General features: G+C 49.3%; 4 protein-coding genes across 5 annotated transcripts in view; 2 read left to right on the forward strand and 2 right to left on the reverse strand.

Annotated features, from left to right (window-relative positions):
- Positions 1–14,607: 14,607 nt before the first annotated feature.
- STX1B (syntaxin 1B) lies at positions 14,608–94,821 on the reverse strand. Its single transcript, XM_077273881.1, has 10 exons — positions 94,503–94,821; positions 22,849–22,923; positions 22,337–22,436; positions 21,630–21,704; positions 21,483–21,556; positions 18,471–18,579; positions 18,315–18,388; positions 17,959–18,096; positions 17,762–17,872; positions 14,608–15,236 (listed from the first exon to the last, which is right to left on the reverse strand). Exons 1-10 carry the CDS (start codon positions 94,530–94,532, stop codon positions 15,156–15,158), a joined length of 867 nt encoding a protein of 288 aa, XP_077129996.1. The 5' UTR covers positions 94,533–94,821; the 3' UTR covers positions 14,608–15,155.
- A 22,771-nt stretch (positions 94,822–117,592) lies between these two features.
- STX4 (syntaxin 4) lies at positions 117,593–124,761 on the forward strand. The gene is made up of 10 exons (XM_077273882.1): positions 117,593–117,881; positions 120,083–120,181; positions 120,255–120,354; positions 120,724–120,798; positions 121,762–121,829; positions 121,917–122,025; positions 122,149–122,222; positions 123,375–123,512; positions 123,618–123,728; positions 123,804–124,761. The coding sequence occupies exons 1-10, from the start codon at positions 117,852–117,854 to the stop codon at positions 123,882–123,884; spliced, it is 885 nt and encodes a 294-aa protein (XP_077129997.1). The 5' UTR covers positions 117,593–117,851; the 3' UTR covers positions 123,885–124,761.
- An 8,280-nt stretch (positions 124,762–133,041) lies between these two features.
- Positions 133,042–142,418, reverse strand: ZNF668 (zinc finger protein 668). The gene is made up of 3 exons (XM_077273887.1): positions 142,317–142,418; positions 142,037–142,214; positions 133,042–135,079 (listed from the first exon to the last, which is right to left on the reverse strand). The coding sequence occupies exon 3, from the start codon at positions 135,065–135,067 to the stop codon at positions 133,397–133,399; it is 1,671 nt and encodes a 556-aa protein (XP_077130002.1). The 5' UTR covers positions 135,068–135,079; positions 142,037–142,214; positions 142,317–142,418; the 3' UTR covers positions 133,042–133,396.
- Positions 142,419–142,485: 67 nt separating this feature from the next.
- ZNF646 (zinc finger protein 646) overlaps positions 142,486–143,284 on the forward strand; it is an 18,742-nt gene continuing 17,943 nt past the window's right edge. Inside the window, exon 1 of one of the 2 annotated variants that reach the window (XM_077273886.1) lies at positions 142,486–142,554. The gene's annotated coding sequence lies outside the window, so the exon portion shown is untranslated. Of the gene's footprint in view, positions 142,555–142,579; positions 142,770–143,284 lie in introns of those variants that run through there. The other variant, XM_077273883.1, reaches the window with a different exon arrangement.

Here is a 143,284-nt window from a genome sequence, read left to right on the forward strand (position 1 = left end):
CTCCCCCCATGACTCTATGGACCTTTGGCACTGGGCACAGTCATGGAGGACAGAAAAGGTCCATCAGATGCAGATAGAGAAGTGCGATCCGTCACTGCACAGAACACGTCTCCTCCTGAGTCCAGTGGTGGAAGTTTTACATCACTACATCCGATGCTCGGTATTGTGCTGGGTGATGTACGGCTGCACGCAGCTGCTCGGCCATGAAGCTCCCGGCGCATGTGCAGTGTTTGTACCAGAGGAGGCCTGGAACCTGCAGCTATGGGGTCAGCAGAGCGGTGGTGACTTTACTGCCCTCAGCACTTGTCCCCCCCACCCCTCTGCAGTGTTACGGGGTCTCCACTTTGTGGCTGAGTTGTTGCAGCTCTTTCCAATTTTACAGGTGATGAGGAAGGTTGAGGAAGAAATGTCATGGACGGACTCGTTACCCAAGGCTCCTATTGCAGGACCGTGCTGGTATGAGGGAACTCTGCACCACCAGCCGCTGTTATATCCTGGGGGCGAGGGGCTGGAGGTTATCCACTGGGGGCGAGGGGCCGGAGGTTAGACACAGGGGTGAGGGGCTGGAGGTTATACCCTGAGGGAAAGGGGCTGGAGGTTATACCCTGGGGGCGAGGGGCTCGAGGTTATACACTAGGGGCGAGGGGCTGGAGGTTATACACAGGGGTGAGGGGCTGGAGGTTATACACTGGGGGCGAGGGGCTGGAGGTTATACACTGGGGGTGAGGGGCTGGAGGTTATACACAGGGGTGAGGGGCTGGAGGTTATACACTGGGGGTGAGGGGCTGGAGGTTATACACGGGTGAGGGGCTGGAGGTTATACCCTGGGGGCGAGGGGCTGGAGGTTATATACAGGGGTGAGGGGCTGGAGGTTATACCCTGGGGGCGAGGGGCTGGAGGTTATACACTGGGGGCAAGGGGCTGGAGGTTATACACAGGGGTGAGGGGCTGGAGGTTATACCCTGGGGGCGAGGGGCTGGAGGTTATACACAGGGGTGAGGGGCTGGAGGTTATACCCTGGGGGCGAGGGGCTGGAGGTTATACACTGGGGGCGAGGGGCTGGAGGTTATACCTTGGGGGCGAGGGGCTGGAGGTTATACATGGGGGTGAGGGGCTGGAGGTTATACACGGGGGTGAGGGGCTGGAGGTTATACCCTGGGGGCGAGGGGCTGGAGGCTATACCCTGGGGGCGAGGGGCCGGAGGTTATACCCTGGGGCGAGGGGCTGGAGGTTATACCCTGAGGGCGAGGGGCTGGAGGTTATACACGGGGGTGAGGGGCCAGAGTTTAAAACCCGGGGCGAGGGGCTGGAGGTTATAACCCGGGGGCGAGGGGCTGGAGGTTATATACCGGGGGGCGAGGGCCAGAGGTTGTACACACGTGGTCAAAATTGTTGGTCCCCCTCGTTTAATGACAGAAAAACCCACAATGGTCAGATAAATAACTTCAATCTGACAAAAGTAATAATAAATAAAAGATCTATGAAAATGAACAGATGAAAGTCAGACATTGCTTTTCCACAGAATTACAAGAAATAAAACCTATGAAATCGGCCTGGACAGAAATGATGGAACCCCTGAAAATAATGTGGTAAGAGGGACATGTTAGATCGCGGTGTGTCCAGTAACTATCATCACAGGGGTCTACAGTCCTGGAGTCAGTGTGAGTGACCTGTATATAAGGCTACAGATATCACTGTGCTGTGTGCTGACATGGTGGTATCAGTATCACACTCAGCATGGACCAGAGGAAGCGAAGGAAAGAGTGGTCTCAGGAGATTAGGAAGAACATTATAGACAAACATGTTACAGGTAAAGGTTATAAGACGTCTCCAAGCAGCTGGATGTTCCTGTGACCACAGCTGCACGTATTATAAATGTAAGATCCATGGACTGTAGCCGACCTCCCTGGACGTGGCCGCAGGAGGAACATTGGTGACAAATCAAAGAGACGGATAATACGAATGGTAACAAAAGAGCCAGAAAAGCTTCTAAACAGATTAAAGGTGAACTTCAAGCTCAAGGAACATCAGTGTCAGATCGCACCATCCATCGTTGTATGAGCCAAAGAGGACTTCATGGGAGACGACCAAGGAGGACATCATTGTTGAGAAAAAATTATTATAAAGCCAGACTGGAATTTGCCAAACTACATGTTGACAAGCCACAAAGCTTCTGGGAGACTGTCCTATGGACAGATGAGACAAAAATGGAACTTTATGGCAAGGCACACCAGCTCTATGTTCACAGATGGAAAATGAAGCATATCAAGAAAAGAACACTGTCCCCACTGTGAAACATGGAGGAGGCTCTGTTATGTTCTGCAGCTGCTTTGCTGCATCTGGCACAGGGTGTCTAGAATTTGTGCAGGGTACAATGAAATCTCAAGACTATCAAGGGATTCCAGAGAGAAATGTGCTGCCGAGTGTCAGAAAGCGTGGTCTCAGTCACAGGTCATGGGTCTCGCAACAGGATAATGACCCAAAACAAAAAAGAGGAAACATTGGACTATTCTGAAGTGGCCTTCTATGACCCTAAATCCTATTGGAAAGAGCTGACACATGGCGTCTGGAGAAGGCAACCTTCACACACGAGACAACTGGAGCAGTTTGCTCTTGAGGAGCAGCCAGAATACCTGTCGGGAGGCGCAGAAGTCTCACTGACAGTTACAGGAATCGTGTGATTGCAGTGATTGCCTCATAGGTCGTGCAACAAAATATTACGTTAAGGAACCATCACTTCTGTCCAGGCCGATTTCATGAGGTTTATTTTAGAAAAAATTCTGTGGACGCATGGCTGAAAAGTAATGTCTGACTCTCATCTGTTCATTTTCATAGATCTTTCATTATTACCTTTGTCAGATTCAGGTTATTTCTGTGACCATTGTGGGTTTTCTGTCATTAATCGAGGGGGACCAACAATTTTGACCACATGTGTAGACCATTGGGCTCATGATGAATAATGGAGACAATGTAAGAGCAGGAAGCACACAATGAATCCGGCGCCTCTTACACGGACAGATAAACTGGTTCTAGGGGCAGTTCACACTGGCAATGACTGGGAGCGATGCTCTGCGGACAGCCTGTGCTCGGTGACCGGCAGTCAGATATTTGCCTCGTGTGAATGTTGTAAATCGGCCCAGCATTCTATGCTACAATACACAGTAGGATTCTGGGCTCCTTCTTGGCCAAACAATGTTCTCTCCGTGGAGTAAAGGAGAGAAGCTGAGGTTATGAGGCCACGTGTTCAGATCCAACCAGTCCGATCCGTTGTCCCTGGAAATGTTGGGGAACAGTCAGGCTGAAAACTTCGAAGTTTACTGCTCTGATCATCTCTTATGCTCCAGTCACATCCGGAGCTGCATTCTCAATTCTTCTAGCACCCAGGCTGCAAGACCTCGGGGCAGATGGCTGATCTGAAGTCTCGTATCCCACAATACAACCAAGCGGCTAACTGGCAAGGTCCGCACTAATGTAAAGGATTCTGCTATGTAGGGACTGCAGTGAGCGTCTCACAGAACGGACCCCCGAGCACACGGTCCATGGAGGGGGCTGCTACTTACCAGACAGTGGACATCCTCATCTCAGTCCTGCTCTTATTGGTTCCATTTTTAATACGGTTGGAGGATCCTTATATCTCATCATTTTATTTCTGATGCAAAACTGCAACTTGTTATGGTATGAAGTGTAAAATTATGTGCTGAGAAACCTCATAAAACATCTCCATTTACTGATACAGAGCTCCAAATCCCCTACATTGACTGAGTAACCTGATACAACCCTCTCTGCCTGCAGCCACCACTAGGGGGAGCTCCCTGTATACACAGATACATGATAAGATCCTGCCTGCAGCCACCACTAGGGGGAGCTCCCTGTATACAGAGATAGATGATAAGATTCTGTCTACAGCCACCACTAGGGGGAGCTCCCTGTATACAGAGATACATGATAAGATCCTGTCTGCAGTCACCACTAGGGGGAGCTCCCTGTATATAGAGATACATGATAAGATCCTGTCTGCAGCCACCACTAGGGGGAGCTCCCTGTATATAGAGATACATAAGATCCTGTCTGCAGCCACCACTAGGGGGAGCTCCCTGTATACAGAGGTACATGATAAGATCCTGTCTGCAGTCACCACTAGGGGGAGCTCCCTGTATATAGAGATACATAAGATCCTGTCTGCAGCCACCACTAGGGGGAGCTCCCTGTATACAGAGATACATGATAAGATCCTGTCTGCAGCCACTACTAAGGGGAGCTCCCTGTATACAGAGATACATGATAAGATTCTGTCTGCAGTCACCACTAGGGGGAGCTCCCTGTATACAGAGATACATGATAAGATCCTGTCTGCAGTCACCACTAGGGGGAGCTCCCTGTATACAGAGATACATGATAAGATCCTGTCTGCAGCCACCACTAGGGGGAGCTCCCTGTATACAGAGATACATGATAAGATCCTGTCTGCGGCCACCACTAGGGGGAGCTCCCTGTATACAGAGATACATGATAAGATCCTGTCTGCGGCCACCAGTAGGGGGAGCTCCCTGTATACAGAGATACATGATAAGATCCTGTCTGCAGCCACCACTAGGGGGAGCTCCCTGTATACAGAGATACATGATAAGATCCTGTCTGCAGTCACCACTAGGGGGAGCTCCCTGTATACAGAGATACATGATAAGATTCTGTCTGCAGTCACCACTAGGGGGAGCTCCCTGTATACAGAGATACATGATAAGATCCTGTCTACAGTCACCACTAGGGGGAGCTCCCTGTATACAGAGATACATGATAAGATCCTGTCTGCAGTCACCACTAGGGGGAGCTCCCTGTATACAGAGATACATGATAAGATCCTGTCTGCGGCCACCAGTAGGGGGAGCTCCCTGTATACAGAGATACATGATAAGATCCTGTCTGCAGCCACCACTAGGGGGAGCTCCCTGTATACAGAGATACATGATAAGATCCTGTCTGCAGTCACCACTAGGGGGAGCTCCCTGTATACAGAGATACATGATAAGATCCTGTCTGCAGTCACCACTAGGGGGAGCTCCCTGTATACAGAGATACATGACAAGATTCTGTCTGCAGTCACCACTAGGGGGAGCTCCCTGTATACAGAGATACATGATAAGATCCTGTCTACAGTCACCACTAGGGGGAGCACCCTGTATACAGAGATACATGATAAGATCCTGACTGCAGTCACCACTAGGGGGAGCTCCCTGTATACAGAGATACATGATAAGATCCTGTCTGCAGCCACCACTAGGGGGAGCTCCCTGTATATAGAGATACATAAGATCCTGTCTGCAGCCACCACTAGGGGGAGCTCCCTGTATACAGAGATACATGATAAGATCCTGTCTGCAGCCACTACTAAGGGGAGCTCCCTGTATACAGAGATACATGATAAGATTCTGTCTGCAGTCACCACTAGGGGGAGCTCCCTGTATACAGAGATACATGATAAGATCCTGTCTGCAGCCACCACTAGGGGGAGCTCCCTGTATACAGAGATACATGATAAGATTCTGTCTGCAGTCACCACTAGGGGGAGCTCCCTGTATACAGAGATACATGATAAGATCCTGTCTGCAGACACCACTAGGGGAGCTCCCTGTATACAGAGATACATGATAAGATCCTGTCTGCAGCCACCACTAGGGGGAGCTCCCTGTATACATACATGATAAGATCCTGACTGCAGCCACCACTAGGGGGAGCTCCCTGTATACAGAGATACATGATAAGATTCTGTCTGCAGTCACCACTAGGGGGAGCTCCCTGTATACAGAGATACATGATAAGATCCTGTCTGCAGCCACCACTAGGGGGAGCTCCCTGTATACAGAGATACATGATAAGATCCTGTCTGCAGCCAGCACTAGGGGGAGCTCCCTGTACACAGAGATACATGATAAGATCCTGTCTGCAGCCACCACTAGGGGGAGCTCCCTGTATACAGAGATACATGATAAGATCCTGCCTGCAGTCACCACTAGGGGGAGCTCCCTGTATACAGAGATACATGATAAGATCCTGTCTGCAGTCACCACTAGGGGGAGCTCCCTGTATACAGAGATACATGATAAGATCCTGTCTGCAGCCACCACTAGGGGGAGCTCCCTGTATACAGAGATGCATGATAAGATCCTGTCTGCAGTCACCACTAGGGGGAGCTCCCTGTATACAGAGATGCATGATAAGATCCTGTCTGCAGTCACCACTAGGGGGAGCTCCCTGTATACAGAGATGCATGATAAGATCCTGTCTGCAGCCACCACTAGGGGGAGCTCCCTGTATACAGAGATACATGATAAGATCCTGTCTGCAGACACCACTAGGGGAGCTCCCTGTATACAGAGATACATGATAAGATCCTGTCTGCAGCCACCACTAGGGGGAGCTCCCTGTACACAGAGATACATAAGATCCTGTCTGCAGCCACCACTAGGGGGAGCTCCCTGTACACAGAGATACATAAGATCCTGTCTGCAGTCACCACTAGGGGGAGCTCCCTGTATACAGAGATACATGATAAGATCCTGTCTGCAGCCACCACTAGGGGGAGCTCCCTGTATACAGAGATACATGATAAGATCCTGTCTGCAGTCACCACTAGGGGGAGCTCCCTGTATACAGAGATACATGATAAGATCCTGTCTGCAGCCACCACTAGGGGGAGCTCCCTGTATACAGAGATACATGATAAGATCCTATCTGCAGCCACCACTAGGGGGAGCTCCCTGTATACAGAGATACATGATAAGATCCTGTCTGCAGTCACCACTAGGGGGAGCTCCCTGTATACAGAGATACATGATAAGATCCTGTCTGCAGTCACCACTAGGGGGAGCTCCCTGTATACAGAGATACATGATAAGATCCTGTCTGCAGCCACCACTAGGGGGAGCTCCCTGTATACAGATACATGATAAGATCCTGTCTGCAGCCACCACTAGGGGGAGCTCCCTGTATACAGAGATACATGATAAGATCCTGTCTGCAGTCACCACTAGGGGGAGCTCCCTGTATACAGAGATACATGATAAGATCCTGTCTGCAGTCACCACTAGGGGGAGCTCCCTGTATACAGATACATGATAAGATCCTGTCTGCAGTCACCACTAGGGGGAGCTCCCTGTATACAGAGATACATGATAAGATCCTGTCTGCAGCCACCACTAGGGGGAGCTCCCTGTATACAGAGATACATGATAAGATCCTGTCTGCAGCCACCACTAGGGGGAGCTCCCTGTATACAGAGATACATGATAAGATCCTATCTGCAGCCACCACTAGGGGGAGCTCCCTGTATACAGAGATACATGATAAGATCCTGTCTGCAGTCACCACTAGGGGGAGCTCCCTGTATACAGAGATACATGATAAGATCCTGTCTGCAGTCACCACTAGGGGGAGCTCCCTGTATATAGATACACTGAACTCAATAATCCTGCAGTATTAAGTGATCTCCCTCTAGTGGTCGCTGCAGGACGCACAGAATATGTGTTGATGTCTGTGAAGGGGAATTGAAGCTCTTACATGACCTGTTCCCCTGTGGCCATGACTGTACGCTCACACGTGGGGAATGTGCTCTATAGTAGCACAGGCATTTCTTGAACAGATCACTTTTTATATCTATATTCGGAATATATCCGTGAACCCATTTAGGATATGTAGACTTTCAAACCATTTTCATGGCTTCCATGCTTCTAAAATACAGAAGTTTCCATCCACTCTATATGAAGACACATCTGCAGGTTTCTCTCACTATCTGACATGAAATCTGAATAAACCTTTCCCGTTTTAGGACAATCAGGATTACCATAATTATTAATATTTGCCAAATGCCAGAATAATGAGAGGGAAGGTTTTAAGGCATTGTTATTACTTACTGCAAAGTCAAAAGTTTCCATACAATAAGATTATTAGGCCTGTATACAATTCTGGACTGCCTCATATGATGATGTCATGTGTTTGGAAGCTTCTGAGGTTTTTTGGCAACATCTGAGTTAATTAGAGACACCTGTGGATGTATTTTCATGCACACCTGAAACACACTGCTTTTTTTGTGTAGCATCATGGGAAAGTCTCAAGACATCAGCCAAGATATCAGGAAGAGAATTGTGGACTTGCACAAGTCTGGCTCATCCTTGGGTACAATTTCACGATACCTGAAGGTGCCTCAGTCATCTGTACAAACAATTATACACAAGTACAAACAATACGGGAATGTCCAGCCATCATACCGCTCAGGTAGGAGACGGGTTCTGTGTCCCAGTGATGAAAGTGCTTTTGGGACGACGTGCATATCAACCCAAGGACAAAAGCAAAAAGACCTTGTGAAGATGATGGCAGAAGCTGGTAAGACTGTGTCAGTATCCACAGTGAAACGAGTACTGTATCAATATGGGCTGAAAGGCCTCTCTGCCAGGAAGAAGCCATTACTCCAAAAGAAACATAAAAAAAGCCAGATTAATGTCTGTAAATGCACACAGGAACAAAGACTTTAATTTTTGGAGACCTGTCCTGTGGTCTGATGGAACTAAAATTGAACTTTTTGGGCATAATGACCATCGCTACGTTTGGAGGAAAAAGGGAGAAGCTTGGAAGCCCAAGAACACCATCCCCACTGTGAAACACGGTGGTGGCAGTGTCATGTTGTGGGGTTGTTTTACTGCAGGAAGGACTGGTGCCCTTCACAAAATAGGTGACATCAAGATAAAAGAAGATTATGTGGCAATACTGAAGCGACATCTCAAGACATCAGCCAGGAAGCTAAAGATTGGGCGGAAATGGGTCTTCCAAATGGACAATGACCCGAAGCATACTGCTAAAATGGTAACAAAGGGGCTTCAGGATAACAAAGTCAGTGTTTTGGAGCGGTCATCACAAAGCCGTGATCTCAATCCTAGTGAAAATTTATGGTTAAAGCTGAAAACGCCGGTGCAAGCAAAGCTAGGAAATGCAAGCACGGTCACAGGAGCGCTGAAATGAAGCCAGGACAAGACTATTGGTGTAAACCACAATGCGTTTCGATGGTACCCCGCCTTCATCAGGTGGAAGTTTTATTCGCTCCTTCAAGAAGGTGCACGACTGGAGCTGCGTTGAATCCTGCTTCCCTTTTTAACTCCCTCATTGCCCTCACAGCGCTCCTAGTAGACCGCAAGCAAAGCGACCTACAAACCTGGATCAGTTACACCAGTGTTGCCAGGAGGAATGGGCCCAAATTCTGATCAACTATTGTGAGAAGTTTGTGGAAGGAGATCCCAAACGTTAAACCCAAGTCACCAAATACTAATGAAATGGATGGAAACATTTGACTTTGCAGTAAGTAATAAAATGCCTTAACACATTCTCTCTCTCATTATTTTAGCATTTGACAAATATTAATAATTATGGTAATCCTAATTGGCCTAAAACGGGAAAGGTTTATTCTGATTTTATGTCAGATATTGAGAAAAACCTGCAGATGTGTCTTTCTATATAGTGGATGGAAACTTCTGGTTTCAACTGTATATATATAGAGAGATACAGACAGATAGATTAATAGATACAAAAAGATAAAATATAAATATGTGAGATATATAATCAGTACTTTGTGTGTAGTTTACTGTGCATGGTTTTTTTAGTAAATAAATTCATTTCGGGGAAAAAATGGCATGGGATCTTATTAAGGCATGGGATTTTATTAACCAGCAGAGGGAAAGCGGACAGCTGGAGGCATATGTCTATAGCCTGGGAAGGGGGTAATACCCATGGAGCTTCCCATGCTATTAATATCAGCTCACAGCTTTATACTTAGCATTTTCTGGTTATTAAAATAGAGGACCATGCCCCAAAAAATGACATACGGTCCCCTATAATTAATAACCAGCAAAGCCTAGACAGACAGATACGGGCTTATATTAATAGCCTAGGAAGGGGCCATGAATACAGACATCAGAAATGGCGCATCCATAAGATGCACCAAATATGGCACTTAGCCTCGCTCTTCTTACTTGCCCTGGTGTGGTGGTAAGTGTGGTGATAGTTGGGGGGTGTTGATGTCACTTTTGTGTTGTCAGATGACATCACGCCCAGGGGTTAGTAATGAAGAGGCCTCTATAAGACTCCCCCATTACTAACCCCATAGTCATATTGCATAAAAACACACACCCAGAATAAAGTCCTTTAACTCAAATAATGACACAGACTCCTTTAATCCATCTTAAGTAAACCATACTTACGACATTGCCCATTCCAGTGAAGCCAACGTCCCCTGAAAGAGAATTATAATGTTGCCGAGAAAATAATAATTCATTTGTCCCCCGACGGGTCTAGCTCCGCTACATCTAGGTGGCAGGCTGCATGGTTGCATGATGGTATTATACAGTCTGCCATCCAGCAGAGACTCTGAGCTGTGCGTGCTTGCTCAGCTTAGTGCCTCGTGGTGAACTCCTTTCACCTTACTGACATCACCGCGACCATGCTAAAGTTCTCACGCTCGCGTTGCCTTCGGAAAGGTCCTGTGAGTTCACAGCCAATTAACTTAGTTCAGCTTACTAAGCACGAATGCCGTTAACACTTTTCTCGCGCTGACGTCAGTGAGTTGAAATTAGTTAATTGGCTGTGACCTCCTAGAACCTTTCTGACGGCACAGCGAGTGTGAGAACTTTCTCACTCTCGTGTAGACATCAGTGAGTTGAAAGGAGTTCACTGCGAGACACTGAGCTGAGCAAGCATGCACAGCTCAGTGTCTCTCCTGGATGGCAGGCTGAATAGTTACATCTAGCGTCGCTGGACAAATGGATTATGTTACAGGAGACATTGGCTTCACTGCAATGGTCGATGACGTGAGTATGGTTTAACGTACATTCATTAAAGGAGTCAGTGTCATTCTTTCCATGAAAGGACTTTATTCTTGTTGTGTTTTTTTTTTACACAATTTCACTATGATGGTTAATAATGGAGGAGTTTTATAGACGCCTCTCCATTACTAACCTCTGACAATACAAAGGTGACATCAACCCCCGCAAGTATTACTCCACTTGCCACCGAGCCAAAGCAAGTGGGACGAGCAAGGCTAAGTGCCAGAATGGGCACATATTATGGATAAGCCATTTCTGCTGAGAGCTGATGTTTTTAGTCTGGGAGGGGGCCAATATCCATGTCCCCCTTCTAGGCTATTAATATCAGCCCGCCGCTGTTTGCCCTAGCCTATGCTGGTTATTAAATATAGAGGGACCCTATGTCATTTTTTTGAGGGGGTTCCCCATTTAAATACCCAGGAAAGGCAAAGTATACAGTTGTGAGCTGATATTAATAGCCTGGGAAGCTCCATGGGTATTACCCACTTCCTAGGCTATAAACACCTTGCTCCTGCTTTCCACTTTCCCTCTGCTGTTTAAGAAAATTTTGCGGGAGCCCACGCCATTTAAGAAAAAAATTAATATTTTAAAAAATAAATGTACAGTAAACTACACATGCACTGTACTAATGTCAAGACAACCGTGATAGAAATGCCACCGTGTGGTCTCGGGTGCGGACCCCCATCCCTCCCAGACAAAAGACATCAGGTAAGTACACACACAAAGAGACATGACTGTTTACTTCACAAAAACACATTAGGGGGTGAGGGGGATTTTCTGATCTTATTTTTTTTTTCTTCTTTTTCTTTTTTTTTTCAGCAGCACAATAATAATAATAAAAAACAAAACACAAAGAAACCAACAAACGAAAACAAATAAAGACGACACGCTGTTTTTTCAAACCGAGAAATTCAGATTTTTTTTCTTCTCTTTTTCACGGTTTCTGCTGTAATTTTTTTTTCACATTTTTGTAACATGCAAGCAGTTTTTGTTTTTTTCAGAATTTTTTTTTTTTCATTTTTCGACCTTAAAACAACTTTTTTTTTTTTTTTTGCAATTCACATTTTTTTTTTTTCAACCGAGACGTTTTTTTTTTTCTAAAACATCGAAAAAAAAATGTTTCATACGGCAGGAAAGAAGGAAGGAAGGGAGGTAGGGAGGAAGCGGAAGAATTCACACCCTTTAGTCTTCTAAGTTTAGGATGTACCGGACGGAGCGGGAAGGTGTCACGTGCCGCACGCCATCGTGGTATATCCCCACCACCACAAGACAGGTTTGGACGTCTCTGCTCTCGTAGAAGGTCAGCCGTCTTTCCAAGGACTTTTCGGAGGTGAATTTTGGGGTCAAATCCTCTCTCGGAGTGATCTTACAAGTCACGACTTTTTTTACTCCAGTTTTCAAAAAAAAAATTTGCTTTGGTATCTTGTCTCTCTGGATGACCATTTTGTACCGAGATTATCGGTTTCCGCCATTTTCTTGGACAATACTGCATAAAGTCAACGTGATGCGGGAGATGCGTTGGGATCTTCTCGCTTTTTGAGACCGACTCCTCGGACATTTCTCGGAGACACAAGACACACTGACCCCCTTCCCTCCCGCTCCCTGTCAACGGGATCCCTCCCCAATTGCAATTTCAATGATCCCTCGCGATCGGAGACGCTTGTGAAAAAAATGAAACAAACATGCAAATTTTCAAGGCCGCTAACGGAGAAAAACATTTACAGCAAATCCAAAGACGAAAAAAAAAAAAGCCAATTAAGACACCCAGAGATCCGAGGGGGCACGACACACACAATGGGACCAGAGACGTTCATACGATATGGCTGCTGAGGGCGGCCATTTTGAAACTGGCTTCTTACTGGACACTCTTATTGTTAACATGCTGCGGACGCATCGTCGTAAAGACAGTCATCGCTCTCCAATGAATCTATCACTAAAGGAGGAAGGGACGCGGCCGGTGCCGAGCACCGGAGGGAAAAAAATAAATAAAATTATATATATATAAGGCTTCGTGAGGAGAGGAGCAAGTTCGGTTGTGATCTGCATATTAAAAAAATAAAACAAAATCCATATACCACGCACGAGAGGACGCTAACTACCCCCCTGCTAGATCTAGAGGTCCTCATTTAAAAAAAAAAAAAATTCAGCCGCGACGGTAGACGTCAGACATCCCCGATTACGGACTGAATATTGTTCAATTTAATATATATATATTTTTTTAAATTTAAATCTCTATATATTTATTTATATGAAATAATTCAATATTAAAGCTGAAGGCAGGACGGACCACGTGTCAAAAAAAACAAAACAAAAAAACAAAACAATGAAATCTGCATAGATACAGTAAAGGAAGCCTCCTCGTTGGCTGAGGGGCAGCCATTTTAATCTGTCACCTAAGCTACTGATGATATGTGACGGATGCTGACAGGTTGATGGCTGGCTACCTTCTAGTGGAAACAGGGAAAAAAAATTGTCTAATTGTCTACATTTGAGACGTCATGCTCTGAACACGACTGGAGTTCAAAATGGCCGCCCCGGTTGAGTTCTTGGCCGGAGCTGTTGGTTCTTGCATGCACACGAGAGGCTGCCTGTCTTTTTTTTTTTCTCCTCTCCTCCACCCCACCACTGGTGAAAAGGTTTTATTTTTGCTTACTTTTTTTTTTTATATATTTTTTTGTTTTTCGGGACCAAAGAGACTTGTACTATCCACAGAGACGGGCTCGATTCATGCAAAGGCGACGGAGGGACGGAAGGGAGGAAGAGCGCGGAGGGGCCGTGTGTGCTGCTGACAGTGTTTTGGGGACTCGGATTGGGCAGATTTCACTCTCTCCTGCCTCAGATGTGTTAGTCCTGGCGGCGGCTGACACGCACCTACGCTATTGTTTGTGTGCGGCAAAAAAAAGAAAGAAGAATTATAAAAAACAAGGAAAAGTGCGCGACACTCGAGTCCTGACCGACGAGCCTCCGTCCTGCTTTTCGACAGCTGTGAGGTCAGAGTACTTTATTGCTGTGTGACGAGATGAGTGCCGCATACGCACTCTCGCTGCCTGTTCTGTCGCACGCCAGGGTCAGCGGGAACATCGCTGAACACAGCGGGAAAAGGGAAGAACTTTGGTTTTCGGAATCATCGAGCGGAACCCAGGAGACAACATCGGAGATTGGACGCGATCATTTCTTGCATATTTCTAGAGCGAAACGAGACGGACGTCTGGGTGTCAGATGCCGCCCGTACTCCTGGCGGTAGTTTCCCAGGAAGTGAGGAGTGCAACTGAAAAAAATGGCTCCCCCACCCAGTATCCGAACACTGATTTATACAGGAGCAAACTGGGAAATCCTAAAAGGAGCTTATAATACAGAGGACAGAGAGGAGATGACGCCGTCGTAACATATGGCGCGGGCGGCTGCTGGGAAGGGTAACGACTTGTGGCTGCGCAGGTAATAAGGCAATGGCGGAGGATCGGAGAATTACAAGGGCCGGGATAAAGGATGAGGTGAAGGGCGAGCAGCGGATGAGAAGATGCGGCAATGCTTCCCCTGCCTATTGCTACCGCTGCAGAACACACAAGCTCACTCAGCCACGCGGCGTTCAGCATGCTATCCACGTAGTATCCAGCGCCGACTCGAGGACGGCCATTTTCCGAGACGCACAATTCGCAGCTCACGTGCCCCCCACCCAACCCCAGCACTCACATCACCGGAAGAGATCTGATCGCACACGACACAGACGAACACACTCAGCCACCAGTCAAGAGAAAAGGACAATTTAAAGCGCCGGGTCGGACCCACTGTCCACCCCACACGTCCAGGGGTCCCCGCGGAACACGTCCAGCAACGTCAAATACGAGTACAGTTTTGTTTTGACAAACGGGATAACAAAGAATAAAAGTGAGAACAAAAAAAAAAAAAAAAACGGGAAACAGACACCGAGGAAGAAAGAAAAAGATTTGGGAATTTTTGGCCCTTTTTTCGCCCCCAGCTCCTGTGGGTGACAGGTGAAGATTTGGCTTTAGGTTGACATCAGTTAACACTGCTAAAGGGTTGGGGGGTGGAGTGACCCCATAATATGCGCCCCACGCCGCGTAACACGGAATTAGCTGATGGTAACCTAACTCCCGAGTGAAACCCACAGAGGCGAAAATGGGCGTCCGCACTCACAGCTGCCTGATCTGTGCGTAAATTCCAATACTTGTCATGTACGTTATATTGTATCTCTTTTTTTTTGTTTTGTTTCTTTTTTTGTGTTTCGCTATTTTTCGTTATCTTTCCGTTTGCTTTGTGCATTTGTTTTTATTTTCAGAATCCCAATGTCCCCCCGATGGAGGAGGCGAGAACGACACCCAGCACCACACAACAGATTATGATCATGATCTTCTTCTACATACCCAACGGCATCAGAAGCAGAGGAAAGGGCGGAGAGACAGGAATGTGGGCGGACAGGAAGTGGAGGAGAAAGGGTGGAGAACAAGGGATGTGGGCGGACAGGAAGTGGAAGAGAAAGGGTGGAGAACAGGCAATGTGGGCGGACAGGAAGTGGAGGAAAAAGAGTGGAGAACAAGGAATGTGGGCGGACAGGAAGTGGAGGAGAAAGGGTGGAGAACAAGGGATGTGGGCGGACGGGAAGTGGAAGAGAAAGGGTGGAGAACAGGCAATGTGGGCGGACAGGAAGTGGAGGAAAAAGAGTGGAGAACAGGGAATGTGGGCGGACAGGAAGTGGAGGAGAAAGGGTGGAGAACAAGGGATGTGGGTGGACGGGAAGTGGAAGAGAAAGGGTGGAGAACAGGCAATGTGGGCGGACAGGAAGTGGAGGAAAAAGAGTGGAGATCAAGGAATGTGGGCGGACAGGAAGTGGAGGAGAAAGGGTGGAGAACAGGGAATGTGGGAGGACAGAAAGTGGAGGAAAAAGAGTGGAGAACAAGGAATGTGAGCGGACAGGAAGTGGAGGAGAAAGGGTGGAGAACAAGGAATGTGGGCGGACAGGAAGTGGAGAAAGGGTGGAGAACATGGAATGTGGGTGGACAGGAAGTGGAGGAGAAAGGGTGGAGAACAGGGAATGTGGGCAGACAGGAAGTGCAAGAGAGATGTGGGCGGACAAAAAGTGGAGGAGACAGTGAAGAACAAGGAATGTGGGAGTACAGGAAGCGGAGGGGAGAGGGTGGAGACCAAGGAATGTGGGTGCACAGTTAGTGGAGGAGAAAAGGTGGAGAACAAGGAATGTGGGCAGACAGGAATTGGAGGAGAAAGGGCGAAGAACAAGGAATGTGTACGGACGGGAAGCGGAGAAAAGGTGGAGAACAAGGAATGTGGGTGGACAGGAAGTGGAGGAGAAAAGGTGGAGAACAAGGAATGTGGGTGGACAGGAAGTGGAAAACATAGGTTGGAGAACAAGGAATGTGGGTGGACACGAAGTGGAGGAGAAAAGGTGGAGAACAAGGAATGTGGGTGGACAGGAAGTGGAGGAGAAAAGGTGGAGAACAAGGAATGTGGGTGGACAGGAAGTGGAAAACATAGGTTGGAGAACAAGGAATGTGGGTGGACACGAAGTGGAGGAGAAAAGGTGGAGAACAAGGAATGTGGGTGGACAGGAAGTGGAAGAGAAAGGGTGGAGAACAAGTAATGTGGGTGGACAGGAAATGGAAAACAGAGGTTGGAGAACAAGGAATGTGGGAGGACAGGAAGTGGAGGAGAGAGAGTGGAGAACAAGGAATGTGGGAGCACAGGAAGTGGAAAAGAAAAGAGAGGATGGAGAACAAGGAATGTGGGGAGCAGGAAGTGGAAGAGACGAAAAGACGAAAGAAAAGGCGGAGAACATGGAATATGGTAAGCCAGAAAGTGGTGGAGAGCAGGATGGAGAAAAAGGTGGAAAACGAGGAATGTGAAAGGACAGAATATCGTGGAGGGAGGGCAAAAAACAACAAGTGTGGACAGCGAAAAGTGGGCAGACGAGAAGTTTAGGAGAGAGGTTGAAGAACAAAGAATGTTGGTGGACACGAAGTGGGGAGAGAGATCCGAAAGGAAAGGCGGAGAAAGAGTAATATGGGTGGACAAGAAATGGAGGAGAGCAGGGTGGAGACAAATGTGGAAAACGAGAGAGGACAGGAAGTGGAAGAAAGAGGGTTGTAAGAAAAGGCAAAAAAGGAGGAATATGGGCAGACAGGAGGTGAAGGATGAAGAGCATGGTGGAAGAAAAGGCAGAGAAAAAAGGAATATAGGTGGACAAGAAGTGGAAGAGAGCAGACAGAACGAAAGATGAAAGGAGAACAACGTGGGCGGACAGGAAGTGGAGGGAGAGGGGCATTAGAAAAGGAGGAGAATGAGGAATATGGGTGGACAGGAAGTGGAGGAGAGCCGGGAAACAAGGAAATGGCGGAGAACGAAATACATTGATGAAGGAAGAGATCAAAGGAAAAGGAAGCAAAAGAGAGCGATGAGCAAGTCCAAGGAGATGAGACAGTCAAGTTACACGTAGGGTTAGAATTAGGGTGAAGGCAGGGACGATGGTGAAAAGAATACCCGAAGAGAAGAGACAGAACAGAGGGATGCGAGACAGGAGATATGAGATAGAGAGACGTAAGACAGCAAGATGAGACGTAAGATGATTTTAGACAGTGCAAAGACACAGGAGACAGATGAAATGAGACATCGAGGGTATGAGGCAGAGCAAGAAAAGACGGGAGATAGAGATGATATGGAGAGACAGCGGAGATGATGGAGGGAGAGAAGAGAGAGAGAAGAAATTGTCAGCAGTGTTATAAAGGACAGAGACAGACATTGCAGAGCAGTAATAATACGACGTCCGTCCGCCCTGCAGCTACAGTCGCTCTGTACACTCCACACGTCAGTCCGTCCAGCTGTTTACACGGGGTCCGCGCTCCTCTACCAGCGCTCCGGTCACTACTCACCCTTCGTGCTTTGCTCTGGTATTTCACAGCTTTCTTGGTGTCAGACACTGCTCGCTCCACATAGTCCACCGAGTGCTCCACGTTATACTCAATGCGATCTATCATCTCCCCCTGGGAAGAGACACCGCCAGTCATTATCCCCCACCGGTACGATCGGCCTCGGCCTGGGGGGCGACTATGGGCCCGGCCCGGCTCACCTGACTCTCCACCAGCATAGCCATGTCTACGAACATGTCGTGGAGCTCCCGGATGCTGGTCTCCAGCTTGATGATCTCGTTGTGTCGCGTCTCGATCTCGTTTAGAGCTTGTTTGGTCATCTGAGAGTCCATCTTGATCTGCGGGAGAAGAACGAGGCCGCCTGTCAGGACTTTGCGTTACCTTATGCTCCTATTTTGGACGAGGCTACGTCTAGGTGGTTTCTGAGGGTCGCGCCTGCCCCACTCATTCCTGAGGTTACGGACTGTCAGGCTGCGTGCTCCACCCATACATTTCCATGGCGGGTGATGATGATATGGCATGGACACCCCTCCCCGATACGATCCCCAGTACACACATCATCTGTGAATATGGCCAGCTTCCCACTCTCCAGCATGTCTTCCAGCTCCTCGTTGGTCGTGGTTCTCCCAGCTGCCAGGAAGAATTACAAGAGGGTCAGGACATTTCCAGCACATCGAGTCCCCCCCATGGCCGCCCCTTCATGTGTACGCACTGATCTCCAGCTGTCTCTGGATACGGTCCTTGCAGCGGTCTCGGTATTTAGACTGCGTTGCGTTGTATTCTGTCATCACCTCCACAAATTTACGGGACAGAGTGGAATGCTGAGAAACGGGAAAGAGCGAAAGGGAGATGTGAAAGGCACGGGTGGTCCGACGACTACAGCACAATAACAAGGGTCCGTCCTATCCCGATCCTATACGTGCGCTCCATGGACCTTGTGCAGATGCAAGAAGCACTTTTGTGGAAATATATCACTTTTTTATCACTTTTTATTTCCTTCTTTGTTACACAAAACAAAAAAAAACAGCAATTCTGACCCTTTTTTCTATACTGTAAGGTGCTGATTTTACCGTGTGGCAATTCCCATCTCACATCTTTTACATATTCTATTTTATACAGAACATTATATCTTTCATTTTGATCTATTTTTTCTAAAAACGTAACTCTACTTTATCTAGCCACTTAGATGTCGCCGACAACACTGACTGCAACATCTGAGGGGATTAAACGGCCGCGATCAGAGTTGTCTCCTTTCTACCATGATGTAATACTACAGTGGCTTACAAAATTATTCACCCCCCCATCCCTTGGCATTTTTTGTATTTTGCTTCCTCACAACCTGGAATTTCACTGTTTCTTCAGGGTTTCCATTAGTTCACGTAAAGAACGTGCCGACAGCTGTGAACATTTGGTTTTATTTTCCTTGTGAAGCAAACAACAAATAGGACAAAATATCTGAAAACCTCAGTGTGCAGAACTATTCACCCCCTAAAGTCAGTACTGTGTAGAGCCTCCTTTTGCAGCAATTACAGCTGCAGACACTTTGGATAAGTCTCTATGAGCTTTCCACATCTGAACACTGGGATTTTTGCTTTTTCCTGAAGGAAAAACGTCTCCAGGTCCTTCAGGTTAGATGTTTCTTCTGGTGAACAGCGATCTTCACGTCTGACCACAGATTCTCCAGTGGATGAAGGTTTGGGCTGGGACTCGGCCGCTCCAGAACATTTACACGTCTCCCCTTACAACACTCAGTGTGGCTTTAGCAGTATGCTTTGGGTCATTGTATTGTTGGAAGGTGAATCTCCGTCCTGGTCTCACATCACTGAAACAGGATTTCCTCAAGAACATTTCCGTATTTCATACCATCTTCCCCCTCTACTTGGACTATTTTCCTGTCCCTGCTGCCGAAAAACCTCCCCACAGCATGATGCTGCCACCACCATGATTCACTGTGGGGATGGGCTTGTTGGCCAAAAAAGTTCCATTTTGGACTCCTCTGACCACAGCACCTTCCTCTGTACATTTGTGGAGTCTCCCACATGTCTTTTCTCATACTCAAAACGAACCTTACAATTTTTGTATGTAAGTAAAGACTTTTTCTGCCCACTCTTCCATAAAGGCCACCTCTATGGAGTGTACGGCTTATTGTTGTTGTATGGACAGATACCGAACTCTCTGCTTGGGAACTCTGCTGCTCCTTCAGGATTACCTCTGATCTCTGTGCTGCCTCTCTGATTAATGCCCCCTTGCCCGGGGTGAGAGTTTTGGCCCTCTCTTGGCAGGTTTGTTGTGTACCATGTTCTTTCCATTTGATGATAAGGACTGTGATGGTGCTCCGGAGATCATCAGAGATTGGGATATTTTTTTTTTTTTATAACCCAGTCCTGATTTGTACCTCTCAACAACGTCATCCCTGACTTGTTTGGAGATCTCCTTGGTCTTCATGGTATTGTATGGAGATCTCCATGGTCTTCATGGTGTTCATGGTGTTGTGTTTGGAGATCTCCTTGGTCTTGTTTGGAGATCTTCTTGGTATTCATGGTATTGCATGGAGATCTCCTTGGTCTTCATGGTGTTGTTTGGAGATCTCCTTGGTCTTCATGGTGGCATTTGGCGATCTCCTTGGTCTTCATGGTGTTTGGAGATCTCCTTGGTCTTCATGGTGGTGTTTGACGATCTCCTTGGTCTTCATGGTGTTGTTTGGAGATCTCCTTGGTCTTCATGGTATTGTTTGGAGATCTCCTTGGTCTTCACGGTAGTGTTTGGAGATCTCCTTGGTCTTCACGGTGGTGTTTGGAGATCTCCTTGGTCTTCATGGTGGTGTTTGGAGATCTCCTTGATCTTCATGGTGTTGTTTGGAGATCTCCTTGGTCTCCATGGTGTTGTTTGGAGATCTCCTGGGTCTTCACGGTAGTGTTTGGAGATCTCCTTGGTCTTCACGGTGGTGTTTGGAGATCTCCTTGGTCTTCATGGTGGTGTTTGGAGATCTCCTAGATCTTCGTGGTTTTGTTTGGGGATCTCCTTGATTTTCATGGTGTTGTTTGGAGATCTCCTTGGTCTTCACGGTAGTGTTTGGAGATCTCCTTGGTCTTCATGGTGTTGCTTAGAGATCTCCTCGGTCTTCATGGTGGTGTTTGGAGATCTCCTTGGTCTTTATGGTGGAGCTTAGAGATCTCCTTGGTCTTCATGGTGGTGTTTGGAGATCTCCTTGGTCTTCGTGGTGTTGTTTGGTTAGTGGGTCCGCTGGTTAATTGTCCTGCAGGCTCTGTGGCCTTTCAGAGAAGGTAAAGTATATACTGACGGACATGTGACCCTTACATTGCACACAGGGGACTTCCTGTCACTAAGCATGGGACTTATGAAGGTCATTGCTTGCACCAGAAATTTTAAGGGGCTTCATAGCAAAAGGGATGAATACATATGCACATGCCAACTTTTAGTTATTTGATTCCATAAATTTAATTGATGCTTATATTTTTCTCACTTCACTAACGTACACTATATAGTGCTCATACATCACACACAAATCCGATTACAGAAATATTTACACACAGGTTGTAATGTAACTAAATAGGTAAAAAGCAAAGGGGGTGAATACTTTTGCAAGACACTGTAAGAGTGCAGAAAGGGGTTGAGTATATATATATATATATATCTATATCATTACGCAATCTTATTGCGGGACTGATACTGAAGAAGAGTCCTGCTCCGCGGCGCCCCCTACCTGTGTTTTCCGGATGCGCAGGTCGGCTGAGGAGCGGTTCAGTCCTTCCTCCTGCTCGATGCTCTGCTCAATGGCTGTAAGGAAGGAGTGAGAGAAGGTGAGAGACGCTCCAGTAAAGCCCCCGCACCGTAGGACCGGAACACTGACCTTTCAACTTAGAGCGCACTTTGTTGGCCGTTTTTTTTATGTCGGCTGTAAGATCCTCCAGTTCTTGCTTGGTTTCTGGATAGAAAGAGAAGAAAAGTAACCTCTCCGCCATAATATATCCAAGGTGTATCGAACAGAGGTCAACCACTTCACAGACTATGCCCACTATACAGGGGCACATGACTCTGCTAAACAGAATCAGAATGTGGGGGGCACATGCTGAATGTCGCCTTAAAGGGGTTTTTACCCCCTTTACAGATGGATATTGTCAGAAAGTCCATCTAGCAACAAGCTCCTTTGCAACTTACTGCTTATTAAAATTTGCAGACGTTTTTAAGATATTAACACTTTGCTTTTGTTTACTGTTTGTTGCCATGGAGACCGACCACCACTGCTGTCTAGCTTATAAGCAGCGCGCTGAAGCTGGCCCAGTTAGGAAGTAACAGAGTGCTCCTGTGTTCTTAGCTTCAATCCAGTGTGCACAAGCTCAATAGAAAGAGCTTGTAAGCACGAGGCATGTTCTGCTGGCTAGTAGTGGTGGTCGGTCTCCAAGGCAACGATCTGTAAGCAAAAGAGTTAATATCTCAAAAATGACTGAAAATTTTAATAAGAAGTAAACCACAAAAATGTTTGCATTTACAGTGACTATCCGACAGTAAGTATTTCTGAAGTTGGGGAAGAACCCTTTAATCCTCCTGGCGACTTACTCTCATCGGGGTTGGGGGCTGCCAAGATGGCGCTATGCTGTTTCTTCACTTGTTCCACGTCTTCTGAGAGCTTCTCGATGCATCCTCGGATCTCCTCCACCTGAGGACCAAAGGTGCCACATATCAGCGAGCGGGTGTCGGAGGCCACGACCGTGCCGTAACGGCGGGGAAGGATTCAGGGGATTAAATGTCTTTATTTTCTCGTCTTGAACAGTAATTACTTTAATTTGTTATGTGGCCGGTGGCGACAGGCGACTTCCCCAGGACGCGGAGCGCGAACGTCTGATTACTCCGCGCACTGATTATCTGATAATTATAGGGAAACCACCGGGGGTCGCGTGTAGCTGTCACTGCCGGATACAACATCATGTGCGGAGTGTCCGGGATAATAATGGTACGAAACGGTGATAAAGAACCGCACAACACCGACACATGAACCTCGTGGCGGGAAATCCGCAGCCACTGTATCACGTAGAGAAAAAGCATCATGGCTACTAAATGTAGCGACCCACCTGCTCGAAGAATTCATCCATAAAGTGGTCCCGATCCACATGTACGATCTCCTCATCGTCATCGCTATCTTTAGCCTGTGAGGGAGACAGAGAGAATCAGACGGGAGTATTCACGGTCACAGCACTGCAGGGAGGGGACTGACAGCACCGCAGGGAGGGGACTGACAGCACCGCAGGGAGGGGACTGACAGCCCTGCAGGGAGGGGACTGACAGCACCGCAGGGAGGGGACTGACAGCACCGCAGGGAGGGGACTGACAGCACCGCAGGGAGGGGACTGACAGCGCCGCAGGAAGGGTACTGACAGCCCTGCAGGGAGGGGACTGACAACGCTGCAGGGAGGGGACTGACAGCACCGCAGGGAGGGGACTGACAGCACCACAGGGAGGGGACTGACAGCACCGCAGGGAGGGTACTGACAGCCCTGCAGGGAGGGGACTGACAACGCTGCAGGGAGGGGACTGACAGCACCGCAGGAAGGGGACTGACAGCACCGCAGGAAGGGGACTGACAGCACTGCATGTAGGGGACTGACAGCACTGCAGGGAGGGGACTGACAGCCCTGCAGGGAGGGGACTGACAACGCTGCAGGGAGGGGACTGACAGCACTGCAGGGAGGGGACTGACAGCACTGCATGTAGGGGACTGACAGCACTGCAGGGAGGGGACTGACAGCGCTGCAGGGAGGGGACTGACAGCACCGCAGGAAGGGGACTGACAGCACTGCAGGGAGGGGACTGACAGCACTGCAGGGAGGGGACTGACAGCACCGCAGGAAGGGGACTGACAGCGCTGCAGGGAGGGGACTGACAGCACCACAGGGAGGGGACTGACAACACCGCAGGGAGGGGACTGACAGCCCTGCAGGGAGGGGACTGACAACGCTGCAGGGAGGGGACTGACAGCACCGCAGGGAGGGGACTGACAGCCCTGCAGGGAGGGGACTGACAGCACCACAGGGAGGGGACTGACAGCACTGCAGGGAGGGGACTGACAGCCCTGCAGGGAGGGGACTGACAACGCTGCAGGGAGGGGACTGACAGCACCGCAGGGAGGGGACTGACAGCCCTGCAGGGAGGGGACTGACAGCACTGCATGTAGGGGACTGACAGCACCGCAGGGAGGGGACTGACAGCACCGCAGGAAGGGGACTGACAGCACCGCAGGGAGGGGACTGACAGCCCTGCAGGGAGGGGACTGACAGCACCGCAGGAAGGGGACTGACAGCGCTGCAGGGAGGGGACTGACAGCACTGCAGGGAGAGGACTGACAGCCCTGCAGGGAGGGGACTGACAGCACTGCATGTAGGGGACTGACAGCACTGCAAGGAGGGGACTGACAGCACCACAGGAAGGGGACTGACAGCGCTGCAGGGAGGCGACTGACAGCACCGCCGGGAGGGGACTGACAGCACCGCCGGGAGGGGACTGACAGCTGTGATCTGATTGGCTAACTCCTCCTCTTTGTGGCGGTAGAAGGTTTTACAATCGGGTGCAGATAATAATGTGCGTCGTCTGCCCAGAGATCGTAATAACAGACATGGCCGCTGTACATGGAGTACAGCGGTGATTATAGGGGGAGCACACAGAGGGGGGCACGCTGAGCTGCTAGTTACCACCCAGCTTGCTAACATCCACATGAACAATACTTTATCTTTAGCCATTTCTCTAGGTTAAAGGGTTAATCAGTGGGGGCCGAGAGGTATATTTAGTAACAGGACGGAGACCACAGTCAGACTGACAAGGTCACACAGGCGGCATCTGAGGACAGACAGCGAAACGTGATTACGGGAGGAACACCAGAAATAACTGGAGGTGTCACTGTTATTATAGTGTAATACCTCCCACCACCTGGAGGTGTCACTGTTATTATAGTGTAATACCTCCCACCACCTGGAGGTGTCACTGTTATTATATTGTAATACCTCCCACCACCTGGAGGTGTCACTGTTATTATAGTGTAATACCTCCCACCACCTGGAGGTGTCACTGTTATTATAGTGTAATACCTCCCACCACCTGGAGGTGTCACTGTTATTATAGTGTAATACCTCCCACCACCTGGAGGTGTCACTGTTATTATAGTGTAATACCGCCCACCACCTGGAGGTGTCACTGTTATTATAGTGTAATACCTCCCACCACCTGGAGGTGTCACTGTTATTATAGTGTAATACCGCCCACCACCTGGAGGTGTCACTGCTATTATAGTGTAATACCGCCCACCACCTGGAGGTGTCACTGTTATTATAGTGTAATACCTCCCACCACCTGGAGGTGTCACTGTTATTATAGTGTAATACCGCCCACCACCTGGAGGTGTCACTGTTATTATAGTGTAATACCGCCCACCACCTGGAGGTGTCACTGTTATTATAGTGTAATACCTCCCACCACCTGGAGGTGTCACTGTTATTATAGTGTAATACCTCCCACCACCTGGAGGTGTCCCTTTATTATAGTGTAATACCTCCCACCACCTGGAGGTGTCACTGTTATTATAGTGTAATACCGCCCATCACCTGGAGGTGTCACTGTTGTTATAGTGTAATACCGCCCACCACCTGGAGGTGTCACTGTTATTATAGTGTAATACCTCCCACCACCTGGAGGTGTCACTGTTATTATAGTGTAATACCTCCCACCACCTGGAGGTGTCACTGTTGTTATAGTGTAATACCGCCCACCACCTGGAGGTGTCACTGTTATTATAGTGTAATACCTCCCACCACCTGGAGGTGTCACTGTTGTTATAGTGTAATACCTCCCATCACCTGGAGGTGTCACTGTTATTATAGTGTAATACCTCCCACCACCTGGAGGTGTCACTGTTATTATAGTGTAATACCGCCCACCACCTGGAGGTGTCACTGTTATTATAGTGTAATACCGCCCACCACCTGGAGGTGTCACTGTTATTATAGTGTAATACCGCCCACCACCTGGAGGTGTCACTGTTATTATAGTGTAATACCGCCCACCACCTGAAGGCGTCACTGTTATTATAGTGTAATACCGCCCACCACCTGGAGGTGTCACTGTTATTATAGTGTAATACCGCCCACCACCTGGAGGTGTCACTGTTATAGTGTAATACCGCCCACCACCTGGAGGTGTCACTGTTATAGTGTAATACCGCCCGCCACCTGGAGGTGTCACTGTTATTATAGTGTAATACCGCCCGCCACCTGGAGGTGTCACTGTTATTATAGTGTAATACCTCCCACCACCTGGAGGTGTCACTGTTATTATAGTGTAATACCGCCCGCCACCTGGAGGTGTCACTGTTATTATAGTGTAATACCGCCCACCACCTGGAGGTGTCACTGTTATTATAGTGTAATACCTCCCACCACCTGGAGGTGTCACTGTTATTATAGTGCAATACCTCCCACCACCTGGAGGTGTCACTGTTATTATAGTGTAATACCTCCCACCACCTGGAGGTGTCACTGTTATTATAGTGTAATACCGCCCACCACCTGGAGGTGTCACTGTTATTATAGTGTAATACCGCCCACCACCTGGAGGTGTCACTGTTATTATAGTGTAATACCGCCCACCACCTGGAGGTGTCACTGTTATTATAGTGTAATACCTCCCACCACCTGGAGGTGTCACTGTTATTATAGTGTAATACCTCCCACCACCTGGAGGTGTCACTGTTATTATAGTGTAATACCGCCCACCACCTGGAGGTGTCACTGTTATTATAGTGTAATACCGCCCACCACCTGGAGGTGTCACTGTTATTATAGTGTAATACCGCCCACCACCTGGAGGTGTCACTGTTATTATAGTGTAATACCGCCCACCACCTGGAGGTGTCACTGTTATTATAGTGTAATACCTCCCATCACCTGGAGGTGTCACTGTTATTATAGTGTAATACCTCCCACCACCTGGAGGTGTCACTGTTATTATAGTGTAATACCGCCCACCACCTGGAGGTGTCACTGTTATTATAGTGTAATACCGCCCACCACCTGGAGGTGTCACTGTTATTATAGTGTAATACCTCCCACCACCTGGAGGTGTCACTGTTATAGTGTAATACCGCCCACCACCTGGAGGTGTCACTGTTATTATAGTGTAATACCTCCCACCACCTGGAGGTGTCACTGTTATTATAGTGTAATACCGCCCACCACCTGGAGGTGTCACTGTTATTATAGTGTAATACCTCCCACCACCTGGAGGTGTCACTGTTATTATAGTGTAATACCTCCCACCACCTGGAGGTGTCACTGTTATTATAGTGTAATACCGCCCACCACCTGGAGGTGTCACTGTTATTATAGTGTAATACCGCCCACCACCTGGAGGTGTCACTGTTATTATAGTGTAATACCGCCCACCACCTGGAGGTGTCATTGTTATTATAGTGTAATACCTCCCACCACCTGGAGGTGTCACTGTTATTATAGTGTAATACCGCCCACCACCTGCAGGTGTCACTGTTATTATAGTGTAATACCGCCCACCACCTGCAGGTGTCACTGTTATTATAGTGTAATACCTCCCACCACCTGGAGGTGTCACTGTTATTATAGTGTAATACCTCCCACCACCTGGAGGTGTCACTGTTATTATAGTGTAATACCGCCCACCACCTGGAGGTGTCACTGTTATTATAGTGTAATACCGCCCACCACCTGGAGGTGTCACTGTTATTATAGTGTAATACCGCCCACCACCTGGAGGTGTCACTGTTATTATAGTGTAATACCGCCCACCACCTGGAGGTGTCACTGTTATTATAGTGTAATACCTCCCATCACCTGGAGGTGTCACTGTTATTATAGTGTAATACCTCCCACCACCTGGAGGTGTCACTGTTATTATAGTGTAATACCGCCCACCACCTGGAGGTGTCACTGTTATTATAGTGTAATACCGCCCACCACCTGGAGGTGTCACTGTTATTATAGTGTAATACCTCCCACCACCTGGAGGTGTCACTGTTATAGTGTAATACCGCCCACCACCTGGAGGTGTCACTGTTATTATAGTGTAACTAGATTGTGGCCCGATTCTAACGCATCGGGTATTCTAGAATATGCATGTCCCCGTAGTATATGGACAATGATGATTCCAGAATTCGCGTCAGACTGTGCCCGTCGCTGATTGGTCGAGGCAACCTTTATGACATCATCATCGCCATGGCAACCATTATGACATCTACGTCGATACTGTGCCCGTCGCTGATTGGTCGAGGCCTGGCGGCCTCAACCAATCAGAGACGCGGGATTTCCATTATGACATCATCGTCGCCATGCTGTGCCCGTCGCTGATTGGTCGAGGCCTGGCGGCCTCGACCAATCAGAGACGCGGGATTTCCAGGACAGACAGACAGACAGACAGACAGACAGAAAGACAGACAGACAGACGGAAAAACCCTTAGACAATTATATATATAGATACCTCCCACCACCTGGAGGTGTCACTGTTATTATAGTGTAATACCGCCCACCACCTGCAGGTGTCACTGTTATTATAGTGTAATACCTCCCACCACCTGGAGGTGTCACTGTTATTATAGTGTAATACCTCCCACCACCTGGAGGTGTCACTGTTATTATAGTGTAATACCGCCCACCACCTGCAGGTGTCACTGTTATTATAGTGTAATACCGCCCACCACCTGGAGGTGTCACTGTTATTATAGTGTAATACCTCCCACCACCTGGAGGTGTCACTGTTATTATAGTGTAATACCTCCCACCACCTGGAGGTGTCACTGTTATTATAGTGTAATACCTCCCACCACCTGGAGGTGTCACTGTTATTATAGTGTAATACCTCCCATCACCTGCAGGTGTCACTGTTATTATAGTGTAATACCTCCCACCACGTGGAGGTGTCACTGTTGTTATAGTGTAATACCGCCCACCACCTGGAGGTGTCACTGTTATTATAGTGTAATACCTCCCATCACCTGCAGGTGTCACTGTTATTATAGTGTAATACCTCCCACCACCTGGAGGTGTCACTGTTATTATAGTGTAATACCGCCCACCACCTGGAGGTGTCACTGTTATTATAGTGTAATACCGCCCACCACCTGCAGGTGTCACTGTTATTATAGTGTAATACCGCCCACCACCTGGAGGTGTCACTGTTATTATAGTGTAATACCGCCCACCACCTGGAGGTGTCACTGTTATTATAGCGTAATACCGCCCACCACCTGGAGGTGTCACTGTTATTATAGTGTAATACCGCCCATCACCTGGAGGTGTCACTGTTATTATAGTGTAATACCTCCCACCACCTGGAGGTGTCACTGTTATTATAGTGTAATACCTCCCACCACCTGGAGGTGTCACTGTTATTATAGTGTAATACCGCCCACCACCTGGAGGTGTCACTGTTATTATAGTGTAATAACTCCCACCACCTGGAGGTGTCACTGTTATTATAGTGTAATACCGCCCACCACCTGGAGGTGTCACTGTTATTATAGTGTAATACCGCCCACCACCTGGAGGTGTCACTGTTATTATAGTGTAATACCTCCCACCACCTGGAGGTGTCACTGTTATTATAGTGTAATACCGCCCACCACCTGGAGGTGTCACTGTTATTATAGTGTAATACCGCCCACCACCTGGAGGTGTCACTGTTATTATAGTGTAATACCGCCCACCACCTGGAGGTGTCACTGTTATTATAGTGTAATACCGCCCACCACCTGGAGGTGTCACTGTTATTATAGTGTAATAACTCCCACCACCTGGAGGTGTCACTGTTATTATAGTGTAATACCGCCCACCACCTGGAGGTGTCACTGTTATTATAGTGTAATACCGCCCACCACCTGGAGGTGTCACTGTTATTATAGTGTAATACCTCCCACCACCTGGAGGTGTCACTGTTATTATAGTGTAATACCTCCCACCACCTGGAGGTGTCACTGTTATTATAGTGTAATACCTCCCACCACCTGGAGGTGTCACTGTTATTATAGTGTAATACCGCCCACCACCTGGAGGTGTCACTGTTATTATAGTGTAATACCTCCCACCACCTGGAGGTGTCACTGTTATTATAGTGTAATACCGCCCACCACCTGGAGGTGTCACTGTTATTATAGTGTAATACCGCCCACCACCTGCAGGTGTCACTGTTATTATAGTGTAATACCGCCCACCACCTGGAGGTGTCACTGTTATTATAGTGTAATACCGCCCACCACCTGGAGGTGTCACTGTTATTATAGTGTAATACCTCCCACCACCTGGAGGTGTCACTGTTATTATAGTGTAATACCGCCCACCACCTGGAGGTGTCACTGTTATTATAGTGTAATACCTCCCACCACCTGGAGGTGTCACTGTTATTATAGTGTAATACCTCCCACCACCTGGAGGTGTCACTGTTATTATAGTGTAATACCTCCCACCACCTGGAGGTGTCACTGTTATTATAGTGTAATACCGCCCACCACCTGGAGGTGTCACTGTTATTATAGTGTAATACCGCCCACCACCTGGAGGTGTCACTGTTATTATAGTGTAATACCGCCCACCACCTGGAGGTGTCACTGTTATTATAGTGTAATACCGCCCACCACCTGGAGGTGTCACTGTTATTATAGTGTAATACCTCCCACCACCTGGAGGTGTCACTGTTATTATAGTGTAATACCTCCCACCACCTGGAGGTGTCACTGTTATTATAGTGTAATACCTCCCACCACCTGGAGGTGTCACTGTTATTATAGTGTAATACCGCCCACCACCTGGAGGTGTCACTGTTATTATAGTGTAATACCGCCCACCACCTGGAGGTGTCACTGTTATTATAGTGTAATACCTCCCACCACCTGCAGGTGTCACTGTTATTATAGTGTAATACCTCCCACCACCTGGAGGTGTCACTGTTATTATAGTATAATACCGCCCACCACCTGGAGGTGTCACTGTTATTATAGTGTAATACCTCCCATAACCTGGAGGTGTCACTGTTATTATAGTATAATACCGCCCACCACCTGCAGGTGTCACTGTTATTATAGTGTAATACCGCCCACCACCTGCAGGTGTCACTGTTATTATAGTGTAATACCTCCCACCACCTGGAGGTGTCACTGTTATTATAGTGTAATACCGCCCACCACCTGGAGGTGTCACTGTTATAGTGTAATACCTCCCACCACCTGGAGGTGTCACTGTTATTATAGTGTAATACCGCCCACCACCTGCAGGTGTCACTGTTATTATAGTGTAATACCTCCCACCACCTGGAGGTGTCACTGTTATTATAGTGTAATACCTCCCACCACCTGGAGGTGTCACTGTTATTATAGTGTAATACCGCCCACCACCTGGAGGTGTCACTGTTATTATAGTGTAATACCGCCCACCACCTGGAGGTGTCACTGTTATTATAGTGTAATACCTCCCACCACCTGGAGGTGTCACTGTTATTATAGTGTAATACCTCCCACCACCTGGAGGTGTCACTGTTATTATAGTGTAATACCTCCCACCACCTGGAGGTGTCACTGTTATTATAGTGTAATACCGCCCACCACCTGGAGGTGTCACTGTTATTATAGTGTAATACCTCCCACCACCTGGAGGTGTCACTGTTATTATAGTGTAATACCGCCCACCACCTGGAGGTGTCACTGTTATTATAGTGTAATACCGCCCACCACCTGCAGGTGTCACTGTTATTATAGTGTAATACCGCCCACCACCTGGAGGTGTCACTGTTATTATAGTGTAATACCGCCCACCACCTGGAGGTGTCACTGTTATTATAGTGTAATACCGCCCACCACCTGGAGGTGTCACTGTTATTATAGTGTAATACCGCCCACCACCTGGAGGTGTCACTGTTATTATAGTGTAATACCGCCCACCACCTGGAGGTGTCACTGTTATTATAGTGTAATACCGCCCACCACCTAGAGGTGTCACTGTTATTATAGTGTAATACCGCCCACCACCTGGAGGTGTCACTGTTATTATAGTGTAATACCGCCCACCACCTGGAGGTGTCACTGTTATTATAGTGTAATACCGCCCACCACCTGGAGGTGTCACTGTTATTATAGTGTAATACCTCCCACCACCTGGAGGTGTCACTGTTATTATAGTGTAATACCTCCCACCACCTAGAGGTGTCACTGTTATTATAGTGTAATACCGCCCACCACCTGGAGGTGTCACTGTTATTATAGTGTAATACCGCCCACCACCTGGAGGTGTCACTGTTATTATAGTGTAATACCGCCCACCACCTGCAGGTGTCACTGTTATTATAGTGTAATACCTCCCACCACCTGGAGGTGTCACTGTTATTATAGTGTAATACCTCCCACCACCTGGAGGTGTCACTGTTATTATAGTGTAATACCTCCCACCACCTGGAGGTGTCACTGTTATTATAGTGTAATACCGCCCACCACCTGGAGGTGTCACTGTTATTATAGTGTAATACCGCCCACCACCTGCAGGTGTCACTGTTATTATAGTATAATACCGCCCACCACCTGGAGGTGTCACTGTTATTATAGTGTAATACCTCCCATCACCTGCAGGTGTCACTGTTATTATAGTGTAATACCTCCCACCACCTGGAGGTGTCACTGTTATTATAGTGTAATACCGCCCACCACCTGCAGGTGTCACTGTTATTATAGTGTAATACCGCCCACCACCTGGAGGTGTCACTGTTATTATAGTGTAATACCTCCCACCACCTGGAGGTGTCACTGTTATTATAGTGTAATACCGCCCACCACCTGCAGGTGTCACTGTTATTATAGTGTAATACCTCCCACCACCTGGAGGTGTCACTGTTATTATAGTGTAATACCGCCCACCACCTGGAGGTGTCACTGTTATTATAGTGTAATACCTCCCACCACCTGGAGGTGTCACTGTTATTATAGTGTAATACCGCCCACCACCTGCAGGTGTCACTGTTATTATAGTGTAATACCGCCCACCACCTGGAGGTGTCACTGTTATTATAGTGTAATACCTCCCACCACCTGGAGGTGTCACTGTTATTATAGTGTAATACCGCCCACCACCTGCAGGTGTCACTGTTATTATAGTGTAATACCTCCCACCACCTGGAGGTGTCACTGTTATTATAGTGTAATACCGCCCACCACCTGGAGGTGTCACTGTTATTATAGTGTAATACCTCCCACCACCTGGAGGTGTCACTGTTATTATAGTGTAATACCGCCCACCACCTGGAGGTGTCACTGTTATTATAGTGTAATACCTCCCACCACCTGGAGGTGTCACTGTTATTATAGTGTAATACCGCCCACCACCTGGAGGTGTCACTGTTATTATAGTGTAATACCTCCCACCACCTGGAGGTGTCACTGTTATTATAGTGTAATACCTCCCACCACCTGGAGGTGTCACTGTTATTATAGTGTAATACCGCCCACCACCTGGAGGTGTCACTGTTATTATAGTGTAATACCTCCCACCACCTGGAGGTGTCACTGTTATTATAGTGTAATACCGCCCACCACCTGGAGGTGTCACTGTTATTATAGTGTAATACCTCCCACCACCTGGAGGTGTCACTGTTATTATAGTGTAATACCGCCCACCACCTGGAGGTGTCACTGTTATTATAGTGTAATACCGCCCACCACCTGGAGGTGTCACTGTTGTTATAGTGTAATACCTCCCACCACCTGGAGGTGTCACTGTTGTTATAGTGTAATACCGCCCACCACCTGGAGGTGTCACTGTTATTATAGTGTAATACCGCCCACCACCTGGAGGTGTCACTGTTATTATAGTGTAATACCGCCCACCACCTGGAGGTGTCACTGTTATTATAGTGTAATACCGCCCACCACCTTGAGGTGTCACTGTTATTATAGTGTAATACCTCCCACCACCTGGAGGTGTCACTGTTATTATAGTGTAATACCGCCCACCACCTGCAGGTGTCACTGTTATTATAGTGTAATACCGCCCACCACCTGGAGGTGTCACTGTTATTATAGTGTAATACCGCCCACCACCTGGAGGTGTCACTGTTATAGTGTAATACCGCCCACCACCTGGAGATGTCACTGTTATTATAGTGTAATACCTCCCACCACCAGGAGGTGTCACTGCTATTATAGTGTAATACCGCCCACCACCTGCAGGTGTCACTGTTATTATAGTGTAATACCTCCCACCACGTGGAGGTGTCACTGTTGTTATAGTGTAATACCGCCCACCACCTGGAGGTGTCACTGTTATTATAGTGTAATACCGCCCACCACCTGGAGGTGTCACTGTTATTATAGTGTAATACCTCCCACCACCTGGAGGTGTCACTGCTATTATAGTGTAATACCTCCCACCACCTGGAGGTGTCACTGCTATTATAGTGTAATACCGCCCACCACCTGGAGGTGTCACTGCTATTATAGTGTAATACCGCCCACCACCTGGAGGTGTCACTGTTATTATAGTGTAATACCTCCCATCACCTGGAGGTGTCACTGTTATTATAGTGTAATACCGCCCACCACCTGGAGGTGTCACTGTTTTTATAGTGTAATACCTCCCACCACCTGGAGGTGTCACTGTTATTATAGTGTAATACCGCCCACCACCTGGAGGTGTCACTCTTATTATAGTGTAATACCGCCCACCACCTGGAGGTGTCACTGTTATTATAGTGTAATACCGCCCACCACCTGGAGGTGTCACTGTTATTATAGTGTAATACCTCCCACCACCTGGAGGTGTCACTGTTATTATAGTGTAATACCTCCCATCACCTGCAGGTGTCACTGTTATTATAGTGTAATACCTCCCACCACCTGGAGGTGTCACTGTTATTATAGTGTAATACCGCCCACCACCTGGAGGTGTCACTGTTATTAAAGTGTAATACCGCCCACCACCTGGAGGTGTCACTGTTATTATAGTGTAATACCGCCCACCACCTGGAGGTGTCACTGCTATTATAGTGTAATACCGCCCACCACCTGGAGGTGTCACTGTTATTATAGTGTAATACCTCCCACCACCTGGAGGTGTCAGTTACTATAGTGTAATACCTCCCATCACCTGGAGGTGTCACTGTTATTATAGTGTAATACCGCCCACCACCTGGAGGTGTCACTGTTATTATAGTGTAATACCGCTCACCACCTGCAGGTGTCACTGTTATTATAGTGTAATACCTCCCACCACCTGGAGGTGTCACTGTTATTATAGTGTAATACCGCCCACCACCTGGAGGTGTCACTGTTATTATAGTGTAATACCTCCCATCACCTGGAGGTGTCACTGTTATTATAGTGTAATACCGCCCACCACCTGCAGGTGTCACTGTTATTATAGTGTAATACCTCCCACCACCTGGAGGTGTCACTGTTATTATAGTGTAATACCTCCCACCACCTGCAGGTGTCACTGTTATTATAGTGTAATACCGCCCACCACCTGGAGGTGTCACTGTTATTATAGTGTAATACCTCCCACCACCTGGAGGTGTCACTGTTATTATAGTGTAATACCGCCCACCACCTGGAGGTGTCACTGTTATTATAGTGTAATACCGCCCACCACCTGGAGGTGTCACTGTTATTATAGTGTAATACCGCCCACCACCTGGAGGTGTCACTGTTATTATAGTGTAATACCGCCCACCACCTGGAGGTGTCACTGTTATTATAGTGTAATACCGCCCACCACCTGGAGGTGTCACTGTTATTATAGTGTAATACCGCCCACCACCTAGAGGTGTCACTGTTATTATAGTGTAATACCGCCCACCACCTGGAGGTGTCACTGTTATTATAGTGTAATACCGCCCACCACCTGGAGGTGTCACTGTTATTATAGTGTAATACCGCCCACCACCTGGAGGTGTCACTGTTATTATAGTGTAATACCTCCCACCACCTGGAGGTGTCACTGTTATTATAGTGTAATACCTCCCACCACCTAGAGGTGTCACTGTTATTATAGTGTAATACCGCCCACCACCTGGAGGTGTCACTGTTATTATAGTGTAATACCGCCCACCACCTGGAGGTGTCACTGTTATTATAGTGTAATACCGCCCACCACCTGCAGGTGTCACTGTTATTATAGTGTAATACCTCCCACCACCTGGAGGTGTCACTGTTATTATAGTGTAATACCTCCCACCACCTGGAGGTGTCACTGTTATTATAGTGTAATACCTCCCACCACCTGGAGGTGTCACTGTTATTATAGTGTAATACCGCCCACCACCTGGAGGTGTCACTGTTATTATAGTGTAATACCGCCCACCACCTGCAGGTGTCACTGTTATTATAGTATAATACCGCCCACCACCTGGAGGTGTCACTGTTATTATAGTGTAATACCTCCCATCACCTGCAGGTGTCACTGTTATTATAGTGTAATACCTCCCACCACCTGGAGGTGTCACTGTTATTATAGTGTAATACCGCCCACCACCTGCAGGTGTCACTGTTATTATAGTGTAATACCGCCCACCACCTGGAGGTGTCACTGTTATTATAGTGTAATACCTCCCACCACCTGGAGGTGTCACTGTTATTATAGTGTAATACCGCCCACCACCTGCAGGTGTCACTGTTATTATAGTGTAATACCTCCCACCACCTGGAGGTGTCACTGTTATTATAGTGTAATACCGCCCACCACCTGGAGGTGTCACTGTTATTATAGTGTAATACCTCCCACCACCTGGAGGTGTCACTGTTATTATAGTGTAATACCGCCCACCACCTGCAGGTGTCACTGTTATTATAGTGTAATACCGCCCACCACCTGGAGGTGTCACTGTTATTATAGTGTAATACCTCCCACCACCTGGAGGTGTCACTGTTATTATAGTGTAATACCGCCCACCACCTGCAGGTGTCACTGTTATTATAGTGTAATACCTCCCACCACCTGGAGGTGTCACTGTTATTATAGTGTAATACCGCCCACCACCTGGAGGTGTCACTGTTATTATAGTGTAATACCTCCCACCACCTGGAGGTGTCACTGTTATTATAGTGTAATACCGCCCACCACCTGGAGGTGTCACTGTTATTATAGTGTAATACCTCCCACCACCTGGAGGTGTCACTGTTATTATAGTGTAATACCGCCCACCACCTGGAGGTGTCACTGTTATTATAGTGTAATACCTCCCACCACCTGGAGGTGTCACTGTTATTATAGTGTAATACCTCCCACCACCTGGAGGTGTCACTGTTATTATAGTGTAATACCGCCCACCACCTGGAGGTGTCACTGTTATTATAGTGTAATACCTCCCACCACCTGGAGGTGTCACTGTTATTATAGTGTAATACCGCCCACCACCTGGAGGTGTCACTGTTATTATAGTGTAATACCTCCCACCACCTGGAGGTGTCACTGTTATTATAGTGTAATACCGCCCACCACCTGGAGGTGTCACTGTTATTATAGTGTAATACCGCCCACCACCTGGAGGTGTCACTGTTGTTATAGTGTAATACCTCCCACCACCTGGAGGTGTCACTGTTGTTATAGTGTAATACCGCCCACCACCTGGAGGTGTCACTGTTATTATAGTGTAATACCGCCCACCACCTGGAGGTGTCACTGTTATTATAGTGTAATACCGCCCACCACCTGGAGGTGTCACTGTTATTATAGTGTAATACCGCCCACCACCTAGAGGTGTCACTGTTATTATAGTGTAATACCTCCCACCACCTGGAGGTGTCACTGTTATTATAGTGTAATACCGCCCACCACCTGCAGGTGTCACTGTTATTATAGTGTAATACCGCCCACCACCTGGAGGTGTCACTGTTATTATAGTGTAATACCGCCCACCACCTGGAGGTGTCACTGTTATAGTGTAATACCGCCCACCACCTGGAGATGTCACTGTTATTATAGTGTAATACCTCCCACCACCAGGAGGTGTCACTGCTATTATAGTGTAATACCGCCCACCACCTGCAGGTGTCACTGTTATTATAGTGTAATACCTCCCACCACGTGGAGGTGTCACTGTTGTTATAGTGTAATACCGCCCACCACCTGGAGGTGTCACTGTTATTATAGTGTAATACCGCCCACCACCTGGAGGTGTCACTGTTATTATAGTGTAATACCTCCCACCACCTGGAGGTGTCACTGCTATTATAGTGTAATACCTCCCACCACCTGGAGGTGTCACTGCTATTATAGTGTAATACCGCCCACCACCTGGAGGTGTCACTGCTATTATAGTGTAATACCGCCCACCACCTGGAGGTGTCACTGTTATTATAGTGTAATACCTCCCATCACCTGGAGGTGTCACTGTTATTATAGTGTAATACCGCCCACCACCTGGAGGTGTCACTGTTTTTATAGTGTAATACCTCCCACCACCTGGAGGTGTCACTGTTATTATAGTGTAATACCGCCCACCACCTGGAGGTGTCACTCTTATTATAGTGTAATACCGCCCACCACCTGGAGGTGTCACTGTTATTATAGTGTAATACCGCCCACCACCTGGAGGTGTCACTGTTATTATAGTGTAATACCTCCCACCACCTGGAGGTGTCACTGTTATTATAGTGTAATACCTCCCATCACCTGCAGGTGTCACTGTTATTATAGTGTAATACCTCCCACCACCTGGAGGTGTCACTGTTATTATAGTGTAATACCGCCCACCACCTGGAGGTGTCACTGTTATTAAAGTGTAATACCGCCCACCACCTGGAGGTGTCACTGTTATTATAGTGTAATACCGCCCACCACCTGGAGGTGTCACTGCTATTATAGTGTAATACCGCCCACCACCTGGAGGTGTCACTGTTATTATAGTGTAATACCTCCCACCACCTGGAGGTGTCAGTTACTATAGTGTAATACCTCCCATCACCTGGAGGTGTCACTGTTATTATAGTGTAATACCGCCCACCACCTGGAGGTGTCACTGTTATTATAGTGTAATACCGCTCACCACCTGCAGGTGTCACTGTTATTATAGTGTAATACCTCCCACCACCTGGAGGTGTCACTGTTATTATAGTGTAATACCGCCCACCACCTGGAGGTGTCACTGTTATTATAGTGTAATACCTCCCATCACCTGGAGGTGTCACTGTTATTATAGTGTAATACCGCCCACCACCTGCAGGTGTCACTGTTATTATAGTGTAATACCTCCCACCACCTGGAGGTGTCACTGTTATTATAGTGTAATACCTCCCACCACCTGCAGGTGTCACTGTTATTATAGTGTAATACCTCCCACCACCTGGAGGTGTCACTGTTATTATAGTGTAATACCTCCCACCACCTGGAGGTGTCACTGTTATTATAGTGTAATACCTCCCACCACCTGGAGGTGTCACTGTTATTATAGTGTAATACCTCCCACCACCTGGAGGTGTCACTGTTATTATAGTGTAATACCTCCCACCACCTGGAGGTGTCACTGTTATTATAGTGTAATACCGCCCGCCACCTGGAGGTGTCACTGTTATTATAGTGTAATACCGCCCACCACCAGGAGGTGTCACTGTTATTATAGTGTAATACCGCCCACCACCTGGAGGTGTCACTGTTATTAAAGTGTAATACCGCCCACCACCTGGAGGTGTCACTGTTATTATAGTGTAATACCTCCCACCACCTGGAGGTGTCACTGTTATTATAGTGTAATACCGCCCACCACCTGCAGGTGTCACTGTTATTATAGTGTAATACCGCCCACCACCTGGAGGTGTCACTGTTATTATAGTGTAATACCGCCCACCACCTGCAGGTGTCACTGTTATTATAGTGTAATACCGCCCACCACCTGGAGGTGTCACTGTTATTATAGTGTAATACCGCCCACCACCTGGAGGTGTCACTGTTATTATAGTGTAATACCTCCCACCACCTGCAGGTGTCACTGTTATTATAGTGTAATACCGCCCACCACCTGGAGGTGTCACTGTTATTATAGTGTAATACCGCCCACCACCTGGAGGTGTCACTGTTATTATAGTGTAATACCGCCCACCACCTGGAGGTGTCACTGTTATTATAGTGTAATACCGCCCACCACCTGGAGGTGTCACTGTTATTATAGTGTAATACCGCCCACCACCTGGAGGTGTCACTGTTATTATAGTGTAATACCTCCCACCACCTGGAGGTGTCACTGTTATTATAGTGTAATACCGCCCACCACCTGGAGGTGTCACTGTTATTATAGTGTAATACCTCCCACCACCTGGAGGTGTCACTGTTATTATAGTGTAATACCTCCCACCACCTGGAGGTGTCACTGTTATTATAGTGTAATACCGCCCACCACCTGGAGGTGTCACTGTTATTATAGTGTAATACCGCCCACCACCTGGAGGTGTCACTGTTATTATAGTGTAATACCGCCCACCACCTGGAGGTGTCACTGTTATTATAGTGTAATACCTCCCACCACCTGGAGGTGTCACTGTTATTATAGTGTAATACCTCCCACCACCTGGAGGTGTCACTGTTATTATAGTGTAATACCTCCCACCACCTGGAGGTGTCACTGTTATTATAGTGTAATACCGCCCACCACCTGGAGGTGTCACTGTTATTATAGTGTAATACCGCCCACCACCTGGAGGTGTCACTGTTATTATAGTGTAATACCTCCCACCACCTGCAGGTGTCACTGTTATTATAGTGTAATACCTCCCACCACCTGGAGGTGTCACTGTTATTATATTGTAATACCTCCCACCACCTGGAGGTGTCACTGTTATTATAGTGTAATACCGCCCACCACCTGGAGGTGTCACTGTTATTATAGTGTAATACCTCCCACCACCTGCAGGTGTCACTGTTATTATAGTGTAATACCTCCCACCACCTGGAGGTGTCACTGTTATTATAGTATAATACCGCCCACCACCTGCAGGTGTCACTGTTATTATAGTGTAATACCGCCCACCACCTGCAGGTGTCACTGTTATTATAGTGTAATACCTCCCACCACCTGGAGGTGTCACTGTTATTATAGTGTAATACCGCCCACCACCTGGAGGTGTCACTGTTATAGTGTAATACCTCCCACCACCTGGAGGTGTCACTGTTATTATAGTGTAATACCGCCCACCACCTGCAGGTGTCACTGTTATTATAGTGTAATACCTCCCACCACCTGGAGGTGTCACTGTTATTATAGTGTAATACCTCCCACCACCTGGAGGTGTCACTGTTATTATAGTGTAATACCGCCCACCACCTGGAGGTGTCACTGTTATTATAGTGTAATACCGCCCACCACCTGGAGGTGTCACTGTTATTATAGTGTAATACCTCCCACCACCTGGAGGTGTCACTGTTATTATAGTGTAATACCTCCCACCACCTGGAGGTGTCACTGTTATTATAGTGTAATACCTCCCACCACCTGGAGGTGTCACTGTTATTATAGTGTAATACCGCCCACCACCTGGAGGTGTCACTGTTATTATAGTGTAATACCTCCCACCACCTGGAGGTGTCACTGTTATTATAGTGTAATACCGCCCACCACCTGGAGGTGTCACTGTTATTATAGTGTAATACCGCCCACCACCTGCAGGTGTCACTGTTATTATAGTGTAATACCGCCCACCACCTGGAGGTGTCACTGTTATTATAGTGTAATACCGCCCACCACCTGGAGGTGTCACTGTTATTATAGTGTAATACCGCCCACCACCTGGAGGTGTCACTGTTATTATAGTGTAATACCGCCCACCACCTGGAGGTGTCACTGTTATTATAGTGTAATACCGCCCACCACCTGGAGGTGTCACTGTTATTATAGTGTAATACCGCCCACCACCTAGAGGTGTCACTGTTATTATAGTGTAATACCGCCCACCACCTGGAGGTGTCACTGTTATTATAGTGTAATACCGCCCACCACCTGGAGGTGTCACTGTTATTATAGTGTAATACCGCCCACCACCTGGAGGTGTCACTGTTATTATAGTGTAATACCTCCCACCACCTGGAGGTGTCACTGTTATTATAGTGTAATACCTCCCACCACCTAGAGGTGTCACTGTTATTATAGTGTAATACCGCCCACCACCTGGAGGTGTCACTGTTATTATAGTGTAATACCGCCCACCACCTGGAGGTGTCACTGTTATTATAGTGTAATACCGCCCACCACCTGCAGGTGTCACTGTTATTATAGTGTAATACCTCCCACCACCTGGAGGTGTCACTGTTATTATAGTGTAATACCTCCCACCACCTGGAGGTGTCACTGTTATTATAGTGTAATACCTCCCACCACCTGGAGGTGTCACTGTTATTATAGTGTAATACCGCCCACCACCTGGAGGTGTCACTGTTATTATAGTGTAATACCGCCCACCACCTGCAGGTGTCACTGTTATTATAGTATAATACCGCCCACCACCTGGAGGTGTCACTGTTATTATAGTGTAATACCTCCCATCACCTGCAGGTGTCACTGTTATTATAGTGTAATACCTCCCACCACCTGGAGGTGTCACTGTTATTATAGTGTAATACCGCCCACCACCTGCAGGTGTCACTGTTATTATAGTGTAATACCGCCCACCACCTGGAGGTGTCACTGTTATTATAGTGTAATACCTCCCACCACCTGGAGGTGTCACTGTTATTATAGTGTAATACCGCCCACCACCTGCAGGTGTCACTGTTATTATAGTGTAATACCTCCCACCACCTGGAGGTGTCACTGTTATTATAGTGTAATACCGCCCACCACCTGGAGGTGTCACTGTTATTATAGTGTAATACCTCCCACCACCTGGAGGTGTCACTGTTATTATAGTGTAATACCGCCCACCACCTGCAGGTGTCACTGTTATTATAGTGTAATACCGCCCACCACCTGGAGGTGTCACTGTTATTATAGTGTAATACCTCCCACCACCTGGAGGTGTCACTGTTATTATAGTGTAATACCGCCCACCACCTGCAGGTGTCACTGTTATTATAGTGTAATACCTCCCACCACCTGGAGGTGTCACTGTTATTATAGTGTAATACCGCCCACCACCTGGAGGTGTCACTGTTATTATAGTGTAATACCTCCCACCACCTGGAGGTGTCACTGTTATTATAGTGTAATACCGCCCACCACCTGGAGGTGTCACTGTTATTATAGTGTAATACCTCCCACCACCTGGAGGTGTCACTGTTATTATAGTGTAATACCGCCCACCACCTGGAGGTGTCACTGTTATTATAGTGTAATACCTCCCACCACCTGGAGGTGTCACTGTTATTATAGTGTAATACCTCCCACCACCTGGAGGTGTCACTGTTATTATAGTGTAATACCGCCCACCACCTGGAGGTGTCACTGTTATTATAGTGTAATACCTCCCACCACCTGGAGGTGTCACTGTTATTATAGTGTAATACCGCCCACCACCTGGAGGTGTCACTGTTATTATAGTGTAATACCTCCCACCACCTGGAGGTGTCACTGTTATTATAGTGTAATACCGCCCACCACCTGGAGGTGTCACTGTTATTATAGTGTAATACCGCCCACCACCTGGAGGTGTCACTGTTGTTATAGTGTAATACCTCCCACCACCTGGAGGTGTCACTGTTGTTATAGTGTAATACCGCCCACCACCTGGAGGTGTCACTGTTATTATAGTGTAATACCGCCCACCACCTGGAGGTGTCACTGTTATTATAGTGTAATACCGCCCACCACCTGGAGGTGTCACTGTTATTATAGTGTAATACCGCCCACCACCTAGAGGTGTCACTGTTATTATAGTGTAATACCTCCCACCACCTGGAGGTGTCACTGTTATTATAGTGTAATACCGCCCACCACCTGCAGGTGTCACTGTTATTATAGTGTAATACCGCCCACCACCTGGAGGTGTCACTGTTATTATAGTGTAATACCGCCCACCACCTGGAGGTGTCACTGTTATAGTGTAATACCGCCCACCACCTGGAGATGTCACTGTTATTATAGTGTAATACCTCCCACCACCAGGAGGTGTCACTGCTATTATAGTGTAATACCGCCCACCACCTGCAGGTGTCACTGTTATTATAGTGTAATACCTCCCACCACGTGGAGGTGTCACTGTTGTTATAGTGTAATACCGCCCACCACCTGGAGGTGTCACTGTTATTATAGTGTAATACCGCCCACCACCTGGAGGTGTCACTGTTATTATAGTGTAATACCGCCCACCACCTGGAGGTGTCACTGTTATTATAGTGTAATACCTCCCACCACCTGGAGGTGTCACTGCTATTATAGTGTAATACCTCCCACCACCTGGAGGTGTCACTGCTATTATAGTGTAATACCGCCCACCACCTGGAGGTGTCACTGCTATTATAGTGTAATACCGCCCACCACCTGGAGGTGTCACTGTTATTATAGTGTAATACCTCCCATCACCTGGAGGTGTCACTGTTATTATAGTGTAATACCGCCCACCACCTGGAGGTGTCACTGTTTTTATAGTGTAATACCTCCCACCACCTGGAGGTGTCACTGTTATTATAGTGTAATACCGCCCACCACCTGGAGGTGTCACTCTTATTATAGTGTAATACCGCCCACCACCTGGAGGTGTCACTGTTATTATAGTGTAATACCGCCCACCACCTGGAGGTGTCACTGTTATTATAGTGTAATACCTCCCACCACCTGGAGGTGTCACTGTTATTATAGTGTAATACCTCCCATCACCTGCAGGTGTCACTGTTATTATAGTGTAATACCTCCCACCACCTGGAGGTGTCACTGTTATTATAGTGTAATACCGCCCACCACCTGGAGGTGTCACTGTTATTAAAGTGTAATACCGCCCACCACCTGGAGGTGTCACTGTTATTATAGTGTAATACCGCCCACCACCTGGAGGTGTCACTGCTATTATAGTGTAATACCGCCCACCACCTGGAGGTGTCACTGTTATTATAGTGTAATACCTCCCACCACCTGGAGGTGTCAGTTACTATAGTGTAATACCTCCCATCACCTGGAGGTGTCACTGTTATTATAGTGTAATACCGCCCACCACCTGGAGGTGTCACTGTTATTATAGTGTAATACCGCTCACCACCTGCAGGTGTCACTGTTATTATAGTGTAATACCTCCCACCACCTGGAGGTGTCACTGTTATTATAGTGTAATACCGCCCACCACCTGGAGGTGTCACTGTTATTATAGTGTAATACCTCCCATCACCTGGAGGTGTCACTGTTATTATAGTGTAATACCGCCCACCACCTGCAGGTGTCACTGTTATTATAGTGTAATACCTCCCACCACCTGGAGGTGTCACTGTTATTATAGTGTAATACCTCCCACCACCTGCAGGTGTCACTGTTATTATAGTGTAATACCTCCCACCACCTGGAGGTGTCACTGTTATTATAGTGTAATACCGCCCACCACCTGGAGGTGTCACTGTTATTATAGTGTAATACCTCCCACCACCTGGAGGTGTCACTGTTATTATAGTGTAATACCGCCCACCACCTGGAGGTGTCACTGTTATTATAGTGTAATACCGCCCACCACCTGGAGGTGTCACTGTTATTATAGTGTAATACCTCCCACCACCTGGAGGTGTCACTGTTATTATAGTGTAATACCTCCCACCACCTGGAGGTGTCACTGTTATTATAGTGTAATACCTCCCACCACCTGGAGGTGTCACTGTTATTATAGTGTAATACCGCCCGCCACCTGGAGGTGTCACTGTTATTATAGTGTAATACCGCCCACCACCAGGAGGTGTCACTGTTATTATAGTGTAATACCGCCCACCACCTGGAGGTGTCACTGTTATTAAAGTGTAATACCGCCCACCACCTGGAGGTGTCACTGTTATTATAGTGTAATACCTCCCACCACCTGGAGGTGTCACTGTTATTATAGTGTAATACCGCCCACCACCTGCAGGTGTCACTGTTATTATAGTGTAATACCGCCCACCACCTGGAGGTGTCACTGTTATTATAGTGTAATACCGCCCACCACCTGCAGGTGTCACTGTTATTATAGTGTAATACCGCCCACCACCTGGAGGTGTCACTGTTATTATAGTGTAATACCGCCCACCACCTGGAGGTGTCACTGTTATTATAGTGTAATACCTCCCACCACCTGCAGGTGTCACTGTTATTATAGTGTAATACCGCCCACCACCTGGAGGTGTCACTGTTATTATAGTGTAATACCGCCCACCACCTGGAGGTGTCACTGTTATTATAGTGTAATACCGCCCACCACCTGGAGGTGTCACTGTTATTATAGTGTAATACCGCCCACCACCTGGAGGTGTCACTGTTATTATAGTGTAATACCGCCCACCACCTGGAGGTGTCACTGTTATTATAGTGTAATACCTCCCACCACCTGGAGGTGTCACTGTTATTATAGTGTAATACCGCCCACCACCTGGAGGTGTCACTGTTATTATAGTGTAATACCTCCCACCACCTGGAGGTGTCACTGTTATTATAGTGTAATACCTCCCACCACCTGGAGGTGTCACTGTTATTATAGTGTAATACCTCCCACCACCTGGAGGTGTCACTGTTATTATAGTGTAATACCGCCCACCACCTGGAGGTGTCACTGTTATTATAGTGTAATACCGCCCACCACCTGGAGGTGTCACTGTTATTATAGTGTAATACCTCCCACCACCTGGAGGTGTCACTGTTATTATAGTGTAATACCTCCCACCACCTGGAGGTGTCACTGTTATTATAGTGTAATACCTCCCACCACCTGGAGGTGTCACTGTTATTATAGTGTAATACCGCCCACCACCTGGAGGTGTCACTGTTATTATAGTGTAATACCGCCCACCACCTGGAGGTGTCACTGTTATTATAGTGTAATACCTCCCACCACCTGCAGGTGTCACTGTTATTATAGTGTAATACCTCCCACCACCTGGAGGTGTCACTGTTATTATAGTATAATACCGCCCACCACCTGGAGGTGTCACTGTTATTATAGTGTAATACCTCCCATCACCTGGAGGTGTCACTGTTATTATAGTATAATACCGCCCACCACCTGCAGGTGTCACTGTTATTATAGTGTAATACCGCCCACCACCTGCAGGTGTCACTGTTATTATAGTGTAATACCTCCCACCACCTGGAGGTGTCACTGTTATTATAGTGTAATACCGCCCACCACCTGGAGGTGTCACTGTTATAGTGTAATACCTCCCACCACCTGGAGGTGTCACTGTTATTATAGTGTAATACCGCCCACCACCTGCAGGTGTCACTGTTATTATAGTGTAATACCTCCCACCACCTGGAGGTGTCACTGTTATTATAGTGTAATACCTCCCACCACCTGGAGGTGTCACTGTTATTATAGTGTAATACCGCCCACCACCTGGAGGTGTCACTGTTATTATAGTGTAATACCGCCCACCACCTGCAGGTGTCACTGTTGTTATAGTGTAATACCGCCCACCACCTGGAGGTGTCACTGTTATTATAGTGTAATACCGCCCACCACCTGCAGGTGTCACTGTTATTATAGTGTAATACCACCCACCACCTGGAGGTGTCACTGTTATTATAGTGTAATACCTCCCACCACCTGGAGGTGTCACTGTTATTATAGTGTAATACCGCCCACCACCTGGAGGTGTCACTGTTATTATAGTGTAATACCTCCCACCACCTGGAGGTGTCACTGTTATTATAGTGTAATACCTCCCACCACCTGGAGGTGTCACTGTTGTTATAGTGTAATACCGCCCACCACCTGGAGGTGTCACTGTTATTATAGTGTAATACCGCCCACCACCTGCAGGTGTCACTGTTATTATAGTGTAATACCACCCACCACCTGGAGGTGTCACTGTTATTATAGTGTAATACCTCCCACCACCTGGAGGTGTCACTGTTATTATAGTGTAATACCGCCCACCACCTGGAGGTGTCACTGTTATTATAGTGTAATACCTCCCACCACCTGGAGGTGTCACTGTTATTATAGTGTAATACCTCCCACCACCTGGAGGTGTCACTGTTATTATAGTGTAATACCGCCCACCACCTGGAGGTGTCACTGTTATTATAGTGTAATACCGCCCACCACCTGGAGGTGTCACTGTTATTATAGTGTAATACCGCCCACCACCTGGAGGTGTCACTGTTATTATAGTGTAATACCTCCCACCACCTGGAGGTGTCACTGTTATTATAGTGTAATACCTCCCACCACCTGGAGGTGTCACTGTTATTATAGTGTAATACCTCCCACCACCTGCAGGTGTCACTGTTATTATAGTGTAATACCGCCCACCACCTGGAGGTGTCACTGTTATTATAGTGTAATACCGCCCACCACCTGCAGGTGTCACTGTTATTATAGTGTAATACCTCCCACCACCTGGAGGTGTCACTGTTATTATAGTGTAATACCGCCCACCACCTGGAGGTGTCACTGTTATTATAGTGTAATACCGCCCACCACCTGGAGGTGTCACTGTTATTATAGTGTAATACCGCCCACCACCTGGAGGTGTCACTGTTATTATAGTGTAATACCGCCCACCACCTGGAGGTGTCACTGTTATTATAGTGTAATACCGCCCACCACCTGGAGGTGTCACTGTTATTATAGTGTAATACCGCCCACCACCTGGAGGTGTCACTGTTATTATAGTGTAATACCTCCCACCACCTGGAGGTGTCACTGTTATTATAGTGTAATACCGCCCACCACCTGGAGGTGTCACTGTTATTATAGTGTAATACCGCCCACCACCTGGAGGTGTCACTGTTATTATAGTGTAATACCGCCCACCACCTGGAGGTGTCACTGTTATTATAGTGTAATACCGCCCACCACCTGGAGGTGTCACTGTTATTATAGTGTAATACCGCCCACCACCTGGAGGTGTCACTGTTATTATAGTGTAATACCGCCCACCACCTGGAGGTGTCACTGTTATTATAGTGTAATACCGCCCACCACCTGGAGGTGTCACTGTTATTATAGTGTAATACCTCCCACCACCTGGAGGTGTCACTGTTATTATAGTGTAATACCGCCCACCACCTGGAGGTGTCACTGTTATTATAGTGTAATACCGCCCACCACCTGGAGGTGTCACTGTTATTATAGCGTAATACCGCCCACCACCTGGAGGTGTCACTGTTATTATAGTGTAATACCACCCACCACCTGGAGGTGTCACTGTTGTTATAGCGTAATACCGCCCACCACCTGGAGGTGTCACTGTTATTATAGTGTAATACCGCCCACCACCTGGAGGTGTCACTGTTATTATAGCGTAATACCGCCCACCACCTGGAGGTGTCACTGTTATTATAGTGTAATACCGCCCACCACCTGGAGGTGTCACTGTTATTATAGTGTAATATCGCCCACCACCTGGAGGTGTCACTGTTATTATAGTGTAATACCGCCCACCATCTGGAGGTGTCACTGTTATTATAGTGTAATACCGCCCACCACCTGGAGGTGTCACTGTTATTATAGTGTAATACCTCCCACCACCTGGAGGTGTCACTGTTATTATAGTGTAATACCGCCCACCACCTGGAGGTGTCACTGTTATTATAGTGTAATACCTCCCACCACCTGGAGGTGTCACTGTTATTATAGTGTAATACCGCCCACCACCTGGAGGTGTCACGTCACTGTTATTATAGTGTAATACCTCCCACCACCTGGAGGTGTCACTGTTATTATAGTGTAATACCTCCCACCACCTGGAGGTGTCACTGTTATTATAGTGTAATACCGCCCATCACTTGGAGATGTCACTGTTATTATAGTGTAATACCGCCCACCACCTGGAGGTGTCACTGTTATTATAGTGTAATACCGCCCACCACCTGGAGGTGTCACTGTTATTATAGTGTAATACCGCCCACCACCTGGAGGTGTCACTGTTATTATAGTGTAATACCTCCCACCACCTGGAGGTGTCACTGTTATTATAGTGTAATACCTCCCACCACCTGGAGGTGTCATTGTTATTATAGTGTAATACCGCCCATCACCTGCAGGTGTCACTGTTATTATAGTGTAATACCTCCCACCACCTGGAGGTGTCACTGTTATTATAGTGTAATACCGCCCATCACTTGGAGATGTCACTGTTATTATAGTGTAATACCGCCCACCACCTGGAGGTGTCACTGTTATTATAGTGTAATACCGCCCACCACCTGGAGGTGTCACTGTTATTATAGTGTAATACCTCCCACCACCTGGAGGTGTCATTGTTATTATAGTGTAATACCGCCCATCACCTGCAGGTGTCACTGTTATTATAGTGTAATACCGCCCACCACCTGGAGGTGTCACTGTTATTATAGTGTAATACGTCCCACCACGTGGAGGTGTCACTGTTATTATAGTGTAATACCTCCCACCACCTGGAGGTGTCACTGTTATTATAGTGTAATACCTCCCACCACCAGGAGGTGTCACTGTTATTATAGTGTAATACCTCCCACCACCTGGAGGTGTCACTGTTATTATAGTGTAATACCGCCCATCACCTGGAGGTGTCACTGTTATTATAGTGTAATACCGCCCACCACCTGGAGGTGTCACTGTTGTTATAGTGTAATACCTCCCACCACCTGGAGGTGTCACTGTTATTATAGTGTAATACCGCCCACCACCTGGAGGTGTCACTGTGATGACATTGATGGGGCTGGGGGACATTCTGTAATCTCAGTTTTAGGCACCAAACAGTGGGTCTGTGATCATGGGGCTCACACCTAAGTGGTTATAGGGGCAGGGAATTTTGGGTCATTTTAATGACAGGATCCCTTTAATAATTCAGCAGCTGAAAGCTCAATCCCCGGGAAGGCAGAAAAATAACGAGGGATTTAATTAGTGAGACTAGAACGCAGAATGATATTTAATATTATTACTGATATTCTCAGTCCACGAGGTTTAGACCGGTCGCTCCCCTCCTGCCCCCAAATCCACATAATAAAGACGTGTGGGGGGAGCCGTACACCTGTTCTATGGCTGGAGGTGGAAACTCACATCCCGCGCAGCGCTTACATCTGAGTCAGGCCGTGTAAAGTGTAATCACAGCGAGCGGCGGGAGGGAAAGAACAAAAGGGCCGCTCACCGCCTCCGTGGGGGCCCCGGCGATTATACTCGTGCGTACTCACTCACTCCGTCTCATTCACGGCATGAATGGCCCCGCTCACGCCAGAGCATGTGACTCACCGACGCCGCACTGTTCCCTCCGCAAATGTCATGTACAGGCCCGAAGCCCCAACCCTCAGCCGCCCGCCCACCCTCCATTCATCTCCAGGCATTGCCAGTCCCCGGCTGATGAATGGAGCTCGCCAGTCCTCCAGCAATGTCCTCCACAGAGGCCGCCAGTACCACCACAGCAGATAAGGGACCACCGAGCAGTCCGCCGAGCAGTCCCCCGAGCAGTGCACCGAGCAGCCCACCGAGCAGTGCACCGAGCAGCCCACCGAGCAATCTGCCGAGCACTACATCGAGCAGTCCACCCTCTTATCGGGACCTGATAACCAAGAACTGCGGAGAATGATATAACCAGTCACCGATGATGTCAGACAGTGCGAGATGTATCTAATCCAGTCATGTGTGATACCACCTGCCGAGTATCCTGTCCTGTCATGTGTGATACCGCCTGCTGAGTATCCTGTCCTGTCATGTGTGATACCGCCTGCTGAGTATCCTGTCCTGTCATGTGTGATACCGCCTGCTGAGTATCCAGTCCGGTCACGTGTGATACCGCCTGCCGAGTATCCTGTCCTGTCATGTGTGATACCGCCTGCTGAGTATCCTGTCCTGTCATGTGTGATACCGCCTGCTGAGTATCCTGTCCTGTCATGTGTGATACCGCCTGCTGAGTATCCTGTCCTGTCATGTGTGATACCGCCTGCTGAGTATCCTGTCCTGTCATGTGTGATACCGCCTGCTGAGTATCCAGTCCGGTCACGTGTGATACCGCCTGCCGAGTATCCTGTCCTGTCATGTGTGATACCGCCTGCTGAGTATCCAGTCCGGTCACGTGTGATACCGCCTGCCGAGTATCCTGTCCTGTCATGTGTGATACCGCCTGCTGAGTATCCTGTCCTGTCATGTGTCATACCACCTGCTGAGTATCTAGTCCTGTCATGTGTGATACCGCCTGCCGAGTATCCTGTCCGGTCATGTGTGATACCGCCTGCCGAGTATCCAGTCCTGTCATGTGTGATACCGCCTGCTGTGTATCCAGTCCTGTCACGTGTGATACCGCCTGCTGAGTATCCTGTCCTGTCACGTGTGATACCGCCTGCTGAGTATCCAGTCCGGTCATGTGTGATACCACCTGCTGAGTATCCAGTCCTGTCACGTGTGATACCGCCTGCTGAGTATCCAGTCCTGTCACGTGTGATTCCGCCTGCTGAGTATCCTGTCCTGTCACGTGTGATTCCGCCTGCTGAGTATCCTGTCCTGTCACGTGTGATTCCGCCTGCTGAGTATCCAGTCCTGTCACGTGTGATACCGCCTGCTGAGTATCCAGTCCTGTCACGTGTGATACCGCCTGCTGAGTATCCTGTCCTGTCACGTGTGATACCGCCTGCTGAGTATCCAGTCCGGTCAAGTGTGATACCGCCTGCTGAGTATCCAGTCCTGTCATGTGTGATACCGCCTGCTGAGTATCCAGTCCTGTCATGTGTGATACCGCCTGCTGAGTATCCAGTCCGGTCAAGTGTGATACCGCCTGCTGAGTATCCAGTCCTGTCACGTGTGATACGGCCTGCCGAGTATCCAGTCCGGTCACGTGTGATTCCGCCTGCCGAGTATCCAGTCCTGTCACGTGTGATACCGCCTGCTGAGTATCCTGTCCTGTCACGTGTGATACCGCCTGCTGAGTATCAAGTCCGGTCATGTGTGATACCGCCTGCCGAGTATCCAGTCCTGTCATGTGTGATACCGCCTGCTGAGTATCGAGTCCTGTCATGTGTGATACCGCCTGCTGAGTATCCAGTCCGGTCACGTGTGATACCGCCTGCTGAGTATCCTGTCCGGTCATGTGTGATACCGCCTGCTGAGTATCCAGTCCGGTCATGTGTGATACCGCCTGCTGAGTATCCAGTCCTGTCACGTGTGATACCGCCTGCTAAGTATCCTGTCTGGTCATGTGTGATACCGCCTGCTGAGTATCCTGTCCGGTCATGTGTGATACCGCCTGCTGAGTATCCAGTCCGGTCATGTGTGATACCGCCTGCTGAGTATCCTGTCCTGTCACGTGTGATACCGCCTGCTGAGTATCCAGTCCGGTCACGTGTGATACCGCCTGCTGAGTATCCTGTCCGGTCACGTGTGATACCGCCTGCTGAGTATGCAGTCCTGTCATGTGTGATACCGCCTGCTGAGTATCCTGTCCGGTCATGTGTGATACCGCCTGCTGAGTATTCAGTCCGGTCATGTGTGATACCGCCTGCTGAGTATCCAGTCCTGTCACGTGTGATACCGCCTGCTGAGTATCCTGTCCGGTCATGTGTGATACCGCCTGCTGAGTATCCAGTCTGGTCATGTGTGACACCTCTCAGTTGAGCTCAGTTCTCCAGCATGGTGGTGGCCTTGAGGACGTGAGGAGCTCTGAGATTATAAAGTTCCTCATGTATTAAATGATTCCTTCCTGGAAAGTTTCATAAAGTGCGGGATAAGAAATCCCAGAAACCACTGCACAAAGCTCATGTCCCTCCCTGAAGTGTAACCACTAAGTGTTTGTGCCTCATAGAAGTGTAGCTGCCAAGTTCATGAGCTTCAGAATTGTAACCTCCAAACTTGTGCATCTCTCGAAAGTGGAAATGTCAGACATATGCACCTTATGGAAGTGTAACCACCAAGCGTGTATACTTCATGGAAGCGTAACTGCTAAGTTCATGTTCCCTACAGAAGTTTAGATGCTAGAATGATGTCCCACTACATGTATGTACCTGAGAGAAGTGTAACTGCACCCTGAAAGTATAACGACTAGGTTTATCTACCACAAAGAAGTGTGACTGCTAAGCTCCTGTACCTCCCGGAAGTGTAACCACTAAGTTTACATCCCTCCCCAAAGTGCACCTGCTAAGTTTATGTCCCCTATGGAAATGTAACTGATACACGTATGTCCCACCCTGAAATGTGAACCTCAGACCGATGTGACCGCTAAGCTCCACATAGGTGTAACTGCTAAGATTATTAACTTTAGAGAAGCCAAACCGCCAAGATGACCTCCCTCATTGGAGTATAATTGCTAAGTTTATATACCTCGCTGAAGTGTAACCGGTAAGTTTAGGCAACTCAGAGAATTGTAACCAGTAAGCGCATGTGACACGACTCGGTTGTCAGGTGTTAGGGACAGTCCTACCCTGTCCCTAACACTAGTGGGCGTCTAGCTCGCCCTATTCCCCGAGTTACTTCTGAAGGTGAAGATGCCAGGGCCACCAACCTTGCCATATCTCCTTTATCCTCCCTCCATCTGTTCCTTTCCCCCACCCAGGGAAGAGGGGAGCTGCCGTGCACCACAGTACACCAACCGACGAACAAGGCAACATGAACAAGGGCAAATGAAAATACCAGACATACAAATATTCACTCCCATATAACAAGAATGCACCGGGGAGTGGAGGATGGGGAAAAACCAAAGTAAGAGGAGGAAAGGGAATTATCACACTTACAAACCCAAGCAACAGTCACAGATAAACCCAGCAAATGCCTTCTCATATAAACACCTCTCCTCCAAGCTATGCAGCATAAGCTAGCTCTGACAATGTGTGTCAGTCAAGACCCAGATTATATAGGGGATAGGCGTGGCTAACTGAGCTCAGCTGAGAGCTCAGACTCCCAGAGCTCCCAACATGGCTGAATATTGCCAAAAGAAATTAACACCGTTTAACCCCTTCCTGACATGCGCTGTACTAGTACTGCTCTGTGGGAACTGCGCTCCCACAAACCACAATATAGGTATGGTGCACTGATCGTGTGGCCTCACAACGAGTGCTACGACGATCGAGTGTGGGTGTGAGCTCTGTGTGAGATCTGACACCCCGCAGCAACGCCCATGGTCGGTGCTAGCACCGATCGCAGGTGTTTAACCCCTCTGATGCCGCTGTCAACAGTGACAGCGACATCGAGGAGATCACACACAGGGAGGGGCTCAAAGAGTGCTCCCATCAGAACAACGCGATGTGATCACGTTGTCCTGATGGTCTCCATTGAGATCCCCTGGCCGCAAGATGGCCGCAGGGAAGTTGGCTTGTGAGTGCCTGCAGAGAGCAAGCGCTGACATGCCTCCTTCCCTGCCTGTCAGATGCTGCTCTAATGCTCTGCATTGCAGTGTCAGAGCAGCGATCTGATGCTATACAGTGATGTCCCAGGATTGGACAATGTAAAAAAGTAATAAAATAATATAAAAAGTGTAAAAATATTTTTAACAAATCCCCAAATAAATAAAAAGAAATACTTTCCCAATAAATACATTTATTTATGTAAAAAAAAAATCTCAAAACAATAAGGCTATGTGCACACGTTCAGGAATGTCTGCAGAATTTTCCAGACCAAAACCGGACTTTTCTTTTGCAGGAAATCCGCATGCGTTTTTTTTGCAAATTTTTTTGTGTTTTTTCCCGGAGCTTCCCAATGCAATAATATAATGGCAAAAACGCAAAAAATCAGCAAAATTAATGAACATGCTGCGTTTTTTACCGTGACACATTTTTTTCGCGGAAAAAAAACGCAGCATGTGCACAAAAATTGCGGAATGCATCGAAATGATAGGATGCTTAATGTAAGCCTTTTTAAGCATTTTTTTCCGTGGAAAAAAGCCGAAAAAATGTGAAAAAAAGGGAAAAATCCTGAAAGTGTGCACATAGCCTCATAGTACACATATTTGGTATCGCCACGTCCGTAACGACCTCCTCTATAAAACTGTCCCTCTAGTTAATCCCTTCAGCGAACACCGTAAAAAAAAAAGAGGCAAAAAACAACGCTTTATTATCATACCACCAAACAAAAAGTGCAATAAACGCGATCAAAAAGACGAATGTAAACAAACATGGTACCGCTGAAAACGTCATCTTGTCCCGCAAAAAACAAGCTGCCATACAGCTCTGTCAGCAGAAAAGTAAAAAAGTTATAGCTGTCAAGATAAAGTGATGCAAAAATAATTATTTTTTCTACAACATAGTTTTTATTTTGTAAAAGCGGCAAAACATAAAAAAAAAATATAAATGAGGTATCGCTGTAATCGTACCGACCACAAGAATAAAACTGCTTTATCCATTTTACCACAAGCGGAACGGTATAAAAAAAAAAAAAAAAAAAAAAAAAAAAGAAAATTCCGAAATTGCTGTTTATTGTTCATTCTGTCTCACAAAAATCGGAATAGAAAGCGATCAAAAAATGTCATGTGCTCAAAAATGGTACCAATAAAAACGTCAACTCGTCCCACAAAAAACAAGACCTCACATGACTCTGTCGGCCGAAATGTGTAAAAATTATAACTCCCAAAATATGGTGATGCGCTATAAAAAGCAATTTTTAGTGTGTGACAGCAGCCAAAGATACAAACCCGATATAAATCTGGTATCGCTGTAATCGACCAGAAGAAAAAAGTCATCTACTGTAAACACTTAAACCTCACAAGGAATGGCGTAAAAAATAAATAAAATCAATTCTTCACCTGCTGTGGATTTTTTCATTCTGCCTCCCAAAGATCACAGTAAGGCGCACATTTATCTTGCGCTCTACGCTGAGCGCTTACACCAGGGTTTCCATGTAAATCTCTCAAATATGTTATTCAGACAGCTCCTTCGACAGAAGATTCCCTATAATGAGGCACATGGAGGCACTGTGGACGCCATAGGACCTGTGATCTGGTGGTGTCCGTCTTTTTAGGATTGCATAAAATTGTCGTCGGCCACAGTTTTGTGCACTACTGAAAAGAAGGACACCGCATAACAGAAGCCAGATGGTGTCCAGAGTAACTCTGCTGCCTCATTATAGTGAATAGATCCCTGGGGGTTTCATCTGAATCACGTAACTCTGAGATTTAGATGGAAACAACAAAGTAAGTGCTCAGTGTAGAGCGCAGGATAAATGTGATCCCAAATGTTATGTAAAATGTTCCCAATAAAAGCTTCAACTCAACCCACAAAAAAAAGCAAGTCCCCACTCAGGTCTGTTATGTTATCGGATATATGGGGGGCTTCCACGCTACTGGTAGTAAAAAGGCCTAAACCACATTTAGCGTCCACATGTTGAATGTTTCCAATCGGCCTACTGTCGTTGGCGAAGCTGAGCCACGCCAATATTCTTCTGAACCTCATTTCAGACATCCCTCGGCTTCCATTTGGCCAACTCTACTTCAGGTCACCCAGAACTCATCCTAGAAAATTCACCAAAATGGGGATGAAAACCACAATTGCAAAAAAAAAAAAAAATAGGCAAGTTTCCAAGGGACTGATTGACCTGACTGTTAAAGGTGAGTTCAGCAAGAAGCAAAAATGAGGACCAGTTCTCCTGCTGAGCCACAACAAAGCACCTTAAAATTTGCCCCAATGACTGGTTCGTCCTTTCTGTCTAACCGTTGGTTTCAGAGTGGTAAGCAGAGGAAAACGACAAATTAATAGCTAATTTCCAACAAAACGCTCGTCAGAATTCAGACGAAATTGCACCCCACTATTGGATACAATGTTCAGAAGGATTCCATGCAATCTCACCACATGATTGATTAATAACCTGGAAAGTGTTTCAGCATTCGACATCCCTGATAAACGAATAAAGTGTGCCTGTCTACTGAATCGGTCCACTACCACCCTATATAAAAGATTCCCTCCAGACAATGGCAAATCCTTAATGAAATCCATGAACAAATGAGTCCACGGTCTTTCTCGAATTTGTCTCGAAGATTTCACAAGCGGATACAAAATCTTTAATATCATTATTCATAGATGGCCACCAAAAACACCTAGTAATAGTTTTCTGCGTAAAGGAAACCTCAGGATGACCACTTAAGACAAAATCATGAAACTCCTGCAACAGACATAATCTTAGATACACAGGCACAAATAATTTGGACCTTGGAGTAGCGGAAGGAGCCAACGACTGTACTCTATAGATCTCCTCCAACTCAGAGGATACCACAGAAATCACAATACCCTGAAGAAGAATGGAAGTTCTGGAGGAAAAACTGAATCAAGGCAACTGCCCTCACATTCTTTAACCTCGTCTCGAACGTGCTACAAAAATGTAATCTAGAAAAAATAAGGACCATCTGGCCTGTCTTGGGGTTAAACGATTAGTTGATTCAATATAAGCTACATTTTTAAGATCAATCACAACCGTGACCTAATGAATAGCTCCGTCCCAAAATTGTCTCCATTCCACAATATGATAATATGACAGCGAGAAGCTCATGATTCCCAACATCATGATTTCTCTCAGTATACGAAAAATACCTAAAAAAATAAAAATGAAAGCAAGTTGGTCAACATTTTGGAACCTTGAGACGAAACAGAACCTACCCCGACCTCTGAGGCATCTACCTCTACAAGGAAAGGTTTATGGCAATCTGATCGGATTAAAACTGGAGCAGACATGAAGCACTCTTTCAATTTTTTACAAGCCCCAATAGCATCCAACGACCAAATCTTAAAATCTGCGCCCTTACGTGTGAGATCAGAAAGAAGTTTAACGATCTACGTAAAAACCAATAATAAACTTTTTGTATTAATTGGAGATTCCTAGAAAATATTGCAATGCTTTAAGGTCGCGAGGTTGAACCCAATCAATTATGGCCCCATCTTCCCGGGATCCATCTTAAAACCTTCAACTGATACAATTGACCCCAGGAACGATATTTCTTGAATAGAAAAAGTACATTTCTCCAATTTAGCAAACAAAGAATTTTCCCTAACATACATGTTTATAGTGCGAATCCAGATCAGGGGGAAAAAAATGTAATATCGTCAAGATATACCACAATAAATAATGACAGAAAAGATGTCATTCATAAAGGTTTGACAAACAGCAGGTGCATTGGTTAACGAAAAAGGCATGACAAGATTTTTAAGTAGACCTTCAGGCGTTAAAAATGCTGTCATCTGCTCATCACCCTTCTGAATGCGTATCAAGATATAAGCCCCTCTAAGATCAAATGTAGAAAAGCAGTTTAGCCCCTATAAGCTGATTATATAGGTCGGGGATGAGTGGAAGTAGTCGGGGATGAGTGGAAGTAGGTAAGTATTCTCAACCGTAATTTTGGTTAATTTACGGAAATCGAGACACGGAGGGAGACTACCATCTTTCTTTTAAACAAAGAAAAACCCAAGAGCTGCAGGCGAGGAAGAAGGACGGATAAGACCTTCCGTAAACTTTCTTTTACATATTGTCTCCTGGCGGTACGTTCAAGAACCTAAAAATTGTACAGGCGAGCTTTAGGTAAGATGGCATTAGGGAAGATTAATAGCGCAATCATAAGGACGATGGGGAGTGTGGAGACACGGGGGGTTGGCGGGAACCCCAGTCCGCTAGCCGAAACAGCATGGACCAGGGATCGTTCCACCAAACACCCACTCTCCTATTAACGTGGGCATAACGCTACTCAGACAACATAGGGTGAGGGTAAAACAGTGTGGTAATGCTTTATTGAACCACAAAACAGGCAGATAACACGTAGAACAGTCCCAGCAAATGCACATACAGTATCACCCTTCCGCTGACTTGCCAGGATAATGTCAGCTATTACTTCAGAGCTTCCAGGGTTGATTACCCCACCTGTGGCACGCACACAGAGAGGAGGTAACAACAAGCGTAGGAAGATGACAGTCCATTTAGGTACAAGGGCCAGTTGACTGGAGGGTCACAACCTAGTTTCTCCAAACATCTCAATGGAGCCAGCCGACTGGCGGGTCTCAATCCTGGCTTTCTCCAAACGTATCCATGCTTCAGCTATGGTCAGTGGAGCAGATCTGTATTCTCCAGCAGGGGCCGAAGTCCCCTAAGCTGGCATCATGTAGAATAATAAATCTGTGTCCCTTGTGATGGAGCCATGATGTTGTGGCTGCTGTCCTATCTCTTGTCTTTTGGATGTCTTGGCTGAATCTTTGGCTCTCTCTGTCTCTATAGAGGCATGTAACCTATTTTTATACTTAACAAGTGTCCTTAGTCCAGTATTTGCATGAAGGGTAAGTAAGTAGCTGAGATCAAATAGCATTAGTTGATTATTTAATCTATTTGCATAGTTTTCCCTCCTGTTTTTTAAGTCAACGAACTATCTGGCCTACACAATGTATAATTAGCATATCAGTAACCATCACTAGTCATCAAGGATAAGAGCACAATATGTTACATCAAATGTCAACTTACAAGATAATATTCCAGGCTTACACAAGCAAAAAACTGTTTTCTTGACCAACCAGAAATCAATACTTAAATTCAAAAGCCAATATATCGATAACAGTCTATTCTTCCTGGCTTGCTAAAAATAGTCGTTTTGTTAATTAAGATACAATGCTGTGTCTTCACAGGGAGGTTATGTCTCTGCCTCTATCTGAAGTCTTTCAGATACCCCGGCAGACCCTCCAGACTTGCAAAGCAAATTTGTACAGAACTAAGATATTTCTTATGACAATTGGGGCTCCACTTAACAATATCCTTCCGACATCAATCAGTAACAGGATTGTGAATACATAACCATGGAAGCCCCAGAACCAACCCAGCAGGAAAATTATCCAACACATGCAGGAAACTGACTCAATAGTGAAATGTTTAACTCTAAGTGTGAACTCCACCGCTACCAGCTAGACAAGTCATTGAGTAACTGTTCTGTCAATTGTAAAAATGTCAGTGGGTCTTTCCAACCTAACTGTCTCTAATCCTAATCTCTAGACCTGTCTGTCACGGATCCCTACTCCGTGGTGTCACTTATTCATCACGTGCCCGCTCTCAGACGTGACTTGGGGTTGTGCCTGCAAGGGTTAATCTATCTCCCACTCTCAGTCCAGCATTCAATCTCTGTCCTATGCTGTAATGGGAGCATAAATCACACACCGACCCAGGCCACACACCCGCTCATACACGCTGCCACCACTCATCGAACACACGGGCGATGAGTCCCAGAAATAATAATAATATTAATAAAAATATGTCTATCACTCTTAAGGCTCACACACCGTAGGCTATGGATTCTTTTAGAACATTCAAGATTCAACTTGTTAAAGTTTTATACTTTAATAACAAAAGATTCAATGCTTACAATAAGAAAAAGGTATAAAAATATGATAATAAAAAGACATACAACTTATGCAAAACAGTATCAAAATAAACAGGAGAAACTTACAGAAATCATCTAACTGGTAGTTTGCTTTCTGCTCCCTGAGGGGGGGGGGGTGAATGGAGTTGGTGGAACACATCAGCTTCTCAGGCTGCCATCACATGTGAACACAATTCTCTGTCTGCAGACTAAATTTATAACTTTGGTCTGGAGGTCAGGTTTCTAGACCAGCCCCTCAAGTTAATATCATAATTACGGGCTGTTTGCTTGGGCCACGGCCGCGCCCCCAAGGAATACATAATTTTCTCTTGCGATACTTGTGAAAAGGTTCTCAGGAATAGATGCCCTCCGGCCACGATTAGCATCTCCCCTCCAAGTCCTGAGAAGTGCCAAATGTTCCCTTTCTTCTTGGCCCTAGCTAGACCTCCTGGTGAGATAGGGAGACACAATGTCTACTAGTCCCAAGGAAGTACCTGTTAACACCTAGGTGCGACCTTCAGGACAGATGTTACATTATCACTAGGCACACATATAACCCTAGACATATGCCACTACACACATTTATATATACACATATTTCACCACACTGTCCTAAATCGACTAAGTTGTCAGCAGACCCACTATCAATGAAAGCTACCACTGATAATGATTATAGTTCTGCAAAAGTAGTTCTACATTCAGAAGTACTTTATCTAAGGAGTAAAAGGTACCTGGAAGTCTGGGTGACCTCCTCGACAATCACGCAGACTTAGGCATTTTCCTGAAGACCTGCTTGATGGAGGACGTATCGAGCAGTCCTTGAAAAGATGCTCAGTGCGACCACAATAGAGGCAGAGTCCAAGATCACGCCGACGTCTCCTATCAAGTGTATGAGAGCTGGCAGCTTCAACTTCCATCGGTCCGCCTCAGGTAAGTGAACAGATTCGGGGGAAATGACCGAAATCGCCAGTCGCTTATCAGGCTTCTTCGGAATTCTGTGATCCAATCGAATGGCCTCCCCCAAGGAATAGTATGCAGAGCTAGAGTGTCCTTAAGTGCATCCAAACGCCCTCGGCAAAATTGACACCTACCCCCCCGTGAAATTCATGATCTTTGCCTACGCAACGCGGACTGTCAGGTTCGTTGTATATTAAACCTAAGATGTCAACAGATAACCGTTCTGTGGCTTGGGGGAGGGGGGGGGGGGTGGACAACGAAAATGCCAAGCTGGAAGATCCCCTCGCAGTAAGGACGCTTTTATTCCCACCCACTGGGACTCACTCCCTGATTACCAGTGACGCCGGGTAAAAAATAACCTACAGCTCTCCCTAAATACCCTAAAATGGTCTTTCTGCCATGAAAATTGATCAGGAAGGGCCAATACTGGTTCAGGAGGAACCAACTGCACATCAGAGGATACTGACGTCCCAACCACTGCCGGCAGTGGAGAGTAACGAGATGTTTTCAACCAACTAATTATCTGACCCTGCAACTGATATTGTGACTATTCCAAGACTCCAATATTGCTTAGTCAGATCCTGAATCATTTGCGTCAGATTCGCCACCTGGTCACAGAGAGTGTGAACAGGATCCCTACTGGCTAAAAAGACGAATGCATGGGCCAACTGTAATGTGACGCTGAGTCACTACTCGCGACAAGCCGTGAGATTGAGTAGTCAAGAGGTCCGAGGTCAAAAGCCAGGAGGGTAGATCATAAACAGAGGAACAAGACAAAGGGATAGTCAGGGCACAGTCCGAGGTCAGAATTCCAAGAAGGTAGCGGCTCATGACAAAAAGGAGGAACGAGACAAAGGAATAGTCAGGGCACAGTCTGAGGTCAGAATTCCAAGAAGGTAGCGGCTCATGACAAAAGGAGGAATGAGACAAAGGAATAGTCAGGGCACAGTCTGAGGTCAGAATTCCAAGAAGGTAGCGGCTCATGACAAAAGGAGGAATGAGACAAAGGAACAGTCAGGGCACAGTCTGAGGTCAGAATTCCAAGAAGGTAGCGGATCATGACAAAAAGGGCTAAGCAAACAAATAGTCAAGGTAAATCCAAGGTTGAGAAACAAAGATCAGAATACCAGACTAGGAGCACAGAGGACACTTCATGAGTAAAACTACAATTGGAGGAAATCTAAGGCAGAGAGCTGGTTAAATAGCCGGGTAATTACTAAGAATGGGAGACACATTAAGGAGGCCTTGAAACACCCTGGTTCTGATTGGATGGCTAAACTGTCACTCCAGACACTGACAGCTCAGCACGCCACGGCATCCAATTGGACGGCTGGGCTGTCCATCACCCTACTGACAGATCAGCACACCATTGCCCAGGATTTGGTAGCAGAACTGTCATTCACTGGGTCCAGACACTCAGAAAGGAGGAATTGTAACAGCTGCATTTTCCAAAATAAATGGTCAAAACTCATCATTACATGGGGCTGCTGGCAGCCAAACCTGCGGCGGCTGTCTAGGGTGAGCAATGCCAACAATCATGGCGGTGGCCTCACGTGTATGATCCCTCTCTGGTGAAGTGTGGAGGTGTCTGGAATCACTGGATGTTATAACACTATTATACCTGTCCTGTAATAAACAGCAGTAGTTGTTAGTACCGGAAGACGTGTTGTGTAATATCTACTCGCCCACCAGCCGCAAGACTAGTAATAATCACCGGGCACTTCCCTCAGCCGCACATTACGCCCTGCGCCGAGCTCTCTGTGATCGATGGAACGGATCTCATTGCGACGAGCACATTAGAAAATGTAAATATTTCATCAGCCTCCGATGCCCCCAATAATGGCTTACACTAACGAGGACGGGGGAGATGTCTGTATGTACGGCAGATACCGTCATAGCACGACCACAGGTTATTACAGCACAGCACCGTCACACCCCGTCCTGATAATATCCGGTCACTGATCCCTGTACATTATATATAATAACCAGCGCTGACTGATCCGTCCTGATAATATCCGGTCACCGATCCCTGTACATTATATATAATAACCAGCACTGACTGATCCGTCCTGATAATATCCGGTCACTGATCTGTACATTATATATAATAACCAGCGCTGACTGATCCGTCCTGATAATATCCGGTCACCGATGCCTGTACATTATATATAATAACCAGCGCTGACTGATCCGTCCCGATAATATCCGGTCACTGATCCCTGTACATTATATATAATAACCAGCGCTGACTGATCCATCCTGATAATATCCGGTCACCGATCCCTGTACATTATATATAATAACCAGCGCTGACTGATCCGTCCTGATAATATCCGGTCACCAATCCCTGTACATTATATATAATAACCAGCGCTGACTGATCCGTCCTGATAATATCCGGTCACTGATCCCTGTACATTATATATAATAACCAGCGCTGACTGATCCGTCCTGATAATATCCAGTCACTGATCTGTACATTATATATAATAACCAGCGATGACTGATCCGTCCTGATAATATCCGGTCACTGATCTGTACATTATATATAATAACCAGCGCTGACTGATCCGTCCTGATAATATCCGGTCACCTATCCCTGTACATTATATATAATAACCAGCGCTGACTGATCCGTCCTGATAATATCCGGTCACCGATCCCTGTACAATATATATAATAACCAGCGCTGACTGATCCGTCCTGATAATATCCGGTCACCGATCTGTACATTATATATAATAACCAGCGCTGACTGATCCGTCCTGATAATATCCGGTCACTGATCCCTGTACATTATATATAATAACCAGCGCTGACTGATCCGTCCCGATAATATCCGGTCACTGATCCCTGTACATTATATATAATAACCAGCGCTGACTGATCCATCCTGATAATATCCGGTCACTGATCCCTGTACATTATATATAATAACCAGCGCTGACTGATCCGTCCTGATAATATCTGGTCACCGATCCCTGTACATTATATATAATAACCAGCGCTGACTGATCCGTCCTGATAATATCCGGTCACCGATCCCTGTACATTATATATAATAACCAGCGCTGACTGATCCATCCTGATAATATCCGGTCACTGATCCCTGTACATTATATATAATAACCAGCGCTGACTGATCCATCCTGATAATATCCGGTCACTGATCCCTGTACATTATATATAATAACCAGCGCTGACTGATCCGTCCTGATAATATCCGGTCACTGATCTGTACATTATATATAATAACCAGCGCTGACTGATCCGTCCTGATAATATCCGGTCACTGATCTGTACATTATATATAATAACCAGCGCTGACTGATCCGTCCTGATAATATCCGGTCACTGATCTGTACATTATATATAAAAACCAGCGCTGACTGATCCGTCCTGATAATATCCGGTCACCGATCCCTGTACATTATATATAATAACCAGCGCTGACTGATCCGTCCTGATAATATCCGGTCACCGATCCCCGTACATTATATATAATAACCAGCGCTGACTGATCCATCCTGATAATATCTGGTCATTGATCTGTACATTATATATAATAACCAGCGCTGACTGATCCGTCCTGATAATATCCAGTCACTGATCCCTGTACATTATATATAATAACCAGCGCTGACTGATCCGTCCTGATAATATCCGGTCACCGATCCCTGTACATTATATATAATAACCAGCGCTGACTGATCCGTCCTGATAATATCCGGTCACCGATCCCTGTACATTATATATAATAACCAGCGCTGACTGATCCGTCCTGATAATATCCGGTCACTGATCCCTGTACATTATACTATATATAATAACCAGCGCTGACTGATCCGTCCTGATAATATCCGGTCACTGATCTGTACATTATATATAATAACCAGTGCTGACTGATCCGTCCTGATAATATCCGGTCACTGATCCCTGTACATTATCTATAATAACCAGCGCTGACTGATCCATCCTGATAATAACCGGTCACCGATCCCTGTACATTATATATAATAACCAGCGCTGACTGATCCGTCCTGATAATATCCGGTCACTGATCCCTGTACATTATATATAATAACCAGCGCTGACTGATCCGTCCTGATAATATCCGGTCACTGATCTGTACATTATATATAATAACCAGCACTGACTGATCCGTCCTGATAATATCCGGTCACTGATCCCTGTACATTATATATAATAGCCAGCGCTGACTGATCCGTCCTGATAATATCTGGTCACCGATCCCTGTACATTATATATAATAACCAGCGCTGACTGATCCCTCCTGGTAATATCCGGTCACCGATCCCTGTACATTATATATAATAACCAGCGCTGACTGATCCGTCCTGATAATATCCGGTCACTGATCCCTGTACATTATATATAATAACCAGCGCTGACTGATCCGTCCTGATAATATCCGGTCACCAATCCCTGTACATTATATATAATAACCAGCGCTGACTGATCCGTCCTGATAATATCCGGTCACTGATCCCTGTACATTATATATAATAACCAGCGCTGACTGATCCGTCCTGATAATATCCAGTCACTGATCTGTACATTATATATAATAACCAGCGATGACTGATCCGTCCTGATAATATCCGGTCACCTATCCCTGTACATTATATATAATAACCAGCGCTGACTGATCCGTCCTGATAATATCCGGTCACCGATCCCTGTACATTATATATAATAACCAGCGCTGACTGATCCGTCCTGATAATATCCGGTCACCGATCCCTGTACATTATATATAATAACCAGCGCTGACTGATCCATCCTGATAATATCCGGTCACTGATCCCTGTACATTATATATAATAACCAGCGCTGACTGATCCGTCCTGATAATATCCGGTCACCGATCTGTACATTATATATAATAACCAGCGCTGACTGATCCGTCCTGATAATATCCGGTCACTGATCCCTGTACATTATATATAATAACCAGCGCTGACTGATCCGTCCCGATAATATCCGGTCACTGATCCCTGTACATTATATATAATAACCAGCGCTGACTGATCCATCCTGATAATATCCGGTCACTGATCCCTGTACATTATATATAATAACCAGCGCTGACTGATCCGTCCTGATAATATCTGGTCACCGATCCCTGTACATTATATATAATAACCAGCGCTGACTGATCCGTCCTGATAATATCCGGTCACTGATCCCTGTACATTATATATAATAACCAGCGCTGACTGATCCGTCCTGATAATATCCGGTCACCGATCCCTGTACATTATATATAATAACCAGCGCTGACTGATCCATCCTGATAATATCCGGTCACTGATCCCTGTACATTATATATAATAACCAGCGCTGACTGATCCATCCTGATAATATCCGGTCACTGATCCCTGTACATTATATATAATAACCAGCGCTGACTGATCCGTCCTGATAATATCCGGTCACTGATCCCTGTACATTATATATAATAACCAGCGCTGACTGATCCATCCTGATAATATCCGGTCACTGATCCCTGTACATTATATATAATAACCAGCGCTGACTGATCCGTCCTGATAATATCCGGTCACCGATCCCTGTACATTATATATAATAACCAGCGCTGACTGATCCGTCCTGATAATATCCGGTCATCGATCTGTACATTATATATAATAACCAGCGCTGACTGATCCGTCCTGATAATATCCGGTCACTGATCCCTGTACATTATATATAATAACCAGCGCTGACTGATCCGTCCCGATAATATCCGGTCACTGATCCCTGTGCATTATATATAATAACCAGCGCTGACTGATCCATCCTGATAATATCCGGTCACTGATCCCTGTACATTATATATAATAACCAGCGCTGACTGATCCGTCCTGATAATATCCAGTCACTGATCCCTGTACATTATATATAATAACCAGCGCTGACTGATCCGTCCTGATAATATCTGGTCACCGATCCCTGTACATTATATATAATAACCAGCGCTGACTGATCCGTCCTGATAATATCCGGTCACTGATCCCTGTACATTATATATAATAACCAGCGCTGACTGATCCATCCTGATAATATCCGGTCACTGATCCCTGTACATTATATATAATAACCAGCGCTGACTGATCCGTCCTGATAATATCCGGTCACTGATCCCTGTACATTATATATAATAACCAGCGCTGACTGATCCATCCTGATAATATCCGGTCACTGATCCCTGTACATTATATATAATAACCAGCGCTGACTGATCCATCCTGATAATATCCGGTCACTGATCCCTGTACATTATATATAATAACCAGCGCTGACTGATCCGTCCTGATAATATCCGGTCACTGATCTGTACATTATATATAATAACCAGCGCTGACTGATCCGTCCTGATAATATCCGGTCACTGATCTGTACATTATATATAATAACCAGCGCTGACTGATCCGTCCTGATAATATCCGGTCACTGATCTGTACATTATATATAATAACCAGCGCTGACAGATCCGTCCTGATAATATCCGGTCACTGATCCCTGTACATTATATATAATAACCAGCGCTGACTGATCCATCCTGATAATATCCGGTCACTGATCCCTGTACATTATATATAATAACCAGCGCTGACTGATCCAACCTGATAATATCCGGTCACTGATCCCTGTACATTATATATAATAACCAGCGCTGACTGATCCGTCCTGATAATATCCGGTCACTGATGTGTACATTATATATAATAACCAGCGCTGACTGATCCGTCCTGATAATATCCGGTCACTGATCCCTGTACATTATATATAATAGCCAGCGCTGACTGATCCATCCTGATAATATCCGGTCACTGATCCCTGTACATTATATATAATAACCAGCGCTGACTGATCCCTCCTGATAATATCCGGTCACTGATCTGTACATTATATATAATAACCAGCGCTGACTGATCCGTCCTGATAATATCCGGTCACTGATCTGTACATTATATATAATAATAACCAGCGCTGACTGATCCGTCCTGATAATATCCGGTCACCGATCCCCGTACATTATATATAATAACCAGCGCTGACTGATCCATCCTGATAATATCTGGTCATTGATCTGTACATTATATATAATAACCAGCGCTGACTGATCCGTCCTGATAATATCCAGTCACTGATCCCTGTACATTATATATAATAACCAGCGCTGACTGATCCGTCCTGATAATATCCGGTCACTGATCCCTGTACATTATACTATATATAATAACCAGCGCTGACTGATCCGTCCTGATAATATCCGGTCACTGATCTGTACATTATATATAATAACCAGTGCTGACTGATCCGTCCTGATAATATCCGGTCACTGATCCCTGTACATTATCTATAATAACCAGCGCTGACTGATCCATCCTGATAATAACCGGTCACCGATCCCTGTACATTATATATAATAACCAGCGCTGACTGATCCGTCCTGATAATATCCGGTCACTGATCCCTGTACATTATATATAATAACCAGCGCTGACTGATCCGTCCTGATAATATCCGGTCACTGATCTGTACATTATATATAATAACCAGCACTGACTGATCCGTCCTGATAATATCCGGTCACCGATCCCTGTACATTATATATAATAACCAGCGCTGACTGATCCGTCCTGATAATATCCGGTCACCGATCCCTGTACATTATATATAATAACCAGCGCTGACTGATCCGTCCTGATAATATCCGGTCACTGATCTGTACATTATATATAATAACCAGCGCTGACTGATCCGTCCTGATAATATCCAGTCACTGATCCCTGTACATTATATATAATAACCAGCGCTGACTGATCCGTCCTGATAATATCCGGTCACTGATCTGTACATTATATATAATAACCAGCGCTGACTGATCCGTCCTGATAATATCCGGTCACTGATCCCTGTACATTATATATAATAACCAGCGCTGACTGATCCGTCCTGATAATATCCGGTCACTGATCCCTGTACATTATATATAATAACCAGCGCTGACTGATCCGTCCTGATAATATCCGGTCACTGATCCCTGTACATTATATATAATAACCAGCGCTGACTGATCCGTCCTGATAATATCCGGTCACTGATCTGTACATTATATATAATAACCAGCGCTGACTGATCCGTCCTGATAATATCCGGTCACTGATCTGTACATCTATATATATAATTGTCTAAGGGTTTTTCTGTCTGTCTGTCTGTCTGTCCTGGAAATCCCGCGTCTCTGATTGGTCGAGGCCGCCAGGCCTCGACCAATCAGCGACGGGCACAGCATGGCGACGATGATGTCATAAAGGTTGCCTCGACCAATCAGCGACGGGCACAGTCTGCCGCAAATTCGCCTCGACCAATCAGCGACGGGCACAGTATCGACGTAGATGTCATAATGGTTGCCATGGCGACGATCATGTCATAAAGGTTGCCTCGACCAATCAGCGACGGGCACAGTCTGCCGCGAATTCGCCTCGACCAATCAGCGACGGGCACAGTCTGCCGCGAATTCTGGAATCATCATTGTCCATATACTACGGGGACATGCATATTCTAGAATACCCGATGCGTTAGAATCGGGCCACAATCTAGTATATAATAACCAACGCTGACTGATCCGTCCTGATAATATCCGGTCACTGATCTGTACATTATATATAATAACCAGCGCTGACTGATCCGTCCTGATAATATCCGGTCACTGATCTGTACATTATATATAATAACCAGCGCTGACTGATCCGTCCTGATAATATCCGGTCACCGATCCCTGTACATTATATATAATAACCAGCGCTGACTGATCCGTCCTGATAATATCCGGTCACCTATCCCTGTACATTATATATAATAACCAGCGCTGACTGATCCGTCCTGATAATATCCGGTCACTGATCCCTGTACATTATATATAATAACCAGCGCTGACTGATCCGTCCTGATAATATCCGGTCACTGATCCCTGTACATTATATATAATAACCAGCGCTGACTGATCCGTCCTGATAATATCCGGTCACTGATCCCTGTACATTATATATAATAACCAGCGCTGACTGATCCGTCCTGATAATATCCGATCACCGATCCCTGTACATTATATATAATAACCAGCGCTGACTGCTCCGTCCTGATAATATCCGGTCACTGATCCCTGTACATTATATATAATAACCAGCGCTGACTGATCCGTCCTGATAATATCCGATCACCGATCCCTGTACATTATATATAATAACCAGCGCTGACTGATCCGTCCTGATAATATCCGGTCACCGATCCCTGTACATTATATATAATAACCAGCGCTGACTGATCCGTCCTGATAATATCTGGTCATTGATCTGTACATTATATATAATAACCAGCGCTGACTGATCCGTCCTGATAATATCCGGTCACCGATCCCTGTACATTATATATAATAACCAGCGCTGACTGATCCGTCCTGATAATATCCGGTCACTGATCTGTACATTATATATAATAACCAGCGCTGACTGATCCGTCCTGATAATATCCGGTCACTGATCTGTACATTATATATAATAACCAGCGCTGACTGATCCGTCCTGATAATATCCGGTCACTGATCCCTGTACATTATATATAATAACCAGCGCTGACTGATCCGTCCTGATAATATCCGGTCACTGATCCCTGTACATTATATATAATAACCAGCGCTGACTGATCCGTCCTGATAATATCCGGTCACTGATCCCTGTACATTATATATAATAACCAGCGCTGACTGATCCGTCCTGATAATATCCGGTCACTGATCCCTGTACATTATATATAATAACCAGCGCTGACTGATCCGTCCTGATAATATCCGGTCACTGATCTGTACATTATATATAATAACCAGCGCTGACTGATCCGTCCTGATAATATCCGGTCACTGATCCCTGTACATTATATATAATAACCAGCGCTGACTGATCCGTCCTGATAATATCCGGTCACCGATCCCTGTACATTATATATAATAACCAGCGCTGACTGATCCGTCCTGATAATATCTGGTCATTGATCTGTACATTATATATAATAACCAGCGCTGACTGATCCGTCCTGATAATATCCGGTCACCGATCCCTGTACATTATATATAATAACCAGCGCTGACTGATCCGTCCTGATAATATCCGGTCACTGATCTGTACATTATATATAATAACCAGCGCTGACTGATCCGTCCTGATAATATCCGGTCACTGATCTGTACATTATATATAATAACCAGCGCTGACTGATCCGTCCTGATAATATCCGGTCACTGATCCCTGTACATTATATATAATAACCAGCGCTGACTGATCCGTCCTGATAATATCCGGTCACTGATCCCTGTACATTATATATAATAACCAGCGCTGACTGATCCGTCCTGATAATATCCGGTCACTGATCCCTGTACATTATATATAATAACCAGCGCTGACTGATCCGTCCTGATAATATCCGGTCACCGATCCCTGTACATTATATATAATAACCAGCGCTGACTGATCCGTCCTGATAATATCCGGTCACTGATCCCTGTACATTATATATAATAACCAGCGCTGACTGATCCGTCCTGATAATATCCGGTCACCGATCCCTGTACATTATATATAATAACCAGCGCTGACTGATCCGTCCTGATAATATCCGGTCACTGATCCCTGTACATTATATATAATAACCAGCGCTGACTGATCCGTCCTGATAATATCCGGTCACTGATCCCTGTACATTATATATAATAACCAGCGCTGACTGATCCGTCCTGATAATATCCGGTCACTGATCTGTACATTATATATAATAACCAGCGCTGACTGATCCGTCCTGATAATATCCGGTCACTGATCCCTGTACATTATATATAATAACCAGCGCTGACTGATCCGTCCTGATAATATCCGATCACCGATCCCTGTACATTATATATAATAACCAGCGCTGACTGATCCGTCCTGATAATATCCGGTCACTGATCCCTGTACATTATATATAATAACCAGCGCTGACTGATCCGTCCTGATAATATCCGGTCACCGATCCCTGTACATTATATATAATAACCAGCGCTGACTGATCCGTCCTGATAATATCCGGTCACTGATCCCTGTACATTATATATAATAACCAGCGCTGACTGATCCGTCCTGATAATATCCGGTCACTGATCTGTACATTATATATAATAACCAGCGCTGACTGATCCGTCCTGATAATATCCGGTCACTGATCCCTGTACATTATATATAATAACCAGCGCTGACTGATCCGTCCTGATAATATCCGGTCACCGATCCCTGTACATTATATATAATAACCAGCGCTGACTGATCCGTCCTGATAATATCTGGTCATTGATCTGTACATTATATATAATAACCAGCGCTGACTGATCCGTCCTGATAATATCCGGTCACCGATCCCTGTACATTATATATAATAACCAGCGCTGACTGATCCGTCCTGATAATATCCGGTCACCGATCCCTGTACATTATATATAATAACCAGCGCTGACTGATCCGTCCTGATAATATCCGGTCACTGATCTGTACATTATATATAATAACCAGCGCTGACTGATCCGTCCTGATAATATCCGGTCACCGATCCCTGTACATTATATATAATAACCAGCGCTGACTGATCCGTCCTGATAATATCCGGTCACTGATCTGTACATTATATATAATAACCAGCGCTGACTGATCCGTCCTGATAATATCCGGTCACTGATCCCTGTACATTATATATAATAACCAGCGCTGACTGATCCGTCCTGATAATATCCGGTCACTGATCCCTGTACATTATATATAATAACCAGCGCTGACTGATCCGTCCTGATAATATCCGGTCACTGATCCCTGTACATTATATATAATAACCAGCGCTGACTGATCCGTCCTGATAATATCCGGTCACTGATCCCTGTACATTATATATAATAACCAGCGCTGACTGATCCGTCCTGATAATATCCGGTCACTGATCCCTGTACATTATATATAATAACCAGCGCTGACTGATCCGTCCTGATAATATCCGGTCACTGATCTGTACATTATATATAATAACCAGCGCTGACTGATCCGTCCTGATAATATCCGGTCACTGATCCCTGTACATTATATATAATAACCAGCGCTGACTGATCCGTCCTGATAATATCCGGTCACCGATCCCTGTACATTATATATAATAACCAGCGCTGACTGATCCGTCCTGATAATATCTGGTCATTGATCTGTACATTATATATAATAACCAGCGCTGACTGATCCGTCCTGATAATATCCGGTCACCGATCCCTGTACATTATATATAATAACCAGCGCTGACTGATCCGTCCTGATAATATCCGGTCACTGATCTGTACATTATATATAATAACCAGCGCTGACTGATCCGTCCTGATAATATCCGGTCACTGATCTGTACATTATATATAATAACCAGCGCTGACTGATCCGTCCTGATAATATCCGGTCACTGATCCCTGTACATTATATATAATAACCAGCGCTGACTGATCCGTCCTGATAATATCCGGTCACTGATCCCTGTACATTATATATAATAACCAGCGCTGACTGATCCGTCCTGATAATATCCGGTCACTGATCCCTGTACATTATATATAATAACCAGCGCTGACTGATCCGTCCTGATAATATCCGGTCACTGATCCCTGTACATTATATATAATAACCAGCGCTGACTGATCCGTCCTGATAATATCCGGTCACTGATCTGTACATCTATATATATAATTGTCTAAGGGTTTTTCTGTCTGTCTGTCCTGGAAATCCCGCGTCTCTGATTGGTCGAGGCCGCCAGGCCTCGACCAATCAGCGACGGGCACAGCATGGCGACGATGATGTCATAAAGGTTGCCTCGACCAATCAGCGACGGGCACAGTCTGCCGCAAATTCGCCTCGACCAATCAGCGACGGGCACAGTATCGACGTAGATGTCATAATGGTTGCCATGGCGACGATCATGTCATAAAGGTTGCCTCGACCAATCAGCGACGGGCACAGTCTGCCGCGAATTCTGGAATCATCATTGTCCTATACTACGGGGACATGCATATTCTAGAATACCCGATGCGTTAGAATCGGGCCACAATCTAGTATATAATAACCAGCGCTGACTGATCCGTCCTGATAATATCCGGTCACCGATCCCTGAAAAAATAAATAGTAGTTAAATGGATAACCCCCTTTAAACAGATGTTCACCAGGCAGGTGATTATAAAAGGACGTCACTTAACAAGGATAACTCTTCCCATTTCATGCTGTCAGCAACGGCACCACATGGAAGAGAAATGTCACAATGTCACCTGAGAAAGATAATAATTTCTTGACACAAGAAAAGTGAAGGCCTACAATGTGCCAGGATCCAGGCTGAAAAATATGGACACTTCTGGGACTTTGTACTGAGGAAGGATGAGACCAAGAGAAAGCTTTTTGTAACTGATGGATTCAAAACTATACGGTGTTACTGTATGGTGAGGAGGACAATGAAGAACGCACAATGCCTAGAGTGGTGGTGGCCATGTCCTTATGGGGGCACATGAGCTGCTGGTGTCGGGGGGGCTACATGTCATTGATGGGACCTTGAATTCACAAATCCGCTGCTCTATAGTGACAGAGAAAATGCCGCCATCAGTCCGAGCCCTTGGTAGACGAGAACTTTTCCAACATGATCCAAACCACAGATCTGCTGCATTTCTGAAGAAGAACAGGTGACGATGACTCAGTGGCTAAGTGTCTCTTGACCTGACAACTGGACACCAATAAGGAGTTGTGAAGTGACAAGTTGTCAGCGCTCTCCCTCCGGCATCCAGGCTCTGGGGCTCGTTATGAAGATGGAGGCTGTAATATGTCGCCACCTTGTTCCTTCCAGTGCCTCCTCACACATAGTACAGGTAGCAGTTATTGATGGGGGGTGTACTCATTTTTGCATTGACTACCTTGAGTAAAACTGAAGATTTTGTAATGATAGTTATACCATACCCTCGCTGTCGTCTTATGGGGGAAAATGTTCCATGAAACTCAACATTTTGTAAACTGTTCAGTGAGATATTAGTTTTCAAAGGGGGTGTACTCATTTATGCCAAGCCCTGTACATTCAATATAACAACTCTGGGCTGATAACATCCGGTCATTAGATCTGTACATTATATTAACCCTTCGATGTCTGTACACGATACGAGATCGATTAGAATGACAATAGGGAGTAAAGACCCCCGGGAACAAATGGAGGCCGGAGAGGCGGACATGCTCGTCTCTGCGCCTTTGTCTCTGCCCGCTGCCGCGCTCCTATATCTGCATTCTGTCAGTGTTAGCGTTCTCTAACGTGTGCACTGCACCAGGCTGAGGCACAACGGCGGCGGCGGAAAATACAAGCGGCAGGAGAGACAATCACACCAGATGATGTATGGGAGAGGAAGAAGGGAAAAAACAATAGGAGGAAGAACCAGAGCAGCCGGAGCGATGGAGGAAAATCAGCATGGAGCAGAAGAAAAATGGCGCAGGGCAGAAAACCATCAGTGTGAGACACGAGGGGGCCGGTGATACCGGAGGAACGCTCTCCAGCACACGGCCCGTGGTCACCGCTCCTCCTTCATTCACGCTCTGTCCTGCACAATCTCCATCAATCCCAAAGGTTATGGGGTCAGGCGCGCTTTTTCCAATGCAGCCCTAATGATCCGTCAATCAATATCTTGGCTGCTCTGATATCGGGGAGGACGGAGGGGCCGGGGTGAGAGGTCCCAGAGGACCACCGCAGCTGATCAGTAATCAATACACAGGGAGAGGGCGCCACAACACGGCCGTGCTTCATCAGATGCCGTCAGTGGCCCTTTTTCTGTATTGATCGCTAGGATTCTTCTTAATAAGACAGCTGCTCCGTCCAGGTGGAGATACGAGGACCACCAGTGACCCGGTGAGGACTCAGGCCCCACATCGGACCTGCTGACTCTCTCATGAAAATGAATCATTACGGACGCTAAAAATTCAGGATTAATCAGAAAAACATTAAGGCTATGTGCACACGTCCGGAATTGCCGCAATTCCGCCACTGTGCCGCGGGTAGAACACATGCGGAATTGGCATGCGCATTCCCGCTAAACACTAGCGTTTTCCAAGTGTAATTAGCTTGCAGAATACTAGCGTTTTCCAAGCTACAACAGATTGACAGGTTGGTCACACTTGTCAAACATATGCAGCATCAATAGTAAAAAGATAGAATGTTAAAAATAATAAATTGTGATATTCTCACCTTCCGGCGACCCCTGCAGCCTTCCTGATCCTCGCTATGCTCCCGGAAGCCTCCGTTCCCAGTAATGCCTCGCAGCAGTGACCCCAGATGACATGCACACGTTCAGCATTTTCCACTTTGTGTTGTGTTTTTTTCGCGAAAAACCGCAAAAAAACCCGCATACATTAAGCATCCTATTATTTGAATGCAATCCGCAATTTTTGTGCTTTTTTCCGCGGCGGAATCGCATTCCGGAAAAAACGCAGCATGTTCATTCTTTGTGCGGAATCGCGGGGATTCCGCACACAAAGGAATGCTTTGATCCGCTTACTTCCCGCTTGTGCCCATGCCCACCATGCGGGAAGCAAGCGGATCATGTGCAGTTGGTACCCAGGGTGGAGGAGAGGAGACTCTCCTCCACGGACTGGGCACCATATAATTGTTAAAAAAAAAATAATAATAATAAATCGTGATATTCTCACCTTCCGGCGGCCCTCGCAGCCTTCCCGCTGCTTCCGTTCCCAGTAATGCCTCGCGGCAATGACCTGTGATGGCGTAGCGGTCTCGCATGATGCTACGTCATCTGGGGTCATTGCTGCGAGGCATTACTGGGAACGGAAGCTGCCGGGAGCATCGCGAGGAGCGGGAAGGCTGCAGGGGACGCCGGAAGGTGAGAATATCACGATTTATTATTTTTAACATTCTATCTTTTTACTATTGATGCTGCATAGGCAGCATCAATAGTAAAAAGTTGGTCACACTTGTCAAGCACTGTGTTTGACAAGTGTGACCAACCTGTCAATCGGTTTTACAAGCGATGCTACAGATCGCATGGAAAACGCTAGCATTCTGCCAGCTAATTACGCTTGGAAATCGCTACTGTTTACCGGGAAAACACATGCCAATTCCACATGCGTTTTAGCGGCGGCACAGTTGCGGAATTGCCGCGGAAATTTCCGCGGCAGTTCCGGACGTGTGCACATTGAATGTTTCCTTACTTTGTTTCTGAGTTCTGCGGGCATTATTTTACATCGTCCAAACATTTTTGACTAATTCACCGTGTGCAACTTTCCCATAATGCGGCTAAACCTACATAATTTGTTTTCTTTAATTTCCGGCTCAGATTAAGACTAACGCTAAAACTCAGGATCATGAAACGTTTTTCTCTAAAATGTCCAAAAATATTGAAAGACTAATAAAAAAAAGCCTTTTTAAATTAGGAGTGAATTTATCAAACATATTGCGCCATATTTTAAGAATTTGGCATAAAACCTGGGAAACCGAGAAGGAACAATGAAATTGATGAATCCAGGGCCCTAAGGTCCATTCTGTATATGGAAAAGTAAAAATAACGCGCCATTCGCCAAATAAAGTGAACAGAATACGAGACAGAGATTATTTGAACATGGAAGCCAATGGGCAGCGTAGGACAAAATACCTCAGGACACCGGAAAATGGCCATTGTTTTCCGTTCACTGTCACAAGAGCAGGTTGTCAGAGCGCCTCTGTATATGACAGAACAGTCAGGGGCTTGACACGTGGATAAACATGGCTGTGTCTGACATATTAGCGCCATTTTTCTGTCACAGACTGCTACTACAATCGGCGAGTCTGTGCGCGGCGTGTGTCCCTCACGTAACGCACAATGAGCGCCGGTAACGGCCTCCACTTATGTAATTTCAACGCGGCTGTTCAGAAAAGTCACATTAATTTTACGCTCTGTGACTCCGGGCACAGGGAAGAAGAATGAAGCGGGCAGAATAGATTTCACCAGCCTTCCATTAGTGCGTGACGTTCAATTAATTAGCGAAACACCTTCATTTACCGCCCCCGTCCCCCTGGTGCTGTAGTGGCGTCCCGGGAGCGTGGCCAGACTTGTGCTGAGACGCCATAGTAGAAGAAGCACACGACAGTGATTTACCGCGCCGACCCCCATCCTGGACGCGGCCTCCCAGAGAGACCCTTGTTATTTTACATCCTGCCAGCTACATGCCACGACGACTGCTCTCCTTACAAATGCCCGACATTAATCTTAGCAGTGAAGACGTTAATTCCGGGACAGGTCAAAAGAGACGGCAAATCCATAAATTCCGCACGTACAGTCACACAAACTGGCTGAAATCTGATAGTAATGCTGTGGGCAAAAGGATCTGAGAACCAATTCAAAATGGCCGCCAGGTCAGCCATGTTCTTCACATTTTACCTCACAATGATGCTAAACACCTCAGAGCTCAGTCAGCTGTCGCAGGGGAGTGGTGTACGCACGGCGGCCGCTCTCCCCACTCAGAGGAAGACCTTTCTCTAGATGCGAACCAATCATTTTCCTGAGCGACATTTTGTTGTCACAATTCAGTTCACTTTTCAGTTTATTTTCCCGCCAATGTGAATTGTCTGAGGCCTTGTCTGCACCTCGGCCGATGCTCATCATGGAGCCTGAGGCCTACAGAAGATTCATCAACCACAAACCCTGCACCGCTGAGTGCTGAGGGGTTACCATGGCGGCAGGTGACCTAATAAAGGCACCCTCGCCGCCATCTTGGTTCTTCTCCAACGACACCCAGAACATGATATTCTGCAATACAGGGGATTCATCCTATTTTTAAAAAATAAAAAACAAATATACAAACATATAATCATACATTTTAATCCTAAATTAAATATTCTATCAAAATCTTAAATTCATTTATCTGTACGATAAATTCTGCAGAGAAAAAAAAATATGAAACGCAAAAATTGCTGTTTTTTGTTGTTGCCGAAACTGCACAAAAAATGTAATGAAAAGCCATAAAAGTCGCACTGCCTGTGCCTCAAAAGGGTATCAATGCAAACTACAACTCATCCCCCAAAAAACAAGCCCCATCATCAGAAAAAAGCAAAAGTTCAAGAACAAAGTTGCACAAAAAAATATATATATTTTTTTTGTGTTTCAAATTTCCAAATTTATTTTCACCACTTAAAATAAAACAAAAACATACAAATTAGGCATTGCTGCAATCGTTGTCACCCGGGTATTTATATTATTTTACCGCAAGATGAACATCATAAAAACAAAAATAGTAGAACTACGCTGCACTTCAAGTGTAGTGGGTACATATGGTCGCCATATTTGTATTCTGTGACCCTGCGGTACACCGCTGCGTGATCCCACAGTACACCCCTCTGTGACCCCACGGTACACCGCTGTGACCCCACAGGACACAACTCTGTGACCCCGCGGCCCATCACTGTGATCCCGCATTACACTGTTCTGTGACCCCGCGGAACCTCGATCTGTGACCCCGTATGTACACCGCTGTGACCCCACAGTACACTGCTCTATGACCCCACGGTACACCGTGACCCCACGGTACACCATGACCCCACAGTACACAGTGAACCACTGAGACCCTGCAGTACACCACTGTATGACCCCATGGTACACCGTGACCCCGCAGTACTCTGCTGTATGACCCCACGGTACTCTGTGGTACAGCACTCTGTAACCCCACAGTACACCGCTGTGTGACCTCGCGGTACACCACTCTGTGATCCCCACAGTACACCACTGTGACCCCACGGTACAGCACTCTGTGACCCCAGAGTACACCGCTGTGACCCCACAGTACAGCACTCTGTGACCCCAGAGTCCACCGCTGTGACCCCACAGTACACCGGTCTGTGACCCCGCGGTCCATCACTGTGATCCCGCAGGTCACTGTTCTGTGACCCCGTGGTACACCGCTCTGTAACCCCGTGTGAACACCACTGTGACCCCGCAGTACAGCACTCTGTGACCCCAGAGTACACAGATGTGACCCCACAGTACACCACTGTGTGACCTCGCGGTACACCGCTCTGTGATCCCCACAGTACACCACTGTGTGACCTCGCGGTACACCGCTCTGTGATCCCCACAGTACACCACTGTGACCCCACGGTACAGCACTCTGTGACCCCAGAGTCCACCGCTGTGACCCCACAGTACACCGGTCTGTGACCCCACGGTCCATCACTGTGATCCCGCAGGTCACTGTTCTGTGACCCCGTGGTACACCGCTCTGTAACCCCGTGTGAACACCACTGTGACCCCGCAGTACAGCACTCTGTGACCCCAGAGTACACAAATGTGACCCCGGAGTACACCGCTGTGACCCCGCGAGACGTCATCTGGGCAGTGCACTCGTACGCAGTATCCTCCACAGTGATTACGGTAATAAGCATGGCTCCTGCAGTATCCGGGGTAAAACTGCAATGAAACCTCATCTATGTCAGATCCCATGTTACACCGCAATACGGATGACATCACGAGTCCCAGGGTGACCGCACGGAAAATTCACCAGATGGAGGATGACACAGATAAAACTCAACTCACACAGACGGATGATAAATGTCCTGACAAGGAAAAATCCTGTAATCATTCTAAAGATGGGAAAACACAGAGATCTTCCTGCATAGAAGTCAGTGACTCTCTACTGTCTGTGCAGGTATCAGTGACTCTCTCCTGCCTGTGCAGGTATCAGTGACTCTCTACTGCCTGTGCAGATATCAGTGACTCTCTACTGTCTGTGCTGGTGTCAGTGACTCTCTACTGTCTGTGCAGGTATCAGTGACTCTCTCCTGCCTGTGCAGGTATCAGTGACTCTCTACTGCCTGTGCAGGTGTCAGTGACTCTCTACTGCCTGTGCAGGTATCAGTGACTCTCTCCTGTCTGAGCAGGTGTCAGTGACTCTCTACTGCCTGTGCAGGTGTCAGTGACTCTCTACTGCCTGTGCAGGTGTCAGTGACTCTCTACTGTCTATGCAGATGTCAGTGACTCTCTACTGTCTATGCAGGTGTCAGTGACTCTCTACTGTCTGTGCTGGTGTCAGTGACTCTCTACTGTCTGTGCAGGTGTCAGTGACTCTCTCCTGTCTGAGCAGGTGTCAGTGACTCTCTCCTCTCTGTGCAGGTGTCAGTGACTCTCTACTGCCTGTGCAGATGTCAGTGACTCTCTACTGCCTGTGCAGGTGTCAGTGACTCTCTACTGCCTGTGCAGGTGTCAGTGACTCTCTACTGCCTGTGCAGGTGTCAGTGACTCTCTACTGTCTATGCAGGTGTCAGTGACTCTCTACTGTCTATGCAGGTGTCAGTGACTCTCTACTGTCTGTGCTGGTGTCAGTGACTCTCTACTGTCTGTGCAGGTGTCAGTGACTCTCTACTGTCTGTGCAGATATCAGTGACTCAGTGACTCTCTCCTGCCTCTGCAGGTGTCAGTGACTCTCTCCTGCCTGTGCAGATGTCAGTGACTCTCTTCTTTCTGTGCAGGTGTCTGTGACTCTCTACTGTCAGTGCAGGTATCAGTGACTCTCTACTGCCTGTGCAGATATCAGTGACTCTCTACTGTCAGTGCAGGTGTCTGTGACTCTCTACTGTCAGTGCAGGTATCAGTGACTCTCTACTGCCTGTGCAGATATCAGTGACTCTCTACTGTCTGTGCTGGTGTCAGTGACTCTCTACTGTCTGTGCAGGTATCAGTGACTCTCTCCTGCCTGTGCAGGTATCAGTGACTCTCTACTGCCTGTGCAGGTGTCAGTGACTCTCTACTGCCTGTGCAGGTATCAGTGACTCTCTCCTGTCTGAGCAGGTGTCAGTGACTCTCTACTGCCTGTGCAGGTGTCAGTGACTCTCTACTGCCTGTGCAGGTGTCAGTGACTCTCTACTGTCTATGCAGATGTCAGTGACTCTCTACTATCTATGCAGGTGTCAGTGACTCTCTACTGTCTGTGCTGGTGTCAGTGACTCTCTACTGTCTGTGCAGGTGTCAGTGACTCTCTCCTCTCTGTGCAGGTGTCAGTGACTCTCTCCTCTCTGTGCAGGTGTCAGTGACTCTCTACTGCCTGTGCAGGTGTCAGTGACTCTCTACTGCCTGTGCAGGTGTCAGTGACTCTCTACTGCCTGTGCAGGTGTCAGTGACTCTCTACTGCCTGTGCAGGTGTCAGTGACTCTCTACTGTCTATGCAGGTGTCAGTGACTCTCTACTGTCTATGCAGGTGTCAGTGACTCTCTACTGTCTGTGCTGGTGTCAGTGACTCTCTACTGTCTGTGCAGGTGTCAGTGACTCTCTACTGTCTGTGCAGATATCAGTGACTCAGTGACTCTCTCCTGCCTCTGCAGGTGTCAGTGACTCTCTCCGGCCTGTGCAGATGTCAGTGACTCTCTTCTTTCTGTGCAGGTGTCTGTGACTCTCTACTGTCAGTGCAGGTATCAGTGACTCTCTACTGCCTGTGCAGATATCAGTGACTCTCTACTGTCAGTGCAGGTGTCAGTGACTCTCTACTGCCTGTGCAGATATCAGTGACTCTCTACTGTCTGTGCTGGTGTCAGTGACTCTCTACTGTCTGTGCAGATATCAGTGACTCAGTGACTCTCTCCTGCCTGTGCAGATGTCAGTGACTCTCTTCTTTCTGTGCAGGTGTCAGTGACTCTCTACTACCTGTGCAGGTGTCAGTTACTGTCTCCTCTCTGTGAACGTATCAGTGACTCTCTCTTGCCTGTGCAGGTGTCAGTGACTCTCTCTTGCCTGTGCAGGTGTCAGTGACTCTCTACTACCTGTGCAGGTGTCAGTGACTCTCTCCTGTCTGTGAAGCTGTCAGTGACTCTCTCCTGTCTGTGCAGGTGTCAGTCACTCTCTCCTGTCTGTGCAGGTGTCAGTGACTCTCTACTACCTGTGCAGTACTACCTCTGCAGGTGTCAGTGACTCTCTCCTCTCTGTGAAGGTGTCAGTGACTCTATCCTGTCTGTGCAGGTGTCAGTGACTCTCTCCTGCCTGTGCAGGTGTCAGTGACTCTCTCCTGCCTGTGCAGGTGTCAGTGACTCTCTCCTGCCTGTGCAGGCGTCAGTCACTCTCTCCTGCCTGTGCAGGCGTCAGTCACTCTCTACAACCTGTGCAGGTGTCAGTGACTCTCTACTACCTGTGCAGGTGTCAGTGACTCTCTCCTACCTGTGAAGGTGTCAGTGACTCTCTCCTGCCTGTACAGGTGTCAGTGACTCTCTACTACCTGTGCAGGTGTCAGTGACTCTCTCCTACCTGTGAAGGTGTCAGTGACTCTCTCCTGCCTGTGCAGGTGTCAGTGACTCTCTCCTGCCTGTGTAGGTGTCAGTGACTCTCTCCTGCCTGTGCAGGTGTCAGTGACTCTCTACTACCTGTGCAGGTGTCAGTGACTCTCTCCTGTCTGTGAAGCTGTCAGTGACTCTCTCCTGCCTGTGCAGGTGTCAGTGACTCTCTACTGCCTGTGCAGGTGTCAGTCACTCTCTCCTGCCTGTGCAGGTGTCAGTCACTCTCTACTACCTGTGCAGGTGTCAGTGACTCTCTACTACCTGTGCAGGTGTCAGTGACTCTCTCCTACCTGTGAAGGTGTCAGTGACTCTCTCCTGTGTGTGCAGGTGTCAGTGACTCTCTACTACCTGTGCAGGTGTCAGTGACTCTTCTCTCTGTGCAGGTGTCAGTGACTCTCGCCTGTCTGTGCAGGTGTCAGTGACTCTCTCCTGCCTGCGCAGGTGTCAGTGACTCTCTCCTGCCTATACAGGTGTCAGTGACTCTCTCCTGCCTATACAGGTGTCAGTGATCCTCTCCTGTCTGCAGGTGTCAGTGACTCTCTCCTGTCTGAGCAGATGTCAGTGACTCTCTCCTGCCTGTGCAGGTGTCAGTGACTCTCTACTACCTGTGCAGTACTACCTCTGCAGGTGTCAGTGACTCTCTACTACCTGTGCAGGTGTCAGTGACTCTTCTCTCTGTGCAGGTGTCAGTGACTCTCGCCTGTCTGTGCAGGTGTCAGTGACTCTCTCCTGCCTGCGCAGGTGTCAGTGACTCTCTCCTGCCTATACAGGTGTCAGTGACTCTCTCCTGCCTATACAGGTGTCAGTGATCCTCTCCTGTCTGCAGGTGTCAGTGACTCTCTCCTGCCTGTGCAGGTGTCAGTGACTCTCTCCTGCCTGCGCAGGTGTCAGTGACTCTCTCCTGCCTATACAGGTGTCAGTGACTCTCTCCTGCCTGTGCAGGTGTCAGTGACTCTCTCCTGCCTGTGCAGGTGTCAGTGACTCTCTCCTGCCTGTGCAGGTGTCAGTGACTCTCTCCTGCCTGTGCAGGTGTCAGTGACTCCTCTGTGTATAAAGGTCACTATTTGACCCCATCCTAGTAGACCTGTGACTGCAGCTCCTCCCTTTAAGGATAATTCCACCTTAATGTAGTGATTCTCGTGTCTGTGTCACTCTCGCCCTCCGGCACTTTACAGGGCGAGCTGGAGAGAGTGCCAATACCGGCTCTACAATGCTGGATAATTATCTGCTAATTGCCACCAAATACATGATATCAGGTCACCAAAGGCCACAAAGCGTCATCACCCCGTCCACATTGTAGAACCACACCGTGCGTATGAGGACGGGGCTTCAGCAGATCTCACTAACCAAACCGGGCTTCCCACACGCCGGTACAACTAAACCCGAATGGTACAACTAGACCTCAGGTGTGGAGACAATGGATCCGTTCCCCGGTCACACACAGGGATACATCACACGCCACAAGCGGATCACAGGATCACCGACGACACGTGACACAAATCAGACCGTAAAACGTCAAAATACAACCGCAGTACGTGTGTGAGCGTTCAGAAGTGAAGTCTTGTGCTGAACCAACCGCGCTCACACACAGCGTGTCATACAACCGAAGCCTGCGTGTTCTCTGCGTCATAGGCCCCAAGTCTACATCTACACACACAGGGCACACTACATACACACAGGGCACACTACACACACAGGGCACACTACACACACACAGGGCACACTACACACACAGGGCACACTACATACACAGGGCACACTACATACACACAGGGCACACTACACACACACAGGGCACACTACATACACACAGGGCACACTACACACACAGGGCACACTACATACACACAGGGCACACTACACACACAGGGCACACTACACACACACAGGGCACACTACACACACAGGGCACACTACATACACAGGGCACACTACATACACACAGGGCACACTACACACACAGGGCACACTACATACACACAGGGCACACTACACACACAGGGCACACTACACACACACAGGGCACACTACACACACAGGGCACACTACATACACAGGGCACACTACATACACACAGGGCACACTACACACACAGGGCACACTACATACACACAGGGCACACTACACACACAGGGCACACTACACACACACAGGGCACACTACACACACAGGGCACACTACACACACAGGGCACACTACACACACACAGGGCACACTACATACACACAGGGCACACTACATATACACAGGGCACACTACACACACAGGGCACACTACACACACACAGGGCACACTACACACACACAGGGCACACTACACACACACAGGCACACTACACACACACAGGGCACACTACACACACACAGGCACACTACACACACACAGGGCACACTACATACACACACAGGGCACACTACACACACAGGGCACACTACATACACAGGGCACACTACATACACAGGGCACACTACATACACAGGGCACACTACACACACACAGGGCACACTACATATACACAGGGCACACTACACACACACAGGGCACACTACATACACACACAGGGCACACTACACACACAGGGCACACTACATACACAGGGCACACTACATACACAGGGCACACTACACACACAGGGCACACTACACACACACAGGGCACACTACACACACACAGGGCACACTGCACACACACAGGGCACACTACATACACACACAGGGCACACTACATACACACAGGGCACACTACATACACACAGGGCACACTACACACACACAGGGCACACTACATACACACAGGGCACACTACATACACAGGGCACATTACATACACACACAGGGCACACTGCACACACACAGGGCACACTACATACACAGGGCACACTACATACACACACAGGGCACACTGCACACACACAGGGCACACTACATATACACAGGGCACACTACATACACACACAGGGCACACTGCACACACACAGGGCACACTACATACACAGGGCACACTACATACACACACAGGGCACACTACATACACACAGGGCACACTACATACACACAGGGCACACTACACACACACAGGGCACACTGCACACACACAGGGCACACTACATACACAGGGCACACTACATACACACACAGGGCACACTGCACACACACAGGGCACACTACATACACAGGGCACACTACATACACAGGGCACATTACATACACAGGGCACACTACATACACACACAGGGCACACTGCACACACACAGGGCACACTACATACACAGGGCACACTACATACACACACAGGGCACACTACATACACACAGGGCACACTACACACACACAGGGCACACTGCACACACACAGGGCACACTACACACACACAGGGCACACTACATACACACAGGGCACACTACACACACACAGGGCACACTGCACACACACAGGGCACACTACATACACAGGGCACACTACATACACAGGGCACACTACATACACACACAGGGCACACTACATACACACAGGGCACACTACATACACACAGGGCACACTACATACACACAGGGCACACTACACACACACAGGGCACACTACATACACAGGGCACACTACATACACACACAGGGCACACTGCACACACAGGGCACACTGCACACACACAGGGCACACTACACACACAGGGCACACTGCACACACACAGGGCACACTACATACACACAGGGAACACTACATACACACAGGGCACACTACATACACACAGGGCACACTACACACACACAGGGCACACTACACACACAGGGCACACTACATACACACACAGGGCACACTACATAAACACAGGGCACACTGCACACACAGGGCACACTGCACACACACAGGGCACACTACACACACAGGGCACACTGCACACACACAGGGCACACTACATACACACAGGGCACACTACATACACACAGGGCACACTACATACACACACAGGGCACACTACATACACACACAGGGCACACTACATACACACAGGGCACACTACACACACAGGGCACACTGCACACACACAGGGCACACTACACACACAGGGCACACTGCACACACACAGGGCACACTACATACATACAGGGCACACTACACACACAGGGCACACTACATACACACACAGGGTACACTACATACACACAGGGCACACTACATACACACACACAGGGCACACTACATACACACAAGGCACACTACACACACACACAGGGCACACTACATACACACACACACACACACAGGGCACACTACATACACACACATACACACAGGGCACACTACATACACACACACACAGGGCACACTACATACACACACACAGGGCACACTACATACACACACACACAGGGCACACTACATACACACACACACACACACAGGGCACACTACATACACACAGGGCACACTACATACACACACAGGGCACGCTACATACACACAGGGCACACTACACACACACAGGGCACACTACATACACACACACACAGGGCACACTACATACACACACAGGGCACACTACATACACACACACACAGGGCACACTACAAACACACAGGGCACACTACAAACACACAGGGCACACTACACACACACAGGGCACACTGCATACACACAGGGCACACTACATACACAGGGCACACTACATACACAGGGCACACTACACACACACACAGGGCACACTACACAGACACAGGGCACACTACACACACACAGGGCACACTACACAGACACAGGGCACACTACACACACAGGGCACACTACACACACACAGGGCACACTACACAGACACAGGGCACACTACACACACAGGGCACACTACACACACACAGGGACATTACACACACAGGGCACACTGCACACTACACACACACAGGGCACACTATATACACACACAGGGCACACTACACACACACAGGGCACACTACATACACACACATGGCACACTACATACACACAGGGCACACTACACACACACAGGGCACACTACATACACACAGGGCACACTACACACACACAGGGACATTACACACACAGGGCACACTACACACACAGGGCACACTACATACACACAGGGCACACTACACACACACAGGGACATCACACACAGGGCACACTACACACACAGGGCACACTACATACACATACAGGGCACACTAACATACACATACAGGGCACACTACATACACACAGGGCACACTATATACACACACACAGGGCACACTACACACACACAGGGCACACTACACACACACAGGGACATCACACACAGGGCACACTACATACACACAGGGCACACTACACACACACAGGGACATCACACACAGGGCACACTACACACACAGGGCACACTACATACACATACAGGGCACACTACATACACACAGGGCACACTACATACACACAGGGCACACTATATACACACACACAGGGCACACTACACACACAGGGCACACTACACACACACAGGGCACACTACACACACACAGGGCACACTACATACACACAGGGCACACTACATACACACACAGGGCACACTACATACACACACACAGGGCACACTGCACACACACAGGGCACACTACATACACACAGGGCACACTACATACATACACACACAGGGCACACTACACACACACAGGGCACACTACACACACACACACACACAGGGCACACTACATACACACACACAGGGCACACTACATACACAAACAGGGCACACCACACACACACAGGGCACACTACATACACACACACAGGGCACACTACATACACAAACAGGGCACACCACACACACACAGGGCACACTACATACATACACAGGGCACACTACATACATACACAGGGCACACTACATACATACACAGGGCACACTACATACATACACAGGGCACATTACATACACAAGCACAGGGCACACTACATACACACACAGGGCACATTACATACACACACAGTGCACACTGCATACACACACAGGGCACACTACATACACACACAGGGCACACTACATACACACACACAGGGCACATTACATACACACACAGTGCACACTGCATACACACACAGGGCACACTACATACACACACAGTGCACACTGCATACACACACAGAGCACACTACATACACACACAGGGCACACTACATACACACACACAGGGCACATTACATACACAGGGCACACTACATACACACACATGTCACACTACATACACACACAGGGCACACTACATACACACACAGGGCACACAACATACACACATGGCACACTACATACACACAGTGCACACTACATCCACACACACACAGGGCACACTACATCCACATACAGGGCACAATACATCCACATACACAGGGCACACTTCATCCAGATGCACAGGGCACTACATACACACAAACAGGGCACACTACATCCACATGGCACACTACATACACACACGAAGAACACTACATACACACACAGAGCACTCTACATACACACACGGTACACTACATACACACACGGTACACTACATCCACACACAGAGGGCACACTACATCCACACACAGAGCACACTACATCCACACACAGAGCACACTACATCCACACACACAGGGCACACTGCATCCACACACAGAGCACACTACATCCACACACACAGGGCACACTGCATCCACACACAGAGCACACTACATCCACACACAGAGCACACTATGTCCGCTCACAGTCTGCATTCTGGTCACACACAAGTCATTAGTCTCCCTCTGGAACATGTGCTCTGCAGCTGTCCGCCTGGCGCACACACGCACACATATGAATGAACCAAAGTGATGAATGAGGGGAGTCAATGAATGAAGAGAAAACTACACACAAAGTAGTGAACACAGAATGACACAACATTACAATCCACAATATGGTAACACACACGCTGACCACATACACACTAATTCTATACCCGCCCATTGACTAACTGATCACACACTAATCATTCACACTGATCAAATACACACAATAATACACACGTTGATCAAATACGCACACACACTAATCATATACACACATTGACCACATACACAAACACTAATCACTTACACACTGGACACACCAATAACTTTTAGTCCCAGCACACACTGGTCACATTACACACTAGTCACACACACTAGATACATTACACACTAGTCACACACACTAGATACATTACACACTAGTCACACACACTAGATACATTACACACTAGTCACACACACTAGACACATTACACACTAGTTACATTACACACCAGTCATACACACTAGTCACATTATGTACCAGTCACACATTAGTCACAATGCACATCAGTCACACACACACTAGTCACAATGCACACCAGTCACACACACTAGTCACATTACGCACCAGTCCCACACACTAGTCACATTACACATCAGTCACACACACTAGTCACATTACGCACCAGTCACACACTAGTCACATCACACATCAGTCACACACACACTAGTCACAATGCACACCAGTCACACACACTAGTCACATTACACTCCAGCCACACACACTAGTCACATTAGGCACCAGTCACACACTAGTCACATACACACCAGTCACACACGCTAGTTACATTACACACACTAGTCACACACACTACACTAGTCACATTACACACTAGTTACACACACACTAGTCACATTACACACCAGTCCCACACACTAGTCACATTACACACCAGTCACACACTAGTCACATTACACACTAGTCACATTACACACGTCATACACACTAGTCACATTACACACCAGTCACACACTAGTCACATACACACCAGTCACACACGCTAGTTACATTACACACACTAGTCACACACACTACACTAGTCACATTACACACTAGTTACACACACACTAGTCACATTACACACCAGTCACACACACACTAGTCACATTACACACCAGTCATACACACTAGTCACATTACACACTAGTCACATTACACACCAGTCATACACACTAGTCACATTACACACCAGTCATACACACAGCGCCTCGCACACACAGGTAGGTGAGACATACAGCAGTTTCACACACACGGGTTGATGACACACACACACACACAACGTACACATGGGTCGGTCACGCAAACACATGGTGGGTCACACACACGGGTTGGTGACACACAGCAATCTCGCACACATGGGTCGGTCACACACAGTGGTATCTCACACACACAAGTTTGTCACACACAGTGGTCTCGCACACACATAGCAGTGTAACATACACACAGCGGTGTCATGCACACACACACACAGTGGGTCACACACACAGCGGTCTCGCACACATGGAGGGTCACACACACAGTGGTCACAGACACGGAGGGCCACACACACAGCGGTCTCGCGCACACGACAGTCTCACACACACAGTGGTCACACACAGCGGTCTTGCACACCTGGAGGGTTACACACACAGCGGTCTCGCAGACAGCGGGTCACACACGAAGGGTCTCGCGCACACACACACACACACACGGAGAGTCGCACATAGTGGTCTCGCACACACGGAGGGTCTCACACACACAGTGGTCTCGCACACACACACAGCGGTCCATCTCGTACACACGGAGGGTCTCGCGCACACGGCGGTCACACACAGTGGTCTTGCACACACGGAGGGTCACACACACAGTGGTCTCACACATACACACACATGGAGGGTCTCACACACACACGGAGGGTCTCACACACACACGGAGGGTCTCACACACACACGGAGGGTCTCACACACACACAAAGAGGGTCTCGCACACACACACGGAGGGTCTCGCACACACACACACACGGAGGGTCTCACACACACACGGAGGGTCTCGCACACACACACACGGAGGGTCTCGCACACACACACACGGAGGGTCTCGCACACACACACACACACGGAGGGTCTCGCACACACACACGGAGGGTCTCGCACACACACACACGGAGGGTCTCGCACACACACACACACACACACGGAGGGTCTCGCACACACACACACGGAGGGTCTCGCACACACACACGGAGGGTCTCGCACACACACACGGAGGGTCTCGCACACACACACACGGAGGGTCTCGCACACACACACACGGAGGGTCTCGCACACACACACGGAGGGTCTCGCACACACACACGGAGGGTCTCGCACACACACACACGGAGGGTCTCGCACACACACACACGGAGGGTCTCGCACACACACACGGAGGGTCTCGCACACACACGGAGGGTCTCGCACACACACACACGGAGGGTCTCGCACACACACACGGAGGGTCTCGCACACACACACGCACACACGGCGGTCACACACAGTGGTCTCACACACACGGAGGGTCTCACACACACACGGAGGGTCTCGCACACACACACACACGGTGGTCACACACAGTGGTCTCACACACACGGAGGGTCTCACACACACACGGAGGGTCTCGCACACACACACGCACACACGGCGGTCACACACAGTGGTCTCACAAACACGGAGGGTCTCACACACACACGGAGGGTCTCGCACACACACACACACGGTGGTCACACACAGTGGTCTCACACACGGAGGGTCTCACACACACACGGAGGGTCTCGCACACACACACACACGGTGGTCACACACAGTGGTCTCACACACGGAGGGTCTCACACACACACGGAGGGTCTCGCACACACACACACACGGTGGTCACACACAGTGGTCTCGCACACACAGTGGTCTCACACACACACGGAGGGTCTCGCGCACACACACACACACACACACGGAGGGTCTTGCACACACACACACACACACACACACGGCAGTCACACGCAGCGGGCGGGGGTCTGGCAGGATCCTGCACGGAGAGGCTCCCCTCATAAATCAGTCAGCCACAGACCCGCAGTGCACCCTCCTCACCCCTCCCCTCACACCGCCCTCCTCCTCCTCCTCCATGCTGCCCACCCCACCCCCGGGGCCACATGCAGGCTGGGGGTCGCGGGGCCACACTCGGGCGCTGCTTACACTCCTCAGCTCCTGGGTCCGGTCCTTCATGCTTCTTCCTTCCTGCGGGGACTGACGATGGTGACGAGTCCTCCTCCTCCTGGTGACTACTCCCCCCTCACTGCTGCAGAGTCCGGGGGGGCGCTGGTGCCGGGGACGGTGCGGGCACACGGGAGCCCGGGGACGGCGCGCTGCGGGCACAGGGCGGCTGGCAGCGGCTCGGAGCGCGGGCAGCAGCGGGCAGCTGGCGGCGGCGGCGGAGGATGCGGCGGAGGACGCGGCTCTCTGCTCTGGTGCTGATGCTGCTGCAGACGAAGATGCGGGAGAAAGAGACAGAGCGGAGATCCAGAGCGCATGCGCCGAGTGCAGGGGCCCCGGGGGATCACGGGAGTTGTAGTCTCACCAGCCTCAGCATCTGCAAAGCATATGGCCAGGAATAGATATCTGGGAGCTATGTATATCCAGCCTGGGGATAAATATATATATATATATATATATATATATATATACACAGGGGGGATAATTATAGACACCACCAGGCCTCCACACACCACGGCACAGAGAGGTCACCGAGAGGAGATCAGGAGCCACTGTCTGTGGTCTGCAGAGGTCACAAGACATGGAGGCCAGGACAGAATCAGCTCACAGGGAGCTCCTCAGGATACAGAGATCACAGGATACAGGGATCACCAGACACACGTCACCGGATCACCGGATACAGGGAGCACCAGACACAAGGATCACTGGATACAGGGATCACCGGATACAGGGATCACCGGATACAGAGATCACCGGATACAGAGATCACCTGACCACCAGATACAGGGATCACCGGATACAGAGATCACCGGATATAGAGATCACCGGATACAGAGATCACTGGATACAGAGATCACCTGACCACCAGATACAGAGATCACCGGATACAGGGATCACCGGATACAGAGATCACCGGATATAGAGATCACCGGATACAGAGATCACCGGATACAGAGATCACCAGACACACATCACCAGATCACCGGATACAGGGAGCACCAGACACAAGGATCACTGGATACAGATATCACCGGATACAGAGATCACCGGATATAGAGATCACCGGATATAGAGATCACCAGATACAGATATCACCAGATACAGAGATCACCAGACACAGATAGCCAGATACAGAGATCACCGGATACAGAGATCACCAGACACAGATAGCCAGATACAGAGATCACCGGATACAGAGATCACCAGATACAGAGATCACCAGATGCAGAGATCACCAGATACAGAGATCACCAGACACAGAGATCACCGGATACACAGATCACCGGACACAGAAATCAATGGATACAGAGATCACCAGATACAGGAATCACCAGACACAGGGATCAACGGATACACAGATCAACAGACACAGAGATCACCAGATACAGAGATCAATGGATACAGAGATCACCGGGTACAGGAATCACCAGACACAGGGATCACCGGATACATAGATCATCGGACACAGAGATGAATGGATACAGAGATCACCAGATACAGAGATCAATGGATACAGAGATCACCAGATACAGGAATCACCAGACACAGGGATCACCGGATACAGATATCACCAGACACAGAGCTCACCAGATACAGAGATCAACGGATACAGAGATCACCAGATCACAGGATACAGGAATCACCAGATACAGAGATCACCGGATACACAGATCACCGGACACAGAGATCAATGGATACAGAGATCACCGGATACAGGAATCACCAGACACAGGGATCACCAGATACAGAGATCAACACAGAGATTACCAGATACACAGATCACTGGACACAGAGATCAACGGATACAGAGATCACCAGATCACCGATACAGGAATCACCAGACACAGGGATCACCGGATACAGAGATCTCCAGATACAGAGATCACCGGATACAGAGATCACCAGACACAGATAATCAAATACAGAGACCACCGGATACACAGACCACCAGATACAGGAATCACCAGACACAGGGATCACAAGATACAGAGCTCACCAGACACAGAGATCACCGGATACATTGATCACCGGACACAGAGATCAATGGATACAGAAATCACCACATCACCGGATACAGGAATCACCAAACACAGAGATCACCAGACACAAGTCACCAGATAACTGGATACAGGGATCACCAGATACAGAGATCAATGGATACAGAGATCACCAGACATAGGGATCACCGGATACAGAGATCAACGGATACAGAGATCACCAGACACAGAGATCACCAGACACAGAGATCACCAGACACACATGTCTCCAGATATTGACAGATATGAGACCACTAGATAGGGAGATCACAGGATATATAGATCACTAGATATGAAGATCACTAGTGATGAGCGAATATACTCATTACTGGAGATTTCCCAGCACGCTCGGGTGTCCTCCGAGTATTTTTTAGTGCTCGGAGATTTAGTTTTCATCGCCGCAGCTGAATGACTTACATCTGTTAGCCAGCCTGAGTACATGTGGGGGTTGCCTGGTTGCTAGGGAATCCCCACATGTACTTATGCTGGCTAACAGATGTAAATCATTCAGCTGCGGCAAGAAAAACGAAATCTCCGAGCACTAAAAAATACTCGGAGGACCCCCGAGAGTGCTGGGAAATCTCGAGTAACGAGTATATTCACTCATCACTAAAGATCACTAAATACAGAAATCACTTTGTATAGAGACTCCTAGACATGGCTCTAACTGGATACAGAGATCACTAGAAATGAGAAGAACAGAGATGACAATGTATAGAGGCCACGAGACGTAAGATCACTGGATACATGGATCATACATAGAGAACACTGCACAGTAGATCACATGCTCAGATAGCACAGCACACAGAGACCACTAGACATGAGATCCCTACATGTTAGATCAATGTGGTGTTCACTAGATGTGAGATCACCAGACCTGGAGATTGCTTGTTGGATATGAGATCAGTAGTTACTGAGATGGCTAGATAGTAGATCATTGAATATGGAGATCAGTGGATCCTTGGATATGGGATCACTGGATATAGAGATCCTAAGATATGAGATCACTAGATATGGACATCACTGGTTACGAGATTAATGCATATAAAGATCACTATAAATCTGTGATGGGCTCACCGGGTGAGGTAGATTCTCTAGGCCATAGGTCTGGAGGAGCAGTGTGGTGCGAAGGCAATGAAGCAGCTCAGGGGGTCTTAGGTTACATAACAGCAATATATGCAGAGGGGGCAGGCAAGTTCAGAAGGATGCACAGATAAAGCAGAGCCAGGTGTGCGGAAACACAAAGGAATGATAACTGTACAGGAAGTTAATATCTTCCAGCAAGGAAGAGGTTAATAGCAGTGATGTATTCACACTGGGACTTATAGCAAGGAAATGGTTAACCGCAGGATAACAGTGAAGTAATAGGATCAAATAGCGGGAGGGACCATGAGCAAAAGGGCCGGCGGAGAGCGCGTCACTATCACCGGCCGCCGCTGCAGGGAGGCAAAAATCTACCAGAGCAATAGCGGGAATCAGAAGATCTCTCATGTCAAGGACCTAAAGAACATAGCGGGTATAATGAGGTACAGTCAGCAATGTGTACAGAGACAACGCAGATCATAGAAGGGGGGGACAGCAGTGCACCTCAAAACCAGGGAGCAGGAGGAAAGGAGGAGGAGGAGGAGGAAAGGGGTGAAGCCGAAGGATATCTAGAGGACTAGAGGACAAGAACTGCCTCCGAAAAGATATATGAAAGTATGTAAGGGGTTAATACACAGTCAGCGGGATCATCCTTATAAGGGATCACTATGAAAACTAATAGAAATGTGATCACTAGATCACATATGAGGCTAATGGGAACAAAGAGCCTTCTATGTTAATTCTAAACACTCTTTTTTCGGTGATTACTTTGTATCTCTGTTCATACTGCACCCACACACACAAATGATTCACCATTTGAAAGGTAAACTTGCCCCCTTCAGCAAGAAAATAGCCAAACAAACCACACATCCACGATCTGATCACAAAATACAGTTTAAACATTATTTTTCATAAACCTGCAGAAAAGTAAAATGACCTGCAGGTGGCACCACACTACCCCAAAGCACAATACCACAAAGCTGAAACAAATCCTAACATTTGCCTTGGGGTGTTTCCAGCTTGCCGAACTCCTTGCCCAGACGATTTCAGGAACATTGGAGGATTGCACACTTCACTGCAGGTGAGTCACATACGCAAACACATTTGTAAACATGCACTGCTTTTTCAGTGATTACTTCGCCCCACACACACAAATAATACACTATTTGAAAGGTAAACTTGCCCCCTTCAGCAAGAAAAGACACAAACAAACCACACATCCACGATTTGATCAATAAATACAGTTTAAACATTTTCAGAAACCTGCAGGAAAAAAAACAACGTGCAGGTGGCACCACAACCTCAAGACATTTTTTAGCCTCTATTTATCAAACTTTATATACTTTATTGTATTACCAATCTACATATATAATTAACTCTCTGTGTTCATCATCTCATTAAATACATTTGACCAGCTTGATTTTCCTGAAATTGCCTGCGCCCCCGACAACCAATGTGTGGAAATTTCACACAGGCCAACTAGTCACTATATATAAGGGATTACAAGATACAGGGGCTTCTCACTAGATTAAAATATCATCAAAAAGTGAATCTCATCTATTCTATAGAGTCGTTACACACAGAGTGATCTAGTTCACGTGTTTATTTAAAGTCATTATATCTCAGTAAATTAGAATAATTAACAATAAACACCTGTAAAGAGAGATCACCACATAAAGAGATCACCAGATACAAAGATTACCACATTCAGAGAATAGATCACTACATAGAGATCACCAGATACAGAGATCACTAGCTATAGTTAGGAGATAGTTCTGCATAGTACCCAGCACCCACGGGGGACCCCCATAGTATCCAGCGCACAGAGGAGACCCCCATAGTACCCAGCACACAGGAGACCCCCATAGTACCCAGCACACAGAGGAGACCCCATAGTACCCAGCACACAGAGGAGACCCTCATAGTACCCAGCACACAGAGGAGACCCCATAGTATGAAGCACACAGAGGAGACCCCCATAGTACCCAGCACACAGAGGAGACCCCGATAGTATCCAGCACACAGGAGACCCTCATAGTACCCAGCACACAGAGGAGACCCTGATAGTATCCAGCACACAGGAGACCCTCATAGTACCCAGCACACAGAGGAGACCCCGATAGTATCCAGCACACAGGAGACCCTCATAGTACCCAGCACACAGAGGAGACCCTGATAGTATCCAGCACACAGGAGACCCTCATAGTACCCAGCACACAGAGGAGACCCCGATAGTATCCAGCACACAGGAGACCCTCATAGTACCCAGCACACAGAGGAGACCCCGGTAGTATCCAGCACACAGGAGACCCTCATAGTACCCAGCACACAGAGGAGACCCCGATAGTATCCAGCACACAGGAGACCCTCATAGTACCCAGCACACAGAGGAGACCCCCATAGTACCCAGCACAGAGGAGACCCCCATAGTACCCAGCACACAGAGGAGACCCCCATAGTACCCAGCACACAGAGAAGACCCCCATAGTGCCCAGCACACAGAGGAGACCCTCATAGTACCCAGCACACAGAGGAGACCCCCATAGTACCCAGCACACAGAGGAGACCCCCATAGTACCCAGCACACAGAGGAGACCCTCATAGTACCCAGCACACAGAGGAGACCCCCATAGTATCCAGCACACAGAGGAGACCCCCATAGTACCCAGCACACAGAGGAGACCCCCATAGTACCCAGCACACAGAGGAGACCCCCATAGTACCCAGCACACAGGAGACCCTCATAGTACCCAGCACACAGAGGAGACCCCCATAGTACCCAGCACACAGAGGAGACCCCCATAGTACCCAGCACAGAGGAGACCCCCATAGTACCCAGCACACAGAGGACACCCTCATAGCACCCAGCACACAGAGGAGACCCCCATAGTACCCAGCACACAGAGGAGACCCTCATAGTACCCAGCACACAGAGGAGACCCTCATAGTACCCAGCACACAGAGGAGACCCCCATAGTACCCAGCACACAGAGGAGACCCCCATAGTACCCAGCACACAGAGGAGACCCCCATAGTACCCAGCACACAGAGGAGACCCCCATAGTACCCAGCACACAGAGGAGACCCTCATAGTACCCAGCACACAGAGGAGACCCCCATAGTATCCAGCACACAGAGGAGACCCCCATAGTACCCAGCACACAGAGGAGACCCCATAGTATCAAGCACACAGAGGAGACCCTCATAGTACCCAGCACACAGAGGAGACCCCCATAGTATCCAGCACACAGGAGACCCCCATAGTACCCAGCACACAGAGGAGACCCCCATAGTATCAAGCACACAGAGGAGACCCTCATAGTACCCAGCACACAGAGGAGACCCCCATAGTATCCAGCACACAGGAGACCCTCATAGTACCTAGCACACAGAGACCCCCATAGTACCCAGCACACAGGAGACCCTCATAGTACCCAGCACACAGAGGAGACCCCCATAGTACCCAGCACACAGAGGAGTCCCCCATAGTACCCAGCACACAGAGGAGACCCCCATAGTACCCAGCACAGAGGAGACCCCCATAGTACCCAGCACACAGAGGATACCCTCATAGTACCCAGCACACAGAGGAGACCCTCATAGTACCCAGCACACAGAGGAGACCCTCATAGTACCCAGCACACAGAGGAGACCCCCATAGTACCCAGCACACAGAGGAGACCCCCATAGTACCCAGCACCCAGAGGAGACCCCCATAGTATCAAGCACAGAGGAGACCCCCATAGTACCCAGCACACAGGAGACCCTCATAGTACCCAGCACACAGAGGAGACCCCCATAGTATCCAGCACACAGAGGAGACCCCATAGTATCAAGCACACAGAGGAGACCCCCATAGTACCCAGCACACAGGAGACCCTCATAGTACCCAGCACACAGAGGAGACCCTCATAGTACCCAGCACACAGAGGAGACCCCCATAGTATCCAGCACACAGGAGACCCTCATAGTACCCAGCACACAGAGGAGACCCTCATAGTACCCAGCACCCAGAGGAGACCCCCATAGTACCCAGCACACAGAGGAGACCCTCATAGTACCCAGCACACAGAGGAGACCCCATAGTATCAAGCACACAGAGGAGACCCTCATAGTACCCAGCACCCACAGGAGACCCCCATAGTACCCAGCACACAGAGGAGACCCCCATAGTATCCAGCACCCAGGAGACCCTCATAGTACCCAGCACACAGAGGAGACCCCATAGTACCCAGCACACAGAGGAGACCCCATAGTACCCAGCACACAGAGGAGACCCCCATAGTACCCAGCACACAGAGGAGACCCCATAGTATCAAGCACACAGAGGAGACCCTCATAGTACCCAGCACACAGAGGAGACCCCCATAGTACCCAGCACACAGAGGAGACCCCCATAGTATCCAGCACACAGGAGACCCTCATAGTACCCAGCACACAGAGGAGACCCCCATAGTACCCAGCACACAGAGGAGACCCCCATAGTACCCAACACACAGAGGAGACCCTCATAGTACCCAGCACACAGGAGACCCCCATAGTACCCAGCGCAAAGAGGAGACCCTCATAGTACCCAGCACAGAGGAGACCCTCATAGTACCCAGCACACAGAGGAGACCCCCATAGTACCCAGCGCACATAGGAGACCCCCATAGTACCCAGCACACAGAGACCCCCATAGTACCCAGCGCAAAGAGGAGACCCCCATAGCACGCAGCGCACATAGGAGACCCCCATAGTACCCAGCACACAGAGGAGACCCTCATAGTAACCAGCACACAGAGGAGACGCCCATAGTACCCAGCACACAGAGGAGACCCCCATAGTACCCAGCACACAGAGGAGACCCTCATAGTAACCAGCACACAGAGGAGACCCCCATAGTACCCAGCACACAGAGGAGACCCTCATAGTATGAGACCCTCATAGTACCCAGCACACAGAGGAGACCCTCATAGTACCCAGCACACAGAGGAGACCCCCATAGTACCCAGCACACAGAGGAGACCCTCATAGTACCCAGCACACAGAGGAGACCCTCATAGTACCCAGCACACAGAGGAGACCCCCATAGTACCCAACACACAGAGGAGACCCCCCATAGTACCCAGCACCCAGAGGAGACCCTCATAGTACCCAGCACACAGAGGAGACCCTCATAGTATGAGACCCTCATAGTACCCAGCACAGATGAGACCCTCATAGTACCCAGCACACAGAGGAGACCCTCATAGTACGAGACCCTCATAGTACCCGGCACACAGAGGAGACCCCCATAGTGCCCAGCACACAGAGGAGACCCTCATAGTACCCAGCACACAGAGGAGACCCTCATAGCACCCAGCACAGAGACCCCCATAGTACCCAGCACACAGAGGAGACCCCCATAGTACTCAGCACACAGAGGAGACCCTCATAGTACCCATAGTATACATTTATTTGCATTTTGCAGTGAGAAATAAGTATTTGATCCCTCTGGCAAACAAGACTTAATACTTGGTGGCTAAACCCTTGTTGGCAAGCCCAGCAGTCAGACGTGTTTTGTAGCTGATGATGAGGTTTGCGCACATGTCAGGAGGAATTTTGGTCCACTCCTCTTTGCAGATCATCTCTAAATCAATAAGATTTTGAGGCTGTCGCTTGGCAACTCGGAGCTTCATCTCCCTCCATGTTTTATATGGGATGAAGGTCTGGAGACTGGCTAGGCCACTCCAGGACCTTAATGTGCTTCTTTTTGAGCCGCTCCTTTGTTGCCTTGGCTGTATGTTTTGGGTCATTGTCTTGTTGGAAGACCCATCCACAACCCATTTTTAATGTCCTGGCGGAGGGAAGGAGGTTGTCACTCAGGATTTTACGGTACATGGCTCCATCCATTCTCACATTGATGCGGTGAAGTAGTCCTGTGCCCTTAGCAGAGAAACACCCCCCAAAACATAATGTTTCCACCTCCATGCTTGACAGTGGGGATGGTGTTCTTTCGGTCATAGGCAGCATTTCTCTTCCTCCAAACACGGCGAGTTGAGTTAATGCCAAAGACCTCAATGTTTGTCTTATCTGACCACAGCACCTTCTCCCAATCACTCACAGAATCATCCAGGTGTTCATTGGTAAACTTCAGACGGGCCCGCACATGTGCCTTCTTGACCAGGGGGACCTTGCGGGTACTGCAGGATTTGTGTTAGCATTGGTTTTCTTGGTGACTGTGGTCCCAGCTGCCTTGAGATCATTTAACACGTTCCCCCCGTGTAGTTTTAGGCTGATCTCTCACCTTCCTCATGATCAGGATTCCCCACGAGGTGAGATTTTGCACGGTGCCCCAGATCGATGTCGATTCACAATCATTTTGTATTTCTTCCATTTTCTTACTATTGCACCAGCAGTTGTCTCCTCCTCACCCAGCGTCTTACTTATGGTTTTGTAGCCCATTCCAGCTTTGTGCAGGTCCAGGATCTTGTCCCTGACATCCTAAGGCTGTGTGCCTACGTTGCGTTTTTTATGCGTTTCATTTTTGCCGCAGTGGAAACGCTTACAAAAGGCATTCTCATGCAATCTTATGGGATTCCGCAGTTGCTGTGCCCATCCTGCGGATTTTCCCGCTGCGGAATCGCATAGCGGTAAAATTCGCATCATGTTCATTGTTTCTGTGGAATCGCGGTGATTCCGCAGCCATAGGATTGCATTGAAACGCTCACTTTAAGCATGTGGCTATGCCCCCCATGTGTAAAGTGAGCGCTTCATGTGCGGATGGTACCTGGGACTGCAGGAGACTCTCCTTCAGGCCCTGGGATCTATATTCATGTAAAAAAAAGAATTAAAATATAAAATATGGATATACTTACCTTCCGATGGCCCCGGAGTCCTCCCGGCTCTCAGCGGCTTCCGTTCCCAGGGATGCATTGCGCAAATCACCCGAGATGACGTCACGGTCCTGTGATGTCACAAAGGTCCTTCACGCAAAGCATCCCTGGGAACGTACCGGGAGCGCCGCTGAGGAGATCGGGGGCCGTCGGAAGGTGAGAATATAATGATTTTTTATTTTTTTAATTATTTTTAACATTCTATCTTTTACTATTGATGCTGCATAGGCAGCACACTTGTCAAGCACTATGACCAACCTGTCAATCACTTTTCCAAGCGATGCTTCAAATCGCTTGTAAAGCGCAAGCATTCTGCAAGCTAAAAACGCATGCGAATTCCGTGGCAGGGAGTTGTGGAAATGCTGCGGACATTTCCGCAGCATTTCTCCAACGTGTGCACATAGCCTTATACAGCTCTTTGGTGTTGCCCATGTTGTAGAGGTCAGAGTCTGACTGATTGAGTCTGAGGACAGGAGTCTTGTATAAAGGTGACTATGTAACAGCTCTCTGTAATGCAGGTAACGAGGTGATTAGGAGTCTGATTAGGAGTCTGACTGGTCTGTAGGAGCCAAAACTTAATGGTTGGTAGGGGATCAAATACTTAATTCTCACTGCAAAATGCAAATACATTTACTGTATATAATTTATACAATGTGATTTTCTGGATTTTATTTTTGATATTCTATCTCTCAATGTTAAAATTAACCTTAATATTATAGACTGTTCATGTCTCTGTCAGTGGGCAAACTTACAAAATCAGCAAGGGATCCAATACTTATTCCCCCCACTGTATGCCCCATGAGGTTGTGCGGACTCGTCCCCGTGAGTCAGCGCCATCGATCTGATGCATCTAACGGGAATGTGCTGATGAAGCGTTGGACGTGACAGCGCTGAATGTGCCGCGGCCCCCCGCCAACGGCGGCCCCCCGCCAACACCATAACTCACGGGAAATGAATTAATGAGGGCGACGCTCTGCACCCAGCTCCATATTATTAAAGGGGTTATCCGACAACTCTGACTCCTCGCTGGGACACTGAGCGGCGACACTGACGAGGAGCCCATCAGCGGCCATGTTATCACTCAGCTTTCCCAGAAACTGATACAGAAAGGAACAGAATCCAGAGAACGATAATGTGAACGGATCTCTAGTCTGACAGCCCCCGTAATTGTGTGTTACCCCTACGATTGCATGTGGCCCCTGTGGTTGTGTGTGGCCCCTGTGGCTGTGTGTGGCCCCTGTGGTTGTGTGTGGCCCCTGTAGTTGTCTGTGGCCCCTGTAGTTGTGTGTGGCCCCTGTGGTTGTGTGTGGCCCCTGTAGTTGTGTGTGGCCCCTGTGGTTGTGTGTGGCCCCTGTGGTTGTCTGTGGCCCCTGTAGTTGTCTGTGGCCCTTGCGGTTGTCTGTGGCCCCTGTGGTTGTGTGTGGCCCCTGTGGTTGTGTGTGGCCCCTGTGGTTGTGTGTGGCCCCTGTAGTTGTGTGTGGCCCCTGTGGTTGTGTGTGGCCCCTGTAGTTGTATGTGTCTCCTGTGGTTGTATGTGGCCCCTATGATTGCATGTGTCCCTTGTGGTTGTGTGTGGCCCCTGTGGTTGTGTGTGGCCCCTTTAGTTGTGTGTGGCCCCTGTGGTTGTGTGTGGCCCCTGTAGTTGTCTGTGGCCCTTGTGGTTGTCTGTGGCCCCTGTAGTTGTATGTGTCCCCTGTGGTTGTGTGTGGCCCCTATGATTGCATGTGGCCCCTGTGGTTGTGTGTGGCCCCTGTGGTTGCGTGTGGCCCCTGAAGTTGTGTGTGGCCCCTGTAGTTGTGTGTGGCCCCTGTGGTTGTCTGTGGCCCCTGTGGTTGTCTGTGGCCCCTGTGGTTGTCTGTGGCCCCTGTGGTTGTGTGTGGCCCCTGTGGTTGTGTGTGGCCCCTGTGGTTGTCTGTGGCCCCTGTGGTTGTCTGTGGCCCCTGTGGTTGTCTGTGGCCCCTGTGGTTGTCTGTGGCCCCTGTAGTTGTGTGTGGCCCCTGTGGTTGTCTGTGGCCCCTGTGGTTGTCTGTGGCCCCTGTGGTTGTCTGTGGCCCCTGTAGTTGTGTGTGGCCCCTGTGGTTGTGTGTGGCCCCTGTAGTTGTGTGTGGCCCCTGTGGTTGTCTGTGGCCCCTGTGGTTGTCTGTGGCCCCTGTAGTTGTGTGTGGCCCCTGTGGTTATGTGTGGCCCCTGTAGTTGTGTGAGGCCCCTGTGGTTGTCTGTGGCCCCTGTGGTTGTGTGTGGCCCCTGTAGTTGTGTGTGGCCCCTGTGGTTGTGTGTGGCCCCTGTGGTTGTCTGTGGCCCCTGTGGTTGTCTGTGGCCCCTGTAGTTGTGTGTGGCCCCTGTGGTTATGTGTGGCCCCTGTAGTTGTGTGAGGCCCCTGTGGTTGTCTGTGGCCCCTGTGGTTGTGTGTGGCCCCTGTAGTTGTGTGTGGCCCCTGTGGTTATGTGTGGCCCCTGTAGTTGTGTGTGGCCCCTGTGGTTGTCTGTGGCCCCTGTGGTTGTCTGTGGCCCCTGTGGTTGTGTGTGGCCCCTGTGGTTGTGTGTGGCCCCTGTGGTTGTGTGTGGCCCCTGTGGTTGTGTGTGGCCCCTGTGGTTGTCTGTGGCCCCTGTGGTTGTGTGTGGCCCCTGTGGTTGTGTGTGGCCCCTGTGGTTGTGTGTGGCCCCTGTGGTTGTGTGTGGCCCCTGTGGTTGTCTGTGGCCCCTGTGGTTGTGTGTGGCCCCTGACAGCAGACGTGCTGTCCCCTGTTCACACCTCTGTACTATGAGATGTGGCGAGAGCTGTCATTACTGGTAAGAGCCATGACGCACAGTGACGTGCACAAAGCCCGGCCTATGATCCTATACTGTACGAGCAGCCATTGGCCGCACAGTAACCTCATCAGCAGCGTTCCCAGCCCTCTCCTATCACAGCTCTCTGCACACTCAGGGGTGGACAGCCCCTCTAAATCAGCAGCAGCAGCTTCAGCTGTCATCTCCATGCTGTCAGCAAGTTACAGAGAGACCAGTGCGACCTCTAGTGTCAGCACAGTAAACTGCAAGATCACCATCGAAAGGAAAGAGAATCCCTACAGATCTGCGCTGGATCCACAGCAGAGAAAAATAAAGCATCCACTGGATCACTAGGAAGGGAACTAATTCACTGGATCACAAGGATGGAAAACAAATCCACTGATTCACTAAAGATGGAAACTAATCCACCAAGAAAGAAAACAAATCCACTAGATCACATGGAAATAAATCCACTGAATCTTCAGAGAAAGAAGTGAATCCACTTGGTCACAAGGGAAGAAGAAATATATCCACGCAATCACTAACAAAGGAAGCTAATCTACTGGTTCACCGGAAAAGGAAACAAATCCGCTTGATCACCAGAGAAGGGAAATAATCCACTGCATCACCAAGGAGTAATGAATCCATTGGATGATAAAGGAAAGAAATGAACTTACTGAATCCCCCCAGAGATCATGCCCACTGTGTCACTGTGTCTGTGGAGGTCACGAATTATCAGGACATCACACAGTCACCTGACGAGTGCTGGCGGCGGCCGTCCTCACTGCCGGGCCGGTTATTGGGGAACTCACAGTGAGCGTATGGCATATACACACGGGTGTATACTGTGGGGTGAAAAAGTGTTCACACCCCCCCCCCCCCCCCTGATTTCTTATCCTTTTGCATGTTTGTCGCACTTAAATGCTTCAGACACCAAACAAATGTAAATATTAGACAAAGATAACACAAGTAATCACAAAATGCAGTTTATGAATGAAGGTCTTTATTATTAAGGGAAAAAGAAATCCAAACCTCAAGATTCCTGTGTGAAAGAGTGATTGCCCCCTGTGCCTTAAAACATAAATTAATTGTGGTTTATCACATCTTTGTGAAGCTGAGATCACATTCCCTAGTCACACTCAGGCCTGATTACTGCCACACCTGTTCTCAATCAAGAAATCACTTAAATAGGACCTGCCTGACAAAGTGAAGTAGACCACAAGATCCTCAAAAGCTAGATATCATGTCGCGATCCAAAGAAATTCTGTAACAAATGAGAAACAAAGTAACAGAACTATCAGTCTGGAAAAGGTTATAAAGCCATTTCTAAAGCTTTGGGACTCCAGAGAACCACAGTGAGAGCCATTATCCGCAAATGGAGAAAACTTGGAACAGAGTTGAACCTTCCCAGGAGTGGCAGGCCTACCAAAATTACAAAGCGCACCGAAGACTCATCCAAGAGGTCACAAAAGACCCAACAACAACATCCAAAGAACTGCAGGCCTCACTTGCCTCAGTTAAGGTCAGTGTTCATGACTCCATAATAAGAGACTGGGCAAAAATGGCTGCATGGCAGAGTGCCAAGATGAAAACCACTGCTGAGCAATAAGAACATAAAGGCTCGTCTCAGTTTTGCCAAAAAAACATCTTGATGTTCCCCAAGACGTTTGGGAGAATACTGTGGGACTGACGAGACAAAAGCTGAACTTTTTTGAAGGTGTATGTCCCATTACATCTGGCTTAGAAGTAAGACAGCATTTCAGAAAAGGAACATCATACCAACAGTAAAATATGGTGGTGGTAGTGTGATGGTCGGGCTGTTTTGCTGTTTCAGGACTTGGAAGACTTGCTGTGGTAAATTGAACCATGAATTCTGCTGTCGACCAGAAAATCCTGAAGGAGAATATCTGACCATCTGTTTGTGACCTCAAGCTATAGCGCACTTGAGTAAATAATAATAATAACAATCTTTATTTATATAGCGCCAACATATTCCGTAGCGCTTTACAGTTTAACAGTTTCGAACACAACAGTCATAGGTAACAATGTTAACAATACAGTAATAAAGCACAATAATCCGCCCCTGCTCGTGAGAGCTTACAATCTACAATGAGGTGGGGAGATACAAAGTACAGGTGTGTATTTACAATGATATATTTACAATGATGGTCCAGCCATCTTCAGGGGGTGGGGGGTAGATGGAGATAGTGAATGGGCTACACACACACAAACATAAAATGACTGATTAGGGAACGTGATAGACCGCTCTGAACAAATGTGTTTTGAGCGAGCGCCTAAAACTATGCAAGTTGTGGATGGTCCTAATATCTTGGGGTAGAGCATTCCAGAGGATTGGCGCAGCACGGGAGAAGTCTTGGAGTCAGGAGTGGGAGGTACGGATTAGTGCAGAGGTTAGTCAAAAGTCGTTAGCAGAGCGCAGCGGTCGGCTAGGCCGATAGACCGAAATGAGGGAGGAGATGTAAGGGGGTGCCGCGCTGTGGAGAGCTTTGTGGGTGAGAACAAGTACTTTGAATTGTATCCTGTAATGAATGGGCAGCCAGTGTAATGACTGGCGAAGAGCGGACACGTCCGAGTAACGATTAGCCAGATGGACGACCCTGGCTGCTGCATTAAGGATAGACTGGAGAGGGGAAAGTCGAGTAAGGGGGAGGCCAATTAATAGAGCATTACAGTAGTCCAGACGGGAGTGGATTAGGGCGACAGTGAGAGTTTTTGTTGTTTCCATGGTGAGAAAAGGGCGGATTCTAGAGATGTTCTTTAGGTGTAAGCGGCACGAGCAGGCAAGAGATTGTATATGGGAGGTGAAGGAGAGATCGGAGTCACACATAACACCAGACAGCGTGCCTGCTGCCGGGTGTTATTATGGTGCCACCCACGGAGAGGGAAACGTCAGATTTAGGGAGGTTAGTAGAAGGCGGGAGCAGAAGAAGTTCAGTTTTGGAGAGGTTGAGCTTCAGATAGAGAGCGGACATGATGTTAGAGACTGCAGACAGACAGTCAGTGGCGTTCTGTAGTACAGCGGGGGTAAGGTCAGGGGATGACGTGTATAGTTGTGTGTCATCAGCATAAAGATGGTACTGAAAGCCAAATCTGCTGATGGTCTGTCCAATTGGGGCCGTGTAGAGGGAGAAGAGAAGGGGGCCAAGGACTGAGCCCTGAGGTACCCCGACAGTGAGAGGAAGAGGAGATGAAGTGGAGCCGGAGAACAGAACACTGAAGGAGCGGTCAGAAAGATAGGAGGAGAACCAGGAGAGAGCAGTGTCCTTAATGCCTAGTGACTGGAGCCTAGAGAGGAGAGGGTGGTCAACAGTGTCGAAAGCTGCAGAAAGATCGAGGAGAATGAGCAGAGAGTGGTCACCATTACATTTTGCTGTCAGAAGGTCATTGGTCACCTTGATGAGTGCAGTTTCTGTCGAGTGTAGGGGGCGGAAGCCGGACTGTGAAGGGTCTAGGAGGGAGTGAGTGGAGAGGTAACGGGTAACACGGGAGTAGATCAGGCGCTCCAAGAGTTTAGAGATGAAGGGGAGATTGGAGACCGGTCTGTAGTTGTTTGTGCAGGATGGGTTGAGGGCCGGTTTCTTTAGTAATAGAGTAATGATAGAGTGTTTGAAGGAGGGAAAAATGCCAGAGGAGAGGGTGAGTAGTTAGGTGAGTAGTGACGACTGGAGAGAGAGACTGGAGGAGATGAGAGGGAATGGGGTCGGTGGTGCATGTAGTCGGACAAGAAGAGGAGAGGAGCTTGGAGACTTCTTCTTCTGTGATGGGATCGAATGCGGAGAGTGAGCCAGGGGAGATGCAGGAAGGAATGGGAGTCATTGCACTTGGTGTCTGGGAGCGGATTTCCTGACGGATATTGTCTATTTTCTCTATAAAGTGGAAGGCCAGGTCATCAGCACAAATGTCTGTGATAGGGGCTTGTGCTTTTGGCCTGAGGAGGGAGTGAAATGTGTCAAAAAGTTTCTTGGGGTTGTTGGATAGTAAGGAGATCAGGGTGGTGTAGTAGGACTGTTTGGCGAGGTGAAGGGCAGAGTTATAGGTTCTTAACATAAATTTGAAGTGTATGAAGTCTTCTGGTGTGCGTGTTTACCTCCATAAGCGTTCAGCACACCTAGAGCATCGCTGGAGAAGTCGGGTTTGTGATGTGAGCCAGGGCTGTTTCACTCTGTGTTTGGAGGTTCTGAGGGTGAGGGGAGCTACTTGGTCAAGGGGGCTTCTAAGAGTGTGATAGTAGTGATGTACCGCCAGATCAGTTATGCAGCAGAACAATGATCCAAAACACATCAGCAAGTCCACCTCTGAAAGGCTTAAGAAAAACAAAATTAAGACTTTGGAGTGGCCTAGTCAAAGTCCTGACCTTAATCCGATTGAGATGCTGTAATGACCTTAGAAAGACAGTTCATGCTCAGAAACATCAGTGTGGCTGAATTACAACAATTCTACAAAGAGGAGCGGGTAAAATTCCTCCAGAGCGTTGTAAGACTCACTGCCAGTTATCACAGGATTGCTATGGATTGCAGTTGCTGCTAAGGGCGGCCCACCAAGGTATTAGGTTTAGGGGGAAATCAATTTTTCACACAGGGCCCTGGAGGTTTGGATTTCTTTTCCCCTTAATAATAAAGACCTTCGTTTATAAACTGCACCATTTCTTTGGTGATCTGAAATATTTAAGTGACGAACATCCAAAAGAATAAGAAATCAGAAAGGGGGTGAACACTTTTTCACACAACTGTATATATATATATATACAGTCATGGCCGAACATTCTGGCACCCTTGAAATTGTTCACAAATATGAAGCATTTCCCCCAGAACATTATTACTCGTTTTGTTACACTCAGGTTTTTTTCCTTTGTGTGTATTGGAGCAACACAAAAAACCGGAGCAGAAAAGGCAAATTGCACATAGCTTCACACAACATCTCAATAATGGGCCGGACACAATTGTTGGCACCGTGAACTTAATATTTGGTCACTCCCTTTGGAATAAATAAATGCAATCAGTCACTTCCTATGACCACCAACAAGCTTCTTACTCCTCTCAGCCGGGATCTTGGACTCTTCTTACCAACTCTTTCGGTCTCTCATATGTAAAGGCGTCTTCTCCCAACAGCAATTGTAAGATCTCTCTACAGGGGATCAATGGGATTTAGATCCGGACTCTGCTGCCACTTCAGGACTCTCCAGCACTTTGTTTCCATCCCTTTCTGGGGGCTCCTTGAAGTATGTTTGGTGTCGTTGTCCTGCAGGAAGACCCATGACCTAGGACGCAAACCCAGCTTTATGACACTGTTCACTAAATTGTGACCCAAAATCCATTGGTAATCTTCAGATTTCATGTCTTGCACACAGTCAAGGCCCCCAGTGCCAGAGGCAGCAAAACATTTTTAAACTTCCACCATATTTGACTGTAGGTACTGTGTTCTTTTCTTTATAGGTCTCATTCAGTTTTTTGTAAACAGTGGAATGATGTGTTTTACCAAAAACCTCTATCTCCGTCTCATCTGTCCACAAAACGCTTTCCCAGAAGGATTTTAGCTTACTCACATTTTGGCAAAGTGCAGTCTAGTTTTTTTTTCTTTCTCTGTATCAGCAGTGGGGTCCTCCTGGGTCTCCTGCCATAGTGTTTCATTTCATTCTCATGTCGATTAATATTTTCGTGCTGACACTGATGCTCCCTGAGCCGGCAGGACAGCTTGGATTTCTTTGGAACTTTATCCACCATCCGGACTATCCTGCGTTACAACCTTTCAGCAATTTTTCTCCGCTATCCACGTCCAGGAAGATTAGCTACAGTGCCATGGGTTGTAAACTTCTTGATTATGTTGCACCTCGTGGACAAAGAACATCAAGATCTCAGGAGATGGACTTGTAACCTTGAATTATTGATATTTTTCAACATTTTTCGTTCTCAAGTCCTCAAACAGTTCTCTTCTCCTCTTTCTGTTCTCCATGCTTAGTGCGGCACACACAGACACACAATGCAAAGATTGAGTCAGCTTCTTCCCTTTTTATCTGGTTTCAGGTGTGATTTTCATATTTCCCACACCTGTTACTTGCCACAGGTGAGTGTGAACGAGCCTCACATGCTAGAAACAAAGTTGTTTACCCACAATTTTGGAAATGTACTAAAAAGTTATCCTGCCCATTTTTGGGGTTTAGGGTGAAAGTATATCCAATTTGTCTCTTTCATCTGTTTTATGTTGTTCCAATACACAGGAAGGAAATAAACCTGTGTATAACAAAATGTGTAATTGTAATAATGTTCTGGGAGAAATACTTCATTTTCTGGAACAATTTCAAGGGTGCCAACATTTTCGTCCTTGACTAAATATATATAAACTTCAGTACGGTCTCTGCTAAGCTCAACAATAAGCTAAAAACTTACCTACCGCCAACACCAGTTATACAGGCTGATTGGACGCCCCTTACTGGTAACGAGGGGTCTCACAAGGCTTCAGGGGTGCGGTTTATACACCAAGAATAACAGAGCTATTACATTTTATATATTTAATAGGAAAGAAAAGCAGTGTTTGTAAAAATATACAAAACGGACAAAACAATACAGTGTGTACAATCACATAAAATAAACAGAAGAAAGTTACTAGACCTGATGACACAGGAGTGGCGCAGCTCTTGAGCCGGGCACGCTCCGAATATGTAACGGTGCAGTCCTACGAGCTGTATCTCCCAGCGCTGAACAATGGCTCCAGGTCAGAGACTGCTTTATCAGGTAAAGGCCCCGTCTCACATAGCGAGATCGCTAGCGATATCGCTGCTGAGTCACAAGTTTTGTGACGCAACAGCGACCTCAGTAGCGATCTCGCTATGTGTGACACGTACCAGCGATCAGGCCCCTGCTGTGAGATCGCTGGTCGTGTCGGAATGGCCTGGACCGTTTTTTGGTCGTTGAGGTCCCGCTGACATCGCTGAATCGGTGTGTGTGACACGGATTCAGCGATGTCTTCACTGGTAACCAGGGTAAACATTGGGTTACTAAGCGCAGGGCCGCGCTTAGTAACCCGATGTTTACCCTGGTTACCAGCGTAAATGTAAAAAAAAACAAACAGTACATACTCACCATCTGTTGCCCGTCAGGTCCCTTGGCGTCTGCTTCCTGCTCTGACTGAGATCCGGCCGTACAGCGAGAGCAGAGCACAGCAGTGACGTCACCGCTGCGCTCTCGCTGTACGGCTGCTCAGTGAGAGCAGGAAGCAGACGCCAAGGGACCTGACGGACATCAGATGGCAAGTATGTACTGTTTGTTTTTTTTTACATTTACGCTGGTAACCAGGGTAAACATCGGGTTACTAAGCGCGGCCCTGCGCTTAGTAACCCGATGTTTACCCTGGTTACCCGGGTGCTGCAGGGGGACTTCGGCATCGTTGAAGACAGTTTCAACGATGCCGAAGTCGTTCCCCTGATCGTTGGTCGCTGGAGAGCGGTCTGTGTGACAGCTCCCCAGCGACCACACAGCGACTTACCAACGATCACGGCCAGGTCGTATCGCTGGTCCTGATCGTTGGTAAATCGCTATGTGAGACGGGGCCTTAAGAGTCACTCCCCTGGTCACCTGAGATGGGGGGCAGGCACCAAAAGTTACAAGATCCCCGATATTAAGGATATCTGCCCCCCTGAAGGTCCCTGGTGGAAGATATTCATGCCATATTTGCCATCACTATTTTAGCCTTCTATCCATATGACACATGGCATAAATAACGTTATCCATCCGGGCGATATTAATTCTGGGCTGATCCACTAACTGATGTAAATAGATGCGCAGTCTAAGCCACAATGCTGAAAATATTTCCCCACACCTGTTACTAAAAAAATCCAATGCTTACCTGGTATGCAGCTCCATCCCGGCTGCTGGTAGTTCTTGGTACAAAGAAAAACTTATTTATACAGGAGAGAAAAGTGTCACCACAATGCCTGTGGTTTCCTCTGTGTACAGACTCCATGTCTGCACTCCGTCAGGTAACCCACTTCAATAACTGTTCACAGCGGGTGGGCATAAAACAAGGGGTCAAAATAGAGTGCTAGCTCTTGTTTCATTTACAATTTATAATGAAGCCATGTTTCTGTGCTCAATATGAGGGTACAAACATGAGGATGAATGACCTCGGGGAGATCAAAACATCCAACACCGCGGAGACACCATCACGTGTTTCTCAACGCAGTGATCCAGAACATTGCCCCCATCCCTTATGGGAAATATGCAAATGCATGTAGAAAAGCCGCGGAGACACCATCACGTGTTTCTCAACACTTTCCCTTTAGGGATGGGGCAGTGTTCTGGATCACTGCGTTGAGAAACACGTGATGGTGTCGCCGCGGTGTTGGATGTCATTCACCCTTATGTTTATAGTCTTTTCACCAGGCACTGCTCCTAATAGTCAGTTTCCTACTCCACACTGATGAGGGGCAAATACCCCGAAACAGCTGTCTGTGGATGGATACCATGTTTTGGCATAGGTGGTTTTCCTTTATTGGATGCTGCCCTTCCCGTGGTTGTTCCTTCCTGGTGAAAGACCTGGCTATTCATTGCTTGCGTTCAGAAACATGTGATGGTGTCTCCGCGGCTTCTCTACATGCACTCAATATGAGGGTGACAAAGGACAAAGGGACAGAGGCTGGGATGGGATAGAGAAGCTGGGAGCAAAGGGGCCTGGAAGGAGAGAGGAGTCTGGAGTAGGATGGAAAGGTTTTGATGGGTCAGTATTGTTTGTAGGGGTCAGAGACATCATGTGAGGACAGAGTGGTCTGAAGAAGATTTGAGAAGTCTGGTGGAGGACAGAGAAGTGAGGATGAGGACAAAAGAGCCAGGATGAGAGCAGAGGGGTCTCAGGAGTCTGGATGGGAGGTACATAGGGGGTGGAGAGGACAGAGGAGTCTGGATGGGAGCAGAGGGGTCTCAAAAGTCTGGATGTGGGGTACATGGGGGTGGAAAGGAGAGAGGAGTCTGGATGGTGGGTACATGGGGGTGGAGAGGACAGGAGTCTGGATGCGGGGTGGAGAGGACAGAGGAGTCTGGATGGTGGGTACATAGGGGGTGGAGAGGAGAGAGGATTCAGGATTGAAGCAGAGGGGTCTCAGGAGCCAGGACGGGGGGTACATAGGGGGTGGAGAGGAGAGAGGAGTCTGGATGGGAGGTACATGGGGGGGTGGAGAGGAGAGAGGACTCAGGATTGGAGCAGAGGGGTCTCAGGAGTCTGGAATTGGAGCAGAGGCATCTCAGGAGTCTGGGTCGAGGGTACATAGGGGTGTGGAGAGAAGGACAGAGGAGTCTGGATTGGAGCAGAGGGGTCTCAGGAGTCTGGATGGGGGTACATAGGGAGTGGAGAGGACAGAGGAGTCTGGATGGGGGGTACATAGGGAGTGGAGTGGACAGAGGAGTCTGGATGGGGGGTACATAGAGAGTGGAGAGGACAGAGGAGTCTGGATGGGGGGTACATAGGGAGTGGAGAGGACAGAGGAGTCTGGATGGGGGGTACATAGGGAGTGGAGAGGACAGAGGACTCAGGATTGGGGCAGAGGGGTCTCAGGACTCAGGATTGGAGCAGAGGGGTCTCAGGAGTCTGGATGGGGGGTACATGGGGGTGTAGAGGGCAGAGTCAGTGACGGGTGATGGCGTCACGTACTGGTTAGCCATGACTGTGAGCACAGGACTATGGACAGTGTTTATTAGGAGGCCTCTCCGGTTCTGTGATCCTGATGACCCGCCCTTAGTCCCGGCCCCCCAGGATCAGCACAGCGTGGTGTAGCTGCCGTTCTATTGCGCAGTAGCGGAGTGCGGCCACTACAGGGCGCTGTGCTGCTCGGTGGGGGCTGTGCTGCTCGGTGGGGGCTGTGCTGCTCGGTGGGCGCTGTGCTGCTCGGTGGGCGCTGTGCTGCTCGGTGGGCGCTGTGCTGCTCGGTGGGCGCTGGGCCATCAGTGTCATGTGACCCCCATTTGTGCTGGTCACTGCGGCTCCTGTGAGGGGACACCAGAGACCCTCGGTCCCCGCGCCTCGTCCTGGAGGTGTTTTCTCCTCGGTGTCTCCACCACACAACACTCGGGGTGTTATTGAAGCAATGGCCTTAGACGTGTCGGCAGGGACGGTTATGACACGAGGACATCTGCCGCTCCCAGTAATGACCGCTCCGGGGGGCTCCACGTGCCATGCCTCAGTCACCTGACCACTGCAGCCTCTGATTGGCTGCTCAGACCAGGTGGCTAGGACCAGTCACCTGACCAATGCAGCCAATCACAGCCCTCAGCGGTCAGGTGACGTCATCAGTCTTTTGTGCTATAAAACATTATATTTTACAGGACTGATATAAGCTGATTATACACCGTTAGTGGTTCCGGCCCGCACTCCCATCATTACACCGCTCCGGGACACCCGGCAGCTCCGGTCCTCCAGTATCCCAGCATCCTCCGCGCCGGGCGCCGCGCTCGCCTCTATGGCTCTTCAGTCGCAGGAAGGGTGCAGTGGGCGTGGCCGGGGCAGAGCATGCGCAGTAGCAGTGGAAGTAGGAGAAAGTTGTGAGAAGTGATCGAGAGGAGTGACCGTGTATCCGGAGGCAGAATGAGGGACCGGACCAAGGAGCTGAGCGTGGTGAGTGGCCAGCAGGGGGCGACGGGTGACAGCGGGTGCGGCCTCCACAGCTGCCCGGACTGACCACTGCGGCTGGTGGACCACACGTCCCAGCGCTCTGCCTCTGTAGGACTACACGTCCCAGCGCTCTGCCTCTGTAGGACTACACGTCCCAGCGTGCTCTGCCTCTGTAGGACTACACGTCCCAGCGCTCTGCCCCTATAGGACTACACGTCCCAGCGCGCTCTGCCCCTGTAGGACTACACGTCCCAGCGTGCTCTGCCTCTGTAGGACTACACGTCCCAGCGCGCTCTGCCTCTGTAGGACTACACGTCCCAGCGCGCTCTGCCTCTGTAGGACTACACGTCCCAGCGCGCTCTGCCTCTGTAGGACTACACGTCCCAGCGCGCTCTGCCTCTGTAGGACTACACGTCCCAGCGTGCTCTGCCCCTGTAGGACTACACGTCCCAGCGCGCTCTGCCTCTGTAGGACTACACGTCCCAGCGCGCTCTGCCCCTGTAGGACTACACGTCCCAGCGCGCTCTGCATCTGTAGGACCACACGTCCCAGCGCGCTCTGCATCTGTAGGACCACACGTCCCAGCGCGCTCTGCCTCTGTAGGACTACACGTCCCAGCGTGCTCTGCCCCTGTAGGACCACACGTCCCAGCGCGCTCTGCCCCTGTAGGACCACACGTCCCAGCGCGCTCTGCCCCTGTAGGACTACACGTCCCAGCGCGCTCTGCCCCTGTAGGACCACACGTCCCAGCGCGCTCTGCCCCTGTAGGACCACACGTCCCAGCGTGCTCTGCCCCTGTAGGACTACACGTCCCAGCGCGCTCTGCATCTGTAGGACCACACGTCCCAGCGCGCTCTGCCTCTGTAGGACTACACGTCCCAGCGCGCTCTGCCTCTGTAGGACTACACGTCCCAGCGCGCTCTGCCCCTGTAGGACCACACGTCCCAGCGCGCTCTGCCTCTGTAGGACTACACGTCCCAGCGCGCTCTGCCTCTGTAGGACTACACGTCCCAGCGTGCTCTGCCCCTGTAGGACCACACGTCCCAGCGCGCTCTGCCCCTGTAGGACCACACGTCCCAGCGCGCTCTGCCCCTGTAGGACTACACGTCCCAGCGCGCTCTGCATCTGTAGGACTACACGTCCCAGCGCGCTCTGCCTCTGTAGGACTACACGTCCCAGCGCGCTCTGCCTCTGTAGGACTACACGTCCCAGCGTGCTCTGCCCCTGTAGGACCACACGTCCCAGCGCGCTCTGCCCCTGTAGGACCACACGTCCCAGCGCGCTCTGCCCCTGTAGGACCACACGTCCCAGCGCGCTCTGCCCCTGTAGGACCACACGTCCCAGCGCGCTCTGCCCCTGTAGGACCACACGTCCCAGCGCGCTCTGCCCCTGTAGGACTACACGTCCCAGCGCGCTCTGCCCCTGTAGGACTACACGTCCCAGCGCTCTGCCCCTGTAGGACTACACGTCCCAGCGCTCTGCCCCTGTAGGACTACATGTCCCAGCGCACTCTGCCTCTGTAGGATTAGACGTCCCAGCGCGCTCTGCCCCTGTAGGACTATACGTCCCAGCGCGCTCTGCCTCTGTAGGACTACACGTCCCAGCACGCTCTGCCTCTGTAGGACTACATGTCCCAGCGCACTCTGCCTCTGTAGGATTACACGTCCCAGCGCGCTCTGCCCCTGTAGGACTATACGTCCCAGCGCGCTCTGCCTCTGTAGGACTACACGTCCCAGCGCGCTCTGCCCCTGTAGGACTATACGTCCCAGCGCACTCTGCCTCTGTAGGACTACACGTCCCAGCGCGCTCTGCCCCTGTAGGACTATACGTCCCAGCGCGCTCTGCCTCTGTAGGACTACACGTCCCAGCGCGCTCTGCCTCTGTAGGACTACACGTCCCAGCGCGCTCTGCCCCTGTAGGACTATACGTCCCAGCGCGCTCTGCCTCTGTAGGTCCACACGTCCCAGCGCGCTCTGCCTCTGTAGGTCCACACGTCCCAGCGCGCTCTGCCCCTGTAGGACTATACGTCCCAGCGCGCTCTGCCCCTGTTCTTGCGTGACTGCGCGCTCCTGGCTCTGCCCCTTAAGAAGAGGCGAGTGATAAGGGGTCCTGGGGAAAGTCTCAGGCTGCGGACCCCTTGTGTCCTGGTGTTCGGTGGGTTTCCCTTCTCTGGTCACGTTGTTCTTACCCCCATCTTGTTTCAGGGTGACAGTGACTCTGAGCCCGATGAGCAGAAAGTTTTCATCTCGATGTCGAATGGCGGCAGTGACGAATCCGAGACGGACCACCAGTTCTTCAGGATGGTACTGACTGGTGTCATGTGCATAGTAGCCAGCGGGGGGCGCCTCTCCTCACCCACATTGTCTCTTTCCTTAGACTCGTGATATTCGGGAATCGATGGGCGTCCTGAGCAGCAAAGTGGCCGAGCTGGAGTCGAGTCAGGTGAAGATCCTGAGCCAGCCGCTCCCGGATGAGAGTAAGTGGCGCGGCCGGCAGGAAATGAGCAGCGGCTACTGCGACCACCTCTCCTGCACCCCCTGCGGTGGCCATGAGCTCTGCACAGCAGCTGGCGCTCATCACATGCTCTGCCCCTCTCCATATTTCGGTACAATCGTACTGCACTTGTGACGCGGTGACTCTCTGCACGGCTCGTATCCACGGCTCTGGGGTGGCCGGCGGCTCTGGGGTGGCCGGCGGCTCTGGGGCGGCCGGCGGCTCTGGGGCGGCCGGCGGCTCTGGGGCGGCCGGCGGCTCTGGGGCGGCCGGCGGCTCTGGGGTGGCCGGCGGCTCTGGGCGGCCGGCGGCTCGTGGTGTCATTAATCTCGGTGCTACTTTCTGTTCTCAGATATGAAGAAAGATTTACAATCTCTGAGGGAAGAGATAAAACGTTTCGCAAAGGAAATTCGGAGTAAACTGCAGCGTAAGTGCACTGTGACAATAGGGGGTCTGAGTTTATGGGGCAGGGAAAGCCTTTGCTTAAGGGCTTGGGGTTGGCGCTTTGGTTGGGGGAGGTAATGGCTGGTACTTGGCAGACCTGTGGAGGGTTAGGATTACAGCCCTCCTGAATTTATTGCTTAGGGCCTGGGGTGGAGGTGTTTGGGCTGGTGCTTGGAGGGCCATAGGGCCGGCGCTTGGGGGGGGGGGGGTTAGCGGGCACGGGATAGAGGAGTTAGGTCTGGCGCTTGGGGGGGGGGGGTGCCCGTGGTGGATGAGTTAAGGATGGCATTTTGGGGGGCCCGGGTGCAGGAGTTGGGCCTGGCGCTTGGGGGGCCCGGGCTGGAGGAGTTTGGGCTGGCACTTGGGGGGGAGGCCCACGGTGGAGGAGTTTGGGCTTGCTCTTGGGGCCCATGGTGGAGGAGTTTGGGCTGACACTTGAGGGGGGCCCATGGTGGAGGAGTTTGGGCTGGCACTTGGGGGGGCCCATGGTGGAGGAGTTTGGGCTGGCACTTGGGGGGGCCCATGGTGGAGGAGTTTGGGCTGGTACTTGGGGGGGGGGGGGGGGGGGCGTGATTTAGGAGTTGGGGGTTGGGGCTTGCGCTTGGGGGGGGGCCCGTGGTGGATGAGTTAAGGATGGCATTTTGAGAGGCCCGGGGTGGAGTAGTTGGGCCTGGCACTTGGGGTCCCATGGTGGAGGAGTTTGGTCTGGCACTTGGGGGGACGACGCAGACTAGCGCATGAGTCCCAGTGGTGAGATGGTTAGGGCTGGTGATCGGGGCCTGCTATGGGGGTGATGACTTCATGCTTGTGGTCCATGTCAGGACTTAGGTTGTGAAGGTCCGGGTGTTTTGTGGAGGATTTAGGCTGGTTGTTAGGTCCTGGTGCCTGTGGTGGGTGGGAGTCCTTCACCTGTCGCCGTCTCACCTTGGTTCCTCTGTCATTACAGTCATTGAGATAAAGGACGATGAGGAGGAGGTGAGGAAGTCGGTGCACCTGCGGATGAAGAAGACTCAGGTATCGTCCTAATGACCCTTCGTGGAGGTTGTGTGGGGTCTTCACCCCTGCGCTCAGGTTCATTTATCAGAACGTCTTGTCTTGCAGCACTCCGTCCTCTCTCAGCAATTCTTCGAAATCCTAAACCAGTGTAACATGGTGCAGACGCAGTACAGAGACAACAATGTGAATAGGATCAAGCGGCAGCTCCAGATCAGTATGTTCCCACTCCTGCTGTACACTGGGGGTAGTAGTCCTGCCTGAACATTCATGCACCTGTCAGGGGCCTGTACTGTGACAGGTGGAGGACGCCATTTACCTTCCTGTTGTTCCTTCACAGCCGGCCACAGTGTCACAGACGAGCAGTTTGAAGAGATGCTGGAGAGTGGACAGACGGACGTGTTCACCTGCAATGTAAGAGGCGGTGCGATTGTGAGCAATCAACAGAACTGGGAGGATTGTGGGAGGCTGTGGTTGGTGTCAGTCTTACATGGAGGATGTGGGAGCCATAGCGAGTGATGGTGATTGGAGGATATGGGAGCTGAAGGGAGTGTTGATGGGTACTGGGGGGAGTGAGTGGCTGGTGGAGGATGAGGGATCATTGGGCGGATGAGGGAGCTTTGGGCATTGGTGGCGGATGAGGGAGCGTTGGGCATTGGTGGCGGATGAGGGAGCGTTGGGCATTGGTGGCGGATGAGGGAGCGTTGGGCATTGGTGGCGGATGAGGGAGCGTTGGGCATTGGTGGCAGATGAGGGAGCTTTGGGGCTAATGAGGGAGCGATGGGCGTTGGAGAATGAGGGAGCATTGGGGATTGGTGGTGGATGAGGGAGCGTTGGTGGCGGATGAGGTGTGTCTGGGGTGGATGAGGGCGTTTGGGGCATTGGTGGTTGAGGAAGGAGAGTTGGTGGAGGATGAGGGAGTGTTGGGAGTGGATGAGGGAGTGTGGGGTTTGATGGTGGATGAGGAAGCGTTGGTGGAGGATGCGGCCGCAGGAGTGAGCTTTGTGCATTGGTGGAGGATGAGGGAGTGTGGCGGATGAAGAAATGTTGGTGGTGGATAAGGGAGCGTTGGGGATTGGTGGCGGATGAGGGAGCATTGGTGGTGGATGAGGGAGTTTGGGGCATTGGTGGTGGATGAGGAAGCATTGGTGGAGGAGGAGGAGGGAGAGTTGGGTGTTGGTGGAGGATGAGGGAGTGTTGGGAGTGGATGATGGAGCGTGGGGGGTTGATGGCAGATGTGGGAGGGTTGGGCGTTGGTTTAGGATGTGGCTGCAGGAGGGAGAATTTTGCATTGGTGGAGAATGAGGTGGTGTTGGGGGTTGGGAGAGACATGTGGGGCTAGAGGAAGCATTGGGGATTGGTGAAAGTTGCGGCGGTCGGAGAAAGTATTGGTAATTGTTGGAGGAAGTGTTGGGCATTGGTGCAGGATGGTGCTTGCATGTAAGAGGGCGAGTGTTGTGATGGGGAAGATGGGCCCGGGTTAGTGTACGATGCCTGCGCACTGGAGGTAATTTGGGATGTTGGTAGTAGGACACCACTGTGTGACCGATGGGTTTCTTTGTGCAGATCCTGAAGGACACACAGGTCACTAAACAGGCCCTGAATGAAATCGAAGCTCGGCACGAGGAGATCCTGAAGCTGGAGAAGAGCATTGTGGAACTTCACGATATGTTCATGTACCTCGCCATGGAGGTGGAGGCGCAGGTATGAGGCTGGATTATGTAGGGATGGTGGTTGTGAATGGTTGAGTCCTCCCGGGCTCTGCTGCCCGTGTCCTCATACCTTGTCCTGACTTTTGTTCCATCTCAGGGGGAGACGATAAACAGCATCGAGAAGAATATTTTACATTCTACGGATTATGTGGAAAAAGCCAAGAAACAGCTGGACCAGGCGGTGGACAACAGACAGAAGGCGCGGAAGGTGAGACCCGGAGACGACCTGTGCCGTATGACCTGTGCCCGGCGCATTTTACACAGCCGTCTCTTCTCTCTGCAGAAAAAAGTCTACATCGCCATCTGCTTGGCCATCTTCATCATTGTCGTCGTCCTCATCATCACGGTGTCCCTGACGACCTGAGAGGAGCAGACGAGGACCCCTGTGCCCCCCACCCCATATATACCTGTATCACGCAGCGATGCCATCCTGCTCCCCGCGGGGGACACAGCGTAGCTTCTGAGTACAGGCCCGGTGGTCTCTGCTGGGGCTCGGGGAGGGTAACTGACCTCCCGTGGTGACCGACCACCGACACTGTGTGCGATTTCCGAGTGTGCCTTATACTTTACCATTATAGATGTCAGTCTGCGTGTGCGAGCGGTGCTGCCTCCATCACTGTACATAGCCCGGCCCTGGCGAGTGCTCTCAGGTCCATGCACTGCCCCCTGCTGGTGCCAGGGCCTCCATGACATTGTGCGGGGGATAAGGTGGCGCTCAGTCGCTGTCTCTTGTTCTTTTTTTAATTCTTGGCGTAATTTATGTAACGAGCGGCTTCACTTTTATACGGTATTTTACAGGTTAAATCCACGTAACGGTCAGTCACGGTCCGGTCACTGCCGCAGCTCCAGACACCATTTTGCTGGTAGCTGCTTGGTATCTGTCAGCACCGTCCACACCCCGAGACGCCAGGACGCACGGCCCTCTGGGAACTGTAGTGTCCTACGTCCCATTACTGGATTAAACACTACATCTCGCACTGCGGCAGAATTGTGAATGCAGCTCTGGCTGTGTCCGGACCAGTCACCAGGGAGGAGCTTGCACTTTGTTCTTGTAATGACCCCCGATGTCAGCCATGCCGGCGAGGTGAGGGTGCATTTCGGTGCTGCGTGCTCATGGACTGTCCTGGCTCCTATAATGCTGGAGGTTTCTCATGTCCGTGGAGCTCACACTGACCGCTCCATTCAGTGTTTCTTTTTTTTTTTTATAACGATCTTGTATTAAATAAACTATTAATATGTAATATCTGCTTGTCTGCTGTGAAATACCCGGCGGAACAATCAGTAAGTCCGTTTATTCAAGATGGCGTCTGGCGGTAAGTGCTTGTGACGACAAAGTGAAACTTCACTCACCTGATGCTGTTGAATGTCTTTCACTGGATGAGAATAGTAAGTACCAAGGCCTGGTGGAAGTGGGAACCGGGGACCACCCAAGAGTGGAATTACCCTAGACCACCAGGGCCTTGTACCCGTGATTACATGGGGCTCAGCTCGTGGTTCTCCTGCGTCTTATGTCCTGACTCGTATCTGAGCACAGACCGGTGTCATGTAACATGGAGAGAACCCCTGACCTGCTGCAGATATGACCATCCGCTCTCAGGGGAAGGTCTCCGATCCTGCGCAGGATGCCAGGCGTGTACATGCTGCAGAGAGCCAAGGAAGAGACTGAGGTGACAGCAGCACGGTGACGGGCAGAGAGGAAACTGAGGTGACAGCAGCACAGTGACGGGCAGAGAGGAGACTGAGGTGACAGCAGAACAGTGACCGACTGAGAGGAGACTGAGGTGACAGCAGCACAGTGACGGGCAGAGAGGAGACTGAGGTGACAGCAGCACAGTGACGGGCAGAGAGGAGACTGAGGTGACAGCAGCACAGTGACGGGCAGAGAGGAGACTGAGGTGACAGCAGCACAGTGACGGGCAGAGAGGAGACTGAGGTGACAGCAGCACAGTGACGGGCAGAGAGGTGACAGCAGCACAGTGACGGGCAGAGAGGAGACTGAGGTGACAGCAGCACAGTGACGGGCAGAGAGGAGACTGAGGTGACAGCAGCACAGTGACGGGCAGAGAGGAGACTGAGGTGACAGCAGCACAGTGACGGGCAGAGAGGAGACAGGTGACAGCAGCACAGTGACGGGCAGAGAGGAGACTGAGGTGACAGCAGCACAGTGACGGGCAGAGAGGAGACTGAGGTGACAGCAGCACGGTGACGGGCAGAGAGGAGACTGAGGTGACAGCAGAACAGTGACCGACTGAGAGGAGACTGAGGTGACAGCAGCACAGTGACGGGCAGAGAGGTGACAGCAGCACAGTGACTGGCAGAGAGGAGACTGAGGTGACAGCAGAACAGTGACAGGCAGAGAGGAGACTGAGGTGACAGCAGTACAGTAACGGGCAGAGAGGAGACTGAGGTGACAGCAGCACAGTGACGGGCAGAGAGGAGACTGAGGTGACAGCAGTACAGTAACGGGCAGAGAGGAGACTGAGGTGACAGCAGCACAGTGACGGGCAGAGAGGAGACTGAGGTGACAGCAGAACAGTGACGGGCAGAGAGGAGACTGAGGTGACAGCAGAACAGTGACGGGCAGAGAGGAGACTGAGGTGACAGCAGAACAGTGACCGACTGAGAGGAGACTGAGGTGACAGCAGCACAGTGACAGGCAGAGAGGAGACTGAGGTGACAGCAGCACAGTGACGGGCAGAGAGGAGACTGAGGTGACAGCAGCACAGTGACGGGCAGAGAGGAGACTGAGGTGACAGCAGCACAGTGACGGGCAGAGAGGAGACTGAGGTGACAGCAGCACAGTGACGGGCAGAGAGGAGACTGAGGTGACAGCAGCACAGTGACGGGCAGAGAGGAGACAGGTGACAGCAGCACAGTGACGGGCAGAGAGGAGACTGAGGTGACAGCAGCACAGTGACGGGCAGAGAGGAGACTGAGGTGACAGCAGCACGGTGACGGGCAGAGAGGAGACTGAGGTGACAGCAGAACAGTGACCGACTGAGAGGAGACTGAGGTGACAGCAGCACAGTGACGGGCAGAGAGGTGACAGCAGCACAGTGACTGGCAGAGAGGAGACTGAGGTGACAGCAGAACAGTGACGGGCAGAGAGGAGACTGAGGTGACAGCAGAACAGTGACCGACTGAGAGGAGACTGAGGTGACAGCAGCACAGTGACGGGCAGAGAGGAGACTGAGGTGACAGCAGCACAGTGACGGGCAGAGAGGAGACTGAGGTGACAGCAGCACAGTGACAGGCAGAGAGGAGACTGAGGTGACAGCAGTACAGTAACGGGCAGAGAGGAGACTGAGGTGACAGCAGCACAGTGACGGGCAGAGAGGAGACTGAGGTGACAGCAGCACAGTGACGGGCAGAGAGGAGACTGAGGTGACAGCAGCACAGTGACGGGCAGAGAGGAGACTGAGGTGACAGCAGCACAGTGACGGGCAGAGAGGAGACAGGTGACAGCAGCACAGTGACGGGCAGAGAGGAGACTGAGGTGACAGCAGCACAGTGACGGGCAGAGAGGAGACTGAGGTGACAGCAGCACGGTGACGGGCAGAGAGGAGACTGAGGTGACAGCAGAACAGTGACCGACTGAGAGGAGACTGAGGTGACAGCAGCACAGTGACGGGCAGAGAGGTGACAGCAGCACAGTGACTGGCAGAGAGGAGACTGAGGTGACAGCAGAACAGTGACGGGCAGAGAGGAGACTGAGGTGACAGCAGAACAGTGACCGACTGAGAGGAGACTGAGGTGACAGCAGCACGGTGACGGGCAGAGAGGAGACTGAGGTGACAGCAGCACGGTGACCGACGGAGAGGAGACTGAGGTGACAGCAGCACAGTGACGGGCAGAGAGGAGACTGAGGTGACAGCAGCACAGTGACGGGAGACTGAGGTGACATCAGCACAGTGACAGGCAGAGAGGAGACTGAGGTGACAGCAGCACAGTGATGGGCAGAGAGGAGACTGAGGTGACAGCAGCACAGTGACGGGCAGAGAGGAGACTGAGGTGACAGCAGCACAGTGACAGGCAGAGAGGAGACTGAGGTGACAGCAGCACAGTGACGGGCAGAGAGGAGACAGCAGCACAGTGACGGGCAGAGAGGAGACTGAGGTGACAGCAGCACAGTGACGGGCAGAGGAGACTGAGGTGACAGCAGCACAGCGACGGGCAGAGAGGAGACTGAGGTGACAGCAGTACAGTGACGGGCAGAGAGGAGACAGGTGACAGCAGTACAGTGACGGGCAGAGAGGAGACTGAGGTGACAGCAACACAGTGACGGGCAGAGAGGAGACTGAGGTGACAGCAGCACAGTGACGGGCAGAGAGGAGACTGAGGTGACAGCAGCACAGTGACGGGCAGAGAGGAGACTGAGGTGACAGCAGCACAGTGACGGGCAGAGAGGAGACTGAGGTGACAGCAGCACAGTGACGGGCAGAGAGGAGACTGAGGTGACAGCAGCACAGTGACGGGCAGAGAGGTGACAGCAGCACAGTGACGGGCAGAGAGGAGACTGAGGTGACAGCAGCACAGTGACGGGCAGAGAGGAGACTGAGGTGACAGCAGCACAGTGACGGGCAGAGAGGAGACAGGTGACAGCAGCACAGTGACGGGCAGAGAGGAGACTGAGGTGACAGCAGCACAGTGACGGGCAGAGAGGAGACTGAGGTGACAGCAGCACGGTGACGGGCAGAGAGGAGACTGAGGTGACAGCAGCACAGTGACGGGCAGAGAGGAGACTGAGGTGACAGCAGCACAGTGACAGGCAGAGAGACTGAGGTGACAGCAGCACAGTGACGGGCAGAGAGGAGACTGAGGTGACAGCAGCACAGTGACAGGCAGAGGAGACTGAGGTGACAGCAGCACAGTGACAGGCAGAGAGGAGTCTGAGGTGACAGCAGTACAGTGATGGGCAGAGGAGACTGAGGTGACAGCAGCACAGTGACGGGCAGAGAGGAGACTGAGGTGACAGCAGCACAGTGACAGGCAGAGGAGACTGAGGTGACAGCAGCACAGTGACCGACGGAGAGGAGACTGAGGTGACAGCAGCACAGTGACGGGCAGAGAGGTGACAGCAGCACAGCGACGGGCAGAGGAGACTGAGGTGACAGCAGCACAGTGACCGACGGAGAGGAGACTGAGGTGACAGCAGCACAGTGACGGGCAGAGAGGTGACAGCAGCACAGCGACGGGCAGAGGAGACTGAGGTGACAGCAGCACAGTGACGGGCAGAGAGGAGACTGAGGTGACAGCAGTACAGTGACGGGCAGAGAGGAGACAGGTGACAGCAGTACAGTGACGGGCAGAGAGGAGACTGAGGTGACAGCAACACAGTGACGGGCAGAGAGGAGACTGAGGTGACAGCAGCACAGTGACGGGCAGAGAGGAGACTGAGGTGACAGCAGCACAGTGACGGGCAGAGAGGAGACTGAGGTGACAGCAGCACAGTGACGGGCAGAGAGGAGACTGAGGTGACAGCAGCACAGTGACAGGCAGAGAGGAGACAGGTGACAGCAGCACAGTGACGGGCAGAGAGGAGACTGAGGTGACAGCAGCACAGTGATGGGCAGAGAGGAGACTGAGGTGACAGCAGCACAGTGACGGGCAGAGAGGAGACAGGTGACAGCAGCACAGTGACGGGCAGAGAGGAGACTGAGGTGACAGCAGCACAGTGACGGGCAGAGAGGAGACTGAGGTGACAGCAGCACAGTGACGGGCAGAGGAGACTGAGGTGACAGCAGCACAGTGACAGGCAGAGGAGACTGAGGTGACAGCAGCACAGTGACCGACGGAGAGGAGACTGAGGTGACAGCAGCATAGTGACAGGCAGAGAGGAGACTGAGGTGACAGCAGCACAGTGACAGAGGAGACAGGTGACAGCAGCACAGTGACAGGAGACTGAGGTGACAGCAGTACGGTGACAGGCAGAGAATAGGTGACAGCAGCACAGTGACGGGCAGAGAATAGGTGACAGCAGCACAGTGACAGGCAGAGAGGAGACAGGTGACAGCACAGTGACAGGAGACTGAGGTGACAGCAGTACGGTGACAGGCAGAGAGGAGACTGAGGTGACAGGCAGAGAGGAGACTGAGGTGACAGGCAGAGAGGAGACAGGTGACACAGCACAGTGACGGGCAGAGAATAGGTGACAGCAGCACAGTGACAGGCAGTGAGATGGGGCACTCCGCTGATCACCAGTCACAAGATCTGCTCCGCTGTGATCACCAATTACAGGAGAAATCTGCCTACACTGGAGAGACGTCTGCAATCCTGGCACTGATCGCCGCACGTCTTCTACTCCAGTCACATCCAAAGCTGCAATCAGCTCGGCCTCTCCCATAATGCACCACAGCAGATAATGGGCAGTAGAGAGTTAACAGGATCTACAGGCGGAAGGATCAATTACTCAGAGATGTAAACAGCACATGACTACTGGATGGTGAATCCAATCTATTGCTCTCTGTTATCTGCCATTTCAGGCCGTGCCAAGGCTTTAAGTCTGATGCAGCTGCTCGAATAGAAGGAGGACTCTTGAAGACTAGCAGGTCTTTAATGGCCCCTTTAAACAGCCGATTGGAATGCGTTTACTTGGCCAACATCCATCTGTATGTGCACCGAATGCTTAAAGGGTAATTCCACATCTCCATAAATGAGTGTTGTCAGTCTGGAAACACAAGCAACTTTGCAATTTACCACTTATTAAAATGTTAAACCATTCCTGAGATACAAACAGATTTATTTTCCTTATGGCTCGTTGCCTAGGAGACCAACCACTGCTGCTACAACCTCTGGCAAAAATTATGGAATCACCGGCCTTGGAGGATGTTCATTCAGTTGTTACATTTTGTAGAAAAAAAGCCGATCACAGACATGGCACAAAACTAAAGTCATATCAAATGGGAACTTTCTGGCTTTAAGAAACACTAAAAGAAATCAAGAACAAAAAATGTGGTAGTCAGCAATGGTTACTTTTTTAGAACAAGCAGAGGGGAAAATATTACAGGAATAATCCTGTAAATTTTCATACTCAAAAATAACACCTGCATCAAATTAGATCTGCTCGTTAGTCTGCATCTAAAAAGGAGTGATCCCACCTTGGAGAGCTGTTGCACCAAGTGGACTGACATGAATCATGGCTCCAACAGGAGAGATGTCAAGGAGAGGATCAAACTCTTACAAGAGGGTAAATCATCACGCAATGTGGCAAAAGTTGTTGGTTGTTCACAGTCAGCTGTGTCTAAAATCTGGACCAAATACAAACAACATGGGAAGGTTGTTAAAGGCAAACATACTGGTAGACCAAGGAAGACATCAAAGCATCAAGACCGGAAACTTAAAGCAATATGTCTCCAAAACAGGAAATGCACAACAAAACAAATGAGGAACGAATGGGAGGAAACGTCTGTGACCGAACTGTAAGAAACCGCCTAAAGGAAATGGGATTTACATACAGAAAAGCTAAACGAAAGCCATCATTAACACCTAAACAGAAAAAAACAAGGCTACAATGGGCTAAGGAAAAGCAGTCGTGGCCTGTGGATGACTGGATGAAAGTCGTATTCAGTGATGAATCGCGAATCTGCATTGGGCAAGGTGATGATGCTGGAACGTTTGTTTGGTGCCGTTCCAATGAGAGTTATAAAGATGACTGCCTGAAGAGAACATGCAAATTTCCCCAGTCATTGATGATATGGGGCTGCATGTCAGGTAAAGGCACTGGGGAGATGGCCGTCATTACATCTTCAATAAATGCACAAGTTTATGTTGATATTTTGGACACTTTTCTTATCCCATCAATTGAAAGGATGTTTGGGGATGATGAAATCATTTTCCAAGATGATAATGCATCCTGCCATAGAGCAAAAACTGTGCAAACATTCCTTGAAAAAAGACACATAAGGTCAATGTCATGGGCTGCAAATAGTCCGGATCTCAATTCAATAGAAAATCTTTGGTGGAAGTTGAAGAAAATGGTCCATGACAAGGCTCCAACCTGCAAAGCTGATCTGGCCACAGCAATCAGAGAAAGATGGAGCCAGATTGATGGAGAGTCCTGTGTGACCCTCATTAAGTCCAGGCCTCAGAGACTGCAAGCTGTTATAAAAGCCAGAGGTGGTACAACAAAATACTAGGGATTTTTTTTGTTTGTTTGTTTTTCAGGATTCCATAATTTTTCCCTATGCTTGGTTAAAAAAAGTAACCATTACTGACTGCCACGTTTTTTGTTCTTGATTTCTTTTAGTGTTTCTTAAAGCCAGAAAGTTGTCATCTGAAATGACTTTAGTTTTGTGCCATGTCTGTGATCTGCTTGTTTTCTACAAAATTAAACAACTGAATGAACATCCTCCGAGGCCGGTGATTCCATAATTTCTGCCAGGGGTTGTAGATGGCAGAACGTGCACAGTGCTGTCTTTTATTGAGCTTGTAAGCGCTGTTCTGAAGCTGGCCAGGATCGCTGTTACCTCCTAGTCCCAACCAGTTTCAGTGCAGTACTTAATAACTAAACAGCAGCGGTGGTCGGTCTCCTAGGCAATGAAAAGCATACAAAAAGAAACAGGTTAATATCTTGAGAACAGTTGCATATTTTTACAAGCAGTAAACTGCAAAAGGGATCGTTCCTACAAGCGATAGCCGAAAATATTCATTTATGAAGGTGGAAATAACCCCTTTAAATACAATCTCTCTGCGTGCACTGGATATCATGGGTGGAAAAGCCATGTGATAACAAAAATGTCCCTCAGGAGGCGTCAGCCAGCTTCTCCAGGCCATGGAATGATAAATCAGCCTCGACATTGGGTGGTCAGGAGCTGAAATGGCAGCCATATTGTTGAGCCTAAGCCAGAACATTGGAGCGAGCCGTCGATATGGTTACGACGCGCTGCCCCGAGGACGTTGCCCCAATGTCGTCGCCCTGCCCCAATGACGCCCTCCTGCTCCAAGGACGTCACCCTGCCCAGAGGACATCGCCCTCCCCCAAGGACGTCACCCTGCCCAGAGGATATCGCCCTCCCGCCCCAAGGACGCCACCCTTCCCCAAAGACATCACCCTGCTACGAGGATGCCCTCCTGCCCCAAGGACGCCCTCCTGCCCTGAGGACATCGCCCTGTTACGAGGACGCCCTCCTGCCCCAAGGACGCCACCCTGCTACGAGGATGCCCTCCTGCCCCAAGGACGCCCTCCTGCCCTGAGGACATCGCCCTGTTACGAGGACGCCCTCCTGCCCCAAGGACGCCACCCTGCCCAGAGGACGTCGCCCTCCCGCAAGGACGCCCTCCTGCCCCGAGGACGTCGCCCTGCCCCGAGGACGTCGCCCTGCCCCGAGGACGTCGCCCTGCCCCGAGGACGTCGCCCTGCCCCGAGGACGTCGCCCTGCCCCGAGGACGTCGCCCTGCCCCGAGGATGCCCCCACTGCCCCGAGGACGGGCTGTGTGAGGGGCAGACACGACCACTCCATCCCGCAGGAAGAGTTCCCAGCTTACTGGCACAAGTCTTTATACAAACATGGCCACCTCAGGGGGATAATTGAAGGCAAAAGCTTTTATTTTTGCAGGGAAAAAATACTGAATTTCATACTCCGGTCACATGACCTCGGCTTATTACAGGATATACGTGTGTGCAAATCTCCGCTGTCCCCATCAGTCTGGGAGCCGGGGCCCGTCTTGTACACCCCGCGGGCGGCAGGTACCCATTACATAATGGCTGTCGTCCCTCAGACTGGTAACGGAGGTAATTATTAATTTCACACTGCTTGGTTTTCCCATGATTGTTTGTGTAATGGGGGCGAGTGGGATGTTCTTCCCCAAGATGGCCGCCTGCTCGCAGGAGACGTAGGGTCTGTGTAGTCCTGTACAGTTCTTTGTACCCGAGCACGTTCAGCTCGACGTGGGCGACTGTTCTATCACCTCCATGTTTCCTTCGGTCACTTTCTCTAAGAAGGAGACCAGAGGATCAAAGAGTGGCGGAGGTTCTACGTAGGCTGGATGGAGGGTCAAAGTGGTGATCTCCTCTTCCACCTCCTCCTCTTTGCCCTTCACCTCCTTCTCATGTGTCTTCTGGTGCTTACGAAGGTCGGAGGGGACGTGGAAGCCCTTGCCGCACTGTTGGCACACGTGGGGGCGTACGTCGCTGTGAATGCGTTGGTGCTTCTTCAGTCCGGCCTTGTCCACAAAGCCCTTGTCGCACTGGTCACAGCGGAAGGGCCTGAGCTCCGGATGGTGTCTCTGATGATTCTTCAGGTCCATCACGCTCAGGAAAGTCACTGCGCACTTATCGCAGGTGGTGGACTCTTCCTTCTTCTTGTTGGCCTCCACTTCGGGCTTCAGGTGGGTCCGTTCGTGCTTCCGTAGACTTGACGAGACAATGAACGTCTTGCTGCACTCTTCGCACTTGTAGGGTCTCTCTCCGCTGTGGGAACGTTGGTGTTTGCTGAGCCCGGAACGCTCGGCGAAACCTTTACCACATTCCATGCACTGGAAGGGCCGCTCCGTACTGTGCGAAAGCCGGTGCCGCTTCAGGTCCCAAGACGCCACAAAGCTCTTGTCACAGTCCGGGCATTTGAAGGGCCTCTCGCCCGTGTGGATTCTCTGGTGCATGGCCAAATCAGCCGGCTGCCGGAATGGTTTGCCACACTTGTCGCATCGGTATGGCTTCACGCCCTGGTGAGCCCGCTGGTGCCGCCGGAAACTAGATGGGTCGGAGAACATGCGGCCGCACTGAGGGCACAGGTAAGGCTTCTCCCCGGAGTGTGTGCGTTGGTGGCTCTGGTAGGAGGACAGTTGGGTAAAGTCTTTGTTACATGTAGGGCACTTGTACGGTTTCTCGGCGGCATGAATGCGCTGATGACACGTTAGGGAAGACGCGCGGGAGAACGCCTTACCGCAATCAGAACACAGGAAAGGCTTCTCCCCCGTGTGGCTCCGCTCATGGTTCTTTAGGTCCTTCAGCTCGCTATAGGACTTCTGGCACAGTTTGCACTGATAAGGTCGCAGCCCAGCATGACTCCGCCGGTGCTTCCGAAAAACAGACGGGTCCGCAAACCCCTTCCCACAATCGGGGCATGAGAACGGGCGCTCCCCAGTGTGCAGCCGCTCGTGGATGCGCAGCTTTGACGGCGTGGCGTAAGCTTTTCCACACTGGCTGCACTGGAAAGGGAGCTGTCCGTTGTGAGTGGCCATGTGTACCCGCAGGCATATCGGCTGCATGAAGGAGCGCCCGCACTCTTTACATACGAACGGCTTCTCCCCTGTGTGGCTTCGCCCATGGCTTTTCAGCAGGGAGGCGGTTTTGTAGGATTTGTTGCAGTGGACGCACTGGTGGCGCAGCTCGCTTTTTGGCGTTGGAGTCTTGGGTGTTGGAGGCTGGGAGTCATCAGCTGAGCGGTGCACCCGGCAGTGGCGCTTGGCACGGGGCTGGTTTGGGAAGGTTTTGCGGCAGGCCAAACAGCGAAAGCGACGTCCACTCTGCACAAATCTGGGAGACTCCTCAGGATCCTGCTCGATGAACACCTCGATCTCTCCAACAGATTCCTGCTGCTCCGAAGACATGGTGGGGGCGGCCTGGAAAAGAATCGGGGACCAGAATTAATTCAGTCAACCTCCATTTACTCCCATTACTGACTAGTCACAACGACTCTACAGATGTAAAGACAACAATCCCATCAGTACAGCTCCATGCAATTAACGCTGGTAATCTGACATCCCCCGGATCTGCTGATTGGTGGATATTCCAAACCACAGGTAGTCTTTCTGCACATAGACATGTAATAAGGAGGATCACAGCGGCATCCCAGAAACAAGACGATATAATGAACATTAACTGTCGGGGGCCACCATGTGTCAGACTATCGGGAGATACCCAGAAATGCTGCAGGTGGCCATGATTACACGGGATCATCAGGATTACGTCCAGTTCTAATCACAATTATTCACCTCTTTCATAGGAAGCGTCTTTAGTACTTAGTAGAGCCCCTTATGACCAGATTCCCCTCTGGCTGTTATAACCTGCTGCCCCTCCGGCTGTTATAACCTGCTGCCCCTCCGGCTGTTATAACCTGCTGCCCCTCCGGCTGTTATAACCTGCTGCCCCTCCGGCTGTTATAACCTGCTGCCCCTCCGGCTGTTATAACCTGCTGCAGACTCCAGCTCCTGGCAGTGATTCTGAGGAAGCTGAGCCCAGTTCTCATGGGCAGCGGCCACCAGATCACTAATATTCTTTGGCTGTCAAGAGGAGCTGAAGTTCCGGCCACCTTGGACCTTTCAGGAGGACAATGACCCCAGCACCTCACAGTCCACCATAGTTTGGTTTCAGGAGACGTCCTGGATGTGAAGAAGGCGGCAGCAAACCCAAGAATATTAGTGACCTGGAGGCCATTAGTAAGGACTGGGCCAAGACTCGTGAGGAGCGCTGCCAGAAGCCGCAGGCTGGGATGGATCAGGTCTGCAGCAGGTCACAACAGCCAGGGGGCTCTACTAAGACGCAGGAGGCGAGAACCTGAGGCCGCAGCAGTCGCTATAAGAAGCGTCTTGTGCAGAATTTGGAGGAACCTCGTAATAAATCGGTCAGATATTTACATTGCAACAAAGGAAACAAAAAGAAAAAGAGCAAAAAAGATTGTAAGTTTTTGTAATAAACAGAAATGACAGTGAAGGCGGCTGAAATAATCGGGATCGTGTCTGTGCTACAACGTGCCGGACTATCAGGATGGTACAGGGCAAAAGAGGACGTGCCGGACTAACGGAATGTCACATGTGCACACAGGAAAATAAATCCCCTCAGTATCTGTGACCGTCTGTGGCCTCAGCAGACACCGATGATGGAGGAGACGGGCGGTCACCAGATACTGATGATGGAGGAGACGGGCGGTCACCAGATACTATGATGGAGGAGACGGGCGGTCACCAGATACTATGATGGAGGAGATGGGCGGTCACCAGATACTGATGATGGAGGGGACGGGCGATCACCAGATACTGATGATGGAGGAGACCAGATACTGATGATGGAGGTGACGGGCGATCACCAGATACTGATGATGGGGGGGGGGGGGGGGTCACCAGATACTGATGATGGAGGAGACGGGCGGTCACCAGATACTGATGATGGAGGAGACCAGATACTGATGATGGAGGTGACGGGCGATCACCAGATACTGATGATGGAGGAGACGGGCGGTCACCAGATACTATGATGGAGGAGATGGGCGGTCACCAGATACTGATGATGGAGGAGACGGGCGATCACCAGATACTGATGATGGAGGAGACCAGATACTGATGATGGAGGTGACGGGCGATCACCAGATACTGATGATGGAGGAGACGGGCAGTCACCAGATACTGATGATGGAGGAGACCAGATACTGATGATGGAGGTGACGGGCGATCACCAGATACTGATGATGGGGGGGTCACCAGATACTGATGATGGAGGGGACAGGCAGTCACCAGATACTGATGATGGAGGTGACGGGCGATCACCAGATACTGATGATGGGGGGGGGGGGGTCACCAGATACTGATGATGGAGGAGACCAGATACTGATGATGGAGGTGACGGGCGATCACCAGATACTGATGATGGGGGGGGTCACCAGATACTGATGATGGAGGGGACGGGCAGTCACCAGATACTGATGATGGAGGGGACGGGCGGTCACCAGATACTGATGATGGAGGGGACGGGCGGTCACCAGATACTGATGATGGAGGAGACGGGCGGTCACCAGATACTGATGATGGAGGAGACGGGCGATCACCAGATACTGATGATGGGGGGGGTCGGTCACCAGATACTGATGATGGAGGGGACGGGCAGTCACCAGATACTGATGATGGGGGGGGTCACCAGATACTGATGATGGAGGAGACGGGCGGTCACCAGATACTGATGATGGAGGTGACGGGCGATCACCAGATACTGATGATGGGGGGGGGGGGGTCACCAGATACTGATGATGGAGGGGACGGGCAGTCACCAGATACTGATGATGGGGGGGGGGGGTCACCAGAGACTGATGATGGAGGAGACCAGATACTGATGATGGAGGTGATGGGCGGTCACCAGATACTGATGATGGAGGGGACGGGTGGTCACCAGATACTGATGATGGAGGAGACCAGATACTGATGATGGAGGTGATGGGCGGTCACCAGATACTGATGATGGAGGGGACGGGTGGTCACCAGATACTGATGATGGAGGAGACCAGATACTGATGATGGAGGAGACGGGCGATCACCAGATACTGATGATGGGGGGGACGGGCGATCACCAGATACTGATGATGGGGGGGACGGGCGATCACCAGATACTGATGATGGAGGGGACGGGCGGTCACCAGATACTGATGATGGAGGGGACGGGCGGTCACCAGATACTGATGATGGAGGGGACGGGCAGTCACCAGATACTGATGATGGAGGGGACGGGCAGTCACCAGATACTGATGATGGAGGTGACGGGCGGTCACCAGATACTGATGATGGAGGAGACAGGCGGTCACCAGATACTGATGATGGAGGTGACGGGCAGTCACCAGATACTGATGATGGAGGGGACGGGCAGTCACCAGATACTGATGATGGAGGTGACGGGCGGTCACCAGATACTGATGATGGAGGAGACCAGATACTGATGATGGGGGGGGGGGGGGGTCACCAGATACTGATGATGGAGGTGACGGGCGGTCACCAGATACTGATGATGGAGGTGACGGACGGTCACCAGATACTGATGATGGAGGTGACGGGCGGTCACCAGATACTGATGATGGAGGTGACGGGCGGTCACCAGATACTGATGATGGAGGTGACGGGCGGTCACCAGATACTGATGATGGAGGAGACGGGCGGTCACCAGATACTGATGATGGAGACCAGATACTGATGATGGAGGTGACGGGCGATCACCAGATACTGATGATGGGGGGGGGGGTCACCAGATACTGATGATGGAGGGGACGGGCAGTCACCAGATACTGATGATGGGGGGGGGGTCACCAGATACTGATGATGGAGGTGACGGGCGGTCACCTGATACTGATGATGGAGGAGACGGGCAGTCACCAGATACTGATGATGGAGGGGACGGTCGCTCACCAGATACTGATGATGGAGGAGACGGGCGGTCACCAGATACTGATGATGGAGGAGACGGGCGGTCACCAGATACTGATGATGGAGGAGACGGGCGGTCACCAGATACTGATGATGGAGGGGACGGGCAGTCACCAGATACTGATGATGGAGGGGACGGGCAGTCACCAGATACTGATGATGGAGGGGACGGGCAGTCACCAGATACTGATGATGGAGGGGACGGGCGATCACCAGATACTGATGATGGGGGGGACGGGCGGTCACCAGATACTGATGATGGAGGGGACGGGCGGTCACCAGATACTGATGATGGGGGGGGGGGGTCACCAGATACTGATGATGGAGGAGACGGGCGATCACCAGATACTGATGATGGAGACGGGCGGTCACCAGAGACTGATGATGGAGGAGACCAGATACTGATGATGGAGGTGATGGGCGGTCACCAGATACTGATGATGGAGGGGACGGGTGGTCACCAGATACTGATGATGGAGGAGACCAGATACTGATGATGGAGGTGATGGGCGGTCACCAGATACTGATGATGGAGGGGACGGGTGGTCACCAGATACTGATGATGGAGGAGACCAGATACTGATGATGGAGGGGACGGGCAGTCACCAGATACTGATGATGGAGGAGATGATGGAGGAGACAGGCGGTCACCAGATACTGATGATGGAGGAGACCAGATACTGATGATGGGGGGGGGTCACCAGATACTGATGATGGAGGTGACGGGCGGTCACCAGATACTGATGATGGAGGTGACGGGCGGTCACCAGATACTGATGATGGAGGTGACGGGCGGTCACCAGATACTGATGATGGAGGAGACAGGCGGTCACCAGATACTGATGATGGAGGAGACCAGATACTGATGATGGAGGAGACGGGCGATCACCAGATACTGATGATGGGGGGGACGGGCGATCACCAGATACTGATGATGGAGGGGACGGGCGGTCACCAGATACTGATGATGGAGGTGACGGGCGATCACCAGATACTGATGATGGAGGGGACGGGCGGTCACCAGATACTGATGATGGAGGGGACGGGCGGTCACCAGATACTGATGATGGAGGAGACGGGCGGTCACCAGATACTGATGATGGAGGAGACGGGCGGTCACCAGATACTGATGATGGAGGGGACGGGCAGTCACCAGATACTGATGATGGAGGTGACGGGCGGTCACCAGATACTGATGATGGAGGAGACAGGCGGTCACCAGATACTGATGATGGAGGAGACCAGATACTGATGATGGAGGTGACGGGCGGTCACCAGATACTGATGATGGAGGTGACGGACGGTCACCAGACACTGATGATGGAGGTGACGGGCGGTCACCAGATACTGATGATGGAGGTGACGGGCGGTCACCAGATACTGATGATGGAGGTGACGGGCGGTCACCAGATACTGATGATGGAGACCAGATACTGATGATGGAGGTGACGGGCGATCACCAGATACTGATGATGGGGGGGGGGTCACCAGATACTGATGATGGAGGGGACGGGCAGTCACCAGATACTGATGATGGGGGGGGGGTCACCAGATACTGATGATGGAGGAGACGGGCGGTCACCAGATACTTATGATGGAGGTGACGGGCGGTCACCTGATACTGATGATGGAGGAGACGGGCAGTCACCAGATACTGATGATGGAGGGGACGGTCGCTCACCAGATACTGATGATGGAGGAGACGGGCGGTCACCAGATACTGATGATGGAGGAGACGGGCGGTCACCAGATACTGATGATGGAGGAGACGGGCGGTCACCAGATACTGATGATGGAGGGGACGGGCAGTCACCAGATACTGATGATGGAGGGGACGGGCAGTCACCAGATACTGATGATGGAGGGGACGGGCAGTCACCAGATACTGATGATGGAGGGGACGGGCGATCACCAGATACTGATGATGGGGGGGGACGGGCGGTCACCAGATACTGATGATGGAGGGGACGGGCGGTCACCAGATACTGATGATGGGGGGGGGGGTCACCAGATACTGATGATGGAGGAGACGGGCGATCACCAGATACTGATGATGGAGACGGGCGGTCACCAGAGACTGATGATGGAGGAGACCAGATACTGATGATGGAGGTGATGGGCGATCACCAGATACTGATGATGGAGGGGACGGGTGGTCACCAGATACTGATGATGGAGGAGACCAGATACTGATGATGGAGGGGACGGGCAGTCACCAGATACTGATGATGGAGGTGACGGGCGGTCACCAGATACTGATGATGGAGGAGACAGGCGGTCACCAGATACTGATGATGGAGGAGACCAGATACTGATGATGGGGGGGGGGGGTCACCAGATACTGATGATGGGGGGGTCACTAGATACTGATGATGGGGGGGGGGTCACCAGATACTGATGATGGGGGGGTCACTAGATACTGATGATGGGGGGGGTCACCAGATACTGATGATGGAGGGGGGTCACCAGATACTGATGATGGGGGGGTCACCAGATACTGATGATGGGGGGTCACCAGATACTGATGATGGGGGGGTCACCAGATACTGATGATGGGGGGGTCACCAGATACTGATGATGGGGGGGTCACCAGATACTGATGATGGGGGGGTCACCAGATACTGATGATGGGGGGGTCACCAGATACTGATGATGGGGGGGTCACCAGATACTGATGATGGGGGGGTCACCAGATACTGATGATGGGGGGGTCACCAGATACTGATGATGGGGGGGTCACCAGATACTGATGATGGGGGGGTCACCAGATACTGATGATGGGGGGGTCACCAGATACTGATGATGGGGGGGTCACCAGATACTGATGATGGGGGGGTCACCAGATACTGATGATGGGGGGGTCACCAGATACTGATGATGGGGGGTCACCAGATACTGATGATGGGGGGTCACCAGATACTGATGATGGGGGGGTCACCAGATACTGATGATGGGGGGGTCACCAGATACTGATGATGGGGGGGTCACCAGATACTGATGATGGGGGGGTCACCAGATACTGATGATGGGGGGTCACCAGATACTGATGATGGGGGGGTCACCAGATACTGATGATGGGGGGGTCACCAGATACTGATGATGGGGGGTCACCAGATACTGATGATGGGGGGGTCACCAGATACTGATGATGGGGGGGTCACCAGATACTGATGATGGGGGGGTCACCAGATACTGATGATGGGGGGGTCACCAGATACTGATGATGGGGGGGTCACCAGATACTGATGAGGGGGGGTCACAGCATCGCCTCTCCCTTCCTCAGACTTCTGCACAGTCCTGCACTCAGTAATGGAGCTGAGGACAGCCCGGATGTGTATATACGGACCGCACACCGCCCGGGCTCCGCATACGGACACGTCCCCTCCGCACAGCACTCACCTGGGGCTCCTGGGGCCGTTACACCCTCCGCTCCCCACACTCAGCCTCAGAGCTCAAGCAGCAGACAAAGCTAAACATGGCCGGACCTAGGACCCTGGGGGTTGAGGAGGAGCCGACGCCGGAAGTTCTCAGTGCTTCACTATTAGCTTCCCTCTCGGGTATGAGCCATAACGTGAGACTGAAAAAAACAAATAGCACTAGATATATGAAGCCGGCACCGAGCGACCACCCGGCCCCACAGCCCAGCAGCCGCGCACTGGACCCTGCAGAAAGCTGGTACCAGATGGACGGAACTCCTCCTGTCATTTTGTGTTTCCATCGGGAAGACTTCAAGCATGCGCACAGGGAAGATCTCGCCTCTTCACTGATTGGTCGGTTCTCCCCTTATCTCAACCTGCAGCCAATCAACTTTCGAGCTTCTCCATTCCTATTGGCTGCTGCTCCACCATTTTTAAACCTGGAATCCTCTCCTCCGCCATACTACATCCGGGCACCGGAATGATTAGGAACTCCTGGAAGTAGGTAGAAAATGCGAGAAGGGAGACATTATGCGGTGCACACTTCCTGTTTCCTAGCAACAAAAGGAAGTGTTTGTTGTTCAGAGAGATGATATAAGAGATGTGGAGCTGATCGCTCGGGCCGGGCCCCTCACCCGCCGGCTCCGGGGGCATCACCGAGGGGACAAAGGAGGGCGGCAGAGCCTGGAGCTGACACCGCTGCGCCCGGACCCATGGTGAGTGCGCCCTCCATTGTCCCCAGTACACCTGGGCTGCTGTGTGGTGACGTCATAGCCCGACGTCATAACAACGGACTGGAGGTCTGACGTAACGGACAGCCCTGATACAATCCCCCTCTGCCCCCGATATAATCCCCCCCGCCCCTGATACAATCCCCCTCTGCCCCCCATATAATCCCCCTCTGCCCCCTATATAATCTGCCTTTGATATAATCCCCCTCTGCCCCCTATATAATAATCCCCTCTGCCCCCCATATAATCCCCTCTGCCCCCCATATAATCCCCCCCTCTGCCCCCCATATAATCCCCCCTCTGCCCCCATATAATCCCCCCCCTCTGCCCCCCATATAATCCCCCCCTCTGCCCCCCATATAATCCCCCCCTCTGCCTCTGATATAATCCCCCTCTGTCCCCAATATAATCCCCCTCTGTCCCCAATATAATCCCCCTCTGCCCCCTATATAATAATCCCCCTCTGCCCCTATATAATAATCCCCCTCTGCCCCCGATAT

This window comes from Ranitomeya variabilis, chromosome 7, assembly GCF_051348905.1.
Source record: "Ranitomeya variabilis isolate aRanVar5 chromosome 7, aRanVar5.hap1, whole genome shotgun sequence".
Classification (NCBI taxonomy): Eukaryota; Metazoa; Chordata; class Amphibia; order Anura; family Dendrobatidae; genus Ranitomeya; species Ranitomeya variabilis.

What these genes read in the sequence shown, in the direction of transcription:
- STX4 (XM_077273882.1), top strand. Translation starts at nt 117,852, where the DNA reads ATGAGGGACCGGACCAAGGAGCTGAGCGTG. An exon ending in ACCACCAGTTCTTCAGGATG is followed by an intron (nt 120,182 to 120,254) that starts GTACTGACTGGT and finishes CTCTTTCCTTAG; the next exon opens with ACTCGTGATATTCGGGAATC. An exon ending in TGCGGATGAAGAAGACTCAG is followed by an intron (nt 121,830 to 121,916) that starts GTATCGTCCTAA and finishes CTTGTCTTGCAG; the next exon opens with CACTCCGTCCTCTCTCAGCA.
- STX1B (XM_077273881.1), bottom strand. Translation starts at nt 94,532, where the DNA reads ATGAAGGACCGGACCCAGGAGCTGAGGAGT. An exon ending in TGGCCATATTCACAGATGAT is followed by an intron (nt 18,097 to 18,314) that starts GTGTGTACTGGG and finishes CTTCTCCCGCAG; the next exon opens with ATCAAGATGGACTCTCAGAT. An exon ending in ACCAGAGCAAAGCACGAAGG is followed by an intron (nt 15,237 to 17,761) that starts GTGAGTAGTGAC and finishes TTGGGTATGTAG; the next exon opens with AAGAAGATCATGATCATAAT.
- ZNF668 (XM_077273887.1), bottom strand. Translation starts at nt 135,067, where the DNA reads ATGTCTTCGGAGCAGCAGGAATCTGTTGGAGAGATCGAGGTGTTCATC.